The 144,179-nt window shown below is 43.7% G+C and overlaps 5 protein-coding genes across 10 annotated transcripts in view; 4 read left to right on the forward strand and 1 right to left on the reverse strand.

Moving 5' to 3' along the window:
• Window positions 1-2,141: 2,141 nt before the first annotated feature.
• dipk2b (divergent protein kinase domain 2B) lies at window positions 2,142-8,723 on the forward strand. Its single transcript, XM_035773589.2, has 5 exons — window positions 2,142-2,614; window positions 3,412-3,676; window positions 4,950-5,123; window positions 5,622-5,916; window positions 7,649-8,723. The coding sequence occupies exons 1-5, from the start codon at window positions 2,271-2,273 to the stop codon at window positions 8,041-8,043; spliced, it is 1,473 nt and encodes a 490-aa protein (XP_035629482.1). The 5' UTR covers window positions 2,142-2,270; the 3' UTR covers window positions 8,044-8,723.
• kdm6a (lysine (K)-specific demethylase 6A) lies at window positions 8,492-89,249 on the reverse strand. Of its 5 annotated transcripts, none has more exons than XM_052522117.1 (31): window positions 88,762-89,249; window positions 88,565-88,628; window positions 75,819-75,927; window positions 74,498-74,547; window positions 70,656-70,714; window positions 63,889-63,933; window positions 59,234-59,354; window positions 43,381-43,435; window positions 42,547-42,581; window positions 29,116-29,209; window positions 27,568-27,694; window positions 26,619-26,717; window positions 25,629-25,848; window positions 24,927-25,097; window positions 24,042-24,164; window positions 22,644-22,721; window positions 22,292-22,399; window positions 21,743-22,183; window positions 19,163-20,067; window positions 17,944-18,073; window positions 17,625-17,730; window positions 16,778-16,983; window positions 16,466-16,518; window positions 16,278-16,352; window positions 15,868-16,016; window positions 15,622-15,736; window positions 15,122-15,309; window positions 11,446-11,587; window positions 11,222-11,348; window positions 10,320-10,490; window positions 8,492-9,426 (listed from the first exon to the last, which is right to left on the reverse strand). In XM_052522117.1, exons 1-31 carry the CDS (start codon window positions 88,929-88,931, stop codon window positions 9,400-9,402), a joined length of 4,563 nt encoding a protein of 1,520 aa, XP_052378077.1. In that variant the 5' UTR covers window positions 88,932-89,249; the 3' UTR covers window positions 8,492-9,399. The 5 variants fall into 5 exon arrangements, with proteins under 5 accessions (XP_052378077.1, XP_052378076.1, XP_052378078.1 ...); XM_052522116.1 differs by having other exon boundaries at window positions 63,889-63,954; XM_052522118.1 differs by lacking the exon at window positions 63,889-63,933.
• Window positions 89,250-91,189: 1,940 nt separating this feature from the next.
• Window positions 91,190-94,001, forward strand: fundc1 (FUN14 domain containing 1). 2 transcript variants are annotated; one of them, XM_052522121.1, is made up of 5 exons: window positions 91,190-91,288; window positions 91,798-91,957; window positions 92,192-92,267; window positions 92,534-92,679; window positions 92,852-94,001. In XM_052522121.1, the coding sequence occupies exons 1-5, from the start codon at window positions 91,270-91,272 to the stop codon at window positions 92,865-92,867; spliced, it is 417 nt and encodes a 138-aa protein (XP_052378081.1). In that variant the 5' UTR covers window positions 91,190-91,269; the 3' UTR covers window positions 92,868-94,001. The 2 variants fall into 2 exon arrangements, with proteins under 2 accessions (XP_052378081.1, XP_035629503.1); XM_035773610.1 differs by having other exon boundaries at window positions 91,191-91,288; window positions 92,534-92,662.
• Window positions 94,002-94,296: 295 nt separating this feature from the next.
• efhc2 (EF-hand domain (C-terminal) containing 2) lies at window positions 94,297-114,249 on the forward strand. Its single transcript, XM_035773574.2, has 15 exons — window positions 94,297-94,417; window positions 94,775-94,963; window positions 95,104-95,254; window positions 95,450-95,673; window positions 96,043-96,294; window positions 98,789-98,896; window positions 99,173-99,311; window positions 103,458-103,623; window positions 104,591-104,733; window positions 104,937-105,133; window positions 105,219-105,352; window positions 105,690-105,884; window positions 112,309-112,401; window positions 112,493-112,595; window positions 113,507-114,249. Exons 1-15 carry the CDS (start codon window positions 94,376-94,378, stop codon window positions 113,654-113,656), a joined length of 2,286 nt encoding a protein of 761 aa, XP_035629467.2. The 5' UTR covers window positions 94,297-94,375; the 3' UTR covers window positions 113,657-114,249.
• Window positions 114,250-129,096: 14,847 nt separating this feature from the next.
• The window catches only part of ndp (norrin cystine knot growth factor NDP), a 34,015-nt gene continuing 18,932 nt past the window's right edge, over window positions 129,097-144,179 (forward strand). Inside the window, exon 1 of the mRNA XM_035773612.2 lies at window positions 129,097-129,469. The gene's annotated coding sequence lies outside the window, so the exon portion shown is untranslated. The remainder of the gene's footprint in view (window positions 129,470-144,179) is intronic.

Raw genomic sequence — 144,179 nt, forward strand, 5'->3', positions numbered from 1 at the left:
CATTTTTCCTCTGCAGCAGAGGTAACTCTGGGTCTTCCTTTCCTGTGGCGGTCCTCATGAGAGCCGGTTTCACCATAGCGCTTGATGGTTTTTGCGACTGCACATGATGAAACTTTTTAAAGTTCTTGACATTTTCCGGATTGACTGACCTTCATGTCTTAAAGTAATGACCGACTGTCGTTTTTCTTTGCTTATTGGAGCTTTTCTTGCCCTAATATGGACTTGGCTATCTCCTGTATACCCACAACTGATTAGGTCAAACACATTAAGAAGGAAGGAAAATCCACAAATTCACTTTTAAGAAGGCAAACCTGTTAATTGAATTGCATTCCAGGTGACTACCTCATGAAGCTGGTTGAGAGAATGCTAAGAGTGTGCAAAGCTGTCATCAAGGCAAAGGGTGGCTACTTTGAATAATCTAAAATCTATTTTGATTTGTTTAACACTTTTGTTGTTACTACATGATTCAATGTGTTATTCTATAGTTTTGATGTCTTCACTATTATTCAACAATGTAGAAAATAGTACAAATAAAGAAAAACCCTTGAATGAGTAGGTGTGTCCAAACTCCAGAGTGGCGCAGCGGTCTAAGGCACTGCATCTCAGTGCTGGAGGTGTCACTACAGATACCCTGTTTTGATTCCAGGCTGTATCACAACCAGCTGTGATTGGGAGTCCCATAGGGCGGTACACAATCGGCCGGGGTAAGCTGTCATTGTTTATAAGAATTTGTTCTTAACTGACTTGCCTAGTTAAATACATTATTTGTTTTAAAATCTGTGTGCACTGTGGTGGTCCTGATGGTGCATAGCAGAAGTGATAAAGACTGCTGATCATCAACCAAAGATACAGCCTCTGCATTGCATGAAGCGTTATAATATACATAATATATATAATATACACTTATTAGCTTATTCTGGTTGAGAAACAGAATATCCTACAGGACACCAATTCTTGCTCTCTCTCCATCAATCCAATGAGCTTCTAACCCAACAAAACTTGTCCGTCACATTTTTCACCAAACCATCACTTCCACTAATTACTGTGGTCCCATCTGGGCTGGTGTAAATAGAGATTTAGGATCTTAATTTGAGCCAGTTTACTAAAGCAGGAAAATAATCCTGCAGCAACAGGAAATGTGGACTATAATTAATGGGCATTTTTTTCTGTATCGGCAAATCAACTCTGGAAATTACAAGTTTTTTAAAATCCTTGAATACACTACAAGATTTCATTTTCTGCTGCACAACAAAAGTTTCAGCAACAAGGGACTGATCAAATGAAGATCTTACATCTGTACTCGAGCTCAGAAATATAATGCTACCCCCCTGTACATCCCATTTCCTCTCCCAAAACATTGACATGTGTGTTATGTGCCGAAGTGTGTGTGACTCACGGGATATAAGATTTAAAACAAAGTGGAATGGAACGCACACCAGCTGAGTCACTTTGTGAGTAACACACTTGGAATACACCTTCAGCATTTAATAACTGCTTTGAACTAAGGATCTGTGCTTCCTTGAATGGGTGGTGGGTGTGTGTGTGGGTGTGTCTGTGGGTGGGTGTCACCACATCAGACTCACCATTGGGCGACCTCTCTCAAGCTTAGCTAGAGTGACACCTTCTGGTTATGCATTGGTTCTGCAGGCTACAACTAAGCCCAGGATGTTCATACTCAATTAAAGTTTCATTTTAATATCCAATATCTACAAGTACAGCAATATAAAAACGTGGACCTAAGTGAACCTGGGCTGCAACACTATAGAATTTTCAGATAGAAATAGATTGTGTAAAACAGATAAGACTGTTGGCCATGCATAATAAGGAATTGTAATGGTTCACCTCTGTGAGCGCTATGCAGTAGAAGCCTCCAGACAACTGGATTTCTAGGCTGGTCCCAGATCTGTTTGTACTATCTTGGCCATTGTTAACACTCAGTGCATCTCACCCACTTAGGTGAGTGAGGCTACAAGGCCTCCGGGTGTCAGGTTTGGACTGCCAACATTATGGAGGTAAGAGTGGTATGGGTGGGGTTAGGGGTCACGTGTTACAGGCTAGCTCAGGGTTGTGGCCAAGGTTGGAGGAAGCGCATCCACGGCAACAGGGCTATCTGCATCCTCCATGTGTTTCCTGTTGAGGTACTGCTATTCAGGGTGGGTCGGAGAGAAAGAAAGAGAGAAAAAGAGAGGGACATAGAGAGAGCAAGGAGAGAGAAAGAAAAGACTGACGAGGCCAAAATTGAATTGTTTGTATTAAGTTTCTGTCTGAGAATGTATCAGTGTGAGTGTGTGTCAGTATGTCTATGCATGTGTGAACGTATTTGTGATACGTGTATGAGGGTGTGCGTGCAGTGCGTGGTCCTTCTCTCCATTCATCCCATCATGCCCCTAAAGCGATGTGATCCGAGTGCCGTGGGTTTTGTGAGGTTGACAGTGTGTGTGTTGAGTTGGCTGCTATGTGTGTGTTGGGCTCCAACAGTAGTGGAGGCTGCTGGTACTCCCCCTGCTCCCCAGCAGAAAGCCCTCAGCCTGCAGAGAGCCTTCCTGGGGCTGGACAAGTGCAATGCCTGCGTGGGGACGTCCATCTGCAAGAAGCTCTTGAAGGACCAGATAAGGTAGGTATGTCTGTCTGTCTTACTAAGAATCAATAGCTGGGTACAATAGTGCTGATTTTGCTCTTGCCTCTCAACTATTAAATACTTGTAAGTCCCTTTACAGTGAGCTCAGAACACAAGGGATTGCATGTATGAATGTCACAGTCTTAGTGAATTGACGGTGTTATGACATAGACATCTGTAATAGTCTGCTGTCCCAGCTGAATGGTTGTCAATCAACACCGGCGGTCATGATTCTGCGGGAAATCACACACAAACATATTTCCTGTATTTCACGTAGTACTGTATATTCCTAACACACTTCAATGTTACAGTGTGGCAAGAGTCCCTGAGTGTAACGTCGTAAGGAATATTATGACAAAACATTTTCCACATACAGTAGTTAATGTTGATACACCCAGAACACACGGCACGCAATGTCCCAAGTCACCTGTCAAATTTCTGCCATCTGCCAGAGAAAATGGTTCAACTTCCATTGTTTCCAACGGATGCCGTGCAATGGCCAGGAAAGATCAACTGAGCCTCAACTGTGATCCAAGACTAACATAGACTAACAAGACGAACATAGAAAATATCAGGGTAATACATTTGTTTTCTGATTATGATTTTTACCTTATTCTTATGACAAGCCACCATATCGGCAACTGTTCAAGTGTCCAACTCAAGGTTTGGTTACATTCTACACACTGCTTTTCCTCTAACATACAGTATTTCAAAGTATACTTTGGGTGCATCTCAATTGTCTTGAGTAGCTTCCCCACTGCAGCTTGAATCACCCCCTCATCTCCCCGCCTCAGGTTTGATTGGTGGATGTCCCCGGATACCACACTCCCATTGGCTGAGAAGCAGAGTTTCCCGGGGAACCTTACAGATGATTCATTAAGCTGGCGTCCTGTGGTCTTGTCGTTCCTCTCCTCCCCCCGTCTGCACTCGTCCTCCGACCGTTCAATCTGTCGCTCGGTGGGACGGCAGGGTCCCTGCAGCATCGAGGCCGTCCTCAGGGTCACACCCAGATTCCAGAGCTTGAACCAATCACATCTTTTGCTGCCCCATATTGTGAAGGTATGCATAGGTAGAGCAATATATATAGAGATATGTACACTATATATACAAAAGTATGTGGACACCCCTTCAAATTAGTGGATTTGGCTATTTCAGCCACAGCAGTTGGTGACAGGTGTATAAAATCGAGCACACCGCCATGCTATCTCCATAGACAAACATTGGCAGTAGAATGGCTTTCTGAAGAGCTCCGTGACTTTCAACGTGGAACCATCATAGGATGCCACCTGTCCAACAAGTCCGTTTGTCAAATTTCAACTAAGTGCTGTTATTGTGATGTGGATCGTCTATGAGCAACAACGGCTCAGCCGCGAAGCGGTAGGTCACACAAGCTCACAGAACGGGACCGTGCTGTCCTTGAATTCCAAATTGCCTCAACATCAGCACAATAACTTTTAGTCGGGAGCATGAAATGGGTTTCAATGGCCAAGCAGCCACACACAAGCCTAAGATCCTCATGCGTAATACCAAGCGTTGGCTGGAGTGGTGTAAAGCCATTGGAAACGCGGTCTCTGGAGTGATGAATCTGGCAGTGTGACAGATGAAGCCGGGTTTGGCAGATGCCAGGAGAACGCTACCTGACCCAATCTCTAGTGCCGACTGTAAAGTTTGGTGGAGGAGGAATAATGGTCTGGGGCTGTTTTTCATGGTTCGGGCTAGGCCCCTTAGTTCCAGTGAAAGGAAATATTAACGCACAGCATACGATGACATTCTAGACGATTCTGTGCTTCCAAATTTATGGCAGCAGTTTGGAGAAGGCCCTTTCCTGTGTTAGCATGACAATGCTCCCATGCACAAAGCAAGGCCCATACAGAAATGGTTTGTCGAGTTCAGTGTGGAAGAACTTGACTGGCCTGCACAGAGCCCTGACCTCAACCCCATTGAACACCTTTGGGATGAATTGGAATGCCGACTGCCCAACATCAGTGCCCAACCTCTCTAATGCTCGTGGCTGAATGGAAGCACGTCCCCGCAGCAATGTTCCAACATTTAGTGAAAAGCCTTCCAAGAAGAGTTGAGGCTGTTATAGCAGCAAAGGGGGGGACCAACTCCATATTAATGCCCATTATTTTGGAATGAGATGTTCGACGAGCAAATGTCCACATACTTTTGGTCATGTAGTGTATACTGTAAATTACTTAGGGACTGGTAGGGGTGTGAATAGATGTTAACAGGTAGAGGTGTGGATGGGTACAGATGTGCAAACAGGTGAATAAACTTCAATATTCTGTAACATGGCAACCTCCTGAAACCTTGGCTGTACCCCATCCAGGGTTTGGCACCTCCCCTGCTGCGCTGTCCCTCCCAGAGACTGCTGGACCGCGTTGTGCGCCGCTATGCTGAGGTGGTGGACGTGGGCAGTGTTCAGATGAAGCACTTCTCAGAGAGAGACAAACTACGGCTGCTCTACACGCTAGCTGTCAATCAACAGCCTCTCATACTGCAGGTGGTCCAGAGACATATATAGATACTCACAGCCAGTTTCCCTGACACAGATAAATCCTAGGACTAAAAAGCATGTTAAAATGTAGATTCTCAATTGAAAGTGTTTATTTTTGCAAGAACTAGGAATAATCTGTTTCCAGGAAACCAGCCCTTGAGTGCAGGCATAAGTTCATTCTAGCATTCTAAGTGCAAAACCAGGAAACTTGTGGACATCGTTCTGTAATGGCTTTGGACGGATTTGGATGGCTGATGTAATCAAGGTTGTTGGTTCACCAGTTACTGTATATAGCTTTAGTGGAACAATACTGACAATAGAAAGGTTATAGCTATTGGTATCCTATAAATACACAGACCATGGAGATCCTGATACACAATAAAAGCAGCAAAGACCTCAGATGACTGTGTCTGAGAACAGAAGGAACAGTTCCCCCTGTTGGTGTAACCAAAACAAACAACCCAGCCCTCGGTTTGCTCACCATGTTCCCCTCCTCATCACCAGATGTTCCCAGGCACCGAGGGCTGGCCATTCCCCCGCTACCAGGGCTCGTGTGGCAGGCTGATGGTGTGGGCAAGCTCCAGGCCTCTGTGGGACCTTTATGGTTCCTCCAGGGAGTTAATCCAGAGGGTAGACGTGGCCTACCAGCTACTCCAGATCACCCAGGGCCTGGGCCACAACAGTCTGGGTTTCCTGCTCTACTACACCAGGCTAGAGGAGGATATGTTCGGCCTGCTGGATGACCAGCGAGTGTTCATCACAGATGCCAGCAGCATAGGGGTCATTGACCTGGAGCAGGGTGAGTGGAACAAATGGGTACTGGCTCTGTCGTTATCAGAGGATAGGGGGACTCTGCAAATATGGATGTGGATGATGAGGATTGTGTTGATGACGACAAGGGGTTTCACTTTCCCAAAGAACTCAAAGCTCTTTTACATGGGGTTGGGCTCACCTCATCCATAACAGTGAAAATACAGTATATGTTCATAGCTGGGAGACAGAGATGTGATCAGAATAAATATTCATTTGAATATTCCTTAAAAGTATCTATCGTTATGAGCTTATTGTGTGGCTTACACAAGCATGTCTGTCTGATCCACTGCATAAAAAACAAATCAAATCAAAGTTTATTTGTCACGTGTGCCGAATACAACAGGTAGAACTTACAGTGAAATACTTACTTACAGGCTCTAACCAATAGTGCAAAAAGGTATTAGGTGAACAATAGGTAAGTAAAGAAATAAACAACAGTGAAAAACAGTAGCGAGGCTATAAAAGTAGCGAGGCTACATACAGACACTGGTTAGTCAGGCTGATTGAGGTAGTATGTACATGTAGATATTGTTAAAGTGACTATGCATATATGATGAACTGAGAGTAACAGTAGCGTAAAGGGGGGTGGCGGGACACAATGCAGATAGCCCGATTAGCCAACACACAAGCAGAGGAAGTTTTCCAGAAACATCACTGGACTATCAAGGTTCAGTCGTTTAATCATTACCAGCCAGATGTAGCTGATACAGGAAGGATATTTTTTACCCTGTTCCTCTTTTTAGAAACGGTCAATTAACACACTTCCTTTTTTTCCTGTTCTGCAAATCATTATATTGGGGTCACAAACAACAGTGCTCTTATCGGACAAGTTTAGGTAGAACCTCCGTTTCAAAACATTTTCCCCCTATTGAACACAACCCAGGTTTCTTTTGTGTGCTAGTAATCAGAGGCAATGGTGTCTCTTTTAGCTCTTCTACTGAGATGCTGTGTGCTGTAACAGAATTGTATTTACCTACAACAGACAAAAAATCTCCCTGATAATGAGAGTAGTGGAGTTCCTTTCTTTATGAAACAAAGACAATATATTCCACTGTATCAGATATACAGATGCTCAGTGGGGACATTTAATGATGTCAGTTATCTTTGTATTGGTCAGGATCCTTGCTGTGGCATCATATAAAAAACTGGATTGGAATAACGTGGGCAATAGGCCCACACACAGACTAGAGAAGTTTATCTCTATAACGACTGTCATCTCAGCAGTAAGAGGACTCAGTGGCAAACCTTGTTTGTTGATATTACAAACTAGGAAATGGATGCAGAGAAATTATACAGTATATGTATTAAAACGTATACACGGAGTATACCAAAAATTAGGAACACTTTCCTAATATTGAGCTGCACTCCGACACTCTCCTCATCTAAAACATTTGATTTTGCACCTTCTTTAACTCTGCATTGTTGGAAAAGGTCCCATAGGTTAACATTTCACTGTTAAGCCATGTTCATATTGGCAGTTTGAACAGACTCAAATCCAATTTTTGGCATATCTGATATAATTTGTTCTTCATCCTGCAGTCTGAACCGACAGGTTTGAAAAACAAAACTTATTTGAGCATTAAAGCCTGCAGTGTGAACAAGGCTTTAGTCTACATCCGCATGTGACTAATAACATTTGATATCACCTACACTTATCCAGTGTTTTTAGTAAGGGTCAAAGCATTTGAATACAGTCACACTTACCCTCTCTCTTCCAGGGTTCCCCCCAGACCCTCCCTCCCAAACAGGCTCTGGTGGGGACATCTTCTCCTGCCTGGGTCAGGGTGCATCCCCCTGCCATCGCTCTCCTCCCTGCAGCTCTGTCCGCCCTACCCAGAGCCTCACTCTGCTCTGCACAGCACTCCTGCCCAGACTGCTGCTCACAGAGAGGGGGGCCCAGCCAACCAGGCTACCCATGGAGGGTGAGGCAGAGGTGGGGAGGTTGGCAAGAGACGTGCCCCTGTTGCTGGGTGTGTGTGCAGACCCTAGCCAGCCTGACTGGAGGATCATGGCAGCAGTAGGATCTCTGATGGACCTGCTAAAACCCATGAGGCCCTGCAACCCACGCTACACCTACAGGTACCCAGAGTGCAGATACAACCAAGACTACTGAGAGCTGACAGGACTACAATAACCCTGCTACAGCCATAGACAATGTTATGTCCACAGGTGCCCAGAGTGCACATATGAACTGTGATCCAGACAGTTGGTGGGACTGCAGAGCTTTGATATTAGACTGACAAAGGGACTCTGTGGAGTGTTGTGTGCTGGAATGACTATGCACTGAGCTGAATTGACTACGCACACAAAGGGGTTGGTGGTTCTGCACGGGCAGTGTATGTGAAGTCTGTAGTACTTAGCAGCTTGTAGTGCTTGCCTGCTGCTTGCCTACTTTAGACCTCAGCTACTTTCAGGTAGTGAACCGGTCACAGCAGCTCTGTGCATCATAGGAGAGATGAACATGTAAAGAAGAAACATGAGAAGTTCCACATGTAAATAAAGAACTTCTGTTAAATGATGCATAAAACATCTTTCAAACAATAAAAGCATGTCAAGGAGGGTCTCTGCACAATGCTTTGCTAAAGCAATTTTATTCATTTAGAAAACAGGAGGGTACGTGTATAAAATGACATGACTCCTTCAAATTTAATGGCAGGAACTCTGAAGAAAAAAATTACAGCATTCCAACAAAGATTTTCAAGCAATAAATATGCATTTTATAAATAAGGTAAATTTACAACAAGATTAGAAATAAAATGAAAATCACAAATTAAAGTTTATTCCTTAAAAGTCTATGTGCAACTCATTTCTCTTGGTGACTTGGCTGTTTTTATCTCTCATTTTATTCCTTTCTTTACCTACAGAACCAAAACATTATTATGGTTCCAAAATAACAATAAAAGCTGTAAAAAATAATAATACATCGCTCTAACTCTTCACATTACAAAATGTTGTTTTCTTATTATTTTCTTGCCCAAAGTAGTATCTATCCTAACATACAAAAGACCAGCTATGCTAGGACTCATCTCAAGGGAAACAAACTTAGAGAAGGTGTATATCAGCCCACAAACAGAATTAAAAAAGGAACAATTCTGCAAGTCAGTAGTCTGTGTGACGTTGTTGCCAGTTATAACATAATATATACAAAAAGTCGCCAGTCACTATTTTTTGTCCATTTTTGTGTGTTTTTCTAGAGAAGTTACAGCTGAGCCAGGCAGCATTGGAACAGTCTGGTGGCAGTAGCTGGCAGGAGCAATGCCCTCCCCCAACAGTCCTCTAGGGGAGGACACCTCTGCTCTGGGCAGGTTGCATAGACACACAGCTTTTCACACAGCTGCCTTGTGGGATAGCTACAGAGAGCAGTGGAGGACTGCTGGCATACTTCCTGAATATCAGAAAAGGGTATTCTGGTAGGTTTCGGGAGTCCAGGGAGGATTCTTATTGTCCTCAGAACAACTGAATGTTACCGTCAAGAGGAGGAAGGCAGAGGAGCGGCCTGTGGAGGGAGAGAGAGGGACGAGATTCATTTTGGCTATGTAAACAGTTAAACTCCTAAAGCCTTACTAGTACACTTTTACAAAGTGTGCATGATCATATACTCTTACTTGAATTAATGTGAATTCTGACTCACGAGTGTGTAGACTTACTACTTTCAATACTATCACATTTTAAGAGTGAGTCTTCTCTTCAATGATACCATATGGCAGTGACTGCAGTAATTATGCAAGGAGGAATGATAGCCTAAGTGAATGTTGGCTCCTTGCACAATGCACATCTTCCTCGGTCCCTCTGGCTTGTCAATATGGTGTTTATGTCCATTTATTTATCCACTTGTTTATGCCTCCATCCTTGGTACAGTAGCCAGTTAGCTAGCTTGATTTGTACTGTTTCAGCATTTCTAAGCACACCACTTGACCAGGTATTAGATTAGAGGAAGAGAGAAGCAACATTAAATACTCCTCCTTGGTGGACTTTTAGGGAGATTAATGTAGAAAAGTGTCATAATACCCGAACACTTCCCCTCTACATGCCTGTCACAGACTCAATGGCAAGGGAAACTCTGTGGGCCGGACCCAGAATTGATATAATGTTGCAAATTTGCTAGTGAGATCTCAAGACCAGGTAGAGTAGAAGCAGAGTAGAGAAACAATGCGATTGAACGACAACCTGAACAAACCTTCATGCATGATTTATATAGGACATGTATTTATCAGGATATTTTCTGCTGGACAATTTATCCAGCAGTTTTTATTTGTCTGCGTCTATATATTTTAATGAGCCAAGAGTCGGCAATTACCAGCTAATGGAAACACTGGTGTAAACTATTTATGTGACGTGGTCATTAGCCTATTGGTCATCATAAAATCACTAGTGTCCTTGCTGACTTACGAGTGTGAACTGGTCGTAGACCTGTGTGAGGTCGTCCATCTTGTACTGCTCCAGCACCACAAAGTTGTCCAGGTTAGAGCTCCCCCTACGGGCACAGTCCTGACAGTGCACCACGTATGTCTTCCTGCTGTTGCTCTCACTGGTTACAAACAGCAGGTCAAACACCTCCACCTGCAGATGTAGGGAGAGGTGAGATTGTGAAAGGAGGTAGGTGTGCGCGCGTTCACATGTGTGTATGTGAACGTTTAAAGGTTGAAATGTTAAATCACTAACCAAATAATTTTTTTTCTCCAAAAAATGTTTAAATCACAGTGCAGTTATCACAAAACTACCACTAACAGCTCCCGATCATCATCACAAAGGGAATTCTTTTTACAAATAGGCCTACCTAACGCAACAATGGGAGTCTGGGTGCGCAGCACACGTGTTTAGATGGAGCGGTCGGGTAGAAATTGAGTGAGACACGTAACGGAGAGAAATTAGAATGTAGGGAGAAGAAATGTGATTACTTGGCTAGGTTTCTTTTTTTTGTGAGTCGCTAATGCTCATACAAGAGGCTTTTTGCTCCTTGCCAGATAGTCGCTATGAATAAAAATGCGTTCTTAATTGACTTGCCTGGTTAAATAAAAGGTTAAATCAAAATACCAAATGGAAAGAACACTAGAGTCAATATGAATTAAAGGTTGCTTTCGGGACAACATTACAGCTGCCTGAAGCAGATTCCAGATGGCGCCTACTGTATGCCTGCGGTAGAACTTCATTGCCCCAGAGAGGTCACACCACACAATACGAATTGACGTGGAATTTTAATTAAACGTTCTAACGGAAAAACACATTTCTTTTAATTGTTGCAGTTTTAAATTGAAGAAAAATTGTCTCTGTCACATCCCTAGTGTGTGTACCTCGCAGATGCTGCAATAATGGGCGGGCTCGTCCCTGGTCCTGCCATGCCACACCAGCTCCTTGCCTGCCGCCTGCAGCAGCTCCCGCAGCATCTGACACTGCTTCAATGTCCGCAGCAGACAGTACCTAGCAGAGAAAGACAGACGCGTACAGGGGTGAGCTGTGTGTGTGGTGAGAGAGTCTGTGAGCGAGAGAGAGAACGAATGACGTGTGTGTGACTCACTTGATCATCTGGAAGAGCTTGCTGTCGGACACTTTGATGTTCCTGGCCATGTTCCAGGAGAGGTGTATCATGGGGACGATGGACTTCACGCTTTGCAGCTTATTCCACTCATATCGCTCTACCGCCAGCTTATACTGGTATGCTGGATAGAGGGAGACATGGAAGGAGAGGGAATGAGAGAAAATGGGATAAATGGGAAAGAGGAGCAGGAAGAAGAGAATCAAATGACAATTCAATTTCAAACTTAACTATGTCATTGCCACAAGTTGACACTGTCATATGCCTAGATTCCTGAAACAAGTCACGTGTCGCGAATCCCTACCTCACAGGAGAGGCAGAAATACCTTCTGGAACACGTGAACTTTCATATACCTTAATAAACAACTTGTATGGCATCTATAAATATGAATACAATTGTTATATTACGAGCCTAGTTGGTTTAGCCACGGAAAAAGGTCACGGATTAGCTAGACATGCCGAGAGATGAGTTCAGATTGATCTGCCATGCAACATGCTTGTCTATAACATGAGCTTCTCAGTATGTGGAGGTAATCCTTTCTAACATGGCTTTTTTTTAAGGTATCACAAAGAACTGTGATACTGTTGCCAATGTTCTCCACTCTCCACTTTTCACTTTCTGGAGGACTGAGTTTTGAAATCAGTGGAATGCCCATTGGAAGTAGAGTATGATAGCTAAGGAGATCTAAAACACCTGTCTCTAGATTACATCTTCAAACTAAGTCCAACCATGGCATCCGTGACAAGCGTTCATCCATGAATACGGGTCAGAGAGTCTAGCTACATTTTCAGATATATATATGTATATATACACACGTTTCTAATTTTTCCAAAGTAGTTTTCATTGCAAGTTAAAGCGTACTGTTAGCTAGCTTAACGTTTGCTGACTGGCTCGCTAGCTAACGTGTCTGATCTGTGTAGTAATATTAGTCATATCTCAGAGCCATTTGCATTGCTAGCTAGCTAACATTGAACCTAGTTGGTTAGCTTTAGCTACCTGTAGATTCATGCAGGGTAGTAACGTTATGAGTTGGGATTATGGATCATTGTTTAGCTAGCTAGCTACATGTCTAAACAAAAGACTCCACTATATAAGTAACCATTTCACTGTACCATTTACACCTTCTGTGTCCTGTGCATGTGACAAATAAACAGATTTTATTTGATATAGTGTGTGTTTAGAAGAGACAGTAATGTGAAGAACAACATGACCAGCAATAAAGTCAAATTATGATATAACATTGGGCCAACAAGACAATGTCCTAGTTAGAAAGAATTATCCAGTAGAATACCTTGCTTTTATTTTGTCACACTCACAACCGTAAGCTATTTTCTGTAATTAGCTCAACCATTAACTTGTAATTAATGATCTTGTTGTGGATTTATTTTCCTGTAATAATTCATACAAATTAGCTAAAGTTAAGATGTTGTCAGCTATATATGGTCAGTATTTGAACTAGATAGCCAGCGAGCTAACAAGTTTGAAACTAACCAAAACATTGTTTAGAAAGTTGCTTTTAGTTGCCGAATTTGCTACATTGACATATTCTACAGCATTTAGAAAGTATTCAGACTCCTTGACTTTTTCCACATTTTGTTACATTATAGACTTATTCAAAAAAAATATTAAACTGTTTTCCCCCCCTAATCAATCTACACACAATAACCCATAATAACAAAGCAAAACGGCTTTGTTGTTGTTGCAATTATTACATTTACATAAGTATTCAGGTCCTTTACTCGGTACTTTGTTAAAGCACCTTTGGCAGCGATTACAGCCGCAGGTTTTCTTGGGTATGACGCTACAAGCTTTGCACACCTGTATTTGGGGGGTTTCTCCCATTCTCCCATCCTCTGAAACTCTGTCAGGTTGGACGGGGAGCATTGCTGCACAGCTATTTTCAGGTCTTTCCAGAGATGTTCAAGTCCGGGCTCTGGCTGGGCCACTCAAGGACATTCAGAGACTTGTTTCCGAAGTCACCCCTGCGTTGTCTTGGCTGTGTGCTTACGGTCGTTGTCCTGTTGGAAGGTGAACCTTTGCCTCGGTTTGAGGTCCTGAGCGCTCTGGAGCAGGTTTCATCAAGGATCTCTCTGTACTTTTCTCCTCATCCTTGCCTCAATCCTGACTAGTCTTCCAGTCCCTGCCACTGAAAAACATTCCCACAGCATGATGCTGCCACCACCATGCTTCACCGTAGGGATGGTGCCAGGTTTCCTCCAGACGTGACGCTTGGCATTCAGGCCAAATAGTTTGATCTTGGTTTCATCAGACCAGAGAATCTTGTTTCTCATGGTCTGAGTCCTTTAGGTGCCTTTTGGCAAACTCCAAGCAGGCTGTCATGTGCCTTTTTACTGAGGAATGGCTTCCGTCTGGCCACTCTACCATAAAGGCCTGATTGGTGGAGTGCTGCAGAGATGGTTGTCCTTCTGGAGCGTTCTCCATCGCAGCAGAGAAACTCTGGAGCGCTGTCAGAGTGACCATCGGTTTCTTAGTCACCTCACTGACCAAAGCCCTTTTCCCTTGATTGCTCAGTTTGGCTTCCCCCCCAGCCCTAGGAAGAGTCTTGGTGGTTCCAAACTTCTCCCATTTTAAGAATGATGGAGTCAACTGATTTCTTGGGGACCTTCAATGCTAGAGACATTTTTTGGTACCCTTCCCCAGATCTGTACCTTGACACAATCCTGTCTCGGAGCTCTATGGACAATTCCTTCAACCTCATGGCTTGTTTTTTTCTCTGACATGCACTGTCAACTGTGGGATCTTATATAGGCATGTGTGTGCCTTTGCAAGTCATGTCCAATCAATTGAAATTACCATAGGAGGTCTCCAATCAACTTGTTAAAACATCAAGGATGATCAATGGAAACTGGATGCACCTGAGCTCAATTTAGAGTCTCATAGCAAAGGGTCTGAATACTTATGTAAATAAGGTATCTTGTTTATTTTAAATTTGCAAACATTTCTAAAAAAAAAACAGTTTTTGCTTTGTCATTATTGGGTATTGTGTGTAGATTGATGAGGAAAAAAGTAATTTAATCCATTTTAGAATAATGTGAGAAACGGGAAGTGGTCTGAATACTTTCCAAATCTACTTTCCAAATGACATTGGATGACAATAGAATGTTTGATGTCACTGCAACAACTGTATACAGACATGTCGATCGTAGTATAAACCAGCCTTTAGTCTTGAAGTCTTTGGTTGTTTAGTACATAGCCTCACATGAATCCTTAAAGAGATGGGTGGGGCTAAGGCTTAAGAGGGTGTGAATGATGCTGAATAGGTGTAGACAAAGAAGAGCGCTCCAGTTTGTGTACCAAAACATTCAAGGTCCATTTTCTCAAAAGTGGGGTTACAAGTTTATCAACTTTCAAAGCAGAATGACTTTCACATTGTTTCTCAACTATAGTGAATGATATATAATTTTCTAGATTGGTGTTTCTACTTTTATCCAATGTAAAAAAAAAAAAAAAAAAACATTAAAAACGTTGCTTAAAGCCGGTCGGTCATAGATCTCAATGTGTCAGTCCACGCCTATCAGCATCCATCCTTCATCTTTTAATGATGTCCCAACCAATTCTACGTAAAACCCATAAAATAACCGTGTATTCCCATATTAAACATATCCCTTTGTTCTCCATGTCCCTTCCTGGTCTTACCGGTGAGAGGTCCTACGTTCCAGGCGATATTGTTGCACCAGCCGATGGCCTGGACCCAGTGGACGGTGCCCGTGTTGAGCCACACCAGGTCTCCGGGACGCTGGATGAAGCGGTAGACGGGGACATCTGCCTCGTACAGGTCCTCCAGGTTGGGCCACCATGACCCCATCAGGAAGTTGATGTTGTTCCTGCAGGAGACACACACACGTCCGATATTAGAAACAGAGGATGCACATGGACACTCGCTCATTCTCTGAAGACCCCTACTTATACTCTGGGTAGTTCATGAATACAAAAATAAAAAAAATACATTTTTACATCTGCAATGAATGAAAAGTTGAGATATTCCCTTTCCTTTAATTAGTACCAAGTATACCACTTCATCTGAGTTAAACTTGAGTTAAGACATCTCTAACCTTAGACTGCACTGGCTGTAAAGAGACAGAGGTAGGATATCAACTTTGTGTTGGGTTAGAGGTAGGAGATTTTTGTTGACATACTTTTCACAGAAGTCGTTGATGATTCCCCAGTAATGTTCGGGCACTGCAAACCACTCACAGTCCCCCGGGCCGATGTTGATGTTCACTGAACAGAAATTATTGTTCTCCTGGTGACCTAGAAGACAAGACACAAATACCTTGTTAAACAAAACACGCGACAGTTACCACTAACAAACAGCATTATGTGTGTGGACCCATGTGTGTGTGTCTCTGCGGCATGTGTGGCTCTCGCTGTGTGTGTCTAACCTGGAGTCCTGCTCCCAGGGACCTTCATGTAGAGCTGGACAGTGTTCATGCCCAGGATGGTGTGTCCTACGTGGCTGAGCAGGTTGCCAGCAGACACCACTCTGGCAAATGCTGGCAGCTTACTGAGCTCCTGCAGCTGCAGCTTCCACCTGAAAGGAGGTCACAGAGCAAGGGTCAGAGGTCAACACTACAGCACAGACACACACCGCTCCCAAACTGAGGGACCCTCTTTATGATACCAATGCCCAGTCCTACCTAGGCCATACCCTTTCTGTGTTTGTAAATCTGAAGGACAAGGGTTGTTTTGGGATCAGGCCATAATCTGGTTCATATAAAAATTGTCAAATTAAATACAAAACATCAGTGATCTGTTTCATGAACAAAACCATAGTATTGGGTGGAACACTTACTTCCTCTCGTCAGACAGGTCGATGTTGGTGCCAAACTTGATGTGTTTGAAGGGCCCTTTCCTCCGCCGTGTCGCACTGTGGGATCATGGGAGATGTAGTTTAGACAGAGCAGAGAGATATCACACAATGCATGCCTACAGACAGACAGACAGACATAGAGAAAGACCGACAGAGACAGACATCTTTACCTCTCTGCATTGGCTGCCTCTGCCTCCTGCTCCTTCTTCTTCTCATTCTCCTCCTGGAAAATGCATTTAATATAGGTATATTTTGAGCATATCTGTTCATTGAGTGAGTTCAGTAAATGGAGTGCAACAAACATTCTAAGCTGGGAAGATATTCTCTTTAAGTGACAAAACTATGTCTGGAGTGACCATGTGAATATTCAGTGACAACATACCACTTAAAACTGTGTTTCTATTCAACAAGGCCTTGTACTGACTTTGTTTGGAGATGGTGGTGGTGGATTTGTGTATGTACGTGCATCTCCCTCTACTAACCCGTAGTGACTCCTGGAAGGACGAGGCCTGGTACTGGGCATACTTGGCAATGGTGGTGTGTGATTGGCTGCTCTGGCAGCGCCACATCTTCCTTGTGCCACTCAGGTCCCAGTTCTCGTCGGTGGGCTGAGACAGCTGGGTCCGTACCTCCACCAGGTGGTCTGGGTTAGCCTCCACCAGGGTCTTAGTGGAGAACAGACCCAGGTCTGAGAGAGGCAGGGGGGTGAAGGATGGGATGGAGGAAGGAGTGGAGGGAGAGAAAGAAGGGTGTAGGGAGAAGGGACAGAGTAGGAGAGGAAAGAAAATAGGGAGACAGAGGATGGGGATTGAGGGTAAGGGAGAAAAAGTGGAGTGGAAAAATGTTCAGAAGAACTAGCTTAATGAACTAAAAGTCATCCATCCAGTTATTAAGAGTGAGTTTCTAGTCTGTGTGTGGTGTGCTACAGTACAGTGATGCAGTTGCGAGCTTGCTGATGAAGTGAGGGAGCCAATAGCTTTCCTTGGCAGCCGTTGGCTACTTTACTTCGGATGCTATACATGTAATGACACTCTCTGCTTGCAGGTGGTGCTGTTGTCATACATGTTAAGTTGTTCAACACACAAACACACACATCCCCACCCACCCAATCCTGTGAGAGAGTGAATGAGTGCAAGCACACACACCCTCACACAAGCAAATGAGTGCGTACAGACACACAAAGCTTTTCTGTCCTTAGGGGAGAAACATTCAAGTAAAATTCAAATGAGATCCCAATCAGGACTAGAACGATGACTAATGTTTGTTTTGCTAGAATGTGTAAGCAAAGTGTAATTCCCCCAGCAGGACTACCATCAGTGTGTAACTCACCCAGTTTGAGAGCCCCGGCCAGCCCTCTGATGACGGTGACAGGGTTGGAGGGGTTGGTGCAGAACTGATGGAGCGGAGGGAAGAACGCATCCCTCTTATTCTCCAGCTACACACCACGGGAGAGCAACACACACACATTAGACGTTTGACTTGCAAACTAGACCGTTCTGATGAAGTCTAAGACCTTTACCACTGGGGTTTTCCTGGGACAGCGATGGACGCAACTAAAAACTTCACGATGAAAACCACATTTACTGTTGCAAGTAAAAAGTACAAAGCAATGAAATCTCAACAAAAACCCTTGTGGCTGTATACTCACGTAGATGCTGGGTGTGGGGGGGTTGAGTTTGTCCTTTGGCAGTGAGGGCGAGGGGGGCGGAGGGGGTCTGGGAGGGGGACACTTTTCTAGGAGGACACTGCTGTTGGACAGGCCGTTCTTCCCCAGGTTCCTAAAGACGTAGGGGGACAGCGAGAGAGAGAACACGTCTGGCTGCTCAATGACACTGAGATGAACCATGCTTCAGCTAATAGCAGCAGCACACGCCAACATAATGAGTCTGGAATCTAGACAGACATGCATGCATTGTGCAGCACAATTAAAACAGACCAGTGTTAGAACAGAACTGGAACCTGTACTTTGAGGCTCAGTAAGAGAAAGAACACTAGAGTAGCGGTTCACCAAAGCTATAGTCATACACAGAGCAGTATATGCAGTAGAATAACACCTATGGCTCAGGTTGTGTATACATGGCTTACTGGTCAGGATCTTTACAGCCCTGTCAGTTACTGGACACTCCTTGTACACACCATATATACCCCTTTCGGAAACATTCGCCACCTACCTAGTCATCAGCACCTCTCCAACCCACTGATAGCCTGACCTACAACAGAGCACACTCCCCACACTCAGTGGGCCCCAAATTAAGTATTTGGCTGCCCAGACCAGAACTGAAACAGGCCAGGCTAAGGGCTAACTGGCCAATACGGCCAGGCTCGGCTGCTACAGCACCAAGACCTTCAAGTTGCAACTCAAACCAAACAGTCAGCAGTGTCCCCCACAGTAAACTCTAAATGACACAGACGGTGAGTGAACTCTAGTTGACTCTAGTTCAGGGTATTCAAGTTGGGGTCACGGGGGAATTGCAGTGGGGTCGCCAAAATTGGAACAAAACATTAAGAATACAGATTATTGTATGGGACAATATACAAGAACGCTAATTTGGAGAAAAAAAAATTGTAAATGTTTTTTTTATTTTTTTTAATTTATTATTTTGATAGATGAAAAAAATCAATTGAAGGTTATTTGTTGATATGCAGATTTTAAGGTTGCGTCATTAGATTTGGAATCAAAGGAAAAAAAACGGGTCCCTGCTGAAAAAGTTTGAACACCACTGCTGTAGTTGGTAAAAACACTACATTGCATTAGAACATGCAGCATTTGAAACATCCATCCCATAGCCATTGACTTCTTTCAAAAAAGCACACCAAAGGTTACAAATTAAATGTGACGGATGTGATAGAAGGATATGATGTCCTACCTGCATGCTTTGAGCACCTGGCTGGAGCTGGGGTAGATGGAGACTGAGGACCATGGGGCCAGGGCCGGCCTGCTGTAAGACACCCCAGTGGGCTCTACTCTCACTGGGCTCCGAGAGTCCTCTAGCCCCTTACCGTTGACCTGTGGGGTAGTGGTAGCGGTACCGGTGGTTCCGCTGTTGGACGGGCTGCTGATAAGGCTGGTAAGGCTGTTGGCTGTGAAGGGGTGGTGGTCGGCGCAGCGCGGGGGGGAGGGGGTGGAGGCGGACATGGCTGAGAGGGGCGAGGAGGCCACAGAGCGTTCCGACAGGGGTTTGGGACCTCCGTGGTGGACACCCGGGTGGATGTTGTTGACCTTGATGTTATTGTCCATGGTGGCTCCTTGATTAACACCACCGTGATTATTATTATTATTATCATCGTGGTTAGTAACATCCTTATTACTGGCTTTTCCCATGAGCAAGGCTGAGAGCTGAGGATTGTCTGAACTGAGCATGCCCGGAGAAGGAGAGCCGGGCAGGGATTGGCTCCACGAGCTGTCTGTGGTCACCGCCCCCTGCTGGATGTGATTAGCCAATCCCTGCATAGGGGCAGTGGTACCGGGACTAAGCGGTGTCCCTGTGGTGGTAGCCAATCCACTGCTGCTTCCTGAAGGCATGGTCTCTTTGGTTTGGGCCACTGAGGTAGTGGTGGCGGAGTGGAGGGGCAAGGAGGGGAGGTGGTTGGGGGCACCGGTCCTCTGTGGCAAAGAGGAGAAGGAGGAAGAGGAGGCAGGGCAGGGCCCGGTAGAATGTCCGACCTGATTTAGAATTTGAGCACCGGATCCAGCGGCCTGGGAGGAGGATGAAGAGAAAGGGTGTTCTCCATTGGGACCTGCCGAATGTGAACCTGGACCTTTGTGAAGCCCCTGGATAGAGGGGGACAAAAACAGACTGATCAGTGATGAGGGAGTGACAGACCAAGTCAGAGCAAAATAAAAGGAGGTTGAGTGAAAGAGTGAGCAATAGAGAATCCACAAGATAGTAGGAATATGAATCTTTCCCTTTCAAGATGATCAATACACATCTAGTTAGATGCATGGGCAATGATACGTTTCAGTTTTAAATGATTCGGTATGATTTAGAAAAGGAATCGACGCGATTTGGTTTGATAACGGCTTGATTCTATGCACTTTTGCTGAATAAATACATTCACTTTCCATTACAAATAGAGCTGGGTATGTCTGCGCTGTGTTTGTGTGCGTCTCCCTGAATGGATTTGACTTCACCCCCCATCTCAAAATGTAATGGTTTTGACCGTTTGGAAGTTTGAGCTTCTTTTCTCCTCCCGCTTTGCCATGCAGTGCGCCTCGCAAAAGTGATTGCTCTTTATGAAACTATCAACTTTACCCTGTATGTCAAAAAATTACCATATACACCTGCTCTTTCCATGACAGACTGACCAGGTGAATCCTGGTGAAAGCTATGATCCCTTGATGTCACTTGTTAAGTCCACTTCAGTGAGTGTAGATGAAGGGGAGGATACAGGTTAAAGAAGAATTTTTAAGCCCAGAAACAATTGAGAAATGGATTGTGTAGGTGTGCCATTCAGAGGGTGAATGGACAAGACAAAATATTTAAGTGCCTTTGAACAGGGTATGGTGGTACGTCCCAGGCACACCGGTTTGAGTGTGTCAAGAACTGCAATGCTGCTGGGTTTTTAACACTCAACAGTTTCCCGTGTATATCAAGAATGGTCCACCACCCAAAGGACATCCAGCCAACTTAGCACAACTGTGGGAAGCATGAGTTGACATGTGCCAGCATCCCTATGGCATCCCAAGGTGTTCTGAATGTTTGGTGTATATACCACAAACCCCCAAGGTGCCCTATTGCTATTATAAACTGGTTACCAGTAAAATTAGATCAGTAAAAATAAATGTGTTGTCATATCCATGGAATACGTTCTGATATACCACAGCTATCAGCATTCAGGGCTCAAAACACACAGTTTATAATAATGAATTTGTAACAATAACCTAGCAAATTACATTAGCTGTCACTCAACTAATTAAGCTTAATATCAAGCTAACCATTTCAGCATTTGAATGCTTAAGGTGCCACACAGATGTGCAACATCAGGAAGAGGATGCCTACCTCGCGTTGGTCAGTGCACGAAGCTGGGAACAGTGAGCAGTTTGACTAGGCTACTGATATTATCTATGGTTATTTGGCATGCAAAAAAATGACTTGTAGATCAATGACTGTTAACAGTTATATGCTTAGTTTGAGACTGAAGAGGAGGCTGCATCAATTGTCACAAAAGATTAGATATTTTCAAAACAATTTAATGAATCGGTAATTAGTAACATTTGAATAGATTTTCGACCGATGCATACTACATTTGGATTGGTTTGGTGTCAGTGGACCGATGCGGTATTATCTTCAACATTTGAACTGAGGGCCAATGTATTATAGTGAAATGTTACATCCTTACAAGATAGATATAAACAGTTAGCAAACAATATAGAACAAGAGTGAATGTGAGAGAGAGACAAAGAACTCGTCAGAATTAAAGAGAGACCGAAACAAAAAGATATGTACCTGAGTGGAGTTGGTAAGTTGCTGGCTCTTCCAGGCCTCCTCTACATTACGGGTACTATTACTGCTGTGACTGGTGTTGTTGCTGGTTGGGGTACTGGGGTTACTGGTACTAGTGGCATTGCAGTTGTGAGGTAGACAGTTCTGCTGTAGGTAAGGCACGTTTCCATTACTCCCGCCACCTCCCGGTAACGTCCCTGCACCCGGTAGACCGGGAGCGCGATTATTGCCCACAGTTCCCCCCTCTGGATTGCCTAGCTGCCCAAGGGGACTTGAAGATAAAGGTGTGTTGGCCATTGGCTGAGCAGTACAGGGGGGACGGACTGTGGTTTGACTGACGGGTGAAGTCCGGGAGAGGGGGTGAGGGGAGGGGAGGGAGTTTGGGGACAGCGAGGGGCCGTTGGGTAGGGTGGGCCGCAACTGTCCTGCTGCCTGCTGTCTCACCTAGCCAATTAAAGGGGTGATGGGAGAGAGACAACAGTTTGAATACGGTTTATAATAAAATGTGTGGTGTTTGCTTATATGTGTGTGTGTGTGTGTGTGTGTCTGTACCTGATGTTGATGCTGCTGCATGAGGGAGAACTGTTTTTCCAGCTGGTCCAGAATCTGCATCTGTGGTGGTTTCAGACTGGCCCGGTTGGTCCGGAGCTGATCCAGGAGCTAGAAGAGAATGGAAAGGTACAGGCATTTAGAACCATTGATAACTATTTACATTCTGAAGTGTTTTGCTTATGGCTTTTTATGCTTACTATTCAGTACGCAAGTTGCTTTATACTGCAAAGTTGCTTTGGAGAAGGGCTGTAGAGTCTGTAAAATGACTCACATGTAACAAATACAGTTCAGGTCTGACTCATTTGATTAGAATCAGACACTGGTATGGTTTGATTGGAAGAGCAGAACCCACCTGTAATTTCTGTGGTGTTAGGTACCAGCTGGGGATCTGGTGTTGTACCGGGTGGTTTGTCCACAGGTCCACAGCACACTGTGGGATCAGAGAGAGAGATACTTGGCAATAAAGCTTGTAACAATTTAGGCATAATTCTTATTTGCGTTCATACAGCTGGTATAGGGTCAGTTGGTGTGACAGAGATTTGGTTCTGGGTTCTGACATTAGGCTAGGTTAAGGACCAATGTTACCTCTAAGCTGCACGCAGCTGCCCCAGAACTGCCACGCAGAAGAAATATCAGCCCGCGCAGAGAAGCACAAGATTGAACGTTCTAGTTTTCCCCCTTAGTTAACACCTTCAACGTTTCCCTTTACTGTGAAAATTGTGATCGAATCAACACAATGTTAGCCACGTTCAATGCAACATACCGAAGCAAAACAAACTATACAAGAGATTTTCTTGTAGCCAGAGCGCATTGGAGTACGATTATTTTGCATTGACTCAGGCCCATACACAGACCGGTGCGCCATAACCAAACAGAGCTGCAGAATCCCTATTTGCAAATAGACCATTGCCACATATGGATCTGTGCCATTTACTTTGAACTGGACTGTGTTTACAGCATGAGTGGTCATGAATAAATGTGCTTAAATGCGCTTGTTTCGAGATCAAAGCAATTGCTGCATGTAGCTAGGTGTGTACATTTGTTCGTATTCTTTGCTAGTAAGCAAGTTATTAGCCCAGATATAGCTCATTTCTAGACAGCAATGGGGGAGTGGTTGCTTGCTACAAGAGCACAAAACATGTGCATTTCTAGCCATCTTTGAAAAGCAAGTCAGGTAAAGAGCTTTTTTACTGTAAGGGGCAGTGTTGTATTTTGGGGCAGGCTTGAATAAGCTAAGTAGCCAAAAGTCAAAGGTTAGCATCATTTGTCAGAATATCTAATAATAGTATGGGAATAATAATGTATTTTATTTTGAAAAGTGGTTTCAACAACATTTTCAGTCACCGCCTTGTCTGAATGACAAGTGGATAAACAGGTTCATGTCTATCCCTACATGTTTTCCCCCCAAAAGTCTCATGGAATGTAGGCCAAGATTGAACACCACATATTGGCTGCTACTGTAGACTGAATGATAGAACAGCTATTTCCATGTTAATATGTTATGGGATGCATTTTCGCCATAGTTTTTTAATGGTAGGCCATTCTGATAGGCCTACATTATGATCAAATAGCCACAATGGCCTTCACTGTTATAACTGTAACTCAAAGCGGGTACAGCCTCAGTGTTCACAGTAAACGTGCCAGAAGTTGCACAGAATTTTCACAACGTTCAAGTTTGCGCTCAGCAGACCTGATATTTGCTCAGTGGCAAAAACTGTTTGAGGGAACATTGTTAAGGACTGAACCATACCTTAGCCGGGCTGGCGGTGCGTTTTCTCTTGGCGGGGCTGGCCTGACCGTCAGTGTGGCTGGGATGGGGGGAGACGTGCGTTTGGCCCTGGCCTCCCTCACCACTCTGGTGGGACTTAGACGCCTGGGGGAGAGGCAGGAGAGGAGGGGGAGGATGGTTCTGTTACTATGTGTAGAGGGTTTGGTCTAAGAACAGATACCAAAACCCCGACGACAACCTTATTGATACGTCTAATCAGAAATCTCAGAGCCAACAGTGTGTGTGACAGTCTTGTCTTTTTTTCTTGGCAGGAGGAATGAGATGAATTTGATATGGAACGTAAGGAACTTAAATATTTGGGTTACCACCGTTTGCCATCAAACCTTTGGTGCCAAGGTAGTTTAAATGTCAAACGGTCGTCCAAGAAAAATAAGACATGGCAGGCAAGTTGAGAATTCATCAGATATCATTCAGTCACTAACACGTAACAATTCCATATCAGAAGTTTCCATTCATTCTGTGCATGTCATATCAAACAGAGTTGATGGGTGAGTGAGAGTAGCATTGACTGATGACTTGTACTGTTGTATTAGGAACCACACAGAGAATTTCATCTACTAAACCTACTATATGTGAGGTTAGTGTTAGTGAGGGCGATTCTCGTCTCAACTCCTTCGCTTTTTCTGCACTGATGCAAACGCTTCTAGACAGATGAATGCAAATATTGTCTGTGGGCATCCACTGTTTTTCACCTATTCTGAGTTTTCCAATCAGTGCCAATGAGAGGAGAGAAAAGGAGGAAAGGAGAAGACTATTGAGATGCACCAGGACAGGACAGGTAAGGCAGTAGCAGTAGTAGTAGTAAGGGTTTGTTAGCTGGGTGTTATCGGTCTCTAGTGGTCTCACCTGCTGCTGCTGTGTCTGTGACCCTGGGCTGCCTGCTGCAGTGTTCAGGCCACCCTGTCTGGAGGTGAGCTCAGCGGGGATGGGCAGGCTCCACGCCTCCTCAATACTAGGAAGCATTTTAGTACCCTTCCCCCCCGCAAGACTACCTGGCTGAGGGTTACACAACTGAGCCTATAGGAGGAGGAAATGGCGTAAAGACACATTTCAGTACTGGTTTACGGTATGGTAGGACAATCCAGTGGCACTACGTACTGAGCACTTTGTGGAGTATAGTACTTTAATACTTTCTACTAAGTCAATCAGTTATAGTATAGGTACTCTTCAATACAGCCTCTTCAGAGATGATATAAAGTCAAATGAAAAGAATCACTCAAAGAATGGTCAATGCCATGAGATTGTCTTTATGATTACTGATGAGAATGTGTAGTATCGCATCAATATGAATCAGTGTTCATATATCAATGAGTCAAACCAAAAATCACAGAATTACGTCACAGTCCATAAAATCAACAATAAATAATTGTACAAAATAGAGCTCTTAAAACACTTGCATGATACACCACAACACAACAAAGCACAAAACAACCCAACACACACCACAACATTTAACAGAAAAGGGCCAGCTGAAATCTTTGGTTACTGGTTGGTTGGTGTGTGCATGTGTGTACATCTCTGCATGTGTATCCCTCCCTCCCTGCCTACCTGCAGCAGCTTAATGCGGTGTGTGAGGGCGGCGGTGTTAGTGCAGGACTTGCTGCGGGTGGCGTTGATGTAACACTTGATGGCATCGTGCGGCTGCCCGCAGGATTCATAGAGCGTGCCCAGGTCCATCCAGGCGGCTGCGTGGCTGTGGTCCAGCTGCACTGCACAAATGTAGGCCTGCAGTGCATCCATAGGCTGGTTCTGCTGCTGGTACAGCACACTAGGGGAGAGAGGGAGGGAGAGAGAGAAAGTGAGAAAGAATGAGTGACTGGGGAGAGGGGGGCAGGGTTTTTAGTGTACCCTCTCCCTCGGGTGGCCACACCCAAACTCTATCCATACTTCACTTGCTAAGGACCTCTAACTCCCTCTCTGCCTCTCCTGTTGCAGTGTGGAGCTGCAGGGTCCCCTAGGGTCCAAACCAGCCCCTTAGAGGGACCCCGAGCTGCGGATTCCCTTGAGACGGTACAGCACCAAGACTGTAGATATAGGCTAATACTGCTGTTACAATCCTATTGCTATGGCCAACACCCACATCCACTCCAGTGTTTCCCCTATATGCATTTAGCATATAGGGGATGGTAAAAAGTTTCAGTGTAAACTTGTAAATCGTGTAAACGATTAAAACCTTGACAGACAGGAAGAATCTAAAATTCCATAAATGTCATGGCATGGGGCCCCCAGTGATTTATTTATACTGCTTGAAATCACTCAGATAACATAAGAACACAGCATAAGCCATAGGAAAATGTGTAGAATTTTAGGAAACTAGCTTTAAAACGGCAAAATTGGGTCTCTGCATCCAAGAGGGCTTCTAAAACTGTGCCATTGGCCACGCCCACAGCCGACAAGCCCCCTCCCCAACTTTACCACCGCTGCTGAAAAAACAACCTGTGAAATACTACACTCCATCAGATTATCCTTCATGACTTCGCCAAGGGTCCTACAGCCAGACAGTTGAGTATACGCTGGCTGCAGTGAGTCAGGTCTTACCCTATGGAGCACCAGGTATCAGCGCTGGCCTCAGACTTGTCAATGGACTGTCTGTAGGAGATGAAGGCATCCTGGACTTTCCCAATACTGGAGTAGCACCTGGAGAGAAACACACAACATGCTTGGTTACTTATCAACATGAGCATGAATACAAAGATACAGTCAGAGAGACATCATGGCAGAGACATTTCTACGTTGGCTGGGTAACACAACCACAAAGTGGCCGCTCCGGTGGGAGAAATCAATATGAGAATATCACAACACTGGCAGGTAAGTAATACTGTGAAACCTTATCATTCCACGACTGCTGCATATATTATGGACATTTTCAGAAATTCCAATGAAAAAAAAATAGATACAATTTCCATATGTAGCATCCTCCACATGTATTGGTTTGGTTAAGCAGTGCTGAAGAGAACCTCCCCCGACAGTTTTTTGTATTCTCGTCAAGACCAGTATGTAGGGGATGTAGGCATTTCTTCCACACATGCTACTTTAGGTTAGCACTAGCCCAACCATGTCAACTGTACCCTAATGATCCATAATCAAATAAGTCTAAGTCATAATACAATTGTGTGGATTCGCAGAAAGGCAAACTGAAATAAAAAATAAATAAAATTAGCGCTATTCATCTGTAGGTTTCTGTGTAACAAAAATGAGCTTCCCAGTGAGAAGTGAGACTGATCAATAATCAGTGTGATCAGAAAAGTAGACAACGAAGCTCTGAAACGGCTACTGTCTAGGCCTGTAGAATGTAGAGAAACAGGTGAGACTGGGGCTGAACCCAGTAGGAGAGAACAGACAAGTCTGGTGAGCTTTGCTGCCTTATGGGCAGAGTACTACTCAATACACTGCTGTTGAACCTTACACACCTACTGGAGGGTAACTAGAGCCAGTAGAAATTCACTATGAAAGAAAATGTCAACAAAAGAAAAGGAAAGCCTATTACCTGCCGAGGAAGTACCAGGACTGTCCAGAATTGGGGTCTGCTTCTAGCGACTTCTGCAGACACTGGATGGCATAGCTGTCCTTGGAGCCTTTGTCCCCTAACAGCTCCACTGTGTGATGCATCCAGCCTGGAAGAGACCAGACCAGGGGAGTTAGGAGGGTGGAGGATCCAACAACTGCCACCACTAGTCTGGGTGCAGGGCTAGCCTTCTGCTAGCTGGTCAACAGCACCACTAGCTAGCAGCACCCTACACTTCACTGTCTGCAATAGTAACTCTCACCACCACTGATCCAGCAGGTCTTTCTGCTAGTCTATTACCAAGGCTAGCTAGATCGGATAACAATGGTACAGCTGGTGTGACTAATATTAGACTAATATTCACTATACACTGGTATAGTACTACACTGTCAGGCTCAGAGATACTGCTCTGTCTGTCTGGTGTGTAAAAGCTCCAGTCTCATAAACGGACCAAATGGCTTGTCTGTCTAGAGCTTTCTAAAGAAGAGGGAGGGAGGGAGCAGAAAGTGGGAGGGAGGGAGGGAGAGATTCCTCCTCCATACACACACCAGCCATGTCTTCAAAGGTCTAAACAAGTCCCCAGGGGCTCCCTCCCCTCTCTCCACACACACACACACACACTTCCCTAAGGACGGGATACACACACTTCCCTAAGGACGGGCATACACACACTTCCCACTCGCTCCCCTCAACACCTGTGGCGAGCCTTGCTGGGAGGTCACCATGACAACCCTGGCAGAGCCGCCGTCAGGGCAGAAAGAGAGAATGGCCGTCAGGGCAGAAAGAGAGAATGGCTTTACGACCGAGGGAACATTCTTAACCAGGGAGGATGGCAAGAAAAAAGACAAGAGCTGTGTGTTTGGAGAGGACGACATTGGAGAGGTGTGTGTCTGTGGTTGTGTGTAGCATGGGGGTTGGGGTACACAAACTAACACCTCCATAATGAGCTGTTGCATCGGACACTGGAGGATTGGGAGAGACTTGGGAAAACAGGGAAGGGAGCAGAGAAGAAGTGGAGATCTGGGAAAACTGTTCAGCTGGGAATACCGTGCACAACATATCCCAGAACACAATGCATGATGCAACCCTGTGTTATCAACCTTATACACCTGGTTCATATTAGTACCATCAACAACAAATACAAAGCACTATATCTTTAGCAATGCATTGTACACAGTATTTAACCTAGGCTATTTTGAAGGGGCACAAATGTGGTCAGTAACTGACAACTAAATATATAAAACACACCACCTATAGACACTGCTCTACAAAATTCTAGCAACCAATTTATATAGCTTGAAAAAGATGAGTGTTGCACTTTCCCTTTTGACTATAAAATGTAAAAGACAGCACTTTTCATATCAAAACCTTCCAAAAACAAACTAGGATACGTTTTTCAACATATTCAACAAAACCAAAGGAAATGATAGGTTGTTACGAAAATGACATGATGGGAACAAGTAACGCATTTTCTTTCAACAAATGACAGTCTGACAAAATAGGATATACGAGAGAGACTGAAGGACTTACCCAGTTGTTGCAGTGTAGTAGCCTTCACCTGTGCAGGAATATTCTCTGTCTGTAGTAAACTCTCATATGCTTCTTTTGCTGCTCTGAATTTCTTCTGCAGAATGACAAGGGGGAAAGAGAGAGAGAGAGAGAGAGAGAGAGAGAAGGGTTGATTTAGCCAGAAAGAAGGGTCAGTATGTTTTATGGTCTCACTGGTCGGACACAAAGAAGTCTGGACACCTCAGACCAATCCAACAATGTGAGGCCTTTCAGACTGACCACACACACACACGACAGGGGGAGGGTCAGTCTGGGACAGGACAGGCCAGACTTAACACGTTGGACAGGTTTTAAGTGGTGTGTGTGTGTGTATGCGTTAATCATCCCACCTTCAGTTTTTATCTGGGGAAACCTGAGAAGCCACACTGGACAAAGATGTGTTTATTTTTCTAACTGACCTCGAGTCTGATCTAGTTGTGTGTGTGTGTGTGTAGTCTGGAGGTCTCTGTTCTTATCTTCTTTTACTCCATCACTAGAGCGACCTGCCTCCATGTCTGCAGACTCGAAAGCCCTCGACACACACACACACACGCACAGCAGTCTGGCCCTGGGCTCTTCCTGTCTGGCCACCATAAAACCCATGTCAGGGTAAACAAAGTTACTATAGGGCAATACACCCAGCACCAGGTTCTAATCCACCAACCATTACCAACTCAACACGAGAGATACAGTTACCGGTATCACAAACCACGGTAAATTTCCCGACGATTAGTATTACAGTCACAAATTGTAATTATCATTAAAACCGTGTTTGGTTACCACGGGTTTGAAAAGCGCACAGTAAATACTGTCCAGCATCAACCACAGTCAGCAACAGTGACGCAGGCGCAGCATGCAACGTGGGTTTTGTTTCGTGTGAAAACATGGCGGAAGGCAGTGACATCGGCTCGGGAGATTTTTCAGCCTTCTAAGAGGACCAAATCTGAAGTGTGGTCGTATTTTGGGTTTTACAAGAGTGCCGAGGGAAACATAATCGAAGATGGTCACCCTGTCTGCAGAACATGCAACAAAAAAAATATTGCTGCGAAGGGGGCAAAACTTCTAATCTCTTGACTCATCTTCGTGATCACCACCCACTACTTTATAGCGAATCCAAGGTAAGTTAACTTTTAGCTCAATGCATGATGTGTGAACTTTGAAACGGCAGAAAATGTCATGGTTAGTCTGTCTAACTTGCTAATAGCTTGTCTATAATGTAAACTGAAGCTTTCAGTGTCACCTACTGTTGTAAAAACACTACACGTTGTTCTGCTGCTGTATGGGTCGTGTGTCTGCAGACTCTATTCTCCCATTGCACACAATAACACGTTATGTAGTTTAGTTACCCAACCAACATATTTTGTTGATTTAAAATCCATCAGACGTCGACTTGGTTGTAAAAGTGTTCCAACAGGAGAAACACTATGGACTCCTCCTCCTATACAAGACTTCTCTATACAAGACTCATGTTTTTATGTCGATTGTTGGGATCATTGCAAATACTATCACTGTCTTCTTAAGACTCATTTGTATTTATGTAAATTGTGCATGGGGTCATTGCATATACTCAAATGCAACACAGAAGAATAATAATAATAAAACACCAATAATAATAATACATTTGCTATTCCCTTGTTTACAGAGTGGGTATGCAGCAGGCAAACCCAGTGACGCTACTGGTCCCTCATCATCTACAGTTGTGACAGAGACACTCGAGCAAGTATTTAAAAAGGCAGGCTGCTTAGGCACCCACATCAAAAAAATGCTCAAGACCTCAGTGCAGCCCTTTCATATTACATTGCAAAGGACATGATGCCATTTCAAATTGTTGAGAGAGCTGGCTTTCTGAGGCTGATGAAGATTGCCGTGCCTGACTACAATGTGAATGCTGCTAATTTTCCTTTTTTATTTGACTTGCTTACTTAAACTATGTGAAATTCGAATTCAAAATATATTTTTTTAGCCTCATCTATTCTGTGGCTGCATTAAATAAAAAACATAATGTTAATTCAGCAATTTACGTTTGTTTACTTAATTTTTGTTCCCCGATGAAACTGTAACATCCATTACTGTAGGTAGTTAAGTGTTGTCACGATACCAGAATTTTGACTTCGATACCAGGTTTAGTATCACAATAGTCTATCATGATACTCGATACCATGGAGAAAAAAATAAGGCATATTAGCCAGTCACACAATGGCACTTGATCCAGACAGATTTTATATATATATAATATATATATATATATATATTTTACATCCAACATTTTTCAGGTGCTGCTATGTATGCGTTAATGAATCAATTATACAATCTAATTACAGAAATTACCATTATTTGAATAGTAAATCTCTACTGATTAACTAGGTAAATCAAGATGTAGCCTTATCCACAATACAGTTGAATGCATATTCAATAGGAGTGTGAACTTGCATTTAGTTATTGAGCTTGTTTTGGCTGATTTCATGGGGCTACATATGACAAACAATCAGTTTCCCTTCCATTTGGGACTTATTTTGTACTGTTCAATAACATTTGCAAAGAAGTAGCTTATTTTAAAAAATTCATTGCGCAGCCTGTTATTCATGAGGCAGTCAGTTTGCTGAGGCAATAAATAATCTTTGGGAGAGACATGAGAGAGAGAGACCAAATTAGCATATTTTGCGTTATGGTTTGCATATTATAACAAATAAACTACTAGGGTGGATTGATGTTAGCTTTAGCTTTCAGCTAGCAAGGAAAGTTAGCCTACAAAAGCTGGAAGCTACCGGTATCTTCTTCTATTGTAAAGTGTTCTAACCTGTAAGGTTCTTTTTTTGTTGCAAACAATAATTAACAGTTTCGACATTTGTACACAGCATTCGTACATGCTGTGTTGCATTATTTAAGTGTGTTAACTTGTGTGCAGCATGACTGCAGCCCAGACTCCCAGTGCAGGCTAGCAATGAGTAAAGGCGTCCGCATGCTTCCCAGCCGAAACAGTTCGGTAGAGTTCGTGTATATATTATGACGACGTTTTGTGACGTTTTGTTCGTTTTGAACTTTGAGGGTTTTTTCGGCTGTTCGGGCATACAATTATTTTTCTGGAGGAAAGCCGAATTCTACGCCCCTTCGTTGATGATTGGTTAACAGTAGGGATTCTTCAATAAAGTTGTGTTGTCATTCAATGACAGACGACTAGTTTTCATGCACATTTAAAAAAGAAAATACTGCACCAAACATCTTAGTTAGTTATAAAATTGTGTGACTAAGATCTCTTTGCCAAAAACAGAAAAATGAATGACAGATTTCATGAGTTATCTTGCTACGGCATCTCAAAATGGACAAACAGTATTATTGCTGCTTTTTTTCTTGTTTTTCAAGTGAAAGTCTTTTAAGGGAGTTTACGAGCACACTCGTTCGGCTAGGCGCCAGACAAACTGAATCATGCTGACGCCTTAAGTGGATCAGGCATAGTGTGCGCTATAATAAGGGGTCGGCTCACTGGCGAACCGGACATCCCCACAGCCCCCTCAAGGGGTGGGGGGTACGAGCTCTGGAGGCTCATGCGCCTGTCACCAATGTATATTTTAAAATGTAGCAAATCATTTTGACAGTAACCCTGTAAAAGTAATTTTATTCATAAACATCTTTAATTTCCATATGTACTAGAAAGCTAAGAGTTTGCTTCAGGAATGTGACTGAAAAACTGCCCCGGGCCTTGAAAAATAAATAATTAAACTGATAGAAATTATAAGGGGGATATCAGCGAACAAATGCTATGGTCAAGGTTACGACGGCGCCAGTGCAATGAGTGGAGCTTACTCAGGTTTTCAAAAGCTCATATCAGACCTAGACCTATGTAGTTCTTTATGAGTTTTAGTTTAGAAAACAATCACTCCACAGAAGCGATAGTTTCAGGGATGGAAAGAAACAGCTTGATTGCCATAGAAACAACAAGGAAACTGGGCAGAAGCGAAGAGTGCTTCAAATACAGCAGTACTGCAACATCTGTAATTAAGCCTCGTTCTCCTTAATTGCTGGCCTCAACACATTAAGAAAATAGATTAACTGTATAGGAAGCTCTGGGGACAGGTCGTCTTGATACTGGACAACCAATAAGATGCAGATGCAAACAGATTATCATATTTAGAGGACAGTTCTGGTTTGCTTGAACCTAAAAGCGATTTGGGATTTTTGTTCATACTGGTGAATCGGCGTTTGAGTTGTGTGGTTGCAATATCAACAGTCCATTATCTCTGGTGTATCTTGGCATGCATCATTCAAGACAAAGTTTAAAATGTGTGCAGCGCAATGGACGTATAATGCACAATGTCACAGGAAAGACTGTCTGGGTTGGCAATACTCAGTATAATAAACAGTTGGGCCTGCAACCTGGACCCACAGGCTGTGGTGAAAACATTTGCACAAAAAAAAAAGAGGACTTCAGGAGACCCGGGGAGTCTGGAGTTAAATCAAATTAAACTTGTTTCCCTCATTGTTAGGCTATTTGATGTGTAATGTTTATAAAAAGTTTATAAATAACGCCTACATCGCAGCTGAAGTCTAAATTTGGGTGGTATCGAGATTTTCATATCATCATACCTTCTCTCATCCCGGGATTTATGGTATTACAGGTTTAGTACTCAAGGGGCGCCAGAAAACGAAGAAAAAAATCCCAATTGGGTGTCTATTACCAGAATGCTAACCATATTGGCAAAAGTAATCGCGTATTTCCATGGAGGCTGCTAGCTAAATATGCTAACGAGCGCAAATGTAAATTTAAAATGGCAAAGAAAGGCAATTCAGCTCACATATATAGGTAGGAGCTACTGAATGTCATTTTTGGTGAGTTTTGATGTTTTACAAGCAAATATTGTGCAAATGAACAAAGTTTTGACGTATGCTTGTCTGAAGGAAGAACAGTACTGGCTCTGGAGCAGCATGTGTACAGGCTGTGTCTGTGTGGAGTCTGGAGGAGAATGGGGGGGAAGGAGCAGACTGGTCTTGACTGATTTCTTTTGATTTTCCCATGATTTCAAGCAAAGAGGCACTGAGTTTGAAGGTAGGCCTTGAAATACATCCACAGGTACACCTCCAATTGACTCAAATTATGTTAATTAGCCTATCATTTTCTGGAATTTTCCATGCGATTTAAAGTCAACTTAGTGTATGTAAACTTCTGACCTACTGGAATTGTGATACAGTGAATTATAAGTGAAATAAACTGTCTGTAAACAATTGTTGGAACAATTACTTGTGTCCTGCGCAAAGTAGATGTCCTAACCGACTTGCCAAAACTATAATTTGATGTCAATACATTTGTGGAGTGGTTGAAAAACGCGTCTTAATGACTCCAACCTAAGTGTATGTAAACTTCCGACTTCAACTGTATCATGGGCAAAGCCTCATCTGTCTGTGCCATCGGTCGCTGGAGGTATTGATCCTCTGGGTTGAGAATTGTTTTTCAATCAGAGCTGTTAAAAGGGTACGAGAGATGAAACGGTATGAACATTTCATATCACAATTATTGTGACCAAAATCAGCACGGTTATCAGTATTATCGCGGTAATGTTAAAATGTGCTGGAGATTTTCAAAAAGTACTGATACACACACAGACGGTCGACCGATTAATCGGAATGGTCGATTAATTAGGGCCGGTTTCAAGTTTTCATAATCGGAAATCGGTATTTTTTGGTGCCGATTCTTTTTTTTACCCTTACTTAACTAGGCAAGTCAGTTAAGAACACATTTTTATTTTCAATAACGGCCTAGGAACGGTCGGTTAACTGCTTTGTTCAGGGGCAGAACGACAGATTGTTACCTTGTCAGCTCTGGGATTCAATCTTGCAACCTTACGGTTAACTAGTCCAACGCTCTAACCACCTGCCTCTCATTGCACTTCACGAGTAGCCTGCCTGTTACGCGATGGCAGTAGAAGCCAAGGTAAGTCGCTAGCAAGCATTAAACTTATCTTACAAAAAACAATCAATCAATCTTAATCACTAGTTATAACACATGGTTGATGATATTACTGGTTTATCTAGCGTGTCATGCGTTGCATATAAATCGATTCAACACTGGGGGATGATTTAACAAAAGCGCATTTGCGAAAAAAGCACAATCGTTGGACGACTGAACCTAACCGTAAACACCAATGCCTTTCTTAAAATCAATACACAGAGGTATATATTTTTTAAACCTGCATATTTAGCTAAAAGAAATACAGGAGAGCAGGCAATATTAACCAGGTGAAATTGTGTCATTTCTCTTGCGTTCATTGCACGGGTATATGCAACAGTTTGGGCAGCCTGGCTCATTGCGAACTAATTTGGCAGAATTTTACGTAATTATGACATAACATTGAAGGTTGTGCAATATAACAGGAATATTTAGACTTACGGATGCCACCCGTTAGATAAAATACGGAACGGTTCCATATTTCACTGAAAGAATAAACGTTTTGTTTTCGAAATTATAGTTTCCGGATTCGGCCATATTAATGACCAAAGGCTCGTATTTCTGTGTGTTATTATGTTATAACTAAGTCTATGATTTTATAGAGCAGTCTGACTGAGCGATGGTAGGCAGCAGCAGGCTCGTAAGCATTCATTCAAACAGCACTTTTGTGCGTTTTACCAGCAACTCTTCGCAAGCACAGCGCTGTTTATGGCTTTAAGCCTATTAGCCTAATGGCTGGTGTAACCGATGTGAAATGGCTAGCTAGTTAGCTGGGTGTGCGCTAATAGCGTTTCAAACGTCACTCGCTCTGAGACTTGGAGTAGTTATTCCCCTTGCTCTGCAGCTTTTGTGCAGCGATGGGTAACGCTGCTTCGAGTGTGGCTGTTGTCGATGTGTTCCTGGTTAGAGCCCAGGTAGGGGCGAGGAGAGGGACGGAAGCTATACTGTTACACTGGCAATAATAAATATAGTGCCTATAAGAACATCCAATAGTTAAAGGTATATGAGATACAAATGGTATAGAGACATAGTCCTATAAATACTATATTAACTACAACCTAAAACCTCTTACCTTGGAATATTGAAGTCTCATGTTAAAAGGAACCACCAACTTTCATATGTTCTCATGTTCTGAGCAAGGAAGTTAAACGTTAGCTTTTTTACATGGCACATATTGCACTTTTACTTCTCTTTTACTTAATCTGCAATATTGTAATTATTCCCCTACCTTCTCATGCCTTTTGCACACATTGTATATAGACTCCCCCTTTTTTTCTACTGTGTTATTGACTTGTTAATTGTTTACTCCATGTGTAACTCTGTGTTGTCTGTTCACACTGCTATGCTTTATCTTGGCCATGTCGCAGTTGCAAATGAGAACTTGTTCTCAACTAGCCTACCTGGTTAAATAAAGGTGAAATAAATAAATAAATAAAAAAATATTTTTTTTTAAGTGTCCCTAGTGCAGGTTTAAATGAACACAACCGTAACGAAGAAATTTGTTGAGTGGTTGAAAAACAAGTTTTAATGACTCCAACCTAAGTGTATGTAAACTTCAGACTTCAATTCTATGTAGACGATGTAATGACGCCACAAAAGCAGAAAAATACTAAGCACACACTTGCAACAACTAAACAAGTTCAAGTCCAGCAGTCATTTGAAAGAGTAAGAACATTTCAGCAAGACAACTAAAAGGCAAAATCCATGAACTTTTCACGTGTGGGTTCCAAACCTCGAACGCATTTTTATTTTCTAAGAACAGTTTGAATTGAGGTGTGTTCCGCCTCATTCATTCACATAAAAGTTGTCCTTTCTATATTTGCAGACAATACACGTTTTAGACACTTCTGACCCGGACAAAATTCCAATTGTTTGTGCAGATCAAGTCTGCAGACATTTGCGCATCTCTCATCAGAACAGGATCTGCACACTTGTTCACATTTTCCGTCTGTTGCCCCCATCACAGTCATTGTGGTTTTCATTACCAATAACTTTGGAAATGTGTGTTTCTATCAAAGTAAGTGCCTCATTACATTATAATAGTTTCTGGATGTCGTGTTATGCCGTTTCTACCACAGCTCACTATGTATGGAGCATAATATATTTGTGTATATACGCGGACACGCGGACACGCGAGGTAAAGTTACTAATTTCATAACCTTTATGGTGTAATATTACATCGTGCTTATGTAGCTAGCTACATTCTTCTATTAGCTCTGGAAAACAATGCTAATTGCATCAGAGAAGTATTAGCTTGTGTTGTATTTTGAAGCTACCCTGGACTTATGACTCCCAAGTGGCGCAGCGTTCTAAGGCACAGCATCTCAGTGCTAGAGGCGTCACTACAGACACCCTGGTTCAAATCCAGGCTGTGTTTCTATGAAAGTAAGTGCATTATTATGTTAATAGTTTATGTATGTGATTTGTATGTGAACTGTATGTCCAATTACAAAAAATACCTTGTTCAGTAATCATCTCACCGGTTAGTTGGCAGTGAATTACATGACCATTGAGGGCAGCATCGATCAGATGGAAAAAATATCTTCTTATACCACTTGGTCGTTTTCTGAGTGCATTCCACAAAGCTGTTTATCATGTCTACCTTATCCACTGCCCCCATTTTGAGGTTATAGTCAAGCACACAGTCTGGTTTGATTTTTCTCTCTCCCATCAGGTGGTCCACCTTCCCTGTGGCCGACAAGATTGCTGTATAGACAGTGGAGAGGACAAAGACGTCTCGTTTGTCATGCCACTTTACTGCCAGCTGTTGATCGTTCTCCTGGAACTCCACCTCCCCGCTCTGCATCTTCTTGCATCCAAATGCTGGCATCCCCTTCCTGTTCGACCTGACTGTGCCACAGGCCCCTGTGTGCTGTTGGAGAGCAGATGCTGGAAGAGTGTGGGACTGCTGTAACAATTGTCCATATACAAAGTGTGTCCCTTGCTGAGATGAGGAGCCAGCATGGTCATCACCACGGACCCGGACACCCCAGGCCCCTCATAATGTTGGATGTCAGTGGTGGACCCTGTCTAAACTATAATGTCCTGGACAAATCCTGTCTTCATGTCGCACATAACAAAGAACTTGTCCCCAAACCTGTGCCTTTTGGAGGGAATATATTGACAGAACGCCAGCCGACCCTTCCATAACATCAGGGACTCATCAATGCATAGGTCCTTGTATGGCACAAAGACTCGACCAAATGCTGATGTCAGGCTGGTAAGAACATTTCTTATTTTGTATAATGGGGTCATTTAGGATGACAGGAGCATTGTTGACGAAATACAGGCTTCACAGCAGAACTAAGAAGCGGTCTTGGGAAAAGAGGGTGGCAAAGTATTCTCCAGTATTCTCTTAGGGAGTTCTACTTTACTATCCCCATGAGAAGGATGGTCACCAGGAAGGTATACATTTTACTAATTGTGCTTGTCAGCCATTTAGCCAGTTTCCCACAAACGCCTGGCTCTCTCTTCTCTTGTAGCTCCAAGGCATAGTGATTGGTCTCCTCTACTATCTCTCCCACCAGCTCCACTGTCAGAAACAACTTGAAGCGCTCTGCCTCAGATGGAAATGGCATGGGGCGTTGCACTCCAGGCTGGGACTCATCAAAGCAAACAGCAGGGCCAGGAGGGGTGAAATGACTGGCGGCCTTCCAGCTACCACAGAACTCCTGTACTTCATCCACTGTCGGTCTGCCTCCACCACCACCAGCATCTTCAAAGGGACCTGGGACTTCATCCGTGGACAAGGAGTCCTCAGATTCACAGTTCTCAATGGCCACGCGGTTGGGAGGCAGCTCCTCACTGTCAGAATCTGATTCCTGACTTTCATACTCAGACTCATTGTCATTAAAAAAATCTCCAGAATTTCCGCATTTGTGAGTTATCTCCTTTTGAAAAGACATTGCTGATGCTGCAGCTTATCTCACTAGCCTCATACATAGTGGGGCAAAAAAGTATTTAGTCAGCCACCAATTGTGCAAGTTCTTCCACTTAAAAATATGAGAGGCCTGTAATTTTCATCATAGGTACACTATGACAGACAAAATGAGGGGGGAAAAATCCAGAAAATCACGTAGGATTTTTGATGAATTTATTTGCAAATTATGGTGGAAAATATGTATTTGGTCACCTAGAAACAAGCAAGATTTCTGGCTCTCACAGACCTGTAACTTCTTCTTTAAGAGGCTCCTCTGTCCTCTGTATTAATGGCACCTGTTTGAACTTGTTATCAGTATAAAAGACACCTGTCCACAACCTCAAACAGTCACACTCCAGACTCCTATGGCCAAGACCAAAGAGCTGTCAAAGGACAACAAAATTGTAGACCTGCACCAGGCTGGGAAGACTGAATCTGCAATAGGTAAGCAGCTTGGTTTGAAGAAATCAACTGTGGGAGCAATTATTAGGAAATGGAAGACATACAAGATCATTGATAATCTCCCTCGATCTGGGGCTCCACACAAGATCTCACCCCGTGGGGTCAAAATGATCACAAGAACGGTGAGCAAAAATTGCAGAACCACACGGGGGGACCTAGTGAATGACCTTCAGAGAGCAGGTAACAAAGCCTATCATCAGTAACACACTACGCCGCCAGGGACTCAAATCCTGTAGTGCCAGACGTGTCCCCCTGCTTAAGCCAGTACATGTCCAGGCCCGTCTGAAGTTTGCTAGAGAGCATTTGGATGATCCGGAAGAAGATTGGGAGAATGTCATATGGTCCGATGAAACCAAAATAGAACTTTTTGGTAAAAACTCAACTCGTCGTGTTTGGAGGACAAAGAATGCTAAGTTGCATCCAAAGAACACCATACCTACTGTGAAGCATGGGGGTGCAAACATCATGCTTTGGGGATGTCTTTCTGCAAAGGGACCAGGAAGACTGATCCGTGTAAAGGAAGAAATGAATGGGGCCATGTATCGTGAGATTTTGAGTGAAAACCTATCAGTAAGGGCATTGAAGATGAAACGTGGCTGGGTCTTTCAGCATGACAATGATCCCAAACACACCGCCCGGGCAACAAAGGAGTGGCTTCGTAAGAAGCATTTCAAGGTCCTGGAGTGGCCTAGCCAGTCTCCAGATCTCAACCCCATAGAAAATCTTTGGAGGGAGTTGAAAGTCTGTGTTGCCCAGCAACAGCCCCAAAACATCACTGCTCTAGAGGTGATCTGCGTGGAGGAATGGGCCAAAATACCAGAAACAGTGTGTGAAAACCTTGTTTAGACTTACAGAAAACGTTTGACCTCTGTCATTGCCAACAACGGGTATATAACAAAGTATTGAGATAAACTTTTGTTATTGACCAAATACTTATTTTCCACCATAATTTTTTGAGAACTTCCGGAAATGAATGGTGGGATGTGAACGATGGTAGACGACACACCCAACATACATACTATAAACAGACCAAACGCATCTTGTCTTCTCTTATTATATTTGGTTACCGTGAGAGAGAAAAAAGCATGGCAGCACGCAGAAACTACCCATCGTAGGATTACTTTCCATTTCCAGAGAGTGTTTTACTAAATTAAAATGGTCCGTTCTAAATAAGCGTTCTAATCACACTGGTTTGATCGTACGCTACAGGGACCACTGTAGAATGATCACACCCGTGTGATGGTACGTGTGGAAAGGTTAACACCAAGAATGGAATTCATTGCCCTTGACAATCAACCGTTCCCTATCGTGGATGATGTTGGTTTTCGCCAGCTGGTCGAGCACCTTGAGCACAGGCACACACTACCAAGTAGGCGCTATTTTTCAGATGTTGCCCTACCGAAACGCACATCTATGAGCTACTTGCTATGGGCGTCACTGCTATTAGCTTCACGGCTAACATTTGGACCAGCGATGTCAGCCCCGTGAGCATGCCGAGTCTGACAGCACAGTGGGTCGACAAGGATTTTGTACTGAGGAAAGCCGTATTGCAACTTGAAAACACAAACACACTCCTAGCGCCATTCGAACAACCGCGTCTGCAGCAGACGTGATACCCTCTGTCATGGCATTGATACGCCTGTTCAACAAAACTGCAAACACAGACTGTGGGGTTAAAACTTAGAAAAGTACTCAAGGCTGTGAACAAGCGATTCGGTGGCATTCTCTCTGAGCCTCTTTACTGTGTCGCCACCATGCTCAATGCTAGGTACAAGGACCGCTACTTCGATGCAGACCAGAAACAGGGTTTATGTGAAATGTTACAGACACAGCTGGACAAGATGTGCACCGAGGAAGAGAGACCACAGATAGACAGAGCGGAAACTTCACTCCTTGACATGTATGATGAAATCCTGGTTGAGAATGAACAATGAAACAGCACAGTAGAGGTCGACCGATTAACCGGCATAGCCGATTTGTCTTGTTTTTCGAAATGATCGTTTCCAGATTTGACCATATTAAGGACCAAAGGCTCCTATTTCTGTGTTTTTTTAATAATTAATTCTATGATTTGATAGAGCAGTCTGACTAAGCGGTGGTAGGCAGCCGCAGGCTTGTAAGCATTCATTCAAACAGCACTTTACTGCGTTTGCCAGCAGCTCTTAGCAATGCTTGAAGCACAGCGCTGTTTAGGACTTCAAACCTATCAACTCCCGAGATTAGGCTGGCAATACTAAAGTGCCTATAAGAACATCCAATATTCAAAGGTATATGAAATACAAATGGTATAGAGAGAACGAGTCAATGCGTCAAAATTTCTATAATAACTACAACCTAAAACTTCTTACCTGGGAAAATTGAAGACTTGTGTTAAAAGGAACCCCCAGCTTTCTTATGTTCTCATGTTCTGAGCAAGGAACTTAAACATTAGCTTTTTTACATGGTACACATTGCACTTTTACTTTCTTCTCCAACACTGTGTTTTTGCATTATTTAAACCAAATTGAACATGTTTCATTATTTATTTGAGACTAAATTGATTTTATTAAGTTAAAATAAGTGTTCATTGTTCATTCAGTATTGTTGTAATTGTCATTATTAAAATTATATATATTAATCGTAATTGGCTTTTTTTGGTCCTCCAATCGGTATCGACATGGAAAAATCATAATCGGTCGACCTCTACAGCACAGCAAGTAAGTGAAATAAATAGGTTTGGATTATTTTGACTGGTAATGGGGACATAGGTAAATGCCAACAAAATTACTTTTTGGTCCGTGTGTGTGTGAACTATTTAACTGTACTAGAATGCTTAAAAGGCACAACATTTTAAAATAACAGTATAGTTTTTTGGGGCAAGGAAAATATTGGGTATTGGTATCGGCCAAAAATGTAATATCGGTGCATCCCTAATAGAAATATATAGAGATTTATATTTACTAAGGAGAAGGAAGCCATTCATTTTATGGGGCATACTCAACCGACCCACCACCAATATGTAGCACCCACTTGAGGTAAAAACCTGGCTGCTACAGCAGTGCAGCCTTTACTACCAGCACTAGAGAAGAGGAGGGAATAAGGATGGATTTCTTACCTGAATCTCATATAAATGAGCGATGTGGAACTGAACTGTGAATAGAAAAAGAGAGAGCGAGAGATTTAAACTGATACACAGGACAGGAGAATAATCACTTACATAGGGTGCTCTCTCACATTTCCCCTAGTGATGCAACCTAAACAGAAGCTACAGCAACAACTGGTAGACATTCATGATTGAAGAAAAACATGTTTTTACAGAGAGCTATAGCAAATGAATCCATGTACTGTTTTCTGTATCCCTGTGGGGAAAGGATGGGTGCAGACCAAAGTAGTCTGCATGGTGTGTGGTTACAGATGGGAGAGGGGGAGGTTAGGTCCCCTGTGTGTGTGTGTGTGTGTGTGTGTGTGTGTGTGTGTGTGTGTGTGTGTGTGTGTGTGTGTGTGTGTGTGTGTGTGTGTGTGTGTGTGTGTGTGTGTGTGTAGATGAAACTGCTCACATGTAAGTGTGTGTCAGAGTCTCAGCTCTGCCGATGTACTTTATGCCGATCCCCCCTAATGCTGTCTCCTAGGCAACCCAGTCTTAGGCAGGCGTTCGGAGTGTGTGTGTGTGTGTGAGTGCGCGTGTCTCCTTGACAACCCCCGTCTCAGATAAAAATATCCAGCCGGCATTCTGTGTCCTTTTCTTTTTGTGGTTAATACTGAGAAATGGTCAACTTGACAATGTCATATTTAATAATCCAGCATCACATCAGCTCGCCTACCTAACTCAACATGCTGGGAGAGAAAAGGAGAGAGAGGTAATGAATTGGTGTTTCAGTGATGGTACCAAACAGGAGAGGAATGCTGTTTGTGCATGCAGAGAGAGAAATGGGGGTGTAATGTTACTTACTTTCAGCTTTGGACAAAGTGCAGGGGTTGGAGTCAATCAAAGCCAGTTGAAAATGCTGGAGAGAGAGAGAAAGAGAGAGAGAAAGAGAGAGAGAAAGAGAAAGAGAAAGAGAGAGAGAGAGTGAGTCATCGTTGGAGGGTTTCCATGCAACTTTGTTCCTATATGACGGTGAGGAAGGTTCAGCATTTTACACGAAAGACACACACGTCTGGTTCCTCCAGGCTGACAAACGTCTGCTTAAAAAGTATAACGCGAAACTGATCCAATGGATGGTCTAACGGGGCAACAGAGTGCATACACAAAGACAGGGTTGCCAATGGCAGTGGTTGTCAAACCTCTCCATGGGGACCCGCAGACAATTCACGATTTTGTTGAAGCCCTGAACTAATCAGCTTCACCTAGTCAAGGGCTTGATGATTAGTTGTGCTATACAAAAAAAATCAGGTGTGCTATAGCTGTGGAATAGTTCAAATACATAGAACGGCTGAGGGTCCCACAAGGAGAGGTTTGAGAACCCCTGGCCTATGGGACTAGCCTCCAGGATCCTGCTGCAACGTCTCCTCAACTCTCTGTGGATGATATCATTTTCCCAACTCCCCCTAGTCTAACTTTTGTAAATCTGAATGAGACTGGATAGGTGTAATCAATATTGCGATAGCCTCACCTAACCTTCCAGAGGGCTCCTCGACATATAATTTTTTTCCTATCCAGTCTCTTCAGATGTGCACCCACCAGGTGAAGGGGAGGCTAGTCACTCAGACAGACACACCAGCAGCAGACATAGCGGAGCAGCAGCTTTTCACTGCAGCAGAAAGCAGCCCTTTAAACACACACCACACATACCTCAACGACCCCATTACACTGCAGCAACATGACAGAGAGGGCGAGAGAAACAGGGAAGGGGAGGGGGATAACAGAGGCGACCTGCAGAATGTCCTCATCCTCCTCCAATCCTTCATCTCACCACATCATATGTCCATTCATCTTATCCAAGTGGACATTCCTTCTGTTCATTCTTGGAAGGACTGACTTAATCCTCCCTCTACCCACACTAGTAACTCTCTGTCTGTCACAGATGACAGGACTCAGGAGCAGCCTGGACACTAATGCTTGGCGGATGGGAGTTTAGCCTGGATGCTGCAGCTGTACACAGTCTATCGGTAAATAGCCCACCCAATTTTACCTACCTCATCCCCATACTTTTTATATTTATTTACTTTTCTGCTCTTTTGCACACCAATATCTCTACCTGTACATGACCATCTGATCATTTATCACGCCAGTGTTAATCTGCAAAATTGTAATTATTCGCCTACCTCTTCATGCCTTTTGCACACAATGTATATAGACTCTCTTTTTTTCCCCTACTGTGTTATTGACTTGTTAATCGTTTACTCCATGTGTAACTCTGTGTTGTCTGTTCACACTGCTATGCTTTATATTGGCCAGGTCGCAGTTGCAAATGAGAACTTGTTCTCAACTAGCCTACCTGGTTAAATAAAGGTGAAATAAAAAAAATAAAGAATACAAATTTAGGAAGCATGTGAAGGAAGACATGATCTGGACCTCAAGCCATCAACCCTGGTCTTGGGAGAGCTACAGGCTTTTGTTCCAGCCCAGCTTTAACTAACACACCTGATTCATCACAACCTTCATTCGGCATCAGGTGTTAGTTCTGGGTCCCCAACAGATTGTGTTTCTTTGTTCGTGTATTTGCATTATTTTTTCAAACTTATTTTGTACAACTTTGCTGCTCCAGTCTCTTATGACCGAAAATAACTTCTGGACATCAGGACTACGATTACTCACCACAGACTGGCAGAATCCTTTTTTTCCTTTAACGAGTCTGACGAGCCCGACGCAAACGATATACAATGTACTGCTTTCTCGAGAACAGGCCCAGATCCCTGTGATTTGCGTGAAGAGGAGGTGGAGAAAAGGGGGCCAAAAGGTGGGCTGCCTTCTGAGAATTCGTAGGTGATCGAATAAATGGCCACTTCCTTCCATTCTGCTAGAAAACGTGCAATCTTTGGAGAATAAAATAGATGACCTACGCGTAAGATTAAGCTGCCAATGGGACATTCAAAATGGTAACATCTTATGCTTCACGGAGTCGTGGCTGAACAAAGACACTATCAACATACAGCTGGGTGGTTATACGCTCTACAGGCAGGATAGAACAACGGCGTCTGGTAAGACAAGGGGCGGCGGATGATGTATTTTTGTAAATGACAACTGGTGCTCTATATCTAAGGAAGTCTTGAGCTACTGACAATTTTGTATTTTTTATTTATTTCACCTTTATTTAATCAGGCAAGCTAAATAAGAACAAGTTCTCATTTGCAACTGCGACCTGGCCAAGATGAAACATAGCAGTTCGACACATACAACACAACACAGAGTTACACATGGAATGAATGAACAAAACATAGTCAATAATACAGTAGAACAAAAAGTTTTTAAAAAGTATATATACAGTGAGTGCAAATAAGGTCAAAGGGAGTTAAGGCAATAAATAGGCCATGGTGGCGAAGTAATTACAATATGGCAATTAAACACTGGAATGGTAGATGTGCAAAAGATGGATGTGCAAGTAGAGATACTGTGGTGCAAAAGGAGCTACAGTGCCTTGCGAAAGTATTCGGCCCCCTTGAACTTTGCAACCTTTTGCCACATTTCAGGCTTCAAACATAAAGATATAAAACTGTATTTTTTTGTGAAGAATCAACAACAAGTGGGACACAATCATGAAGTGGAAAGACATTTATTGGATATTTCAAACTTGTTTAACAAATCAAAAACTGAAAAATTGGGCGTGCAAAATTACTCAGCCCCTTTACTTTCAGTGCAGCAAACTCTCTCCAGAAGTTCAGTGAGGATCTCTGAATGATCCAATGTTGACCTAAATGACTAATGATGATAAATACAATCCACCTGTGTGTAATCAAGTCTCCGTATAAATGCACCTGCACTGTGATAGTCTCAGAGGTCCGTTAAAAGCGCAGAGAGCATCATGAAGAACAAGGAACACACCAGGCAGGTCCGAGATACTGAAGTTTAAAGCCGGATTTGGATACAAAAAGATTGCCCAAGCTTTAAACATCCCAAGGAGCACTGTGCAAGCGATAATATTGAAATGGAAGGAGTATCAGACCACTGCAAATCTACCAAGACCTGGCCGTCCCTCTAAACTTTCAGCTCATACAAGGAGAACACTGATCAGAGATGCAGCCAAGAGGCCCATGATCACTCTGGATAAACTGCAGAGATCTACAGCTGAGGTGGGAGACTCTGTCCATAGGACAACAATCAGTCGTATATTGCACAAATCTGGCCTTTATGGAAGAGTGGCAAGAAGAAAGCCATTTCTTAAAGATATCCATAAAAAGTGTTGTTTAAAGTTTGCCACAAGCCACCTGGGAGACACACCAAACATGTGGAAGAAGGTGCTCTGGTCAGATGAAACCAAAATTGAACTTTTTGGCAACAATGCAAAACATTATGTTTGGCGTAAAAGCAACACAGCTCATCACCCTGAACACACCATCCCCACTGTCAAACATGGTGGTGGCAGCATTATGGTTTGGGCCTGCTTTTCTTCAGCAGGGACAGGGAAGATGGTTTAAATTGATGGGAAGATGGATGGAGCCAAATACAGGACCATTCTGGAAGAAAACCTGATGGAGTCTGGGGTCTATATCACGGGGTCTATTCGATGCTAATGCAGAACACCACAGGATGTTTTTGTGCTGGTCAAGGGCAGACAAGTCTGGAGTGAATCAAGGGCTATATCTATTCCTGCTTCTACATTTTTTTTTAAATGGGGCATGCCTATTTAAGATGGTGAGGAAGGCACTTTTAAAGAATAACCAGGCATCCTCTACTGTCGGGATGAGGTCAATGTCGTTCCAGGAAACCCCGGCCAGGTTGATTAGAAAGGCCTGCTCACAGAAGTGTTTTAGGGAGCGTTTGACAGTGATGAGGGGTGGTCGTTTGCTTGCAGACCCATTACGGATGCAGGCAATGAGGCAGTGATCACTGAGCTCTTGGTTGAAAACAGCAGAGGTGTATTTGGAGGGTGAGTTAGTTAGGATGATATCTATGAGGGTGCTCGTGTTTACGGATTTGGGGTTATATCTGGTAGGTTCATTCATTAATTGTGTGAGATTGAGGGCATCAAGCTTAGATTGAAGGATGGCCGGGGTGTTAAGCATGTCCCAGTTTAGGTCACCTAGCAGCACGAGCTCAGAAGATAGATGGGGGGGCAATCGAATCACATATGGTGTCGAGGGCACAGCTGGGGGCAGAGGGTGGTCTATAACAAGCGGCAACGGTGAGAGACTTGTTTCTGGAAAGATTCATTTTTAGAAATAGAAGCTCAAATTGTTTGGGTACAGACCTGGATAGTAAGACAGAACTCTGCAGGTTATCTTTGCAGTAAATTGCAACACTGCCCCCTTTGGCAGTTATATCTTGTCGGAAAATGTTATAGTTAGGAATGGAAATTTCAAGGTTTTTGGTGGTCTTCCTAAACCAGGATTCAGACATGGCTAGGACAGTGAATAAAACAAACTTAGGGAGGAGGCTTCTAATGCTAACATGCATGAAACCAAGGCTTTTATGGTTGCAGAAGTCAAAAAATGAGAGAGCCTGGAGGGAGGAGGCTTCTAATTATAACATGCATGAAACCAAGGCTTTTATGGTTGCAGAAGTCAACAAATGAGAGAGCCTGGGGGAAGGAGTGGAGGTAGACAATGCAGGGCCTGGATTAACCTCTACATCACCGGAGGAACAGAGGAGGAGTAGGATAAGGGGACGGCTAAAGGCTAACAGAACTGGACGCATAGTACGTTCAGAACAGAGAGTAAAAGGAGCAGATTTCTGGGCACGGTAGAATATATTCAATGCATAATGTACAGACAAAGGTATAGTAGGATGTGAATACAGTGGGGGTAAACCTGTGCATATAGTGATATTGAAAGAGATATTGTCTCTAGAAATAGCATTTAAACCAGGTGATGTCACTGCGTGTGTGGGGGGTGGAACTAAATTGTTAGCCGAGGCGTGTTGAGCAGTGCTAGAGGCTCTACAGTGAAATAAAACAATAGTTACAAACCAGAACAGTAATCGACACGGCATGGTGACGTTAGGGAAAGGCATGCGTAGCCGGGTGATCATACAAGTCCAGTGCGTGGCTTCAAGCAGCACGGGGCTAGCAGGCTAACAGAAAGGCCTTAGAGGGATGACGCGACGGAGGGAAGTCTGTTGTGCCCCCCTCGTGCAGTTACATCAGTGGATGGATCAGCAGGGCTCCGTGTGGTAACCAGGCCAATTGGCAAAATATGTATAGTGGCCGAAGAAATATGTCCGAAGGGCCTCTTAAGTCAGCAGTCCAATGTGCTTAAGATAGCTAGCAGACTGCAGATTAGCGGCTGTGCGTTCAGGGGTCGTTAGCTGTTATAATTCCAGGTGGAAAAAAATCTGAAAAAATATCATAATAAAAATGTTTATAACAAAGGAAATAGGTTCAGAGCTTGCGGTAGGAATCCGGAGATATCGAGAAGAATAAGGCTGACTAGCTCTGGTTTGAGTCACGCTGTACAGACTGGCGAGAGTTGTCCGGGATAAAGGTAGCTGATGACCGCTAGCAAAGGATAGCTGACTGCTAGCTAGTGCTCTAGACAGCTAGCATTCAGGGGACGTTGGCTGCGAAGGTCGGAAGGTGAGAAGGTTCAGAGCTTGCGATAGGAATCCGGGGATATGGAGAGAAAAAATAGGTCCGGTATGCTCTGGTTGAATCGCATTGTACAAACTGGCGAGAGCTTTCCGAGCTAAGGTTAGCTGATGACCGTTAGCTGGCTAGTTAGCTGGCTAGTTTATGTTGGAGAGATTCCAGTAAGAGGGGAAGAAAAACTTTAGAGAAAAAGCAGGTCCACATCACATTGGGTGAGGCGGGTTGCAGGAGAGTATTTTGAAATAAGGGTTTAGAAAAATATAAAAAGATATGCGAAGAAAAATATATAAAAATATATATACATGGGACACGACAAGATGAAGCACAAATACGCCTGACTGCTACACCATCTTGGATATTTAACAATTACAACAAATGACAATTACAACAATACTAAATGACAATTACAACAATACTGAATGAACACTTATTTTAACTTAATATAATACATCAATAAAAGCAATTTAGCCTCAAATAAATAATGAAACATGTTCAATTTGGTTTAAATAATGCAAAAACAAAGTGTTGGAGAAGAAAGTAAAAGTGCAATATGTGCCATGTAAGAAAGCTAACGTTTAAGTTCCTTGCTCAGAACATGAGAACATATGAAAGTTGGTGGTTCCTTTTAACATGAATCTTCAATATTCCCAGGTAAGAAGTTTTAGGTAGTAGTTATTATAGGAATTCTTGGACTATTTCTCTCTATACCCTTTGTATTTCATATACCTTTGACTATTGGATGTTCTTATAGGGACTTTAGTATTGCCAGTGTAACAGTATAGCTTCCATCACTCTCCTCGCCGCTACCTGGGCTCGAACCAGGAACACATTGACAACAGCCACCCTCGAAGCAGCGTTACCCATGCAGAGCAAGGGGAACAACTACTCCAAGTCTCAGAGCGAGTGACGTTTGAAACGCTATTAACGCGCACCCCGCAAACTAGGTAGCGATTTCACATCGGTTACACCAGCCTAATCTCAGGAGTTAATAAGCCTTTGGTCATTAATATGGTCGAATCCGGAAACTATCATTTAGAAAACAAAATGTTTATTCTTTCAGTGAAATACGGAACCGTTCCGTATTTTATCTAACGGATGGTATCCCTAAGTCTAAATATTGCTGTTACATTACACAACCTTCAATGTTATGTCATAATTACGTAAAACTCGGGCAAATTAGTTCGCAATGAGCCAGGTGACCCAAACTGTTGCATATACCCTGACTCTGCGTGCAATGAACGCAAGAGAAGTGACACAATTTCACATGGTTAATATTGCCTTCTAAACTTTATTTTAGCTAAATATGCAGGTTTAAAAATATATACTTCTGTGTATTGCTTTTAAGAAAGGAATGGATGTTTTTGGTTAGGTACACGTTGGAGCAACGACAGTCCTTTTTCACAAAAGCGCACCGCATCGATTTATGCAACGCAGGACACGCTAGATAAACGAGTAATATCATCAACCATGTGTAGTTATAACTACTGATTATGATTGATTGATTGTTTTTTATAAGATAAGTTTAGTGCTAGCTAGCAACCTACCTTGGCTTCTTACTGCATTCACGTAACAGGCAGGCTCCTCGTGAGGCAGGTGGTTAAAGCATTGGACTAGATTGAATCCCTGAGCTGACAAGGTAAAAATCTGTCGTTCTGCCCCTGAACAAGGCAGTTAACCCACCGTTTCTAGGCAGTCATTGAAAATAAGAATGTGTTCTTAACTGACTTGCCTCATTAAATAAAGTTGTAAATAATAATAATAATAATAAAATCGGCGTACAAAAATACCGATTTCCGATTGTTATGAAAACTTGAAATGGGCCCTAATTAATCGTCCATTCCGATTAAATCGGTCGACCTCTTCTACAGAGGGTAGTGCAAATGGCCCAGTACATCCAGGACCTCTATACCAGTGGGTGTCAGAGGAAGGCCCTAGAAATTGTCGAAGACTCCATCCACCCTAGTCATAGACTGTTCTCTCTGCTACCGCACAGCAAGCGGCACCGGAGCACCAAGTCTAGGTCCAAGAGGCTTCTAAACAGCTTCTAACCCCAAGCCATAAGACTCCTGAACATCTAGTCAAATGGCTACCCAGACTATTTGCATTGCCTCCCCTCTTTTACACCACTGCTACTCTCTGTTGTTATCATCTATACATAGCCACTTTAATAACTCTACCTACATGTACATATAACCTCAAATAACCAGTGCCCCCGAACATTGATCCTGTACCCCCTGTGTATTGTCTCGCTATTGTTATTTTACTGCTGCTCTTTAATGATATGTTACTTTTATTTCTTATTCTTATCTGTATTTTTTAAAGCTGCTTGTTGGTTGTTGGTTAGGGGCTACTAAGTAAGCATTTCACTGTAAGGTCTACACCGGTTGTATTCAGCACGTGACTACTATTTGATTTGCATCCTGTGATTTGTGTCCTGTCTTCTACAATGTCTTCTCGCCATCTCATCAGCCTGTGACTTGGACACACGTACAGAGCATAGCTTACTGCATTAGAAAGGACATACTGTACCATACACAGACACTGACTTTTAGTCTCTACGGGTAACGCAACACTGGAAAATGGAGGCAAGAGAATGTAACCCAAATCAAAGCTCCTGCAGCAAGACCAGGCACAACACCTCATCATAACATGGTGCTGCAGACAGAGGTGGCAGTCTTAAAATAAACATAAGGTGTCACACACAGTTAAGAACCATCGGCCTTGCAGCAGAAGTGGTCAATGTCAGACATAAAAATCAGGGCAGCTCAGCCAACCTCCCTCCCTCTCGCTCTCTCACGCCTCAGATAGGGCTGGCAGGGAGTGAGCCACTGCTAACACACACAGTCATTACTGTCACACACACACACCAAACGAGAAGTGGGAGATTTAACTGGGTCAAACACACACATATCTTCAAAGCCACACACACCTAATCAATAACATACACACTGGTCATCGAGAATATATCACCACATCAAACACAAATGCAATACATTACCATACATGCCAAGCATTTTGTGCGGTTGCAGGAACTCCCTTAAACGCCATTACATCCTCCAGCAGCCCTCTTCTTCTCTCCCTTTCCCTCCCTCTATAGCTCTCTATCGCTCCACTACCAGGCAGATAATGCAGCAGGATTGTCAGCTTGCCTTTCCTCCCCCCTCTCTCTCTCTCTCCACTCTCTCCGTTCTCTGTGTCACTGATTCCTATTGAGCAGACGGCAGCACTAGAGAGGAGAGAGATGACAATAACTCCAGGCAGGCAGGCAGACACCCTCTCTCCTCTTCCCCCCCCCCTCTCTCGCTCTCCTCCAGCTGAGAATCTGCTCTATGGTCACACAGGAAGGAGGATTCTCATCACCTGACTAATATGCACCAGTCAATTACTCTCATCCTCCCTCTCACTCTCTGGGTTCTGCCTTTCTCACAGCTTACATTGTGGGGTAGGTGTGAGTTGTAGGTACAGTAACAGCTGTTGGTAACTGGCAAGACATAAATTCTATGCAAAATGGCTGAGTGTTTCCATAGGTTGGCTCATTGATTCCTTTTACATGAAAATACTAACAGCATTTCTAAACTGTTACTATGGCTAAGCCTTTTCTCCATCCAGAAAACGTACCACTGCCTTCCTCCCTCGTCCCCCCGCTCTGTCATGAAGGAGGAAAAGCAATTGTCGCTAAGGCCGTATGCTTTGAGGTCTCCACCCCTCCCTTCTCTCTCTCCTCCGCTCATCACTCAGCCTCCCTTCTCATTCCTCTTTTCCCTCTACTCATACCCTCTCCATCTCTCCTCCCTACCCTATTATTTTCTCTCTCCCTCTCTCTGCTCACACCTCCTCCTCCTTCTCTCCATAGATAACTGGGCCTGTGTGTGTGTGTGCACGCCTGTGTGGCTGGCAGGGTGCCGTAGAGCTCAGTGGGGAGTGTATGTGACTAAGGCAAGGGAGGACGTGCAGCACGTGTAAAGCCTGTTCAGTTGAATACGGCTTCTTGTACACACACACAGTCAGCAGCCAATCCAGGGCAGGACCAAAAACACTAGACACCTGGCTCTTTCCCCTCCTCTCCCAGGGAAGGGTGTCCATCCTGGCCCATCTCACCAGTCTGAGAGAACCCATCCTGTGTACAATCTCCCCATGGCTCTTAGTCTCTCAAGACAAAAAGGGTTGCCTCCCACAATGTAGGAGCTTAACATGTCTGTATGTATACAACGTTACTTTGGAATAGAGGAAAGGGCACAAATGGGAGCTAGCAAGATTGAGATCACAGATGTTATATTTAATGAGTGCCTTTCGCAAGTGTCTCATTTGCATGAGCTTCAGCAATATACCGTATAACGACAGTATGATTTTAGATATATAGATGTTATTGTGAAGTGTACCCGTCTAGGAGTAACAACGGCTCAGCCGCGAAGTGGTAGGCCACACAAGCTCACAGAATGGGACTTCCAAATGCTGAAGTGCATAACGTGTACAAATTGCCTGTCCTCAGTTGCAACACTCACTACAGAGTTCCAAACTGCATCTGGAGAGCACGTCCGCAAAATAACTATTCGTCGGGAGTTTCATGAAATGGGTTTCCATGGCCGAGCAGCCGCACACAAGCCTAAGATCACCATGCTCAATGCCAAGCGACAGCTGGAGTCTTGTAAAGCTCGCCGCCATTGGACTCTGGAGCAGTGAAAACGCATTCTCTGGAGTGATGAATCACACTTCTCCATCTGTCAGTCTGATGATGATGCCAACTGTAATGTTTGGCGGAGGAGGAATAATGGTCTGGGGCTGTTTTTCCATGGGCCGGGATACACCCCTTAGTTCCATTGTTGGAAAATCTTAATGCCATAGAATACAAGCATTTCGCTACACTCGCATTAACATCTGCTAACCATGTGTATGTGACCAATACAATGACATTCTAGATGATTCTGCGCTTCCAACTTTGTGGCAACAGTTTGGGGAAGGCCCTTTCCTGTTTCAGCATGACGTTGCTCCCGTGCACAAAGCGAGAACCATACAGAAATAGTTTGTTGAGATCCGTGTGGAAGGACTTGACTGGCCTGCACAGAGCCCTGACCTCAACCCCATCGAACACCTTTGGGATGAATTGGAACGCTGACTGCGAGCCATGCCTAAAATCGGACAACATCAAACCGACCCTTGAATAATTAGCATAAACAATAAATCAACCGTTCCATTTTGGCAATTGCATTCACAAATTCATGCAATTGTTTTTAGTCTTTGCTGTAATAAAGGTTTAACCAAAACAAAAAAACTCTTGTACGCTAAATGTATTTAAATGTTGTTTACATTGTTCCAAATGGTCAGAGAAATTATATTGTAATCTAACAGCACCTGTTTGGGACACACAATATGCAAGCAGCTCCTTATCTTCTCTTACTTGATCTCCAGTATTTTCCACAACTAGTCAAATTTATTCCACACATCTGACTCTCCCTTTAACTCCTGAGAAACCAGTAAACAAGCCCCGTTTCATGTTAAATTTTCATGTTAATCCATTTTGCTGTCACGTGTTACGGTGTTCAGAGCTTGTTATAACCAATTTTTTTATGTGATTGTGATATGCTATAGGTCCGTCCCTATCGATGCATTCACGTGTCACGTAAAGAGAGCAAAGAGAGCAAAGGTCAAGGGAAAAGGGAATGTTTTTCCTTAACAAACGAGGCATTTTGGTAACAGAACTTTTCAGTCAGAAATTATTGTAATTGTGTTGCAGCTTCAGCAACACGATAAACATAATGTTCTGTGGTGGTCGCTGCAGCAGGTATGAGAGAGGGACAGGGTGATAAACACTGGTGATGTTCTGTGGTGGTCGCTGCAGCAGGTATGAGAGAGGGACAGGGTGATAAACACTGGTGATGTTCTGTGGTGGTCGCTGCAGCAGGTATGAGAGAGGGACAGGGTGATAAACACTGGTGATGTTCTGTGGTGGTCGCTGCAGCAGGTATGAGAGAGGGACAGGGCGATAAACACTGGTGATGTTCTGTGGTGGTCGCTGCAGCAGGTATGAGAGAGGGACAGGGTGATAAACACTGGTGATGTTCTGTGGTGGTCGCTGCAGCAGGTATGAGAGAGGGACAGGGTGATAAACACTGTTGATGTTCTGTGGTGGTCGCTGCAGCAGGTATGAGAGAGGGACAGGGTGATAAACACTGGTGATGTTCTGTGGTGGTCGCTGCAGCAGGTATGAGAGAGGGACAGGGTGATAAACACTGTTGATGTTCTGTGGTGGTTGCTGCAGTAGGTATGAGAGTACGGGTGCAAGTCACAGTCACTCGCTGGTCATTTATTTTATTTTTCATTATTCTTTTTTTACACAACACAGCAAGTCTGTGATCGGCACAACCAAATCAATTGCAGTAGGACTCCATCTAGTCATTTGTGTCTCTTAATTATTTAATCAAACAGTGTGCTTACAGCATCAGACAAACTCAGTGCATATAGTTGATTTGATTAAAACACATAGGATGCATCTATATATGGAAAAATACCTGTTTAAAATGTTCAATCAATCATTTGGTCGAGAGAACAGACCGTCACCAAAGATAATTTTTTTAGTAAGGGACAGCTTAGTCCCCGAATAAATAAATAAAATCAATGTCAACTGAGTTGTCTGTTCTTTCGACCAATCGATTGGTCTACATTTTAAGACGTGTATTTTATATATACTGAACAAAAATATAAACGCAACATGTAAAGTGTTGGACCCATGTTTCATGAGCTGAAAAAAAAGATTACAGAAATGTTTCACACACACAAAAAGCTTATTTCACTGAACTTATGTGTACACATTTGTTTACATCCATGTTACTGAACATTTCGCATTTTCCAAGATAATCCATCCACTTGACAGGTGTGGCATATCAGGCGTGCATAAACATTAGATTAACCTGTTGAGTGTAGGGGACAGTATTTTGATGTTTGGATGAAAAAACGTACCTAAATTAAACTGGCCCAGCATCTAGAATATGCATATAATTGTCAGATTAGGATAGAAAACACTCTAAAGTTTCCAAAACTGTGACTATAACTGTGACTATAACAGAACCGATATTGCAGGAAATCCAACCCGGAAGTGCTGTTTTTCCTGAAAGCTCTCTGTTCCAATGCCTACTGTCGCTCCATTTCAAGGGATATCAACCAGATTCATTTTCCTATGGCTTCCCTATGGTGTGAACAGTCTATAGACATAGTTTCAGGCTTTTATTTAGAAAAATGAGCGAGAAAGGTCAGATTGCGTCATTGGATGGCTGGGTGCCAGCAGCGTTTGCATGCTCGAGCAGCTTGGAGCAGACATTTTCTCGCTCTCTCCTATTGAAGAAGCTACAGTCCCAGTTGAAATATTATCGATGATATATTGTAAAAACAACCTGAGGATTGATTATAAAAACGTTTGACATGTTTCTACGAACTTTACGGATACTATTTGGAATTTGTCTGCCCGGTCTTGATCTCTCGAGCCTGTGGATTTCTGAACATTACCTCCATTTGTTTGGCGCGTTTTTGGATATAAAAATAATCTTTATGGAACAAAAGGAACATTTATTGTGTAACTGGGAGTCTCGTGAGTGCAAACATCCGAAGATCATCAAAGGTAAGCGATTCATTTTATTGCTTTTCTGACTTTCGTGACCAATCTACTTGGCTGCTAGCTGTTTGTAATGTTTTGTCTACTGAGAGAGACGTCCTTACATAAACGCTTGGTATGCTTTCGCCAAAAAGCTTTTTGAAATCTGACACGCCAGGTGGATTAACAACAGGCTAAGCTGTGTTTTGCTATATTGCACTTGTGATTTCATGAAAATGTAATATTTTTAGTAATTTAATTAGAATTTGCCACTCTGCAATTCAGCAGATGTTAACGAAAATGATCCCGGTAACGGGATGGGTGCATCAAGAAGTTAAACAGCATGATAAAAACACAGGTGCATCTTGTGCTGGGGTCATTAAAAGGACTCTAAAATCTGTAATTTTGTCACACAACACAATGTCACAGTTGTCTCAAGTTGAGGGAGCGTGCAATTGGCAGGAATGTCCACCAGAGTTTTAGCCAGAGAATTTAATGTTCATTTCCCTACCAACATCATTTTAGATAAGTTGTTCTGTCTGTAAAAAAGCCTTTTTGTGGGGGGGGGACTCATTCTGATTGGCTGGGCCTGGCTCCCAAGTGGGTGGGCCTATGGCTGCACCCCTGCCCAGTTATGTGAAATACATAGGGCCTAATTTATTTATTTCAATTGACTGATTTCCTTATATAAACTATAACTCAGTAAAAATTGTTCCATTTACATTTTTATCCAGTACACATAGTTAAATAGAACTATAAGAAATTTAAGATTTGTCCAATTCTACCCAGCTCATGGCTCCAGCTATGCATGTGGTTTGCTAACTTGCTAGATGTCAAGATCAAGGTTCTTTGGTTACAGCAGAGATATTCAGTCTCATCCTGGATCAAGATCCCTGTTGCGTAAACAGTTTTGAGCATAAAAAAATTGAAATGATATATTTTGGGAAATAGCGCCCCTTGTGTGCACATTCAGTTATACAGCATACCCCTGTATGGTACAAAAAAGTTATGACTATCAAAATCTGGACAACACCCAACCCTATTGTGGATACCATTTTTATGTCTCGGTGTCCAGTATAAGGAAGTTAGAGGTAGTTTTGCGAGCCAATGCTAGTCTATGGATATTTGCTAGCATGCTAACTTCCTTCATACTGGACACAGAGACATAACCTTTTTATACACAAGTCGGACTTTGGGAAAGTAAAATCCCAAAGTATCCCTTTACTCCCAGACATAGTGCTGTTGCTGCCCTAGGTCTGGGATTTCAGAGAGGACATGGCTCCTCTGACCTCTTTCAGTAGCACATGAATCAGACGCAAACATGTGTATCCATCCACAGCCAACCCAGCTATGTAGTGAAGCTACAACAGGTATTTACAGTAAGTCACAATCTAGTACTGGGAAGTATGGGAGCAAAGGAAACAAAACATGAGGCGGACTGTATTTCTTCACATTTGTTTCACTTGCAAGCTATAGCACATAATATTTTACAAAAGTACGCTAAAGGGCCATAGAGAAAAGTCTGCTTCTTGTTTTCTTTATTGCCAAGGAAAATCTGGTATTGTAGTATCGCGATATGGGTATCGTGACAACACTACTGTCTAGGGTGATGGAATTCAACATGCTGGGAGGGAAAACTGCAGCTGAAGCGGCCTTATTTGGACAGATCCCTCAGGACTATGACCATTAGCAAATATACTGCATGCAAACCATAGTTACAGCCTTGGCTGGCTGTAAAAGACTACTGAGAAACAGTCAAAAGCAGACAGACTACTACAGCTAACCCTTCTATGAGCTCTACTGGGAATAAGAGCACACCTATCAAATGCACATGCACACACCTAACACCTATCAAATGTATGGCAGCTCCGACACTGTCTGGGTCAGAAGCCCTCAGGTTGGTGTGTGCATTTCTCTGTCTGGTCTGGACAAAACAAAAGTATACATTCACAAGGGAATAGAAACAGAGAGCCACCCTGGCTTATAGTGTCAATGGCACAATACAGGTCTACACACCCACCAAACAACACACTATTCTTACACTTAATCCAGCAGGGAAGATAGCCTGTCTCATTTTACCATAGGGTCATAGAGGACCTGTTTTGAACAGGTAGAAGAGAGGCTGCTCACCCCATTAGTTACCGAGGGCGGGGCCTGTTGATATTTACATGACATTTCAGTCATTTAGCAGACGCTCTTATCCAGAGTGACTTACAGTAGTGAGTGCAATGATTTTCATACTTTATTCATACTGGTCCCACGTGGGAATCAAAACCACAACCCTGGCATTGCAAAGGCCATGCTCTACCAACTGAGCCACGAGGGACTGGGGCACTAGGTCACTCCTGGTCTGGGAGGGCTGCTGTGTTTGCAGGCGATGTCTATAGGGGTGTGTACAGTGCTAGCTATGCTACATACCTAGGCTTATACTGTGCTGTAGCAGTTATAGTAGTAGCAGCAGTAGTACCAATAGTAGTAGTAGAAGCAGTTGTACTAATAATAGTAGTACTAATAGTAGTAGTATTAGCAGTACATACCTTTAGACTTGACTCATAATCGGTGTTGCCTTTAAACATGAGGCCCAGTCTCATGTGGATCTCCGTGGCTCGGGAGAAACTGGGGTCAACATAGAGCACTTCCTGAAACGCTTTTATCGCCCTGCACACACACAGAGACACAGGAGGAGAGGGTTAAACATAGGGTGGAACAAAACACGACACATTAAAAAAAAAGACTTTCATTCACAAAAGCAAAAATGTGTGGAGATAACCTCAGGGAGCTTTTTTTCATGGGATAAAAATAGAGCGAGTAGCTATGGCAAAGAACTAAAGGACTGTTGATTCTGAATGCTAGAGCATCCCTGAATTGTGTGGGTGTGTGTGAGTGAAAGAGCAAGCACCGCTGTCACCAAAATTACCCCCACCCACAACCACCCCGATATAAACCAAAAAAAATAAGACACCCCATATAGGCTACAAAACAAACATACTCCACTCTACTACTCCACCCCTCTCCTATACAAATACACACGTTACAAATAAACACCAACTATAACAACGTACACAAATAAATACACTCACAGTGCGGTTGTGAAAACAAAGGCTATCGTATGTCACCACGGAGGTCTGCCACAGCAAGAGAGACTACAGTAGAAACACTGATCTCACTGCTGAGGCTGCCTGTGCACTGCTCGCTCGCACGCACACACGCACGCACGCACACACGCTGCTGTGCTGAAGCAAAGCACTCTGAACCCATTGGCCTCTCTCTCCCCCTCCTATCCCTGTTCCAATCCTTCCTTCCTCCCGCTCTCGTTCATTTGTTCCCTCCAGAGAGCTAGGCGCTCCAGCTTCTCTAGGCTGGAACAGATTGGCAGAGACACAGAGCAAACGGCAGACAAGCTAACAGAGAATACCTTCTACAGGACAGACAGATAAGAGGCAGAACACTAAACAATACCAAGTGTTCTCTGACTGAACCCCAATTATACCAGAGTTAAACTATTAGTGACAAAGTCGTGTTATATTATGAATCTGACGTAGGCCATATCACCCGCTGCTCTAGCCCTGTAGCTCTCCAGGAACAATGTTGGTGATTAGGACTGGGAATTCCCAGGGAACTAACGATAGATTATAACTATACTTTGGTGCCGATACGGCATGTATTGCCATACACGGGGCTGCGCACAATTGGCCCAGCGTCGTCTGGGTTTGGCAGGGGTAGGACATCATTGTAAAAAAACATTTGTTCTTAACTGACTTGCCTAGTTAAAAAAAAAGAATAATAATTGCAATTCGATACTGTGATTGTATTGCGATTTGATGTTCCAAACATATTGCTCACCATGTCTGCTGCAGAGAGATAAGAGAGAGAGCTACTACTGATCAGTCATGGCAATAAAAAGGGCTGAAAACCAAAATGGTGCAGGTACAGTCAACTATCGCAAAAATAATATCCCGATATGTAACTGTCAATTTTCCCCCCCATCTCTATTGGTGACCACTTCTCTGGCCCTATGAGGTAACATTACATCTTTCAGCTCTGAATTCCTCGGAAGTCTCTAGCTGGTGATGTAACATGTCCTACATTGAGGGAGAAACCCAAATGACCCGCTTCTCTGTATCCCCCTCCTCCCCAATGTGGAACTCCCTTCCCCTGGGAGAGAGAAGGGCTATACTATATACAGTACCAGTCAAAAGTTTGGACACACCTACTCATTCAAGTGTTTTTCTTTCTTTTTAGTACTTTCTACATTGTAGAACAATAGTGAAGACATCAAAACTATGAAATAACACAAAAAATATTTTTTGTATTTTAGATTCTTCAAAGTAGCCACCCTATGCCTCTTGGCATTCTCTCAACCAGCTTCATGATGTCGTCACCTGGAACGCATTTCAATTAACAGGTGTGCCTTCTTAAAAGTCCATTTGTGGAATTTCATTCCTTCTTAATGCATTTGAGCCATTCAGTTGTGTTGTGACAAAGTGGGTATACAGAAGATATCCCTATTTGTTAATAGACTAAGTCCGTATTATGGCAAGAACAGCTCAGATAAGCAAAGAGAAATGACAGTCCATCACTATTTTAAGACATGAAGGTCAGTCAATCCGGAAAATTCAATAACTTTGAAAGTTTCTTCAAATGCAGTCGAAAAAACCATCAAGTGCCATGATGAAACTGGCTCTCATGCGGACCGCCACAGGACAGGAAAACCCAGAGTTACCTCTGCTACAGAGGATAAGTTCATTAGAGTTACCAGCCTCAGATTGCAGCCCCAAAAAAGCTTCAGAGTTCTCCACATCAACTGTTCAGAAGAGACTGCGTGAATCAGGCCTTCATAGTCGAATTGCTACAAAGAAACCACTACTAAAAGGACACCAATAAGAAGAAGAGACTTGCTTGGGCCAAGAAACACAAGCAATGGACATTAGAACTGTGGAAATCTGTCCTTTGGTCTGATGAGTCGAAATGTGCGACTTTTGGTTCCAACCGCCGTGTCTTTGTGAGACGCAGAGAGGTGAACGGATGATCTCTGCATGTGTGGTTCCCACCATGAAGGATGGAGGTGGTGGTGTGATGGTGTAGGGGTGATTTGTTGGTGACACCATCAGTGATTTATTTAGAATTCAAGGCACACTTAACCAGCATGGCTACCACAGCATTCTGCAGCAATACGCCATCCCATCTGGTTAGCGCTAAGTGGGACTGTCATTTGTTTTTCAACAGGACAATGACCCAAAACACACCTCCAGGTTGTGTAAGGGCTATTGACAAAGGAGAGTGATGGCATGCTGCAACAGATGACCTGGCCTCCACAATCCCCCGACCTCAACCAATTTGAGATGGTTTGGGATGAGTCGGACCGCAGAGTGAAGGAAAAGCAGTGCTCAGCATGTGGGAACTCCTTCAAGACTGTTGGAAAAGCATTCCTCGTGAAGCTGGATGAGAGAATGCTAATTGTGTGCAAAGCTGTTATCAAGGCAAACCTGTGGCTACTTTGAAAAATTGTAAATATATTTGGATGTTTTTAACCATTTTGATTACTAAATGATTCAATGTAGAAAATAGTAAAAATAAAGAAAAACCCTTGAATGAGTAGGTGTGCCCAAATGTTTGACTGGTACTGCTCAGTGATTTCTAACAAGTCAATTCATAAAATTTCTCCCTGCTAGAGCAGCTGGTCAACTGTAAGTGCTGTTATTGTTAAGTGAAAATGTCTAGGAGCAACAACGGCTCAGACACGAAGTGGTAGGCCACACAAGCTCATGGAAAGGTACCGCCAAATGCTGAAGCACGTAGCTCGTAAAAATCGTCTGTCCTCGGTTGCAACACTGGAAGCAACGTCAGTACAACTGTTTGTCAGGAGCTTCATGGTCAAGAAACCGCATACAAGCCTGGGGAAGGCCCTTTTCTGTTTCAGCATGACCATTTTTTATTTATTTTACTTTTTTATTTTACCTTTATTTAACTAGGCAAGTCAGTTAAGAACAAATTCTTATTTTCAATGACGGCCTAGGAACAGTGGGTTCAGGGGCAGAACGACAGATTTATACCTTGTACAATGTTCCAATATCTACTGGAAAGCCTTCCAAGAAGGAATGGAGGTTGTTATAGCAGCAAAGGAGGGAACCAACTCTATATTAATGACCATGATTTTGGAATGTGATGTTTGACGAGCAGGTGTCCACATAATTTTGGTCATGCCGTGTATGTAAACCTGGCAGGCTGACAGCACTGGAGGCACTCAAGGTCAAGGCAGGGGAGAAGAAAGGGGGGGTAAGGACCAGAACTAGGGTTGGTGTTGGCTAGCTTGTGTACACCTATCCAAACTGAAAAAGATCTCCTGGTCAAAAAAGTTGCACTTAAAACAATGGAGCACTCAAAAGTGTGCAAGTATCTACTTACTGTTATAGATGAATGCCTCACAAGCTAATGGAATGGCTGGAGTTGACCGATGCAAAACACATTTCTTTTTAATAAGGCCTAAGCATCTCATCATGCTCGTGGTATACATTGCTAATGGATGGGCTCCCCAATGCAATCATTAAATCAAGCTATATTTATATAGCACACTTCAGATGTAGAATGCAACGCAATGTGCTTTACAGGGGGAAAAAACATTTAAATAATGGAAATAAATGACATTTTTACTACGCAACAAACATCAGGGGAAAAAAAGAAGAAGGACAAACTAAAAAACACGAAGGAAAAGTAAAGCTAAAAAGATGTGTTTTAAGATCACAGTTTCAGCCCTGCTCAGGTTCTCTGGCAGGCTATGCCTCTCCATGCCTCTTAGTCCTAGGCTTTGGGATAGTTAAAAGGCCAGTGCCAGAGGACTTGAGGGACCTGGGTACATAACTTAAAAGCATGTCTGACTTGTATTTAAAAACCCAATAGAAAAACCTTAGATCTAAAACTCAGGCAGCCAGTGCATTACCCATTACCAATAACACTTTTTGGAGAAAAGCAAAACAAAAATAGCCTGATCGGATGGCTTGACTGTTGGCTTTATAACATTTAGATCCAATATGGCTCCTAATCATGGCAGTAACATTAGCTGCATTATTCTTGATAAAACAACAAACACACAATGACTGCCTAGACAACATTTAGATTCAAGATGACAGCCAGTTGCATGAAAGACACATCCTCGCAGTATTACTCCCTATGGAAACTAATAGAGGGGGCCTACCTTCTCTGTCCTGCCTGGGCCTCTGAGGAGGGGGGCTGCACTGGCCTAGACAGGGAGAAAGGGGACCTACAGTAGTCAATATCAGGCAATGCCACAGACACCTAGCAGCACTACACAGCCTCAGCAAAGCACTTACTCAACAAGGACCCAAGTACAGTAATACATACCCCATCACAGGTATATGGGGGAGGGAGGGTATTTAGTTACTACTCCTCTGGTGCAATGTAGGAAATCACTTTTGAGATTTGAATTATTCAGTTAGTAATTTATATAGTGGCACCTCTCCTACTAGCTGCTTGAAAATGGAAAAACAGTGTATATTCTCTCGCTCCAAAACCATAGTTTTAATTCCTTAATCTAAGACGTTGGGGATTTTTATTTAACTAGGCAATTCAGTTAAAAGAACAAATTGTTATTTACATTGACGGCCTACCCCGGCCTAACCCAGATGACGCTGGGCAAATTGTGCCCGCCCTATTTGACTCTCAATCACGGCCGGATGTGATTGTGATACAGAACCAGGGACTGTAGTGATGGTCAGTGCGTCAGTTGGAGTGGGCATTCTATGTTGTGTATTCTTGGTTTTGTATTTCTGTGTTTGGCCTGGTATGGTTCCCAGTCAGAGGCAGCTGTCGATTGTTGTCTCTGATTGAGAACCATACTTAGGCAGCCTGTTTTCCCAATATGGTTTGTGGGTAGTTGTTTTCTGTGTCTTACCAATTCAGAATTGTTTCGGTTTTCATTTATTTCTCGTTCTTTTGTGTTCGGTTAGATTTCATTAAAATATGGACACTTACCACGTTGCGCATTGGTCTGATCTTTCCTACTCCTCCTCAGAGGAGGAAAACCGTTACACACACACTACAGTTAAGTTTTAGAACACCTACCCATTCAAGAGTTTTTATTTGTACTATTTTCTACATTGTATAATAGTGAAGACATCAAAACTATGAAATAACACATGGAATCATGTAGTAAACAAAAGTGTTAAATCAAAATATATTTCAGATTCTTCAAAGTAGCCACCCTTTGCCTTGATCATAGCTTTGCACTATCTTGGCATTCTCTCAACCAAGCTTCATGAGGTAGTCACCTGAAATGCATTTAAATTAACAGGTGTGCCTGTTAAAAGTTAATTTGTGGAATTTCTTTCCTTCTTAATGCATTTTAGTCATTGTGTTGTGACAAGGTAGGGGTGGTATACAAAAGATAGCCCTATTTGGTAAAAGACCAAGCCCATATTATGGCAAGAACAACGCAAATAAGCAAAGAGAAACGACAGTCCATCATTACTTTAAGACATGAAGGTCAGTCAATCCAGAAAAGTGCGGTTGCAAAAATCATCATATGATGAAATTGTCTCTCGTGAGGACCATCACAGTAAAGGAACACCCAGAGTTCTCTGCTGCAGAGGATAACTTCATTGGAGATACCAGCCTCAGAAATTGCAGCCCAAATGAATGCTACACAGAGTTCAAGTAACATCAACTGTTCAGAGAAACCATTACTAAAAAGAAGAAGAGACTTGCTTGGGCCAAGAAACACAAGCAATGGACATTAGACCAGAGGAAATGTGTCCTTTGGTCTATACTCCAAATTTGAGATTTTTGGTTCCAACCGCCGTGTCTTTGTGAGATGTGGTGTGGGTGAACGCATGATCTCTGCATGTGCATTTCTGTAACTCCTTCAAGACTGTTGGAAAAGCATCCAGGTGAAGCTGGTTGAGAAAATGCCAAGAGTGTGCAAAGCTGTCATCAAGGCAAAGGGTGGCTATTTGAAGAATCTCAAATATAAAATATATTTTCATTTGTTTAACACTTTTTTGTTTACTACATGATTCCATGTGTTATTTCATAGTTTTCACTATCATTCTACAATGTAGAAAATAGTAAAAATAAAGAGAACCCCTTCGGTAGGTGTCCAAATATTTGACCACACACACACACACACACACACACACACACACACACACACACACACACACACACACACACACACACACACACACACACACACACACACACACACACACACACACACACAGAGAGAGATAGAGAATGCATTCGTTAAGAATTCAGACCCCTTGACTTTTCCCACATTTTGTTACGTTACAGCCTTCTTCTAAAATTGACTAAATGTTTTTCCCCTAATCAATCTACACACAATACTAATAATAATTTATTCAAAACAAAACGACTGAAATCACATTTACATAAGTATTCAGACCCTTTACTTAGTACTTTGTCGAAGCACCTTTGGCAGCAATTACAGCCTTGAGTCTTCTTGGATAGAACGCTACAAGCTTGGCACACCTGTATTTGGGGAGTTTCTCCCATTCTTCTCTGCAGATCCTCTCAAGCCCTGGCAGGTTGGATGGAGACCGTCTCTGCACAGCTATTTTCAGGTCTCTCCAGAGATGTCCTGGTTCTGGCTTGGCCACTCAAGAACATTCAGACTTGTCCCGAAGCCACTCCTGCGTTGTCTTGGCTATGTGCTTAGGGTCGTTGTACTGTTGGAAGGTGAACCTTCACCCATGTCTGAGATCCTGAGAGCTTTAGAGCAGGTTTTTATCAAGGATCTCTCTGTACTTTGCTCTATTCATCTTTGCCTCAATTCTGACTAGTCTCCCATGTCCCTACCGCTGAAAAACATCCCCAAACCATGATGCTGCCACAATGTTTCACTGTAGGGATGGTGCCAGATTTCCTCCAGACGTGAAGCTTGGCATTCAGACCAAAGTGTTCAATCTTGCTTTTATCAGACCAGAGAATCTTGTTTCTCATGGTCTGAGCGTCTTTAGGTGCCCTTTGGCAAACTCCAAGCGTCTGTCATGTGCCTTTTACTGAGGATTGGCTTCTGTCTGGCCACTCTACAATAAATGCCTGATTGGTGGAGTGCTGCAGAGATGGTTGTCCTTCTGGAAGGTTTTCTCATCTCCACAGAGGTACTCTGTTCTTGGTTCTTGGTCACCTCCCTGACAAAGGCCCTTCTCCCCCGATTACTCAGTTTGGCCGGGCGGCCAGCTATAAGAAGAGTGTAAGTGGTGCCAAACTTCTTCCATTTAAGAATGATGGAGGCCACTGTGTTCTTGGGGACCTTCAATGCTGCAGAAATGTTTGGGTACCCTTCCCCAGATCTGTGCCTCGACACAATCCTGTCTCAAGAGCTCTACAGATAATTCCTTCGATCTCATGACCTGGTTTTTGCTGACATGCACTGTCAACTGTGGGACCTTACATAGACAGGTGTGTGCCTTTCCAAATCATGTCCAATCAATTGAATTTACCACAGGTGTAAAAACATCAAGGATAATAGAAACAGGATGCACCGGAGGTCAACTTCAAGTTTCATAGCAAAGGGTCTGAATACTTATGGAAATCTTTTTATTTTTAAAAAATATTTCTAAAAACATGTTTTCGCTTTGTCATTATGGGGTTTGCGTGTAGATTTATGAGGAACTTTTTTTATTTAATCAATTTAAGAATAAGGATGTAATGTAACAAAATGTGGAAAAATTCAAGGGGTTTGAATACTTTCCGAATGTACTGTATGTATTTTACACACACACACACACACACACACACACACACACACACACACACACACACACACACACACACACACACACACACACACACACACACACACACACACACACACACACACACACACACACACACACACACACACACACACACACACACACACCTCTTTTTTGGGGGTAGGCACAAAACTACATTCATACTTTCATTATTTTATTTTACCGGTAACCTTCAGACAAGTCCCGTGACTTCTGGACGCAATAGAACAAAACGGAGAACACCATCATGTTTGTGTGTATCGCCCCGTTCCATAGAGTGGTTGTTCATAGGTCAAACCATTTGGACGCTACAGACGTTTTCGTGAAAAGACCGTTCACCCGCAGATGCGAAGTGCGACACTGGCGGATTGAGACGCATCCAATGCCAAACTGATATCTCTAGCTTAAACTGAAAGAACTTTATGGACATTTTCTTGTTATGAAACTTATATTCAAATCGACTTTGGGGGGTTAAATACCAGCTTTAGCAGTGGGAGAAAACAGTGAGAGACAACGATGGCCGTGAACTGGATTACACACACAGAGCACCCACTGCAGTGTCGACAGCATCAAAACAAGGTCACCCCTGTCAAGACTGTGTGCACATGTGAGTGTGTTAGTTTGCAGAGAAATACATCCCGCCACACACAACAGAGCATATCACACTACATCCTCTTCCTCTCCCCACACTTTAACCTTTCATGACTATAACCTGAGCATGCACAGTCGTGGCCAAAAGTTTTATGAATGACACAAATATTAATTTCCACAACGTTTGCTGCTTCAGTGTATTTAGATATTTTTGTCAGATGTTACTATGGAATACTGAAGTATAATTACAAGCATTTCATAAGTGTCAAAGGCTTTGATTAACAATTACATGAAGTTGATTTAAAGAGTCAATATTTGCAATATTTTTCAAGACCTCTGCAATCTGCCCTGGCATCCTGTCAATTAACTTCTGGGCCACATCCTGACTGATGGCAGCCCATTCTTGCATAATCAATGCTTGGAGTTTGTCAGAATTGGTGGGGTTTTGTTTGTCCATCTGCCTCTTGAACACAAGTTCTCATGGTTCTCGCCATGGACCCAAAATATCGATGTTTTGTTCCCCGAGCCACTTAGTTATCACTTTTGCCTTATGGCAAGGTGCTCCATCATGCTGGAAAAGGCGTTGTTCATCACCAAACTATTCCTGGGTGGTTGGGAGAAGTTGCTCTCGGAGGATGTGTTGGTACCATTCATTATTCATGGCTGTGTTCTTAGGCAAAATTGTGAGTGAGCCCATTCCCTTGGCTGAGAAGCAACCCCACACATGAATGATCTCAGGATGCTTTACTGTTGGCATGACACAGGACTGATGGTAGCGCTCACCTTGTCTTCTCTGGATGCCCCAAACAATCGGAAAGGGGATACATCAGAGAAAATTGCTTTACCCCAGTCCTCAGCGGTCCAATCCCTGTACCTTTTGCAGAATATCAGTCTGTCCCTGATGTTTTTTCTGGGGAGAAGTGGCTTCTTTGCTGCCCTTCTTGACACCAGGCCGTCCTCCAAAAGTCTTCGCATCACTGTGTGTGCAGATGCCCTCACACCTGCCTGCTGCTATTCCTGAGCAAGCTCTGTACTGGTGGTGCCCCGATCCCGCAGCTGAATCAACTTCAGGAGACGGTCCTGGCTCTTGCTGGACTTTCTTGGATGCCGTGAAGCTTTCTTCACAACAATTGAACCGCGCTCCATGAAGTTCTTGATGATCCGATAAATGGTTGATGTTGGTGCAATCTTACTATCAGCAATATCCTTGCCTGTGAAGCCCTTTTTGTGGAAAGCAATGATGATGGCACGTGCTTCCCTTGCAGGTAACCATGGTTGACAAAGGAAGAACAATGATTCCAAGCACCACCCTCCTTTTGAAGCTTCCAGTCTGTTATTCAAACTCAATCAGCATGACAGAGTGATCTCCAGCCTTGTCCTCGTCACCACTCACACCTGTGTTAACGAGAGAATCACTGACATGATGTCAGCTGGTCCTTTTGTGGCAGGGCTGAAATGCAGTTGAAATGATTTTTTTGGATTCAGTTCATTTGCAAAGAGGGACTTTGCAATTAATCTGATCACTCTTCATAACATTCTGGAGTATATGCAAATGGTCATCATACAAACTGAGGCAGCAGACTTTGTGAAAATGTATATTTGTGTCATTCTCAAAACTTTTGGCAACGACTGTATACAGTGAAGGATTTCCTTTCCCTGAACTGTCACCAAAGTTCGTCATCCCAAATCCCCTGAAGCACCAACAGGCTCTAGTCTCGCTGCATATAACATTTTCAAAGTTGGCTCATTCTATATTTTCTGTCAGCAGTGTTCGAGGCTATATTTGCTGTCAGCAGTGTTCTAGGCTATATTTGCTGTCAGCAGTGTTCTAGACTATAATTGTTGTCAGCAGTGTTCTAGGCTATATTTGCTGTCAGCAGTGTTCTAGACTATAATTGTTGTCAGCAGTGTTCTAGGCTATATTTGCTGTCAGCAGTGTTCTAGACTATAATTGTTGTCAGCAGTGTTCTAGGCTATATTTGCTGTCAGCAGTGTTCTAGACTATATTTGTTGTCAGCAGTGTTCTAGGCTATATTTGCTGTCAGCAGTGTTCTAGGCTATATTTGCTGTCAGCAGTGTTCTAGGCTATATTTGCTATAAGCAGTGTTCTAGGCTATATTTGCTATAAGCCGTGTTCTAGGCTATATTTGCTATAAGCAGTGTTCTAGGCTATATTTGCTAAAAGCACTGTTCTAGGCTATATTTGCTAAAAGCACTGTTCTAGGCTATATTTGGCCTAAAAGTGGCAGAAGCAGTAAATGGCAACATTCTTCGAAAAACAAAACGTCATATAAAAACCATGACAGTACTGATAGGCTGAATGCTTGACTGACACAGTAATTCCGACAAGATAACAGGTAGCCGATTCCTCAACAGTCACTCACACCAGTCAGGTAAGGGTTAAATGCAAACACACAGTAAAGAACATACAATAGCTAGACAAATGTATTGTATTACCACACAATTTCAGGACTAATTTCAAAGCCCATGAGGTCATTACATGCTGAAATAGTGAAGCAAATATAAGTCTCTGGTCTCTAGCCAAAAAAATGCACTAGAGTGCAATGGAAAATACTCAGGATGTGCAGCTACTTACCACTGAAATGCGTTGTAATGGAAGTAAACCATACCAAGGCCATATAAAAAGGCAGCATTCTGAAAGAGGGGGAGAAAACAATGAGTGTCAGAAACAGCACCAGAGCACTTATTTCTCAAACATCAATGTTTTTTTGTTTTTTTAAAGATGCCGTGACTGAACAACACTAATTACTCACTCAAGTTTAAACAACATAGACCATGAAACCAACCAGATCCCTAATAACATTAAGTTCTGGTTGAGCAATCTCACTGGAAAGTATCAGAGGTTCAAAGGTCAATGGCTAACACGTAAACATCTCTCTGTGCCAGTTCCCTGTGGGGAGTCTGCGGGGGGGTTAATCTGCTGCTCCAGTCACACCTGCCCAGGTAGAGAAACATACCTGGTGAAACAAACCTACACACCTCAACACTGTCACTATATTACTGCACCAGATATGGTTTAGATAACATAGACAGAAACAGTAGCCCCCTCATCCCTGAAAGGATTAAAGTGTATTCTACTGTATGTCCATGGTAGAGTAGAAGCCCAAATACATACTTCGGTTCATTTCAAATGAGTCTGAAATTCACCTTTCAGGGGTAACTGTTGTGGCCCAGTTTCATATAACAAACTGTAGTAATAGTCAGAACTGAAACCGGTAGAGGTGTTAAATCTCAAACCACATCACCTCCTACTCAGACAAACACACAAATCAAGTGGAAAACCAATTGCACGTTCAATATCAATCAGAGGTAAATACTGCACATAACAATGCCATTCAGAGCGCTTCACTACCAAAACACGAGAGAGTGCGTGAGAAGACTCACTGCACCATCTATGAAGCTTGGACTGAGGAGAGAGCAGGACAGGAAGGAAGGAAGGAACAAACTAATTCTGCTTCTACCAGCCATCAAAAGTGTTAAGTCTAGAAAAAGCTGAGAACAGCTGGGTTTTAGAAAACCCCGTTTTCTAAAACGCAGCTATTTTCAGCTCTTTCTAGACTTAAAGGGTGAGAGTGAGACAATCAGTGAGTTGAGAAACAGAGAGAAAGCATAAGTCAGAGTAGGGATGTTTCTGAAATCCTGTTAGTCTATGCTACATATTCATTCATCTCATGTGCATTTTGAAGTCGGTAGTTTACGTACACTTAGGTTGGAGTCATTAAAACTCGTTTTTCAACCACTCCACAAATTTCATGATAACAAACTATAATTTTGGCAAGTCGGTTAGGACATCTACTTTGTGCATGACACAAGTCATTTTTCCAAAAATTGTTTACAGACAGAATATTTCACTTATAATTCGCTGTATCACAATTCCAGTGGGTCAGAAGTTTACAGAAGTTGGCTGCCTTTAAACAGCCTGGAAAATTCAAGAAAATTATGTCATGACTTTAGAAGCTTCTGATATCATTTGAGTCAATTGGAGGTGTACCTGTGGATGTATTTCAATGAATACCTTCAAACTCAGTGCCTCTATGCTTGACATCATTTGAAAATAAAAATAAATCAGCCAAGACATCAGAAAAAAATGGAAGACTCCACAAGTCTGGTTCATCTTTGGGAGCAATTTCCAAATAACAAAAAAGGTACCACGTTCATCTGTACAAACAATAGTACGCCAGTATAAAACACCGTGGGACCATGCAGCCACCATACCACTGAGGAAGGAGATGCGTTCTGTCTCCTAGAGATGAACATACTTTGATGCGAAAAGTGCAAATCAATCCCAGAACAGCAGCAAAGGACCTTGTGAAGATGCTGGCGGAAACAGGTACACAAAGTATCTATATCCACAGCAAGGAAGAAGCCACTGCTCCAAACCCGCCATAAAAAAGCCAGACTATGGTTTGCAACTGCACATGGGGACAAAGATCGTACTTTTGAAGAAATGTCCTCTGGTCTGATGAAACAAAAATAGAACTGTTTGGCCATAATGACCATCGTTACATTTGGAGGAAAAAGGGGGAGGCTTGCAAGCTGAAGAACACCATCCCAACTGTGAAGGACAGGGTGGCAGCATCATATTGTGGGGCTGCTTTGCTGTAGGAGGGACTGGTACACTTCACAAAATAGATGACATCATGAGGAAGTAAAATTATGTGGATATATTGAAGCAACATCTCAAGACATTAGTCAGGAAGTTAAAGCTTGGTCGCAAATGGGTCTTCCAAATGGACAATGACCCCAAGCATACTTCCACGGTTGTGGCAAAATGGCTTAGGACAACAAAGTCACGGTGTTAGAGTGGCCATCACAAAGCCCTGACATCAATCCCATAGAAAATTTGTGGGCAGAACTGAAAAAGCATGTGCGAGCAAGGAGGCCTACAAACCTGGCTCAGTTACACCAGCTCTGTCAGGAGGATTGGGCCAAAATTAACCCAACTTACTGTGGGAAGCTTGTGGAAGGCTACTCGAAACGTTTGACCCAAGTTAAACAATTTAAAGGCAATGCTACCAAATACTAATTGAGTGTATATAAACTTCTGGCCAACTGGGAATGTGATGAAAGAAATAAAAGCTGAAATAAATCACTCTACTATTATTATTGTGACAGTTCACATTCTTAAAATAAAAGTGGTGGTCCTAACTGTCATAAGACAGGGAGTTTTTACTAGGATTAAATGTCAGGAATTGTGAAAAACTGAGTTTAAATGTGTGTGGCTAAGGTGTATGTAAACTTCCGACTTCAACTGTATCTATCCCATGAGAGACTGAGAGACCCAGTTAAGTTCAGTCAATGTTTTAACCATTTCTTCCAGAATGCTCTCCCTCTTAGTTCAACCTGCCATCCTGCTCCGGTTTCAGCCCTTCCTTATGCTGGTCTCAAGCCCCAGCCCTCTCTCCCAGGCAGCTCCCTAACCCCAGCCCTCTCTCCCAGGCAGCTCCCTAACCCCAGCCCTCTCTCCCAGGCAGCTCCCTAACCCCAGCCCTCTCTCCCAGGCAGCCCCTGTCCCAGCTCCCTAACCCCAGCCCCCTCTCCCAGGCAGCTCCCTAACCCCAGCCCTCTCTCCCAGGCAGCCCCTAAGCCCAGCCATCTCTCCCAGGCAGCCCCTGTCCCAGCTCCCTAACCCCAGCCCCCTCTCCCAGGCAGCCCCTGCCCCAGCTCCCTAACCCCAGCCCCCTCTCCCAGGCAGCCCCTGCCCCAGCTCCCTAACCCCAGCCCTCTCTCCCAGGCAGCCCCTGTCCCAGCTCCCTAACCCCAGCCCCCTCTCCCAGGCAGCCCCTAACCCCAGCCCTCTCTCCCAGGCAGCCCCTGTCCCAGCTCCCTAACCCCAGCCCCCTCTCCCAGGCAGCCCTTAACCCCAGCCCTCTCTCCCAGGCAGCCCCTGTCCCAGCTCCCTAACCCCAGCCCTCTCTCCCAGGCAGCCCCTGTCCCAGCTCCCTAATCCCAGCCCTCTCTCCCAGGCAGCCCCTGTCCCAGCTCCCTAACCCCAGCCCTCTCTCCCAGGCAGCCCCTGTCCCAGCTCCCTAACCCCAGCCCAGGATAGATCCCCCAACTCTGCGGCAGTGAAACCCAACACTGTCTGCCCCCATCACTGTCAAGCCCCCAACACATAATTTCACCCTCCAATGGGCACCACTACAGACTGAAAATTTAACATCCATCCATCTCTTATCCACCCACACTGGGAACAGGGAGAAGCCACACCACCAATGAACTGGTGGCTGGCCTGGCTAGGTCAAAATGTCTCACCAAGTTTGACCTATGAGGTGACCCAGCTACTGGAGAACAGCTGCCCTTGTCTAACTCCATTCTTTATTATCATCACAGTTGTTTTATGCCAAGAGAACCAGGGGTCATCAGCAGTCAACAGCTAGATGTACTTGGATACATGCTGTTTAAGTAGCAACTCACCTTCCAGTAGTCCGACTGTAAACTGTAGTATCTCTGGTATGCAGATAATGCTGAGAGAGAAAGAGAACAGTTACTGAAGACAAATACAATGGGGTTACAATAAGTTTACATTTCAGCATCTCCATAACACAGATTCTTTCCATTCAATCTTGTGGTGCCACTACCTCAAGCAATATTGGACCGAATTTCTGCCCAGGGCATTAAAATAAACTGTTATTTGAAGTTAACACTCCCAATAAACACGCATTCCAAAAAACACAGAAATTAAATGTTAAGAATACTAGAGAGACATCTTCAGGCAACTCCGTCAGACTTTTAGTCATAGAAAGCCTCGAGCCATCTACAGACAATGGCAGTGGAATTGCATAACGGCAGAGGAGAGAATGCTCAGACAATCAAGTGTGACAACAGAGAGAGCAGACCACTCCACATTAGGGGTGTGAACATTTAAATGAAATTGAGATCTTTAACGCTAAGAAAAACCCATAACTGAAGAAAAAAAAGTGTTTGTTTTTTCACAAAATTAAAATCACAGTGCACTGGTCACAAAACATATTTCCTGTGTTATAACCTAACTAGACGATAGGCTATGAAGGCCTGGAGTCAACACCGGGAGTCGACGTGCCAGGAGTGGAGGAATCTATTTTTTTGGAGTCGACGCTCCACCACTACGTTAAAAGTTGGAAAAATGGAACAGAAAGGCAAGCAACAGCAGCAAAGTCCTCTATGGCAATACTTTGAGAAGTTACATGAAAAGGAAATGCAAACTTTGAGATGTGGAAGTGAGGTACAGTAAAGGTAGTACATGTGCAATGCTTAACCATCTGAAAGGGACCTAAACCATTGCTGACAGCAGTGCAGAAGCATTGTGAATTCACGTGGAATTTAATGGATTTCTATTATCGTTTTAACCAGAAAACCAATAAGTAAACGGCTGTTTAAACGTTAAAAACATTTTTACTATATCTTACATCCCTACTCCACATGCAAACATGACAGTCTAGTATATCAGTCTTTTTGTACATGGTTTGTGGAGATTAAGAGCGAAGGCGTGTAGTCTGGCTGGCGGATGCTGCTGCTTTAAATCCCAATGTCAAAATACTACATTCTGCCAAACATACAATTACAAAAGCATTGCTGTTACATTAAAGACAAAACTAAAAGGGCTGCAGTAGCCTAAATTGATTCGCTGAATGTCAGCTGCAATTCAGACATTTACAGCAAATTGGTACAGCTTAAATTCAGGATGTGATCAGTCAATCAACTCAAATGTCTGGTGTGGACCCTGTGTGTGTGTGTGTGTGTGTGTGTGTATGTTCACCTTTTGGATAGTCCTGCAGGAGGAGGTTGAAGTGGCCCAGCTGGCAGAACATCTCTGGCTCTACCTTCCCTTCTGCCTTCAGGATGGCAGAGTCATAGCAGCTTACAGCCTGGAGAGAGATGGGAGAGGAAGGTTACATTTGAATCATTTCAACACCCCTTAGCCTATTAGACGGTGGCCTAAGGAAGGTCCACAACTTTCAGAAATCCACACCTAAATCTAGGCCTAAGTCTCCACAAAAAAAAAAAAAAATTCTGTAATGCCAAGAAATAGTGATGATTGCAAGAGGAACTTCAAAACAATAACAGCCATCCAATCATTTACAAAGAGCAACACGCAAGTCCATCGCCTAGCTTGAATATCACTGAACCATATGATTGATCCTCTCATAGAATAGATACAGGTATATATATGGCAGAGGATGACCCAGACACACATAGCAAACGGATGTCTTTTTCAGCGGCCACACAAATCGTCCAGATAGTTAGAACCACAGAAAATCAAAAGAGGGAAGTGAGTGTGTTTGTTTGTACCCAGTTTTGCTGAGTGAGTAGCTCCTAGAAAACGGCCAGTGTGCTAGAGGCTGGAGCCTCACTGGGTGAATAGGAAGGACGCGCAACACAAGCTTATCATCATCTCCAGGACATAGCCTCGCCACTCAGCCCAAAGCATGTCATAGAACGAGAGCAGTCTGCCTAAGCCATTTCAAATCATTCAAATCCTACAACTTGATATGAAAACGACATTTGCATTAATTAGATTTGTTATCCCAGTGCAGCAGCAATTGTATTCCAGGAACCTAGAGTAAAGCTGTGTTTATGTGCTCCTCCTTTAACCCAACATGTCCAGCGTCTACTGACACTGCAGAGCAGGTACTGTATTGACTAGGGAGTAGAGGTCGACCGATTAACCTGTTGAGTGTAGGTGGCAGTATTTTGATGTTTGGATGAAAAATTAAACTACCTATTTCTCAGGCCCAGAATATAGAATATGCATATAATTGTCAGATTAGGATAGAAAACACTCAAGTTTCCAAAACTGTCAAAATATTGTCTGTGAGTATAACAGAACTGATATTGCAGGCGAAAAACTGAGGACGATCCAACCAGGAAGTGCTGTTTTTCCTGAAACCTCTTCCATTGCATGCCTTCCCTCCATTTAAAAGGGATATCAACCAGACTCCTTTCCCTATGGCTTCCACATGGTTTTAGGCTTTTATTCTGAAAAATGAGCGAGAACGATTACATTGCATCAGTGGATGGCTGGGTGCCAGCAGAGTTTTGCATGCGCAACAGCTTGGAGCAGACATTTTCTCTCTCTCTCCTATTGAAAAAGCTACGGCCCGGTTGAAATATTATCGATTATTTATTGTAAAAACAACCTGAGGATTGATTATAAAAAAAGTTTGACATGTTTCTACAAATTTTACAGATACTATTTGGAATTTGTCTGCCCGTCATGACCTGCACGAGCCTGTGGATTTCTGAACAAAATGCACCAACCAAATGCAGGTTTTTGGATATAAAAATAATCTTTATCGAACAAAAGGAACATTTATTGTGTAACTGGGAGTCTTGTGAGTACAAACATCCGAAGATCAAAGGTAAGCGATTCCTTTTATTGCTTTTCTGACTTTCGTGACAAATCTACTTTGCTGCTAGCTGTTTGTAATGTTTTGTCTGCTGAGAGAGATGTCCTAACAAACGCTTGGATAGCTTTTGCTGTAAAGCTTTTTTGAAATCTGACATGCCAGGTGGATTAACAACAGGCTAAACTGTGTTTTGCTATATTGCACTTGTAATTTCATGAAAATGTAATATTTTTAGAAATGTCATTTGGCGCTCTGCAACTCAGCAGATGTTGACGAAAATGATCCCGCTAACGGGATGGGTGCGCCAAGAAATTAATCGGAATGGCCGATTAATTAGGGCGGATTTCAAGTTGATAACAATCGGAAATCAGTATTTTTGGACACCGATTTTGCAGATTGCTTATTATTATATTTACACCTTTATTTAACTAGGCAAGTCAGTTAAGAACACATTCTTATTTTCAATGACGGCCTAGGAACGGTGGGTTAACTGCCTTGTTCAGGGGCAGAACGACAGATTTTTACCTTGTCAGCTCTGGGATTCAATCTTGTAACCTTACGGTTAACTAGTCCAACGCTCTAAGCACCTGCCTCTCATTGCACTCCACGAGGAGCCTGCCTGTTAAGCAAATGCAGTAGAAGCCAAGGTAAGTTGCTAGCTAGCATTAAACTTATCTTATAAAACACAATCAATCAATCTTAATCACTAGTTATAACACATGGTTGATGATATTACTCGTTTATCTAGCGTGTCCTGCGTTGCATATAATCGATGCAACGCAGGGGGATGATTTAACAAAAGTGCATTTGCGAAAAAAGCACAATCGTTGCACGACTGTACCTAACCATAAACACCAATGCCTTTCTTAAAATCAATACACAGAGGTATATATTTTTAAATCTGCATATTTTGGCTAAAAGAAATCCAGGTTAGCAGGCATTATTAACCAGGTGAAATTGTGTCACTTCTCTTGCGTTCATTGCACGCAGAGTCAGGGTATATGCAACAGTTTGGGCAGCCTGGCTCATTGCCAACTAATTTGCCAGAATTTTACGTAATTATGACATAACATTGAAGGTTGTATAATGTAACAGGAATATTTAGACTTACGGATGCCACCCGTTAGATAAAATACAGAACGGTTCCCTATTTCACTGAAATAATAAATGTTATGTTTTTGAAATTATAGTTTCCGGATTCGACCATATTAATGACCAAATGGCTCGTATTTCTGTGTGTTATTATGCTATAATTAAGTCTAGCACTTTCGTGTGTTTTGCCAGCAGCTCTTTGCAAGCACAGCGCTGTTTATGACTTCATGCCTATCACCCTAATGGCTGGTGTAACCGATGTGAAATGGCTAGCTAGTTAGCAGGGTGCGCGCTAATAGCGTTTCAAACGTCACTCGCTCTGAGACTTGGAGTGGTTGTTCCCCTTGCTCTGCATGGGTAACGCTGCTTCGAGTGTGGCTGTTGTCGGTGTGTTCCTGTTTCGAGCCCAGGTAGAGGCGAGGAGAGGGATGGAAGCTACACTGTTACACTGGCAATACTAAAGTGCCTATAAGAACATCCAATAGTCAAAGGTACAGTGGGGAGAACAAGTATTTGTTACACTGCAGATTTTGCAGGTTTTCCTACTTACAAAGCACGTAGAGGTCTGTAATTTTTATCATAGGTACACTTCAACTGTGAGAGACGGAATCTAAAACAAAAATCCAGAAAATCACATTGTATGATTTTGTTTTGTAATTAATAGAATTCTGTGAATAACACTTATCTTTTATCAATGTTTATTATGAGTATTTCTGCAAAATCACCGGATGTGTTGGAATCAAAACATTACTGAACGTAACGCGCCAATGAACACTGAGATTCTTGGATATAAATATGCACATTATCGAACAAAACATACATGATGTCCTATGAGTGTCATCTGATAAAGATCACCAAAGGTTAGTGATTCATTTTATTGTAACGGTTTTCGACGTCTGAAGAGGAATCGGACCAAAGCGCAGCGTCGTAAGTGTTCATGATTTTTATTTACACTGAACAAAAATAACAAAGCGAATTATCGAAACCGAAACAGTCCTATAAGGTGCAAAACACCTGGCTCTAAGGTCAGGGCGTGACATTTATCTATATTTCTGTATTTTTGTGACTTATCTTTGGCTGGAAAAATGGCTGTGTTTTTTTTACTTGGCGGTGACCTAATCATATGTTGTGCTTTCGCTGTAAAGCATTTTTGAAATCGGATACGATGGGTAGATTAACAAGAATTTTATCTTTCATTTGCTGTTTTGGACTTGTTAACGTGTGAAAGTTACATATTTCAAAAAAATATTTTTGAATTTCGCACGCTGCCTTTTCAGCGGAATGTTGTCGAGGGGTTCCGCTAGCGGAACACCTGCCCTAGAAAGGTTCAAAGTAGAGGTCGACCGATTAAGATTTTTCAGCGCCGATAGCGATTATTGAAGGATCAAAAAAGCTGATACTGATTAATCGGACAATTTTTTTAAATGTATTTGTAATAATGACAATTTCAACAATACTGAACACTTATTTTAACTTAATATAATACATCAATAAAATCAATTTAGCCTCAAGTAAATAATGAAACATGTTCAATTTGGTTTCAATAATGCAAAAACAAAGTGTTGGAGAAGAAAGTAAAAGTACAATATGTGCTATGTAAGAAAGCTAACGTTTCAGTTCCTTGCTCAGAACATGAGAACATATGAAAGCTCTTCGATATTCCCAGGTAAGAAGTTTTAGGTTGTAGGAATTATAGGACTATTTCCCTCTATACCATTTGTATTTCATTAACCTTTGACTATTGGATGTTCTTATAGGCACTTTAGTATTTCCAGTGTAACAGTATAGCTTCCGTCCCTCTCCTTGCCCCTACCTGGTCTCGAACCAGCAACACAACGACAATTAGCGCGCGCTAACTAGCTAGCCATTTCACTTCGGTTACACAAGCCTCATCTCTGGAGTTGATCGGCTTGAAGTCATAAACAGCGCAATGCTTGACGCACAACTAAGAGCTGCTGTCAAAACGCACGAAAGTGCTGATGGAATTCATATTTACGCGCCTGCTTCTGCCTCCCACTGCTCAGTCAGATACTTAGATACTTGTATGCTCAGTCAGATTATATGCAACGCAGGACATGCTAGATAATATCTAGCAATATCATCAACCATGTGTAGTTAACTAGTGATTATGATAGATTGTTTTTTATAAGATAAATGTAACGCTAGCTAGCAACTTACCTTGGCTTACTGCATTCGCTTAACAGGCAGTCTCCTTGTGGAGTGCAACGAGAGAGAGGCAGGTCGTTATTGCGTTGGACGAGTTAACTGTAAGGTTGCAAGATTGAATCCCCCGAGCTGACAAGGTGAAAATCTGTCGTTCTGCCCCTGAACAAGGCAGTTAACCCACCATTCCTATAGACTTCTTTTGCAAAGAGAGTCCTACTGGATATTCCGATTGGAAACTATGTCTCCAAAGGGGCATAATGAGGACTTTCCCAATAGCCATTTCCTGGGAACACCATCTGATTCATGTATCATTATGACAGCCACTGTTGGGTATTGCAACATACATTTTGTTTACCTGATTTGAATGGTTATACAGGTATAATATTCACACAAGCAATGTCTTAATTGTCTCAAGGCTTAAAAATCCTTCTTTAACCTGTCTCCTCCCCTTCATCTACACTGATTGAAATGGATTTAACAAGTGACATCAATAAGGGATCATAGCTTTCACCTGGATTCACCTGGTCAGTCTGTCATGGAAAGAGCGTGTTTTGTACACTACATGTATATTGTTTTTGCGTTGCCCCTTTCAACTTAAATATGTAAAAAAAAAAAGAACAACTAATTCGTGCTTGTCTTATGTCTATAAATATGGGTGTGGTAAACTTCCTGTGAAATGACCTGACAAGGATCCTAGCAGGGTGGAAACGTCTGTTTATTAATAAAAGGTACGTGGTGGAGCTTATGAGTGTGCAGGCTTCATTTCTTTTACACTGAACAAAAATCTAGATATGCAACCATTTCAAATATTTTACTGAGTTACAATTCATAGGAAATCAGTCAAATTAAATAAATTCATTAGGCCCTCATCTATGGATTTCACATGACTGGGAATACAGATATGCATCTATTGGTCACAGATACCTTAATAAAAAGGTAGGGGCGTGGATCAGAAAACCAGTCAGTATCTGGTGTGACCACCATTTACCTCATACAGCGCGACATCTCCTTCGCATAGAGTTGATCAGGCTGTTGATTGTGGCCTGTGGAATGTTGTCCCACACAATGGCTGTGCGAAGTTGCTGGATATTGGAGGGAACTGGAGCAGTCTGTCGTAAACGTTGATCCAGAGAATCCCAAACAGGCTCAAGGGGTGACATGTCTGGTCAGTAAGAAGTGGGACATTTTCAGCTTCCAGGAATTGTGTACAGATCCTTGCGACATGGGGTTGTGCATTATCATGAAACATGAGGTGATGGCGGCAGATGAATGGCACAACAATGGGCCTAGGGATATCGTCACGGTATCTCTGTGCATTCAAATTTCCATCAATAAAATGCAATTGTGTCCGTTGTCCCGTAATGCCTGCTATACCATAACCCCACCAATGGGGCACTCTGTTCACAATGTTGACATCAGCAAACTGCTGATTATTTTGACCACGTGTCTGCCTGCAAGCGGAACATCTTTGCAAGTGTGTCAGTGTTTAGGCTACCTGCCCCTTCCAAGCATAGGCTACTGTACTGACGTTACAAAGTGATTCAGAAGACGGGGAGAGAGATTTTTTAATTAGCTAGAGAAGAATGAACTTATTCAGTGCTAATTAATGATACTGTAGGCCTAGTTGTCACACGTGTCACTTTAGACTCATTAACTACAAAAACCTTGTTATCTAGCTAGCTCAAAGGACATTCAAAGTTCTTCCATAAAAGTTGCTCCTCCTGTCAGACAAGAATCTGTCAGAACAAAATGCCCAGCGCTTCAAGCCTCTTCCTCAACCCTCGCTCGCCCTCTTCCCACCTGCAACATTTTTGTCACATTTTGCGCAATAGGCTAGTGTAGCCTATCACGCATGTAAACAACTAGCTTGCCTACTTTATCCACACTGATTGGTGAAGTAATTGAATTAGCTAAATGTAAAATATATATTAAATTAAAAACCTGGTGGATTTCACAGGTTAAAAAAGGAACCGAAAAGAAGAAAAAAGTTGTTTTATATTTTGGGGGTTCGAACCGGTTCAGCACTTTAATTTGCTGGTACGAACAGTGGAGTGGAACAAAACAAAAAACAATTACTGGTTATGTTAAGATCTAAACCATTGTGAAATCATTTAGGTTCCAACCTCTGCTTTAAACACAGTGGTCCCCCAGCCAACCCTGGTCCTGGAGAGCTATGTGGTGGCAGGCTTTTGTTCGAGCCCAATAATAAACACACACCCAGGTTTAGTATTCAAACATCTGCCAAATGTACAAACAAAGAGAGTGTTAGTACAGTACTAGGGTTGAATGGCGGGAACCCGGTTACCGAGATTTACCGCCCAAAACGACTCCCTTTTCCCAGGATAAATAACAGCGAGAAACTGGTCAATTATAATAAATTATTTATATGAACAGCATTGCGTGAAATGGAACTGTTAAATTACATCTAAATCTGGCTTCTCTATGGCCTCTGCATGATGAATCACCACTCAGGGTGGGGACAAAGAGACCATCTCAGAATGGAGCGCAATTCACACTTCATGTGTAGACCTAGCATCTCATCATGGCAACTTTTTCTTGTGACAGGTAGGCCTACATTCGCTGCAACATAGTCTACTATACAGTAATATAAAGAATGAATAAGCGTCTAATTTACCCATCTCCATCTGGCTTTTGGGGGTCCCCTTGTTTTGTAATTAAGGAATTATATTTTTTTGTATTGCAACTGCAGTTTTAGAAAAGCCTGTCACTTGAATATCGTTGCTTTAATATCAGTACACGCGCGAGCACTCTCTCACAGCCTGTCTCTCCATCAAGTCCTTTGAAATTTCATCCAGAGTTTCAAGTTCCTTAACAAACTATCATTGTCCAAACACACCAAGACAGTCATGAAGAGGGCACAACGCATTTTGCCCCCTCAGGAGACTGAAAATGTGTGTCAGGGGTCCCAGATCCTCAAAACGTTCTACAGCTGCACCATCGATACCATACTGACCGGTTGCATCACCGCCTGATATGGCAACTGCATCTGACCGTAAGGCGCTACAGAGTGAAGTGCGTACAGCCCAACACATTACTGGGGCCAAGCCTCTTGCCACCCAGGACCTATATACTGGGCGGTGTCAGAGGAAGGTCCAAAAAAAAGAGTCTCCAGTCGACCAAGTCATATACTGTTCTCTCTGCTACCGCACGGCAAGCGATATCGGAGTTCCAAGTCTAGGTCCAAAAGGCTCCTTATCTTCTACCCCCAAGCCATAAGACTGCTTAACAATTAATTAAATGGCCACCTGGACTATTTACATTGATGACACCCCCTTTGTTTTTACACTGCTGCTACTCGCTGTTTATTATATATGCTTAGTCACTTTACCCCTACCAACATGTACAAATTACCTCAACTAACCTGTACCCCCGCACATTGACTCAGTACCAGTACCCCCTGTTTATAGCCTCATTATTGTTATTTTATTGTGTTACTTTTTTCTTTATTACTTTAGTTTATTTAGTAAATATTTTTTTAACTCTATTTCTTGAACTGTATTGTTGGTTGTTTCTTGTGCAATACGCTGGACTCTCCTTAAAGAAACGCTCCTTAGATATTGGAGTCCCATGCAGTAAAAGCGAGACAGGAATAGCTTGCCGGACATAATTTTCTTACCATTTCTTATAGAAATAGACTATTCAAAGTTAAATACAGCAGCCAATAGATCTCACAGGTAGTTTGAAAGAAGGCCTGGGAGGGGCTTAGGGGCCTTGTACCGTACTGGTCTGAAGTCCTCGGAGAGAGAGGACAAAGAAATACAAAAATATACACACACACACACGTCACGGTTTGGATATACCTACTCATTCAAGGGTTATTCTATATTTTTACTATTTTATACATTGTAGAATAATAGTGAATCAAATCAAACTTTATTTGTCACATGCTCCGTATACAAGAAGTGGATACTTTTATTTTATTTATTTCACCAGGTAGGCCAGTTGAGAACAAGTTCTCATTTACAACTGTGATCTGGCCAAGATAAAGCAAAGTAGTGCAACAAAAACAACACAGAGTTACACATGGGATAAATAAGTGTAGTCTTCACTGTGAAATGCTTACTTACAAGCCCTTAACCAACATTGCAGTTCAAGAAGAAAATATTTACCAAGCAGGCTAAAATAAAAAGTCATAGTAAAAGGTAACACAATAAGAATAACGAGGCTATATACAGGGGGCACCGGTATCAAGTCAGTGAGCAGGGCAGGGGTACAGGCTAGTTGAGGTAATCTGTACATGTAGGCGGGGGGCGAAGTGACTGCATAGGTAACAAACAAACAGCGAGTAGCAGCAGTGTACAAAGGGGGGTCTAAGCTGCCGGCTTGGGGGTAGATGCTGCCGTCTCTGAAAATTGTGTGGGCTTTCCTCAGACACCGCCTATTATATAGGTCCTGGATGGCAGGATGCTTGGCCCCAGTGATGTACTGGGCCGTTCACACTACCCTCTGTAGCGCCTTACGGTCAGATGCCGAGCAGTTGCCAAACCAGGCAGTGATGCAACCGGTCAGGATACTCTCGATGGTGCAGCTGTAGAACCTTTTGAGGATCTGGGGGCCCATGCCAAATCTTTTCAGTCTCCTGAGGGGGAAAAGGTTTTGTCGTCCCCTCTTCATGACCGTCTTGGTATGTTTGGACCATGATAGTTTGTTGGTGATGTGGACACCAAGGAACTTGAAACTCTCAACCCACTCCACTACAGCCCCGCCGATGTTAACCGGGGCCTGTTCGGCCCACCTTTTCCTGTAGTCCACGATCAGCTCCTTTGTCTTGCTCACATTGAGGGAGAGGTTGTTATTCTGGCACCACACTTGACAGTTCTCTGACCTCCTCCCTATAGGCCGTCTCATCGTTGTCAGTGATCAGGACTACCACTGTTGTGTCGTCAGCAAACTTAATGACGGTGTTGGAGTCGTGTTTGGCCACCGCTGTGAGTGAACAGGGAATACAGGGGGGGACTAAGTACACACCCCTGAGGGGTCCCAGTGTTGAGGATCAGCATGGCAGACATGTTTTTGCCTACTCTTACCACCTGGGGCAGCCCGTCAGGAAGTCCAGGATCCAGTTGCAGAGGGAGGTGTTTAGTCCCAGGGTCTTAGTTTAGTGATGAGCTTCGTGGGCACTACAGTACCTCCAACCACCTCCCCAAATATGCCCTAATAAAGGCTAGCCTACATGAAGCTTACCCTTTCTGCCTGTCCATCCATTGGCATGAAGAACCTAAAAAAAATTAAAGCGTTCCTCTCTATAATAGGAACTTGTGCATACATGGTACGGTACAGTAACCAAACAAATCTTTCCAATTTAAGGCAACCCTTTTCTTCTCTACCTCTCTTTATGGAGCGGGTCCAGAGCAAACACTAGCGCTCTGTTTTCTCTCCTTAATTATCAGCTAAAAGCATGCCATGTGTCGAAGCCAAGAGGAGAGGGTTTAAATAAAAGGGGAAAAGGAGGAAGGTTCTGTGTCGTGCTGGCTGGATCCCCAGTGGTCCGAATCCCCTTAAGTGACATGTTTTTAGTTTCAGCAGCAGCAGAAGCATAGCTCTCTCTGCTCTGCATCAGCAACATTTCTACTCATTATATCAGACATTATTCATAACATCAAAGTCTCACAGAGTGACTCATTACCTAACCAGTCAAATAAATATGAATGTACCAGTGTTGCATTATGAAGATGACAGAGTTAGGTTAATGGTTTTCAACTTGGTTAATTGACTAAACAAAATCTCAGAATACATATACAAAAAGGAGAAGTACACCAGAAAGTAACTGGCCTACTACGCTTGTGTCTTTCATCAGCCATGCGTCTATACATAGTAGTGTGGGGTAAATCGGTGGTCCACAAACCTCCCTTCCCCCGTAACCACACTGGATATTATTTGAGCTTTTCGCAGTTATATGATGGTGCAAATCCAAAGTGAATGGGACATGTTCATATATATATATATATATCACAAACATGACTGCAAAGAGTAGTTCATATAAAGACGCCTCTTTTCAAAACAAAGTGCTTAGCGCGTGTATAGTCGGTGCGTGAGCTAGCTGGCCCCAAGTGTCCCACCAATAAGAGCCCGAGCTCTGACATAATACTTGTCTGCTGCAGAACTAATCTTGGATTTGTTTCTTAAAATGTATGACATAATATGGTGGCGACTGGAGAATCAAAAGGGTAAAAAAATTACTAGACAATCGGCAAACTACTTTGGTTGGGGTTGTGGTGATAGCCACATGTTGATGACACACTGGAGACATAGCTAGCTACAACCTTAGCTAGCTACAACCTTATCTTGCCAATTTAGCCAGATACCTACTGATCCCTAGTGCTGTGGTGTAATGTACTTAAGTAAAAATACTTGGAAGTACTATTTAAGTAGTTTTTGGGGTTGTTGGTATCTGTACTTTACTATTCCTTTACTACATTCCTAAAGAAAATAAATGTAGTTTATACTCCATCCATTTCCCCTGACACCCACAAGTATGTTACATTTTGAATGCTTAGCAGGACAGGAAAATTGTCCAATTCACACACTTATCAAGAGAACATCCCTGGTCGTCCCTACTGCCGCTGATCTGGCAGACTCACTAAACATAAATGCTTCATTTGAAAATTATGCCTGAGTGTCTAAGTGTGTCCCTTGGTACCTGTAAATAAAAATGGTGCTGTCTGGCTTGCTTAATGTAAGGAATTTGAAATGTATACTTACGTATATTTTAGCAATTACATTTACTTTTGATACTTAAGTATATTTTAAACCGAATACTTTTAGACTTTTACTCAAGTAACGTTAGTATATTACTGGGTGACTTTCACTTTTACGTGAACCATTTTCTATTAAGTTAACGTTATCTTTACTTTTACTCAAGTATGACAATTGGTACTTTTTCCACCACTGGTGGCTAACGTTAGTTAATGTTACATTACACAAACTACCGACGGATAATCAAAACAGCAGCGAAAAACAAAACGTTTTTTGTTACTCATCTTGCTTCAATGCTTAGCAGTTAAATAATATCATGCTAATATATTACATTTAGTTTATATATATAGTAGACAACGTAGCTTGCTGGCTTTATATGGACTAGCTAGCTAACGTTAGTTAGCCAACTCCTCTCCCACCGACCCCGCCATCTTGGGCTGATCCGCAGCTATTACTAGTGACTTATTACGTTAAATTAACAAAACAACATACCATTCGAGCAAACCTGACACCAATGACCTGGCAATATATGAGACAGGACATGTACGGTATGCTAACAGCAGCTAGCTAAGTATACACGGGTTATTCAGCTACACCGGACAGGACGCTCCTAACTTGGGCCGTGAAAACGTTCATGGTCGTGAGCTGTCCATCGTTGATTGCAGCGCGTGCATAATGTTACAACTTGCCAGGGCCACTATTTCAGCACCAAGTGAAGTTGGTGACATTGGGACGGACATTAGAATGATGATTTCCTGAGCAACTTATTGCCTTCCAGTTAGAACCAGTCTTGTTTGTTCAGCTGTCAAAAGTGTGCAGCCACCGGCCAGCAATGCCCCCCAAGAATTAACATAGCCAGCAACATAAAATTGTGGTAATAATATTAACTGGCTTGCTACCATGTAATTCCAAAGCCAGATCTATCCTATTGTGATATACTATAAGTGCATGACTGGTGATAGTCAACATAAAACTATTCACACTGGATAGGGCATGATGTAATCTTCACTCACTTGCTAAATCCGCTTGGCCCCTTGCTAATGGAATGGGATTTTAGTGAAGTTTAGTAAATATCCAGCTTTCAAGCAGGGTTTTGTGAGATCCCTGGCACTTATTCCAGATGATATGCAGGGATCAAGAGTGCTAGCGGAGACGGGCGAACTGGTCCTCTGTGACATACCTTTAACAGTAAGGCCTTCGTTCTGGCGCCATCTTCATGAAGCCTCTGAAATCCAAACAGTGAACTGCAAAGTATAGGACAACACAGGCGGTTCCGTATTACTTTGGGGATATATACGTCGTTTTTTAAGAATTGAATGCACGAAAACTCAGCACAGAAAAACATATACAAAAGAAGTGCATTGTTAATTCGCGAACCTGTCAATTTTGACCAAGCTTTCTCTCTCCTGCGATGTTAGCTTCGGAAAGTCCTCTTCTATTTCATTCGCTTTTCCCGCCGCCATTTTATTTTCCTCATCACCAGCAGCGCCGAGACTTCGAGCAGTAGCAGAGGCAGCAACGTCGAGCGACACTCCGCACGATTTCATGAAAAAGCAACAGGGAAGCGGCGACAAACTCCACCAAAATATAATAAGAACGAAAGTACACCACCTTATCCAGCACTGAAAACGTAGCTTAGCCGAGTGATTGCCAAATCCTCAAGAAAAACAAGACCCGTCCAAAAAAGCCTTCTTCTCGCATGGTTGTACACACAATACTACATGTATTAATTGCCAATTAATGCATGGAGTAGAGTTGATGCCGGATTTTACGATATGGCGTTATTTGGTAATATCATAAACTTCCCCCCACAGAACAGCTCAAAGTTGTTGTAATTGTCACACAGGCGAACGCACGCCGCCACCGTAAGAACGCCCTCTCCTCTCCGTAACCAATGAATGTATCTGTGTGTAGTCATGTGACCTGATCAGACACACTTTTATAACAAACCATCAACTTCACGCGTCTCCTCAGCTTCTTTGGATTGGTTTCCCGTGTTGTATTATGATTTACTTAACTGTACTTTGAAGTATATTATTGGTTAAGGTATCTGTGTTTCTAGTACGAGACGGGGTACAGGTCAGCAAATTCAGTTTCCAAGGATCACTAAAGTGTTGCCATTTGATGGGATTGAGTTGTTATCAGCTTGTTATAACAGTGTAATAAGTGATTTACAAAATTATAGCACTATTCACTATTAGTATGGCTGTCATAGTTGTATCTCATTGTCTATTATCACTGTATGTATGGGTTCTGTTCCTATATTTATATCAAACAGATCCCTAATATATAGACTTACACTAAAATGTGTTATACTCACGTATAAACCTCTTATCTTAAAGTGTAATATACATTTTTATAAACATACCTATCCTATTCACTATGACTGCTTGATGCTAATAGGTTCACATTAGTTTACCTTAACTGACAGCAAGCAATCTCTCATAATCAGCCCAAGACTGTCCTGTCCTCAACAACATTCCCCACTATCCGTTACCTAAAGTGTTTATGCATAGACAAGTATCTCTTTGCAAAATGCCATTGTAGGAAAGATATCTTCAGACATATGCCAATGGCCTAATGCTGGAATACTCATATGGGAGCTGACAAAACATGCCCATCACAACACAACAGGCCTTGGGGATTTCGGGCTGTTTTCAATGTTCAACTCATATGGCATAAGGTGAAGGATTGGGTATTGGAGGAAGAGCTGATCTTTGATCTGGTATATGGGGAGTCTTGATCCTACTGGATGTTGTTCTTGTCTCCTCCAGAAGATATGGCTTCGTCAATCAGACATGATAACTCAGAGCATAGGTCACTTTCCAGTTTGATTGGAATATCCACAACTCTGCTGCCACAGATTGGCTGGGCTGTAAATATGTCATCACTGTCATGGTGGCAGAGATAGATGGCCACCTGTCACTGTGTTGGAACAGGAAGCAGTGAATTATGAGGGACAAAGGAAGGGGTCAAATCAAACTCCTGGTTTCAATTAAGCATAGTGGTTATCAAACACATAGGCAGCAAGCCCAATATTCATAAGCCTACCAAATCTGCTTATTATTTTACCCAAGATTCAACTTTACATAATTTAGCATTGTAGAAATACTGTAGAAACACAAGAGAACTTTTGCACTTGGAGTCAGTCTGATAAAATGTGTCAGTTAAATTGTTTGTTTGCCGAAGGGATGAAACACAGACTCTGGATTTTGGCTTTTAATAAAAAATTAAATAATAACCGCTCATGCAGTCATAGAATAGGCCTAGTTACATAAAGCTCACCCTTACAGAAAATCACATGATTTCAAGGGAAATTCCTCATGTGAAATTGTCTTTTTGAATTACAACATGTGATGATGTTTTCACATGTGTAGTTTAATGTTATCACATTAAATTTACATTAAGTACCAAAGGCTATATTATTCATAAATGACTTAGATGACTTAGATGATTGTAAATGTGAATTACAAAAAATAAACATTAAAACATTCATCAGAGTAATTTAGGCTACAGACATCACTCAGCTATTATAGCTAGGGAACCGAATCTGCTCCTCAATCGCAGACTGAAGTAGCCTATTCTGTGCATATGTGCATATGTATAATTTGTATACAAATGGGCACATTTTTGGTTAAAAGTTACACGTTTTTTTAAGTCAGTTTTGTTTTGTGAGGAAACCTAAATTCATGACAATTGCATTGAATGATAAACTGCATTGAGACTTTCCAATAAGGTTATTTAAATAAGCATGATATTTTTATAACCAATGCATGAAATTAAAATGTTTGACTGTCTGACAAACTATGCAAACGACGTTTCCCATGACCATCCTATCATGCCTGGGACAGCGTTTGTCAACATTACAAGTCAGAGCACTCCAAAATGGCGGATCGTGAAGAGGGTAAGTGGCCGCACTCAAACCAAAAACGACCTTTATGTTTCGATGTTTGGACAAATGATTGCATCTTAAATGTACTTAATCGAGCATTAAATCATATCCAAACGTACTCGCAAAACAACTGTTTGACCTATTCTCTCGGTCTCTGATCGCACTCCGGCGGTGTGTTTCCATGTATCAACGTCATAGGTTCTATGAAGATGATTATGATTGGCTAGTGGCTACAATAACGGTTTGCTACTTTACATTTTAGAATTATATTTCCCCACATACGCGGATTGATTCTTACGTCCAAATATGTCTAGAAATGTTAGATTCTATCCTCTTTTCCTTCTACATGATTTACATTAGGCGACTTTTTTGTAGACTCCCACTTACGAAAACGAAACAGAATTGGCAATGGCATATGGCCAAATTAACCACATTTCTGATAAGGATTACAAAAAAATACTTGTACAGCTGCTAATTATTCTCCCTTTGTACATCAAGCTCAACTTTGTTTGTCTCCCAAGACCCAGAGAATGAAGACGACACATGCGAGGTGATCTACCTGACAGAATATGCCAGACGTCAACAATGGTGGGGCCGCCTATTTGGTGGGAACAATTCGGGTCCTATGTCTGAGAAGTATTCGGTGGCCACACAAATAGCACTGGGGGGAGTGAGTGGCTGGTATGTCATGCAGGCCCGGCCAGGGTTTATTGATTATGCTAAGCATCCTCAGGACTGTTCTTTAGTATCATGTGATTTCTCTCACACATGTTATTCAATGCTACTGTGCTTTCTGCATGGTATGGTCAAAATACAAAGGCTTCTTCTGTAGATTATGCTTTTTTCCATGTATAGTGCAGAGCACTTTTGGGGGATAGGGTGTCATTTGAGTTTTGCATTGTCTCTCACTGGCAGGTGTGCAGGATATCTTTTCCAGAAGGTGGGGAAGATTGCAGCCACCGCTGTAGGTGGAGGATTCCTGTTATTACAGGTAGGAACTCAACACAAGGTTTTGATTTATAGTGTAAAAGTCTAAATGAGTTCTGTCAGCTGGCCACCCACTGCAAAGAGGAGCTTGGACTTGGATGCATCAATGAATAACACATCTGAATGTTTCATAAACACATTTCATAGGACTGTCTGAATATCATTATTAGCCACAATACTTATTGTCATGGATTACAATACATTATGTTTTTGTTCTGGGTCTTTGTCATCCTGAAAATATAAACTTTCTATTCCTATTCTAATCTCCAGATAGCCAACCACAGTGGCTATGTGCAGGTGGACTGGAAGAGAGTGGAAAAGGATGTCAACAAAGCCAAGAGACACCTGAAGAAGAATGCTGACAGGGCTGTACCAGAGTTTAACTCACTTATTGACCAGGTAGCCCACTGTAGCTGGTAATCATAACATGTCTAACATTTAATAATGCAGAATTGTATTCATCCTACAAGGGGCAAAGCAATGTGATTTTAACTACACCTATCAACATAATATTGACTTTGCTTAATTGTACATACTACTAATTCAATTGGTGAAATGTGCATATTTATTTGTCTTTCTCTCTTGCAGTCCACAGAGTTTGTGAAGACAAATGTAATCATCACCAGTGGATTCTTTGGAGGCTTTTTGCTTGGTCTGGCATCCTAAGATATAAAAATAGAGACCTGCAGTTTATTAAGGCTTTTTTTTGAGAGGTCTTGTCTGTCGTGCCCTTCTTAAATGGTGGTGGAAAAACAAGAACAGATGCACAATATATCAAAATGAGCCAAAGTGTAATTACACAAACCACAAAAGGGTAGTGCACTTGTAAATACTCTGTAATGTGTACCTACAGTTACACAATACCTACCCATGTATCTACCATGTAAATGCTAAATGCTTGGTTTTAGTGCCACTTGAAACTGTAACCAGGATTTTCTGCTTCTCCACCGAATAAACAAAACCATGTTTCTAGTCAGGTTTCAGCTCTGATTCAAGAAAATCAGGCATGACCTAAAAGGAGTCAGTGGGTCTTGTGGGAAATACTGGTCTACAAAACAGTCCATCAACACTCTGTAAGAGCACACAGGTGTTGTGATCCTGTACATGGGATCTAGTGGTCCTGTCCCACTCAGACTCATGTATTCATCATATGAAAAGATAGAAACATACACTCATTCAATTGCTTTGAGCGGATGCTGGAGATCAAAGTGTGTACGTACATGTATGTAAAACGGATAGGAAGACGCCACACATTGCAATCTAAGCTGTATTTATTGAGATCGACCTTTGGGGTCCATCAGACTCCCATGCATCATGTAGAAGTATACATACAGTGTACTGTTGCATTAGTTACAGGTACACACCTTATTGGGCTGTAATTCTGACCTTATTGATTACATTTGGGTCCAGTTCTTTTCCAGTTAATTTGTTTATATTGTTATTTTTGTCAATAGTCCTACACCGCTAGTATACTCAAGTCATGCAGTGCATCATGTTGCTCAGGAAACTATGCATGACATGTCATTTTCATTGTATGCATTAATTCTTCAGTCACGTTATATTGAGTGATTTAGGATTACTATGACAATATATTATTTTGTCTTTACAAGCAGTGCAATATTTGCTTAGAGGTAGTGTAGCCTCTTCTCTTTCACAGAAAAGCTATTTACCTTTGTTATTGAATGACAGTGTTGTTGTACTTTGTGTATATATCCTTAATAAAAGACAATGCAGCAATCATGGTTTTCATTTTTAATTTCAGATGAAAGAATGTCTGTGTCCTTCCTACAGCTATGAATTTAGGGTGCAGTTAATTGCCTGTCCTACTATTTGAGTAAAATTACCTTCATCTGCCAGATTTCATCTTTCAAGTTAGTCATCATTATTATGTCTAGCTTGTGTATTGTACATAAAATGTTACAATGTAGCAAAATGTTTCTGCAATATTACAATTTTCTTAGAATGTTGCAACCCTGGATTCTGACGCTGCACTGTTGCCGGGCAACGCAAGATAACAGCACGCTCCATGACAACCTCAAACGGGAAGGACGAAAGAACTTCTCACGAGTTGGACGGAGGGAAAAGTATATTTATATCCCAATTTATGCCACTATGGCACTGCCGATGCTGCCTGGAAATTCTCTCAACAAAAACGTAAGTTTTGTGCAATGTTTCCTGTTAAATTAGTGGATACATTTGAGATGATTTGGATTATTGACCCCAGTTAGCCCATTTTGCGAATTGAGACGAATAGAACAACGCATAGCTATGCTAGCATGCTACCTAGCAGCATCGTCCATAGATTGTGCAAGTTCATTGCATTAAAATGCATTCCTGTTTGCTGCAAGAACCTTAAGAAAACACATTGAATATGATGAATTCCTGCTTTTCTGACATTATCCTCTAAACTTAAAGGTTAAATAAATAAAAAATAAAGTCACAAACCATAATATTTTCTCTGCATATGGCTCTAGTCTTTACTTGACTGACTTGTGACTTCCTTTCATCCAGTTGGGGAAAGACAAATTCCACAAGTCCCAGCATTTTGACTATTCCAATGGGGTCCGTATGATGGTGGGCTCAGGGAAGCCAGGCATTGGAGGGGAGTTGCTGTTGGGCCAGAAGTCTCAACCAAACTATTCTGTCTTCCCCAATGGAGAGGGCAGTGACACCCCATCATGGGTGGCCTTTGACAAGCAGGTCTGTCATTGAATGTTTGTTGTGCTTTCCAAATAATCTTTGAAAGGTGCAGTAGATTACAGACACACAGACTGACAGACAGACAGATAGACAGACTGAGTTGGACAGACTGCTCCGTTCTCACCCTCCCTCTCCCTCAGGTGCTGAGCTTCAATGCTTTCTTCCAGGAGGCTGTGCCTCAGAAGCGAGAGGAGAAATACCGCGTCAGGAAGTGTAAGATGTATTTCTACCTGGAAGACGACACCATCCAGGTGGTAGAGCCTGAATTAAAGAACAGCGGAATACCACAAGGTGAGGTATTTTAACCTAGGTCTTGAGCAGGTAAATTGCTGATTGATATCTACCTGAATTTCTACCCCCTATTCAAACAGAAACCAGTACTTGCAAAAAGACGGATGATTACAGGAAAAGTCCTCTATGTTAAAGAGGTTTAACTATGACAAGATCCCCCCAAAAAATAATGTAATCGTTTTTTCCAATTTTCAGGAACGCTGATTCGTCGGCACCGCATCCCACTGCCCCCTCCAGATGATGAGTGCTTCTACACGGTGCACGACTTCAACATCAACCAGCAGATGGTGCTGTACTCACGCACTTTCATGGTCACCGACTGTGACCCCTTCACCAGAAACTTCCTCAGGAAGATGGGGGTACGGCTCAACCCCCCCACCTCCACTCCCCTGGACCCCTACAGCAACCTACGACAAGAGGTGGGATTAGAGAGGAGGGGGAATGAAGGAGGAAAAGAGGGAGGAAAAGAGGGATAACAGAGAAGGTGACATTATGGATTTAGTGGTACCATCTTCTGTGTTGAACATAGTGCTTTGCTATTGATCTAATGCCAAGGTGCCAGCCTGAGAAACATGTCAAACTGAGCAGAAACTACTCAGAAACTACAGCTCGCTGCACAGATGCCACCTGTCAGAAAACAATGACTGACGTCTATTTATCAGATATTATCACAATTACATGACGTCTATACATACAGACACTATCTGTAGCTACCAAGCTGTATACTGTAGACTTTATGTATTGATAAAGTATACAGTATTATCAATAATCTGTCTGTGTATCCACAGATGGAGAAGAGTATGAAGCCTCTTCGTCCATACGAGAGGCTGGACACGCTCAAGCAGTTCCTGGACCACGACCGCAATGTGCTGCGGTTCTTCTGCCACTGGGACGACTCAGAGAACATGTTTGGGGACCCGCGCGAGCTTACCCTGCACTACTTCTTGGCCGATGACACCATAGAGATCAGGGAGGTCATCTACCCCAACTCAGGCCGGGATGCCACCCCCAAGTTTCTGCACCGTAGCAAGCTGCCCAAGGTTAGATGGGAAATGTGTGTACAAAGCAATGGTTCCCAAACTTTTTCACTCGGGTCGCCTTTTCCATAATTGGGGTGCATCCAGCACGAGGTGTTTTTTGTTGTTGCCATTTTAAAGCAAAGTTCCTGCTTTCTACACATTTTGTCATATCCTATGTGTGTTCATGTGATATCTGAGTGACTCAGACATTACAACAAAATCAATGGGCTACAAAACCTAGCTACAAAATGTTACTTGACATGGGCTAGTTGATCTGAATATTCCTGATAACTTACTGTATAAATAGCTCTCTAACGTCTGCAATGACAAGAGGAAAACTGCTGATGCACTGCCGAATTTCGAAATTGCACCTTTAGCATTCTACTATTACAACTTTCAAGAGTAAGTCGAATCCATGATTGAGTTTAAAATAAAACATTACAATAAAAAAATAAAATGTTTTTTTTTTTTTTTTTTAATAGTGCTCCCCACAGTTTGGGAACCACTGCCTTATGTGAGCAGAAAGCTTACAGACACTTTCCGCTCCCACTCTGTCAGCAGAGTTGACTTTCAGTGTCAGGTTTCACACCCCTCATTTACATAGGGAGTGGCGTGTCACATTTTCTGGCCTATCCAGACAAATAATTGATTTGCTCTGCCTCTGAGCAATGGAACTCAGCCTGGGAGACTGCATAGGAGAGGGGACAGTCTAGCGAATCCAGCAGCTGAGTTTTTATCTTGCTGTGATATTCTCAGCCGGATTTAGAGCTCTCAACATGAAAAAAGACTAAATAATTTTGTAGAATTGAAACATGACCACTTTGTTTTGGTCACAGAGGTACAAAATCACTTTGTGCGGAAAGCTGAAGTTGTAACGAGTCTTCAAATATTTGAATGTTGTCTCTGTGTCGCTCAGAGGATGCTTGGCAGAAAATGCTCTGTTGTCAGTTATATGAAATTGGGCCAAATTTGTAGTCACTTAATATTCTAATATTTATTTTACAGTTATAATAAAGGTGAAATATTATATTAAGTTGTTTATAATTTGATTGTTACTCTTTTTAGAAAACGTGTCAGTAATTTCAAGCCTTATATTCATATGATTTTCTATATTTTTATAATATTTGTACTATGTACTTGAGCTTGTGTCCTCAAAAGTGATTACTTTTAAACTATTTATACCATAAAGGTTCGTTCGAAACCTTTCTAAAACTACTACTAAGTTAGTGTGTATGGCCATCCCATTAAAAATAATTACTTTTGGGTATGTCTATTTAGGCAGAAATCTACATTTTGCCTTAACATTCAAGGGGAAATTAAAGGAAGGGCAGAAGATAGGAAATCTAAACTACCATTGTTTCGCTGCTTTGAAGCATTTGTATCAGGGGAGTGATGTGTTTTGGTTGAAGTATAGTCAAAAGAGGAAAGGTGCCTCTCTTCCTCTTCTGCTTGAATGGCTTTGGTCTCCACCCCTCACAGAGCTCTCCTCCACTCTGACAGGTCTGCAGTAACATCTAGCCTCCCTGAAGCATCTTTCCTCATCTCTTCTCTAGTCACTGTTCAGACACTAACTCATCGTTCCTTTCCAGTTGTTTTATTTTTGTCAAATCCAGTGATAGTCATGCTGTTGCCATTCTATAAATGTCATCCTGAAAGGTTGCATCTAAACCTCCTAGCCAGTTGGACATAACGATTCTCCCCAGATACAAATTAAATCTGTCCCTCAAGACAAATGATGATGTTTTGGTCAGTCTATGTTCTTTCTCTTTCTCCCTGTTATGTTGCTTCCATGACCAAGAACCAGGAGGCAAGTACCAGCCAATCTGTGTGCTGTGGTTATGGTGGTGGTTTGGTGTAGTGTGGTTTGGTTTGGTGTAGCATGGTGTGATTTGGTGTAGTGTGGTGTGGTTGGTGTAGTGTTTGGTGTTGTGTGGTTTGGTGTAGTGCGTGTGTGGTTGGTGTAGTGTTTGGTGTTGTGTGGTTTGGTGTGGTGTGGTTGGTGTAGTGTTTGGTGTTGTGTGGTTTGGTGTAGTGTGGTGTGGTTGGTGTAGTGTTTGGTGTTGTGTGGTTTGGTGTAGTGCGTGTGTGGTTGGTGTAGTGTTTGGTGTTGTGTGGTTTGGTGTAGTGTGGTGTGGTTGGTGTAGTGTTTGGTGTTGTGTGGTTTGGTGTAGTGTGTGTGTGGTTGGTGTAGTGTTTGGTGTTGTGTGGTTTGGTGTAGTGTGGTTTGGTGTAGTGTGGTTTGGTGTAGTGTGGTTGGTGTAGTGTGGTTTGGTGTAGTGTGGTTTAGTGTAGTGTGGTGTGGTTGGTGTAGTGTGGTGTGGTTTGGTGTAGTGTGGTGTGGTTTGGTATAGTGTGGTGTGGTTGGTGTAGTGTTTGGTGTTGTGTGGTTTGCTGTAGTGCGTGTGTATGTGTGTTTTAGCTTGGCATGCCTGTTTCTATACCGTGTAAGTGTGTGTGTGTGTGTGTTTCTGACTCTTCTCCATTGGTGTGTTTTCTCCTCTGTTCTCTCCTGCAGCATGCTCCCAACCCCAAGCGTCAGCCCGGAGATATCACAGACCGTACGGTGCTCAACGTCTTTGGTCCAATGGGCCAGGGAGGACGCTACATCCTGGACAGCCTCAAAGTAGGTGCTGTTGCGGAGTCTTTTTAGAGACAAAAATTGACAAATTTGTCCATATTGAATGCTATACGGAAAATAAGCCTAGGGTTTATGTGACTGTAAGGGATGTTGTAGAAACAGCCGTTTGTTTCCAAAAGTTTTATCTCTGTTTCTTTGAGTGTGTACAGGATCAGTTTGATCCAGCATATTTTACTGCAAGATGGGAGCTTACTCTCTGCTTCTCTCTCTCTCTCTCTCTCTCTCTCTCTCTCTCTCTCTCTCTCTCTCTCTCTCTCTCAGACAGGTGCGGTCCATGAGCAGTTCTATAAGGACAGTGACCTGACTCTGGGGGGCATGGTCAATGTGTGGGGACGCAGGGTGGTCATCTGTGACTGTGACAACTTCACCAAAGAGTTCTACCGCTCCAAATACGGCATTGGTGAGACACACACACACACACACACACACGCACGCACGCACGCACGCACGCACACACACACACACACACACACACACACACGATGCCATATCCCACACCCAAGTCCATCACCTGCGGTTCTGGTGTATAACCACCGGGTGTCAGTATAACTATAATAAACTGTAAGTTTCACTACCTTGATCATTCAAACTCAAGTACCCCTGTTTTGCAATGTCAATGTTATTTAGCTGTTTTCAGTGCCACTGTCAAGTATTTCCCATAATCTGAAAATGTTGTACATTTACCCTTAAATGCTCTCCATATCCCTAATTCAGATTGTGTCATTCACATTTAGTGAAGGCTCCATTTGTGACCTGTTGGAGATTAATATAACATCATTATAATCATTTTATTATTTTTATTATTATTAATTTTTTTTATGCAATTCTCTCCATTGTATCAAAACCATGTGAGCCCTACAATAATCCATGACAATCAATCAAATTGTGTTTATATACTGTATGAAACACAACATTTACAACATTTGTCTCAAAGTGCTTTACAGTAACCAGGCCTGGATCAACAATGGTGGACTTGGGTGATAGAGTGGCATTTGCAGCACTGACATTATAGTTAACAAAGTTTTGGAATTATAGATTTCAGATGTATAATATTTTCCAGGTGCTCAATGTGAGGATAACAGCCCCAGGCCTAACTGTCTCTCTGGCCCTGACCAACACTAGATACCAGTGATCGCCCCGCCGCCAGCCATTTGGCCTCCTTGAGCGAGAAGCTTTCAAATGAAGCCGATATCAGCATGATTCATGCACTTGTGGTTTCGACAACATATCTGACGCTTTGCGCCATCATGTCCGCTATCTGTAGATGGGAGGGTTTTGGGGGGGTTCAACCAGTCTGCAGTAACCAAACTCTTGTCTGTGGGCGTTAGACTGCCAGTCCACCCCCCCCCCCCATGTGTTTTCAGGCTAGGTTAGGTTAGGCTGGCTATGGGGGGGTTCTCTGTATTAGTCACAGCCGATCAATGATGGAGAGGCCTGTTGGGGACCTCAGGGGTCAAAGGTTATATAGGTTACTGTTACCCCTGTTGCCTTCTCTTTCCATCTCTACGCTTTCTCCTTCTTGCTCCTCTCTTCCTTCAACTGTTGTTGTCTCTCTCTATTGATCTATTTATCTGCCCCCCCCCCGTCTCTCCTTGTCTATATACTGTATATATATATTTATACACTACCGGTCTAAAGTTTTAGAACACCTACTCATTCAAAGATTTTTCTTTATTTTTACTATTTTCTACATTGTAGAATAATAGTGAAGACATCAAAACTATAAAGCAACACACATGGAATCATGTAGTAACCAAAAAAGTGTTAAACAAATCAAAATATATTTTATATTTGAGATTCTTCAAAGTTGCCTTGATGACAGTTTTGCACACTCTTGGCATTCTCTCAACCAGCTTCATGAGGTAGTCACCTGGAATGCATTTCAATTAACAGGTGTGCCTTCTTTTAAAAAAAAGTGGAATTTCTTTCCATCTTAATGCGTTTCAGGTAGGGATGGTACAGAGAATATAGCCCTATTTGGTAAAAGATAAAATCCAAATTATGACAAGAAAAGCTCAAAAAGCAAAGAGATACGATAGTCCATCATTACTTTAAGACATGAAGGTCAGTCAATACGGAAAATTTAAAGAACTTTGAAGTAGCCATTCTATTTCCAACAGTCTTGAAGGAGTTCCCACATAGTTTCAACTGTTCTGCCTTATTATTATACGACCATGCTGGTCATTTATGAACAATTGAACATCTTGGCCATGTTCTGTTATAATCTCCACCCGGCACAGCCAGAAGAGGACTGGCCACCCCACATAGCCTGGTTCCTCTCTAGGTTTCTTCCTAGGTTTTGGCCTTTCTAGGGAGTTTTTCCTAGCCACCGTGCTTCTACACCTGCATTGCTTGCTGTTTGGGGTTTTAGGCTGGGTTTCTGTACAGCACTTTGAGATATCAGCTGATGTACGAAGGGCTATATAAATACATTTGATTTGATATGCTGAACACTTGTTGGCTGCTTTAACTTCACTCAGCGCCTCATCCCAAACCATCTCAATTGAGTTGAGGTCGGGTGATTTTGGAGGCCAGGTCATCTGATGCAGCACCGTCACTCTCCTTCTTGTTCAAATAACCCTTACACAGCCTGGAGGTGTGTTGGGTCATTGTCCTGTTGAAAAACAAATGATTGTCCCACTAAGCGCAAACCAGATGGGATGGCATATGGCTGCAGAATGCATTGGTTGCCATGCTGGTTAAGTGCGCCTTGAATTCTCAATAAATCACAGTGTCACCAGAAAAGCAACCCCACACCATCACACCTCCTCCTCCATGCTTCATGGTGGGAACCACACATGCAGAGATAATCCGTTCACCTTCTCTGCGTCTCACAAAGACACGGTGGTTGGAACCAAAAATCTCAAATTTGGACTCATCAGACCAAAGGAAAGATTTTCACCGGTCTTACGTCCATTGTTCATGTTTCTTGGCCCAAGCAAGTCTCTTCTTATTATTGTTGTCTTTTAGTAGTGGTTTCTTTGCAGCAATTCAACCATTGAAAGCCTGATTCATGCAGTCTCCTCTGAACAGTTGATGTTGAGATGTGTCTGTTACTTGAACTCTGTGAAGCATTTATTTGGGCTGCAATTTCTGAGGTGCAGTTCACTCTAATGAGCTTATCCTCTGCAGCAGAGGTAAATCTGGGTCTTCCTTTCCTGTGGCGGTCCTCATTAGAGCCAGTTTCATCATGATGGTTTTTGCAACTGCACTTGAAAAAACTTTCAAGCTTCTTGAAATGTTCTGGATTGACTGACCTTCATGTCTTAAAGTAATGATGGGCTGTCATTTCTCTTTGCTTATTTGAGTTGTTATTGTCATAATATGGACTTGGTTTTTTACCAAATAGGGCTATCTTCTGTATACCAACCATACTTTGTCACAACACAAATGATTGGCTCAAATGCATTAAGAAGGAAAGAAATTCCACAAATTAACTTTTAACAAGGCACACCTGTTAATTGAAACGCATTCCAGTTGACTACATCATGAAGCTGGTTGAGAGAATGCCAAGAGTGTGCAAAGCTGTCATCAAGGCAAAGGGTGGCTACTTTGAAGAATATAAAATATAAAACATATTTTCATTTGTTTAACACTTTTTTGTTTACTACATGATTCCATATGTGTTATTTCATAGTTTTGATGTTTTCACTATCATTCTACAATCTAGAAAATAGTACATATAAAGAAAAACCATTGAATGAGTAGGTGTGTCCGAACTTTTGACTGGTACTGTATATACATACACTACCGTTCAAAAGTTTGGGGTCACTTTGAAATGTTCTTGTTTTTGAAAGAAAAGCAAAAAAATGTGTCTGTTAGAATACCATCAAATTGATCAGAAATACAGTGTAGACATTAATGTTGTAAATGACTATTGTAGCTGGAAACGGCAGATTCTTTATGGAATATCTACATAGCCATACAGAGGCCCATTATCAGCAACCATCACTCCTGTGTTCCAATGGCACGTTGTGTTATCCAATCCAAGTTTATCATTTGAAAAGGCTAATTGAGCGTTAGAAACCCCTTTTGCAATTATGTTAGCACAGCTGAAAACTGTTGTGCTGATTTAAAGAAGCAATAAAAATAGCCTTCTTTAGACTAGTTGAGTATCTGGAGCATCAGCATTTGTTGGTTCGATTACAGGCTCAAAATGACCAGAAACAAATAACTTTCTTCTGAAACTCGTCAGTCTATTCTTGTTCTGAGAAATGAAGGCTATTCCATGTGAGAAATTGCAATGAAACTGACAATTTCATACAACGCTGTGTACTTCTCCCTTCACAGAACAGCACAAACTGTCTCTAACCAGAATAGAAAGAGGAGTGGGAGGCCCCGGTGCACAACTGAGCAAGAGGACAAGTACATTAGAGTGTCTAGTTTGAGAAACAGATGCCTCACAAGTCCTCAACTGGCAGCTTCATTAAATAGTACCCGCAAAACACGTTTCAACGTCAACAGTGAAGAGGCGACTCCGGGATGCTGGCCTTGTATATATAGTGTATATATATCTCTTTATCCATTTCTTTGTCCTCTCTCTCAGAGGACTTCAGCCCAGTACAGTACAAGGCACCTCTGGCCCCTAAGCCCCCCAGGCCTGTACCTCCCTACAATGGCTTTGGCTCTGAAGAGGACTCTCTGTGCTCCTGCCAGGGCCTGCTGCCCAAACCCCCACAGAAAGACTTCCGCAAGCTCATGGAGAAAGACAGGTGAGAGTCAAGAAATCACCACTCAGGAGATACTACTTAGGATAGGTCACTACAGTTCAAGTCAAAGCGCCGTAAGACATTGTCGTTTGTAACTTACCTCTCATAAGTTTAACTCTTTAAAAAAAAAAACTTGATTCACTCCCCTCTGTACTTTATTTGGACAATGATGCTAAAATGTATAAATTATGTATAAATTAGGCTCTATACTCCAGCATTTTGGATTTGATATCAAATGTTTTATGAGGTGACAGTACATATCTGTTTTACCATTTAGAAAGGAATGCACTTTATGTGTCTAGTCCCCCCATTTGAATAAGTCAGTATTTTGACAAATTCACTAATAGTGTATTAATATTGTCCAAAGCTTAGTATTTGCTCCCATATTCCTAGCACACAATGATTACATCAAGCTTGTGACTCCAAACCTTTTGCAAATAAGAATAGAGGATGCTTCTGAACACCTCTACATTAATGTGGCTGCTACCATGATGATGGACAATTGTGAATAATGATGAGTGAGAAAGATCATACCACACCAAAAAATGCGAACCTCCCCTGTTATTGGTAATGGTGAGAGGTAAGCTTTTTCCCTGTAACTTTCTCCCTCATTATAGTCAAATTGACAGATTACAAAACCAAATTTACACATTTTAGCTTCACTTCACTGCCTTACAGCCTAAATGGGAGAATTACATTGTAGACACTTGACAGTAATATGTATGCTTCTTAGATGCTGTATCTACTGTAAGTGTCTAGATATATGTTAACTCCTCCCGCTGTGTGTGTTTGTGTGTGTGTGTGTGTGTGTGTGTGTGTGTGTGTGTGTGTGTGTGTGTGTGTGTGTGTGTGTGTGTGTGTGTGTGTGTGTGTGTGTGTGTGTGTGTGTGTGTGTGTGTGTGTGTGTGTGTGAGAGTGCCTGCCTGCTTGTCTGCATGCGTGCGTGTGTGTGTGTGTTTCTCCCTACCAGGCAGGGCCTTGAGAGCAATGTGCTGAGGTTTATGGGCAAGATGGTGACTGAAAATCCCATCGACAGAGATAGACTCTTCATAATCTCCTTCTACCTCAGTGACGACACCATCTGTGTGTACGAACCGCCTCAGAGGAACACCGGTAGGGACCGTTTGGCTAGCTAGGACCAGTCTATTAGTCGACACTTATAGAATACCCATAAGAGTCAAGTAGACATTCTAATAGGGATTACTTTATTTAGTTTCTCTCCTCCTCCTCTCCTCCGCAGTACTTTGACAGGTTGAGATCATTTCTTCCACATATTCCACACATAAACATCCCCCTCTTTGCCCCCCCTGCTCCAGGTGTGTTGGCGGGTAAGTTCCTTGAGCGTGGCAGAGTGAAGAAGCCTGGTCAGGAGCTGTTTAAGAGTGAGATGTCCCAGTATTTCAGTGCCCAGGACCTGTATGTAGGAGCCAGGATCAACCTCAACAACCAGGGCTTCCAGCTGATCGACGCTGATGAGTACGCCTTCAACTACATGGAGCAACACGCTGAGGAGGTGGGATGCACTTTCTCCTCTTCTTTTCTTGTTTCTTCTCTTTTTCTCTCTCCTCTCCTCATCTCGTCCTCTCCTCTCTATCCAGTTCCCCAGGGCTAACATGGGCTCCATTATCAGTAAGATCCGCTCCATCCCTGAGGACAAACAGAATGAGATTAAACAGTTCCTCACCCTCAGTGACCCTGGAAACACTGGACTGATCCCCTACGAACCCTTCAGGTAGTACACTCCTCTTTCTTCTCTCTCTAGACAGCCGTTTACAGTATGTTTGGGTGTTTTCTGATTCAGATCTTCAGATCCAGAACAAATCCAGATCCAAATGAGATTGAGGCCAGGAACTAGAGCCCCAGTACCAAGATTTAGTAGTCATCAAACTATGGGGTTCATAAGCAGTTTATAAGCAGACCCTTGAAGCAAATGTTTCTGGTTGTGTGTGTGTGTGTGTGTGTGTGTGTGTGTGTGTGTGTGTGTGTGTGTGTGTGTGTGTGTGTGTGTGTGTGTGTGTGTGTGTGTGTGTGTGTGTGTGTGTGTGTGTGTGTGTGTGTGTGTTTGCCAGGGGCCTGCTGGTGGGTCTGGAGTGTGGTCTGTCGGAGCACGAGGTGATGATGCTCGGTCGTTGTTTCTGTGAGCGCCAGCAGCCCGAGGCAGAGGTGGGTCTCATGCTGGCTGTGGCTCAGGACCACCTACGCAAGAAACACTTTGAGAGCTTCTCCGACATGACCAGAGCCTTCACACACGAGGACCGACACAGGTAGGGAGTCACACACACACTCAGGCACAGACATACAGGGACGTGGACACGCAGGTACACACACATGTACACGATTGGGGAGTAACGGATCACATGTTTACAGATACATGTTTACACATAATTTAGAAAAACTAGATGATTACTTCTAGGATTACTTTTAAAATCAGAAAGGATGTTTGCGTGAGTGTTTTCTGACACCTTTCTGTTTTCTCAAGTGCATTCGAATCAGTATAGAAACATTTAGCAATTTTAAGTTAGTTCTGCCTGAGCAAGTCTGACCACAAATCAGAGACCACTATGATGAACCACCAGGAGCAGGAATAGGCTTTTGTAGGCTCCAGTCCAACCTATGCCTTCCAATGGTGAGACTGCTGTCAGCATTCAAAGATGATCCAACCTGAATAAACGCTCGGAGGTAAGGATGACATCAGTGTTGTAGTCTACGGCGATACGGATATCACTTATTATTGATATCTAGATAGCGCATTGATGTGAATCACCATGCTGCTCTCTCATTTAGCTATTTGCGCCTTACGGATTGTGGTTGTTGTGGATGGATGTTCATAGATCTAAACGTGTATTTGAACCCAATAATGGTTGAATTGAAGACATTTAAACTGCCTATTAATCATTGTTTTTGTGACCAGTGGACAGCCAGTGAAAAATGCGTTCTTGCTGCAGTGCGGTTCCCAGCCATATGGAATAAAAGTTTAAGTTGCTCCATACTGTCAAAAACGACTTTAATTTAAGAAGACCACGATTAGGGCTTTTATTGCTCAATCTAATTAGTGCTGATTCAGAAATAATTATTCCATAGCCTACCACCAAGATCTGCTCATGCTCAAACTCGCACACTTTTGATAGACTTCAACAGATGCAAATTACACTACCTGACCAAAAGTATGTGAACACCTGAGTTGGTCCCCCTTTGCTTCTATATCAACCTTCAGTCTTCTGGGAAGGCTTTCCACTAGATGTTGGAACATTGCTGCGGGGGCTTCCATTCAGCCACGAGCATTAGTGAGGTCGGGCACTGATGTTGGGCGATTCGGCCTGGCTCGCAGACAGCATTCCAATTCATCCCAAAGTTGTTTGATGGGGTTGAGGTCAGTGCTCTGTGCAGGTTAGTCAAGTTTTTCCACAGCAATCTCGACAAACCATTTTTATATATGGACCTCGCTTTGTGCACGGGGGCATTAAATGTGAAGCGCTCCAAAAACGCTTTTACTCATGTGAAATGTCACTGTGATTATTATTATCTGACCCTGCTGGTCATCTATGAACGTTTGAACATCTTGGCCATGTTCTGTTATAATCTTCACCCGGCACAGCCAGAAGAGGACTGGCCACCCCTCATAGCCTGGTTCCTCTCTAGGTTTCTTCCTAGGTTCTGGCCATTCTAGGGAGTTTTTCCTAGCCACCGTGCTTCTACACCTGCATTGCTTGCTGTTTGGGGTTTTAGGCTGGGTTTCTGTACAGCACTTTGTGACATCGGCTGATGTAAAAATGGCTTTATGAATACATTTGATTGATGGAAGTGTTCCAAAAACACATTTTCACAATATTTCACATGTGAAATGTCACATTTGAAGTGTTCCAATGATTTCACATGTAATATCACGATAAGATTTCCAAACACAAGTTTTCACATGATTTCACATGTAATATCACGATAAGATTTCCAAACACAAGTTTTCAAATGTGAAATGTTACATGTCAATTGTTCCCCAAAAACATTTTCACATGTGAAATGTTCCAAAAACACATGATATCACATGTGAAATTTCACATTCAACGTGTGAAATCATGGGATTTTCCACATGTGAAATCATGTAACATGAAATTACACTGTTAGCAATTGCTGTTATTTTTGTGGGAAATATTTGTCATTGTGTTGTACATTTATATAGTAATACGATACTGTATTAGTGTTTTGCTATAAACAGTGCCTTCGGAAAGTATTCAGACCCCTTGACTTTTTCCACATTTTGTTAGGTTACAGCCTTATTAAAAAATGGATTAAAAATATATATATATCCTCATCAATCTACATACATCACCCCAAATGTCAAAGCAAAAACATGTTTTTGGACATTTTTGCTAATTTATTCTAAATAAACAACTGAAGGTATTCAGACCTTTTACTCAGTACTTTGTTGAAGCACCTTTGGCAGCGATTACAGCCTTTGAGTCTTCTTAGGTATGACGCTACAAGTTTGGCACACCTGTATTTGGGGAGTTTCTTCCATTTTTCTCTGTAGATCCTCTCAAGCTCTATCAGGTTAGATGGGGAGCGTTGCTGCACAGCTATTTTCAGGTCTTTCCAGAGATGTTCAAGTCCTGGCTCTGGCTGGGCCACTCAAGGACATTCAGAGACTTGTTTCCCGAAGCCATTCCTGCATTGTCTTGGCTGTGTGCTTAGGGTCGTTGTCCTCTTGGAAGGTGACCCTTCGCTCTGTCTGAGGTCCTGAGCGCTCAGGAGCAGGTTTTCATCAAGGATCTCTCAGTACTTTGCTCCGTTCATCTTTCTCTCTGAGAGTCTTTAGGTGCCTTTTGGCAAACTCCAAGCAGGCTGTCATGTGCTTTTTACTGAGGAGTGGCTTCCATCTGGCCACTCTACCATAAAGGCCTGATTGCTGGAGTGCTGCAGAGACGATTGTCCTTCAGGAAGGTTCTCCCATCTCCACAGAAGAACTCTAGAGCTCTGTCAGAGGGGCCATCAGGTTATTGGTCACCTCCCTGACCAAGGCCCTTCTCCCCCGATTGCTCAGTTTGGTGAGGCGGCCAGCTCTAGGAAGTCTTGGTGGTTCTGAACTTCCACTGTGTTCATGGGACAACCTTCAATGCTGCAGACATTTTTTTGGTACCCTTCCCCAGATCTGTACTTCGACACAATCCTGTCTCGGAGCTCTATGGACAATTCCTTTGACCTCATGGCTTGGTTTTTGCTCTAACATGCACTGTCAACTGTGGGACCTTATATAGACAGGTGTGTGTCTTTCCAAATCATGTCCAATCAATTGAATATGAAAAAGAAAAGGAGAGCCACACACTCTTTCGACTCATGGTCGAAAGCCATGCGTCCTCCAAAACACAACCCAACAAAGCCGCACTGCTTCTTAACACAGCACGCGTCCAACCCGGAAGCTAGCCGCACCAATGTGTCGGAGGAAACACCATACGCCTAGCGACCTGGTCAGTGCACACTGCGCCCGGCCCGCCACAGGAGTCGCTAGTGCGCGATGAAACAAGGATATCCCTACCGGCCAAACCCTCCCTAACCCGGGCGACGCTAGGCCAATTGTGTGCCGCCCCATTGACCTCCCGGCCTGGGGGAAACAACTTTTAATGTAATGTCTAACTCTATTTTGTCAGTAAAATAACAACAACAAACTGTATTCAGAAATTCCAATTATGTTCAATGCTGTAAAATCAGAAATTTGTTTTCCTTATTGAATTGACTGGAACTTAAATGGAATTGACCTCAACATTGGTTAGCACACTTGGGACGCAGCCACACTTGGGATTTGAACTCACAACTTCTTAGATGACAGCAACCTGAATTCCCTTTTTTGTCACCAGGTCTGTGACAATGACAGCGATCGACCACAGATTTATTGGCAAGAATACATTCCTCCACTTTGCTAAAAGTTTCCCGGGATCAAGTCAATAATTGTGTGATTATCCAACAACACCAAAGAAAGAAGTAGCAGTGTTCAGGGACACTTGACATAATTAAAAAAAAATACTAGGCAAGTCAGGTAAGAACAAATTCTTATTTACAATGACGGCCTACCCCAGATTACGCTACGCCAGTTGTGCGCTATGGGACTCCCAATCATGTCCGGGTGTGAGTCAGACTGGATTCGAACCAGGGACGGTAGTGATGCCTCTTGCACTGAGATGCAGTGCCTTAGACCGCTGCGCCACTCGGGAGCAAAAGGCCTAGATTTAAGCATAAAAAGGCAATAGCCGACACCTACATAGCTGGTCCTTTGGCAGTGTCAGAGCTATAACTACGTTACGGTACCGTGTTGTTCCCTGGTGTACAAAAAGGTCAAGGGTACAGAGGTACAAATAGGAACTCACATGGTATTGGTCGGTACCTTTTAGAGTACATGTGCAGATAATCTAGTATAATGGTACATTTTTCTACCCAATATTTTACATTTTAATGCTGCGTTCATAACCATGTGGGAGGTGGTCATTTACCAGTTGTGAAGTCGTAAATACCAGTTGGATGCTTTCAACTTGTTGAGAAACACTGATTGGCTAATGGCCAACAAGCTGCGTAAACCATCATCTAAAAGTACAGGTATCATGCTTGTAAACAAATGATAGTGCTCAAAAACCATATTAATAGATAGCTTTTTATTAATAATGTTTTGTTGTTGCATTTAACTCAAAAACGCTGTTATAAAGGTCATTTCCTTAGTAGGTCATGTCAGAGGTCAGCATGTGAGAGAACGGGGAGCTCAGGATGACGGACGAGTTTCCCACCAGCAATTACCAGTTTGAGGGCTGTTCAAGTGTATTTTTCCTAGTCATATGTGGTAAATTCCCACTTTCCACTTGGTTACAAACGCAGCATTAAGCTAGGAAACTCAGAAATGTCTGACTCGCCAACTGGTTGTAGTTGATCACGTTCAGAACAGAACATATGAACAGAATACAACACAGCAGATTAACTGGGATGACATTCCCTTCCATGGGAGACCAAAAAGAGTTGGCTGAAAGCCACACCTCCAATAAGCTACACCTGCACTCTTCTGATAGGCTTCCCCTGCTACAGTATGCTGCCAATCAGAAAGTGATGCCCATGTTGTCAACAGAAGAGTCTGTGAATGCACAGTAGATCACTGGCATGGATTGCTAGTGGCAGCAAGTGTCCTGTGAGTTACTGGTAAAATGACTGTAAATATTACAATAACTTACTAAATAGTCATTTCCAGGTAAGAAATTAGAAATTCACATCAACAAGTTGCCAGGTCGCAGTTGTAATTGAGAACTTGTTCTCAACTGGCCTACCTGGTTAAATAAAGGTGAAATACTGGAAAATGCACAATAAACTATTTGCAGTGGAGCTCATTACTGACACGTTCTCTTACAAAGTTTGGAACATTGCTGCACTCCCAACCATGAGGTTGCAAGTTCAAATCCCCAAAGAATTCATGTGTATTTCACGATGTCGTGTCGTTGAGCACTGCTACTTTTACATTGGTGGAGATAATTGGACAATTATTTACTTGATTCTGGACAGCTTTCCACTGCTCCAGAGTCCAATGGCAGCGAGTTTTACACCACTTCAGCCAACGCTTGGCATTGCGCATTATGATATTAGGCTTATGTGCTGCTGTCGGCCATGGAAACCCATTTAATGAAGCTCCCGACGCTCCAAAGGCAGTTTGGAACTCGGTAATGAGTGTTAAAACCGAGGGACAAGACGATTTTTACGTGCTACGCGCTTCATCACTCGCCGGTTCCATTCTGTGAGCTTGTGTGGCCTACCACTTCGCAGCTGAGCCGTTGTTTCTCCTAGACATTTCCACCTCACAATAACAACACTACCAGTTGACTGGGTCAGCTCTAGCAGGGCTGAAATTTGACGAACTGACTTTTTGGAAATGTGACATCCTATGACAGTGCCACGTTGAAAGTCACTGAGTGCTTCAGTAAGGCCATTCTACTACCAATGTTTGTCAATGGAGATTGCATGGCTGTGTGCTCGATTTTATACACTTGTCAGCAATCGATGTGGCTGAAATAGCCAAATCCACTAATTTGAAGGGTTGTCCACAAACTTTTGTATATATAGTGTATATACCCCATACCCACACACACAGAGCCACACAGGCAGGTACCGTCACGGCCCGCCATCAATCAGTTGGCCAGCGGCCCCAGATCCTTAGCTGCTTGAGTAGCAGCAATTAGTTCCAGCAGTGTGTGAGTGGAGCATTGGAACCAGATGATCCCCACAGACCTGCATATTATGTAGCAGTCACACACACACACACACACACACACACACACACACACACACACACACACACACACACACACACACACACACACACGCACAGTAGAAATGTGGCATAAAGGAAATTGATAGCTAGCCACGCCACAGGGTCAATCAGCATAGCTTGTTTATGTGGCCATGTAGTTACCCTGGGTTAGTTTCAGATTTGTCTAAAATGTCCTCCCTACCCAATGCCCCTGTAATGAAGACGGTATGTCATAATGTCAAGGACTGGCTCCAGACTACTCAAAAGCACAGGGAAAACAACTGTGGCCTCTCACACACACACACGCACATGCATACACGTGCACACACACACACACACACACTCAAGCCTTTCATCAATGATGATTTCTCATCTGTGCTTGCCTAATATCTGTGCTCGTCCGGTCTGGTCTGTGTATCCAGGACTGGTCATCTCTCCACCAAGGAGGCCAGGACCATCTGTAAGGCCTTCCAGCTGCCACTGGCTGAGGACCTGTTGAGGGCCCTCCTCAAAAAGTAAGAAATTAGATCTGAAAGAAAGAGGAGTAGCACTGGGAGTGGAAGTGTGCTTAAACAACAGTTCATCAGAATGCTGTGGTGTGTCCAGGTTTGATGCAGGCTCTGAGGAGATGGACTACCATGCCTTTCTGGCAGGGATCAACTGGAGAGAGAACCCTGCTCCCCCTGTCCTGCCTGACGACGTCCTGAAGGTGAGAGACTCAGTGGGTCATTTAGCATGAGAGAGATTTAGCGTATGGCACAGAGCCAGCTAAAAAGATCCATCTGCACTTTTTATTGTTTATTTCACATTTCACTTGCTTTGGCAATGTAAACATATTTTTCCCATGCCTATAATGCCTCTTGAATTGAGAGAGAGAGAGCACTGTTTGTGAATCAGTCTCTTTGCGTGTGTGTGCATGCCCGTGAGCTTGCATGTGCATGTGTGTGTGAGAGCCTGTGCGTCTGTATTGTCTCTGTCATTCTCTCTTCGTTCTCTAGCAGTGTACTTTCACTGGTTCCCAGCTCCTCTCTTCCTCATGCAGTCTAAAGCGCAAACTAGTCAAGGATCCTCTGGTGGGGTAAACTGCCTTTCTAAACCTGCTCCACAGACCCACGTGAGAGGAGTGACAATGGCTGCCGTGACTTTGCCTCTTCACGTCCTCACATTTTTTCTCACTCTGATAACATCAGAAGAGTTGCCTATTTCTGCTTGAGGACTTGCTTTGTGTTGATTGGCCCATCATCCATGCTCTGTTATTTTCCTGATTGTCTTCTGCTGATGCCTGGGATTAACCTGTATCCGCCTGGGACTCTTGTCTCTGTGGAGCTAACACACTGTTTGAACAATAATGCACATGCTTTTTTTACCACTAACATTGCACTATTTTAATGCCAATGCTGTAATGTTTTGTGAATGTATTTGGCGTGCATAGCCCTTGTCTACCTCCACATTCAGGGACGTTACTAGTGTGCCAGTGATTTCATTTTGTACATCTAACCTTTATTTAACCAAGCAAGTCAACTGTCATCCCCAATGAGGGCTTAGTCCAGTGTCTTGTCTTGTCTTCAGCCCTTTGTCTTGCTGTTGTTGAATTGAATCAACTTTATTGATTGTCCACAGTTTAACGTGGACTGGAGTAGGGAAGCCAGAGACCCAGAGGTGAAGAGCATCAACTACTCTGTCCTTCTGGAAGACGTGTTCGGTAGTGTCAACACCAACTCTAACCAACCCAACACTCTACCCAACACTCTAACCAACCCAACACTCTAACCAATCCAACACTCTAACCAATCCAACACTCTAACCAACCCAACACTCTAACCAACACTCTAACCAACCCTCTAACCAACCCAACACTCTAACCAACCCGACACTCTAACCAACCCGACACTCTAACCAATCCAACACTCTAACCAACCCAACACTCTAACCAACACTCTAACCAACCCTCTAACCAACCCAACACTCTAACCAACCCGACACTCTAACCAACCCAACACTCTAACCAATCCAACACTCTAACCAACCCAACACTCTAACCAACCCGACACTCTAACCAACCCAACACTCTAACCAATCCAACACTCTAACCAACCCAACACTCTAACCAACACTCTTACCAACCCTCTAACCAACCCAACACTCTAACCAACCCGACACTCTAACCAACCCAACACTCTAACCAACCCAACACTCTAACCAACACTCTAACCAACCCAACACTCTAACCACCCCAGCACAAGGACAGAGAGATAGCAAGGAGTACCAGCAGATCATCATCCTATGAACTCAATCACCTCGCTGCTCTCTGTGTATATTTTCACCTTCAATTAAAGAACATGGATTACATTTGCAACCAAACATCTGCGCTTTTAACATGTGTGGGAAACGGTGTGTACACTTGAATTGTGTTGTGTGTAAAACAAAGACCCTTAAAAACAGTATACTGTGTGTGTGTGTGCACGCGCACGTTTTACTATACTTGTGAGTACCAGAAGTCCTCATAAGAATAGTAAACCAACAAATTCTGAGAAGTGAGGAAATTTTGCCAGAACTCACTTGTAAAAATGCTATGTTAGGTTTAGGGGCTAGGGTTAGAATTATGGTTAAGGTTAGTGATTAGGTTTAGGGTTAGGGTTAAGAGTTAGGGTTAGGGTTTAGAGAAAATATAATTTTGAATGGGAATCAATGTGTGTGTGTGTTAGGGAGAGGGCCTCAGAGACACTGTAAAAGATATGAGGCGTTAAACCAGAACCATATTTCTTCCGCAGGCAGACAGGCACACGCATTCATTATGATTACACTGGATCCTCTGTATCCCCTCTAAAGTGCTGAGTTGATAAGAGGGGAAATGGCCTGAGAAGGGATCCACCATGCTTAGGTTAAGCTTCTGGCGGGGCAGAGGCATCCACACTTAGCCTACAACCAGGAAGGCTACATTGCCTTGAGAAAGTATTCATGTTGTGTCACTGGCCTACACACAATACCCCATAATGTCAAAGTGGAATGATGTTTTTAGACATTTCTTTTTTTTATTCATCAAAACTAAAAGCTGAAATGTCTTGAGTCAATAAATATTCAGCCTCTTTGTTATGGCAAGACTAAATAAGTTCAGGAGTGAACGTGTGCTTAACAAGTCATAACAAGTCACATAATGAGTTGCATGGACACACTCTGTGTAATAACAGTGTTTAACCTTTATGAACGATTCCTCATCTCTGTACCCCACACATACAATACGGTCTCTCAGTCAAGCGGTACATTTCAAACAGATTCAACCACAAAGACCAGAGGTTTTCCAATGCTTCACAAAGGGCAACTATTGGTAGATGTGTAAAACTAAAAAGCAGACAATGAATATCCCTTTGAGCATAGTGAAGTTATTTACTACACTGTGGATGTTTTATCAATACACCCAGTCACTACAAAGATGCAGGCAATCTTCCTAACTTATTTGCCATTGTGGAAGTAACCACTCAGAGATTTTACCATGAGGCCAATGGTGACTTTAAAAAAGTTTCAGAGTTTTATGACTCTGAAAGGAGAAAAGTGAGGATGGATCAACATTGTAGTTAGTCCACAATACTAACCTAAATGACAGAGTGAAACAAAGGATGTGTACGGAATAAAAATATTCCAAAACATCCTGTTTGCAATAAGGCACTAAAGTAAAGGCTAGGCTAGCACTAGAGTAATATGATACATTTTTGGGGTTCTAGTCAAAATTCTAGCAGCCGTGTTTAGCACTACCTGAAGTTTATTTATTGCTAGCAATGATCAACAACCAACTTGACAGTGCTTGAATAATTAAAACAATAATAATGTGCAAATATTGTACAATCCAGGTGTGCAAAGCTCTTAGAGACTTACCCAGCTGTAATTGCTGCCAAAGGTGACTGTATTGACTCAGGGGTGTGAATGCTGATGTAAATTAGATATTATTGTATTTCATTTTCAATAAATGTGCAAGATTTATGGCGTACTGTGTGTAGATGGGTGAGAAGAAGAAAAATAACAACAACAAAATGTTGAATAAGTCATGGGGTACTTTCTGAAGGCCCTGTATAGCCCTGCTGACTGTACCATTCTCAAACCCAAAGTGTTTCTTTCACTCCTGCTCAAGGATTTAAAAGTGTTGGGTTGTTGTAACCATGGCTGAGGTTTTCTGGATTTTCCACCATATTTCTCACACCTGTCCACCCTTATGGGAAAAACCACATGAATTTCACATGTGATCATGTGATCCTATGTGAAGTTAATGTGATAACATGTAAACACAACATGTCATAACATGAACCTGCACATGTGAAAACATGATCTCATGTGAAATAAATGTGACAACATGGGGATACAACATTTCAACATGTGATATCATGAAACTACATGGGAAAAACTGACCTCGTCTGTCTCTTCTGTTTTCACATGTAAAGAAAACTGCACATGTGAAACAGTATATTTCAGGTGTTTTTTTGTAAGGGAAGTAATTAAATGGTGTGTGATTTTTAAGGTTAGTGGTAAATTTCTCATGATAACTTTGTGCTGACATTCAATATGACCACACCTGGGATTTCAAGTCACAACCTCTGGATTGAGGGGTATACAGATCTTTCTGCAGTGCCACGAAGTCTGTAGCATTCACAGAAGTCACCTACAGATTCATGACCTATAATACATCTCCGCACTTAGTTAGTCTAATAGAGTTCAGCTGTTGAAATACATTAAACGTTGTTTCCACTCAGTATCCGGTAACTTACTATAAAATAATAAACACATCTAAAGTATCCTATAAGTTTAAATGTAATTGCAAGTGAGGCATGCCAAGTTGAATTGCAGGATGGGCCAAAAAAGTAGCCCACCCAAGTGCATTGTGATTGACACACGTTAAAATAAAAAACAGAAACAGCTTATTTACAAAAGTATTCAGACTCTTTGCTATGAGACTCGAAATAGAGCTCAGGTGCATCCGGTTTCCATTGATCATCCTTGAGATGTTTCTACAACTTGATTGGAGTCCACTTGTAGTAAATTCAATTGATTAGACATGATTTAGAAAGGCACACACCTGTCTATATAAGGTCCCATAGTTGACAGTGCATGTCAGAGCAAAAACTAAGTCATGAGGTCGAAGGAATTGTCCGTAGAGCTCTGAGACAGAATTGTGTCGAGGCACATTTCCAGGGAAGGGTACCAAAAACTTATGCAGCATTGAAGGTCCCCAAGAACACAGTGGCCTCCGTCATTCTTAAATGGAAGAAGTTTGGAACCACCAAGACACTTCCTAGAGCTGGCAGCCCGGCCAAACTAAGCAATCGGGGGAGAAGGTCCTTGGTCCGGGAGATGACCAAGAACCCGATGGTCACTCTGACAGAGCTACAGAGTTCTTCTGTGGAGATGAGAGAACCTTCCAGAAGGACAACCTCTGCAACACTCCACCAATCAGTGGACGGAAGCCACTCCTCATTAAAAGGAACATGACAGCCCTCTTGGAGTTTGCTAAAAGGCAACTAAAGGACTCAATATTTTCCGGTCTGATGAAACCAAGAGTGAATTCTTTGGCCTGAATGCTATGCGTTGTGTCTGGAGGAAACATGGCACCATCCCTACTGTGAAGCATGGTGGTGGCAGCATCATGCTGTGGGGATGTTTTTCAGCGGCAGGGACTAGGAGACTAGTCAGGATCGAGGGAAAGATGAACGGAGAAAAGTACAGAGAGATCCTTGATGAAAACCTGCTCCTGAGCGTGCAGGACCTCAGACTGGGGTGAAAGGTCTCCTTCCAACAGGACAACAACCCTAAGCACACAGCCAAGACAACACAGAAGAGGCTTTGGAACAAGTCTCTGAATGTCCTTGAGTGGCCCAGCCAGAGCCCGGACTTGAACCCAATCAAATATCTCTGAAGAGAACTGAAAATAGCTGTGCAGCGACGCTCCCCATCCAACCTGACAAAACTTGAGAGGATCTGCAGAGAAGAATTGGAGAAACTTCCCAAATATAGGTGTGCCAAGCTTGTAGCGTCATACCCAAGAAGACTCGAGGTTGTAATCGTTGCCAAAGGTGCTTCAACTAAGTACTGAGTAAAGGGTCTGAATACTTACATAAATGTGATTTTTTCGTTTTTTTATTTTGAATACATTTGAAGAAGACTCAAGGCTGTAATCGCTGTGTAAATGTGATATTCCAGTTTTAAATTTTAATACATTTGCAAGAAAATCTAAAAACCTGCTTTGCTTTGTCATTATCTATGTATTGTGTGTAGATTGATGAGGAAAAACAACAACAATTGAATCAATTTTATAATAAGGCTATAAAGTAACAAAATGTGTAAAAAGTCAAGGGGTCTGAATACTTTCTGAATGCACTGTATATAGCAAAAAACTAATACAATATCGTATTACTGTGGAAATGTACAGTAAAATGAAAAATATTTCCCCCAAAATGAACAGCAATTCAGTGAAATGTTATGTTATCACATGTTGAACCACAGGATTTCACTTTTTGGAACACTTCATGTGACATTTTACACGTGAAATAAAGTGTTTTTGGAGCACTTCACATTTTTTTAAGTGTTTTTTAAACTACACATGGTCACGTTTTTCACATATGCAATTGCATGTGTTATTGCTGTTCAGCTAAAGTATGACCCCACCTGGGAATCAAACTCATAACCTCTGGGTTTGAGTTACACTGCTGTTCTGCTGCACAACAAAGTCTGAAGCGTTCCCATACACATTCATTACCTATAATACATCGCTGCACTTAGAAAATGAGTACCATCTGTACTGCTAAAAATCAAATCTAAGTTTATTTGTCACATACACATGGTTAGCAGATGTGAATGCGAGTGTAGCGAAATGCTTGTGCTTCTAGTTCCGACAATGCAGTAATAACCAACGAGTAATCTAAACTAACAAATACACAACAACTACCTTATACATACCAGTGTAAAGGGATGAAGAATATGTACATAAAGATATATGAATGGGTGATGGTACAGAACGGCATAGGCAAGATGCAGTAGATGGTATCGAGTACATTATATACATATGAGATGAGTAATGTAGGGTATGTAAACATTATATAAGGTGGCATTGTTTAAAGTGGCTAGTGATACATTTTTACATAAATTATTCCATTTTTAAAGTGGCTGGAGTTGAGTCAGTATGTTGGCAGCAGCCACTCAATGTTAGTGGTGTCTGTTTAACAGTCTGATAGCCTTGAGAAGCTGTTTTTCAGTCTCTCTGTCCCTGCTTTGATGCACCTGTACTGACTTCGCCTTCTGGATGATAGCGGGGTGAACAGGCAGTGGCTCGGGTGGTTGATGTCCTTGATGATCTTTATGGCCTTCCTGTGACATCGGGTGGTGTCGGTGTCCTGGAGGGCAGGTAGTTTGCCCCCGGTGATTCATTGTGCAGCCCTCATACTCTCTGGTGAGCCTTATGGTTGTGGGCGGAGCAGTTGCCGTACCAGGCAGTGATACAGCCCGACAGGATGCTCTCGATTGTGCATCTGTAAAAGTTTGTGAGTGCTTTTGGTGACAAGCCAAATTTCTTCAGCCTCCTGAGGTTGAAGAGGCGCTGCTGCGCCTTCTTCACAACGCTGTCTGTGTGGGTGGACCAATTCAGTTTGTCCGTGATGTGTACACAGAGGAACTTAAAACTTACTACCCTCTCCACTACTGTCCCATTGATGTGGATAGGGGGGTGCTCCCTCTGCTGTTTCCTGAAGTCCACGATCATCTTCTTTGTTTTGTTGACGCTGAGTGTGAGGTTATTTTCCTGACACCACACTCCGAGGGCCCTCACCTCCTCCCTGTAGGCCGTCTCGTCGTTGTTGGTAATCAAGCCTACCACTGTAGTGTCGTCTGCAAACTTGATGATTGAGTTGGAGGCGTGCATGGCCACGCAGTCGTGGGTGAACAGGGAGTACAGGAGAGGGCTCAGAACGCACCCTTGTGGGGCCCAAGTGTTGAGTATCAGCGGGGTGGAGATGTTGTTACCTACCCTCACCACCTGGGGGCGGCCCGTAGGGAATTCCAGTACCCAGTTGCACAGGGCGGGGTCGAGATCCAGGGTGATGATGAGTTTGGAGGGTACTATGGAGTTAAATGCTGAGCTGTAGTCGATGAACAGCATTCTCACATAGGTATTGCTCTTGTCCAGATGGGTTAGGGCAGTGTGCAGTTTAGTTGCGATTGCGTCGTCTGTGGACCTATTTGGGCGGTAAGCAAATTGATGTGGGTCTAGGGTGGGTCTAGCTATTTTAGTTATAATTTATTCTGACTTTTCTCTCATCATTGATTACATTTACTTATTTCAGCAATTTGAGTGTTTTTCAGTCTAATGTTGTTGGGGCATATTATTCTGCTTTAATGTTACACCTGAATCACTATGATAAATATACTTGTTATTCTTGAGCGTATTTTTGACAAAGCTGAGATTTTAAGTCCAAAGTGTTGGAATACAGGCGAAAACAGTTATTGACACAGACATGGTGGCATAGCAGGAAGGTTGGAAGGATGTGAGTTTATATCCCAGGCAAGGATATGTTGAATCATAATTACTGTATAAATAAACATACACAACGTAATCATGTATGTCAATTGAAAACACTGCGTGATGTTCTAGGGACATCTTCATTACTCATCTTTGTTTGCAGGGCATCACCTGTGAAATATCATCACGTGTGAAGAGTTCCAAAACCACACGATTTGTCTTGTGAAATAAAATGTATTGATTTTCCACATGTGAATTTCATGTGTTTTTTCGTAGGGGCAAATCCATGAAGGGGGAATAAACGAGTACACATTTTGAGTAGAAGGGAGAGGTTCTGTCCTCTTCTCTTCTCAGTTTCAGTGCACTACCCTATTTGTCCCATGCCATGCCAATGCTACAAATGAACAACAGACTTTCAGCTTATAGAGAAGGGCACTCAACATGTACAGCACTGACACAAATGACAGATGATTGGTTGAAAGAAATTAAGAAAAAGATTGTGGGAGCTGTACTGTTAAATTTCAGTACAGCCTGTGATATTAATCCCCATAGCCTGTTGTTGAGAAAACATACGTGTTATGGCTTTTCAACCTCTGCCATATCATGGATTCAGAGCTACAGTTGAAGTCGGAAGTTTACATACACCTTAACCAAGTACATTTAAACTAAATGTTTCACAATTCCTGACATTTAATCAGAGTAAAAATTCCCAGTCTTAGGCCAGTTAGGATCACCACTTTATTTTGAGAATGTGAAATGTCAGAATAATAGTAGAAAGAAAGATTTATTTAAGCTTTTACTTCTTTCATCACATTCCCAGTGGGTCAGAAGTTAACATACACTCAATGAGTATTTGGTAGCATTGCCTTCAAATTATTTAACTTGGGTCAAACATTTTCGTGTAGCCTTCCACAAGCTTCCCACAATAAGTTTGGTGAATTTTGGCCCATTCCTCCTGACAGAGTCAGGTTTGTAGGCCTCCTTATTCGCACACACTTTTTCAGTTCTGCCAACAAATGTTCTATGGGTTTGAGGTCAGGGCTTTGTGATGGCCACTCCAATACCATGACTTTGTTGTCCTTAGGCCATTTTGCCAAAACTTTGGAAGTATGCTTGGGGTCATTGTCCATTTGGAAGACCCATTTGCGACCAAGCTTTAACTTCCTGACTAATGTCTTGAGATGTTGCCTCAATATATACACATCATTTTCCTCCCTCATGATGCCATCTATTTTGTGAAGTGCACCAGTCCCTCCTGCAGTAATGCACCCCCACAACATGATGCTCCCACCCCCGTGCTACATGGTTGGGATGGTGTTCTTCGGCTTGCAAGCCTCCCCTTTTTCCTCCAAACATAACGATGGTCATTATGGCCAAACAGTTCTATTTTTGTTTCATCAGACCAGACATTTCTCCAAAAAGTATGACATTTGTCCCCATGTGCAGTTGCAAACTGTAGTCTGGCCTTTTTATGGTGGGTTTTTTTATGCCAATTTTTTTCTGAGGTCTTGACTGATTTCTTTTGATTTTACCATGATGTCAAGCAAAGAGGCACTGAGTTTGAAGGTAGGCCTTGAAATACATCCACAGGTACAATTAGCCTATCAGAAGCTTCTAAAGCCATGACAACATTTTCTGAAATATTCCAAGCTGCACAGTCAACATAGTGTACGTAAACTTCTGACGCACTGGAATTGTGATAGAGTGAATTATAAATGAAATAACCTTTCTGTAAACAATTGTTTGAAAAATTACTTGTGTCATGCACAAAGTAGATGACATAACCGACTTGCCAAAACTTTAGTTTGTTAACAAGAAATTTGTGGAGCGGTTGAAATACGAGTTTTAATGTCTCCAACATAAGTGTATGTAAACTTTCAACTTCAACTGTATACATCTAATGGAAGCTTCTCTAATGTTAAACATGTAAAGTGTGGTGTCCCACAGGGCAGCTCTCTAGGCCCTCTACTCTTTTCTATTTTTTTTACCAATGACCTGCCACTGGCATTAAACAAAGCATGTGTGTCCATGTATGCTGATGGTTCAACCATATACATGTACGCATCAGCAACCACAGCTAATGAAGTCACTGAAACCCTTAACAAAGAGCTCTGCTTTTTTGACACCACACTCCACAAAGCAAGTCCTGCAGGATAGTTTTATCTTATCTTGATTAATGTTCAGTCATATGGTCAAGTGCTGCAAAGAAAGATGTAGTTAAGCTGCAGCTGGCCCAGAACAGAGCGGCACGTCCTGCTCTTCATTGTAATCAGAGGGCTAATGGTAATACTATGCATGCCAGTCTCTCTTGGCTGAGAGTTGAGGAAAGACTGACTGCATCACTTCTTGTTTTTATAAGAAACATTCATGTGTTGGAAATTCCAAATTGTTTGCATAGTCAAATTACACACAGCACTGACACACATATTTACCCCACCAGACATGGCACCAGGGGTCTTTTCACAGTCTCCAGGTTCAGAACAAATTCAAGGAAGCATGAAGTATTATACAGAGCCATGAGTGCATGGAAATCCCTTCCATCTTATATAGCACAAGTGAACGCAGACCTAGTTTTAAAAAAAACAAATAAAGCAACACCTCGCACAAGCCCTCTCCCCCATGTGACCTACTTGTTGTGTGTATGTAATGACATGCATGTGTAACTGATAGACACATACACACACACACACACACACACACACACACACACACACACACACACACACACACACACACACACACACACACACACACACACACACACACACACACTACATGTTCATGTTTTTAAATGTATGTAAATTGCAAAGTATTTAGTCTGTAATGTATTTTTCGCTGTGTCAGACCCCAGTAAGACTAGCTGTAGCCATTGGCGTCAGCTAATGGAGATCCTAATAAAACAAATCAAATTACCATGACATTCTTAGGGTCTGGGGCAGCCTGTTTGCTGGTCGTCAATGGGGAATTGTGTGTGGTGTTGGGGGCAACAGGTTAATCAGCAGGTTGGTTGAAATCAAAGCCTTCATCTATGTCACTGATCAATTTCCCTTGTCCGGGGGATAACTGAACAATTCGTTAATAACCATCCAATCCCCCGCCTCTTAAACAGGGAACAAAGAGGGAACAAAGGGAACAAAGAGATCCCAATCCATCCCTCTTACACACACACACAAGCTCACACACACACGTGCGCAGCAAACAAACACACAAATCTCCCTCTGTAACACGGGCACATGACATCACCCAGGGCATTATCGGGTCTTCACTGTCTGCTTTCACACCTACTAAAATATTAGCCTTCCCGAGTCACACACATAATCCTGCCCGCTGCCACCAAACGCCACCCCATAAAACAAAGGCTGACGTTGCTGGGAGGGAGGGGGTGAAAAGGGGGAGGAAGGGAGAAGGGGAGGCTTGAGCGCATACTTGGCCTTTTATGCCTCCCGAAACAGAGTGTGAGGAGGGACAATATTCCTCACCCCCTCTCTCCCATCGCACCATGTAATGCAGTAACCGGACCAAAGACAAAGTTACCAGGACATAGAAAATAGCGAGAGAGAGAGAAAGAGAGAGGGGGGAGAAAGACAATGAAGGGAAGTGAAAAAGAAAGAAAGAAAGAAAGAAAGAACGTTGAGAGAAAGAGAAAGAGAAAAAACAAGGATAAATTGGAATAAAGAGAGGGAGTAAGAGAGTAAGACACACACACACACAGGGAGAGAGACAGAGAGAGAGAGAGAGAGAGAAGACGGAGAGAGAGACAGAGAGTCTATAGGACCTGTGACTCAGATGTCAGTATAGCTGCTATGTGACCCTGACCTAATAATCCAGTTAAGTGCGGTGATGAGACAAGAAGACCTCCCCCACACCCACACACCCCTGGCCCCTCAACCCCTACCCCTCTCACTTCATCTCCCAGTAGCCTGTGACAACATGCTCATTGCTACCCAACTTTATCCATCTATTTCATCTCTCGAAACACTGTGAGGAGGGACAATACTCCTCACCCCCTCTCTCCCATTGCACCAGGTAATGCAGTCCCTGGACCAAAGACAAAGTTACCAGGACATAAAAAAGGCCACGGCCATAGTCTAGGTTTAGACCCTAGAAGTTACCAGGACACAGCAGGTTACTCTTTGGTGTGACCTGAGAAGTAGGGATGGAGAGGACAGGAGAAGACAACTGGTTGGCGAGTCTTTCCTCGTTCTACTAAATGAGTGTGTAAAGTCTTCCTGTCCTTGTTACACTCTACTGTCGTCCTGCTCCCTCCCTCCACTGACTGTAAAACACTGTAAAAACCCATGCGCCGGAAAAGGTCTTAAAAGTCTCTGGGGTTAAAATGTCTCCTGTGAACCTGTGAGTGTGTGCGCATGCACCTGCGTGCGCGTGTGTGTTAGCTACATGTGCGAACAGAGGAATGCTTGCTTGATGCTACCAGGGCCAATATTGTAAGGACTGAATTGTTACAGACCCCAGTGAACGATAGGGAAAAGTATCCTAGTATGTGTGTTTAATGACAGACTCTTTAACAGGAGATATACGACAAGCACAAGGACATTCTGTGTTCAAGCTGATTCTCACTGACACCTTGCCCTCAAACAGTGGATAGGTCAAAGGTCGAGGCATAGGCTAATCTATCTGACATATAATCTGACATACAGCCATGCATGTAGAATATGCAGGTACCGTAACTAGTTACAAAAAGATTAGATTACAACCTGATGAAGACATTTTCTTTGTGGTGGCTATTAAAAAACAATGAGGTTTCAACCAGCATTCAACCTGACCATGGTATCACAAAACAACAAATTTTGCCCTTAGGGTAACTGCATTAACATTCAATACAACAGGCCCCTGCTGGACAAGAGATGACGATGTTTTTAGTTTAATGCAGATGAAGAGAAAGTTGAAGAGACTTTAGGAGACTGGTTTTGGCTGCTTCATAATCCCTTCATTCCTGTGATTCCTCAGTACCTATAGGTGTTGGCACGCAGAGCAAGGCGGGGGGGATAGGGAGGGGTGGAGGGGTCGGATTAAAAGCCGACTTTCAAATGGTCAACCGATGACCCAGGTGCACATGGGGAAATAGTTACTCTCTCTGTCTCTGAATCTCTCTCCCTCCCTCCTCTTTTTCAGAATATTTCTTTCTTCTTCGTTGTCTCGCTCTGAATAGCTCATCTCTCGGGACATCTGCATGAACTGCTTTGTGGAGATAAGGACTGATGTGTGCGTGGGCCTATGTGTTTGTGTGCATCAATGATAATCAGCTCAACTCAGATAAAAGGCTCAAAAGAAAATAAGTCTAAATTCCATACTTCTTCGGACAATTCTACATTTCTTTGATGTCATCCATTTACTACCTCCGCCTAAAAGGTTCTGAACACTTGTTCAGCAGAAGTCTATTCCCCAACTCTCAGCCAAACCTGGTACAGTCATCAAACATACACACATACATGCACACACACATGCACATGCACACACTCACACACAGGTTGTCTTTGGCAGGGAACATACATTATTCTAACTGCTAAAATGAAGAGAAGTTATTCTACACCGGCTGTAAATTAGTTCTAGGGGACTATTTTCATTCGGACTTTAATTCCCGGCGGAACTCATTTTGGAGGCAAACAGGCCTGTTTTTCTGTTGCGCACCGGTCTACATAAATCTCACAAAATTATGGGGCCTTTCCCTTTTTTCATGTAGCTTGAAACAAGGCTGGAAATTAATCTCCTAAATGAAGACTGAATGTGTTTCTCACGCAATAACACCAAGAGGCTCTGGACAAACCTCCGGGCCTACTGCTGCTGCTGCTGGGAGTTAAGAGAAGAACAGACTGATCCAGTGAAAAGAGAGAGAGAGAGAGAGAGAGAGAGAGAGAGAGAGAGAGAGAGAGAGAGAGGGAGAGAGAGAGAGAGAGAGAGAGAGAGAGAGAGAGAGAGAGAGAGAGAGAGAGGGAGAGAGAGGGGGAGAGGGAGAAAGAAAAGACAGAGAGAGTTGGTAAGTCCTTAGGATCTGTGAATCAAGTGTCAGTATAGCTGCTATGTGACCCTGACCATATAATCCAGTTATGAGAGGTGATGAGTCAAAAAGCCCTCCTCAACACCCCCCCCCCCAACCCACCCATCTTTACTGCTTTCCAACAGAAATTAAACACTTTGGAGTACAATGCCTTTATTCAATGTGGCACTGAGATTGAAATGGATTGAAATTTTAGGTGGAAGGGAAATCATTTCCAGAGAATAAAATTCCCCTATGGTACATCAACCAGCCCAAGTCCATCCATAGTGTGTCCATTCAAGGCCACCGTAGACCTGCTGAACACTGCCGTTCCCCCCGTCACCATTGGAAGACCGGAGGCAAACATGAAATTGTATTCTGGTTTTAGTGGAGGCCATGTTGGGACGATTTCACTGCTGAGATGGTTTTCCAGTTAGTGTGTTGTCAGAGAGCAGCTGTCAGCTTCAACACATATAGGATGCACACGGACACACACACACACACACTAATCCACAAAGTAATACACACAAGCGCACAAACATACACAAGTATGTCCTCCTCCTCCATCCTCCATCCTCCTCCATCCTCCTCCTCCATCCTCCTCCTCCCTGTTCTAACACACCATCCACAGTACTACACACTCTCAGAGTTAAATAACTTCATGTGTGATTTACATTGTCTTTTCGCTGTAATGGAACAACATGACGTATATTTTGATATATCAGCTCGACTCATTTAATCTATGTCACCACCTCTCGCTAACACAAGCCTGTAATGCCAAAAAGTGACACTCAGATTTCCCTCCAGTGAATAATTTGTATTCTGTTTTCCACTGAGAATTACTGAGGTGATCCTTTAAAACCACAGAAACCATTACAAACTGGTTTTCAAATATAAGTCCACTTGCTTGGATCTCTCCAAGGTGTCGGTTGGTGAGGTGTAACATTCCACTCCAAATCACTCCTGTCAGAGAGAGGTGAGGGGATGTTTGTGTGTGTGTGTGTGCGTATGCGTGTGTTTTTGTGCGTTTGTGTGTGAAGAGGACAGAAGGTGAGACATTTTTGGCATTAGCTAAGGTCTTTCAGGTATTATTGTGTTTCTTATTAAACGTTTGACCCCCAACCCTACTTAGTGTGCCCTACTTAGTGAGCGAGGCTCGCCCCCTTATTTCCCCCGAGAGTTTAGACTCTGCATACCAGGCTGTCTGTCTGTGATATGAATGATTATCTCAGCATATGTTATTAGACACACACAGCTTGTATTATAATACTCACTCAGTCATCCTTGACTAGGCTTGGTTGTTATTCTCAGATTGTCTCAGGCGCCTATTGTTTAAAACACGTTGAATACCTTTTGTTACAGCATGTTGTTTCTCTTCATCTTCGGTGTCTCCAGCGGTGAAAGAATGCGTCTCTAACACAAGTCCCTAAAGACACTGGAATCCAAAGATGACATATTTCTCTCTCTCTCTCTCTCTCTCTCTCTCTCTCTCTCTCTCTCTCTCTCTCTCTCTCTCTCTCTCTCTCTCTCTCTCTCTCTGTCTCTCTCTCTCTCTCTCTCTCTTGCTCTCTCTCTCTCTCTCTCTCTCTCTCTCTCTCTCTCTCTCTCTCTCTCTCTCTCTCTCTCTCTCTCTCTCTCTCTCTCTCTCTCTCTCTCTCTCTCTCTCTCTCTCTCTCTCTCTCTCTCTCTCTCTCTCTCTCTCTCTCTGTCTCTCTCGCTCTCTCTCTCTCTCTCTCTCGCTCTCTCTCTCTGTCTCTCTCTCTCTCTCTGTCTCTCCCTTGCTCTACTCTAAACTTGGTCTTTGTGGATGAGATCCATACCTCATTTAGCAGATTATATTCTCAACGCTGATGCCAGTATTCCTAGTCATATCATATTGATCTTCTCTTTGTGTCTCAAATTGTGTAAAAATTTCACAAATGCCTTCAGAAAAGAGACATGAAAGATGTAATATTTTTGGCAGCGTCTGTGTCCGCCTTGGGAGAAGGTATGACTACTACTGTTTCTCACTAACGATGGTCTCTGCTTCAAAATGGCTCATTACATTTTATCATCTATCATTACTCATCCTGCATCTGTCACCCATCTTATGTTATTGTCTTATTGTCTTCAGGCTGTCTATCTCCCTGTCAAGACAGTTTAGGACAGGACAATTAACTGGGTGTTTCTCCACAATAAATGATCTTTACAAAAACAACCTGGTAAAATTGCAGGGGGGGTACTGACATAGCAAACACAAGAAACCTACTGTTGTTTCCCTTTTTTCAGTTGTTTGTCAAATTAGAGGATGATCCTATTCTTCATTTCACTCTGACTTGTGACCAGAGGCTTCTACCGGTACAGCCAGCAGAGGTAAGTTACAGTGCACCCCCCCAGCCCCGCTTCGCTCCCTCCCCCTCCTCACCCCAACCCAAATAAGCTAATTCTGCTAACAGTTTTATAACCCCAGCTTCGTAAAACTGGCCCAGGCTTTTGGTCAGCTCTCTGATGTCGTAAGCAGAGCACAGCAGTCCGGACCTGGAATACCAATTTGCCTTGCGGGAGCGTGTCGGTGTGTCAGCTGGTGTATGTGTGTGTTTGTGTGTGATGTATGTTTGCTGTGTCACGTTCCACATCTGACCACCATCCTCCAACGCATAGCATCCAACCCATTCGCTTTCCGTTTCCCCTGTCATATAGGGAGGGTGTGAGAAAGACAGAGACATGCATAGAGATAAAGAGAGAGAGAGAGAGAAATAGAAAGAAAGGGAGAGGTAGAGAGAATAACAGAGAAAGGGTTCGAGAGAGAGAGAGAGAGAGAGAGAGAGAGAGAGAGAGAGGGAGAGAGAGAGAGAATGAGTGAGTGATTGAGTGAGCAGAACGAGAGTGAGGGAGAGCAGAGAGAGACGGAGTGAGCGAATGAAAGAGCGAGGTGGAGAGCAGAGCTCACACGATCAGTCAGCGCAAGTCTGTGTGAGAGACGAAGAGAGAAGGGGAGCAAGTGAAAGACAGAGGTATTGAAAAGAGATTGTGGAAAGGAGACTCCACTGGCTGTGTCCGATCAGCCGCAGCTGTTGGATATTCCTGTCTTTCTGTCTGCGGTGGCCGGTTGAAGGTAAGACCACCATGGACCACTAGAGATCTGGAGGTGACCCAGGACTCCTCTCGGTCGCAACCGAGGATCTGTTCACCTTCTCTGGATTTGAGGCTTACGATCACTGGGTGTCCTCCGCACTTTGGTTTATTGTTAAAAACTGTAATTCCATCGTAATCTGCATGTATGGGGCAATAAGCAGTGTAATGAATGGTTGATACCTTCGTTTAAAGCATTTTTTATGTATTTTCTATTTGTGAAGTTAAGCATGGGGGCTCCACTTAGCCATTTCCTATGCAGATAGACAGAATAGGTATGCTATCATATTTTCCATGGAAAAGGTATATTACCAGTAACCGGTTCATGTTCAAACTGAAAGTAGCGTAATTACAAAAACAGCATTGTTTAACTGATTGCCTCAGCTTATAATGTACTACACAGGTACATAAGTGAATGTACTGTCATACCATCCATCAATAGGTAGACTACATATAATAGCAGTATGTTCAGAACCAGTAAAGGGTGATTGAGGAATTGGTTTAGATGCTGCCTGGCTGCGTCAGCTCATTGCCTAGTCATCCAGACATGTACTATCTCAGGTATGTATTCTCTCCAACTCTGCTGAGGTATTTCTATCCTATGTGCTCAGGCACTGTTCTGGTTAAAAGCATACTGGGGCTGAGGATTGACGCATTAACCAAAATGAAATGTTTTGAAACTATACATTGTTTGTTTCCAAAGACTTATTACACAAAATGAAGCCCTGCCTTTTGGGTAATGATATAGCATTTACATTCTTCAAGAATCAATGGTTGTATATGACTCATAAAAATGACCAGAAATCAGTTTTAGCCTTTAAGGACTGTGATGATGACATAGTGGACTGGTATGTGGTATACTACAACCACTCACATGGGTAGATATTGTAATACAAACTATGTAATGTTGTTGGAAGTATTTTATTACTCAATATGAAGGTAGACATATACATCAGAATGTCACTGTAGGGCAGAGGGAGGGAGGGAGGGAGGGAGGGAGGGAGTGAAGGAAGGAAGGAAGGAAGGAAGGAAGGAAGGAAGGAAGGAAGGAAGGAAGGAGGGAGGGAGGGAGGGAGGGAGGGAGGGAGGGAGGGAGGGAGGGAGGGAGGGAGGGAGGGAGGGAGGGAGGGAGGGAGGGAGGGAGGGAGGGAGGGGCAGAGAGAAAGAGAGTCGACGATGCCGCAGAATTTAGAGAGGGAGAGAAGAATTTTAGAGGGAGAAGAGAGAGAAACATAACAGACAACAACATTTCTACCTACAAAAACTCCCCCATACCTCCATCTCCTCCACTGCAGTTGTGGGACTGGCAGGCAGCAGTTGCCTAGGGAGACAGACAGACACAGACAGACAGACAGACAGACAGACAGACAGACAGACAGACAGACAGACAGACAGACAGACAGACAGACAGACAGACAGACAGACAGACAGACAGACAGAAGATGACATAACTAGAAGGTGTGCATGTGGACGTTTGTACAAGGTGGTGTGTGGAGGGAGAGTGTGTGTTTATGTGAGGGTGTGGAGGGAGTTTGTATTGAGAGGCGAAGTATGTTGTGTGTGAATGATGTAGCCTAGGGACATGTCATTTGTGGTGTGTGTGTGTGGGTCTGTGTCAAATCAAATCAAATCAAATTTATTTATATAGCCCTTCGTACATCAGCTGATATCTCAAAGTGCTGTACAGAAACCCAGCCTAAAACCCCAAACAGCAAACAATGCAGGTGTAAAAGCACAGTGGCTAGGAAAAACTCCTAGAAAGGCCAAAACCTAGGAAGAAACCTAGAGAGGAACCGGGCTATGTGGGGTGGCCAGTCCTCTTCTGGCTGTGCCGGGTAGAGATTATAACAGAACATGACCAAGATGTTCAAATGTTCATAAATGACCAGCATGGTCGAATAATAATAAGGCAGAACAGTTGAAACTGGAGCAGCAGCACAGTCAGGTGGACTGGGGACAGCAAGGAGCCTTCATGTCAGGTAGTCCTGGGGCACGGTCCTAGGGCTCAGGTCAGTTGAAACTGGAGCAGGAGCATGGCCAGGTGGACTGGGGACAGCAAGGAGTCCTCATGTCAGGTAGTCCTGGGACATGGTCCTAGGGCTCAGGTCCTCCGAGAGAGAGAAAGAAAGAGAGAAGGAGAGAATTAGAGAACGCACACTTAGATTCACACAGGACACCGAATAGGACAGGAGAAGTACTCCAGATATAACAAACTGACCCTAGCCCCCGACACATAAACTACTGCAGCATAAATACTGGAGGCTGAGACAGGAGGGGTCAGGAGACACTGTGGCCCCATCCGAGGACACCCCGGACAGGGCCAAACAGGAAGGATATAACCCCACCCACTTTGCCAAAGCACATCCCCCACACCACTAGAGGATATCTTCAACCACCAACTTACCATCCTGAGACAAGGCCGAGTATAGCCCACAAAGATCTCCGCCACGGTACAACCCAAGGGGGGCAACCCAGACAGGCCGACCACAACAGTGAATCAACCCCACCCAGGTGACGCACCCCCCAGGGACGGCACGAGAGAGCCCCAGCAAGCCAGTGACTCAGCCCCGTAACAGGGTTAGAGGCAGAGAATCCCAGTGGAAAGAGGGGAACCGGCCAGGCAGAGACAGCAAGGGCGGTTGTGATTGCGTGCGTCAGGTTTAGAACTGGGTTATGGCCTCATGCTGTGTGTGAACTTGATGACAGTTATAATGGACTCTGTGGTAGGTAGATATGATAGATGAGTTACAGTCCTTCCTACACTACTACATTCATCTAACACACAGAGAGTTTGAGAGAGAGATAGAGAGAGAGAGAGACAGAGACAGAGACAGTGAGAGACAGAGACAGTGAGAGACAGAGACAGAGATGAGGAGGGGTCACGAAGGAGGAGACAAACAGACAGAAAGAAAGACAAGGAGATAGAGAGAGAGAGGGAGAGAATGAAAGATTGGAAAACAGTATATAGAGATAGACAGAGAGGAGGTGGGAGAGAGAGACAGAGAGACAGACACAGAGACATGGAAGGAGGTGGTGAGAGAGAAAGAGAGACAGTGATGGATAGAGAGAGAGACAGAGAGAAAGAAACAACGCATACTTCCATCCAGACATCTCACTTCAGTAGAAGCCAATGACACCAGCTGAGAAACAGTTTGTGCAAAAAGTGTGTGTGTGTATGTGCATGCGTGTGTCCTCTGTGGTGTGAAATGACTGATCTAGAATTGTTTGGAGAGGAGTAGGAGGAGCGGAGGTGTGTTTGAAGCGTCACACACTTCTCCAGACACATGTGGAGTCCGACCGATGTGTGTGTGTGTGTGTCTGTATGTGTGTGCGTGCGTGCATACCGTGCATGCGTGTAGGCATGTGTGTGTCCATCCATCTATGAGGGGGATATTGCGTTCTCCCACCATAGCACACCTGTGTGTGTGTCTATTTATTTGGACTGTGGCGAATCTCAGATGGCCAGTTTGTTATGTCTCACTGTAGCAGGAATGTGCCTTTGACTAATGAACACACTGCACGCACAGTAATGTAATTCTATCAGTGAAACAATGTGCCAGATAGTGACTGTAGAAGAAAATGTGTGGAACAGACGGACGGACGGACGGACAGACGGACAGACGGACAGACGGACGGACAGACGGACAGACAGACAGACAGACAGACAGACAGACAGACAGACAGACAGACAGACAGACAGACAGACAGACAGACAGACGGACGGATGGATGGATGGCTGGACGGACGGACGGACGGACGGATGGATGGATTGATGAATGGATGTAGAGCTCTGTGGTAAGGTCTTCTTTATTTTATTTTATTTTTTTTTTTATTTCACCTTTATTTAACCAGGTAGGCTAGTTGAGAACAAGTTCTCATTTGCAACTGCGACCTGGCCAAGATAAAGCATAGCAGTGTGAACAGACAACACAGAGTTACACATGGAGTAAACAATTTAGCAAGTCAATAACACAGTAGAAAAAATGGGCAGTCTATATACAATGTGTGCAAAAGGCATGAGGAGGTAGGCGAATAATACAATTTTGCAGATTAACACTGGTGATAAATGATCAGATGGGCATGTACAGGTAGAGATATTGGTGTGCAAAAGAGCAGAAAAGTAAATAAATAAAAACAGTATAAAAACAGTATGGGAATGAGGTAGGTGAAAAGGGTGAGCTATTTACCAATAGACTATGTACAGCTGCAGCGATCGGTTAGCTGCTCGGATAGCTGATGTTTGAAGTTGGTGAGGGAGATAAAAGTCTCCAACTTCAGCGATTTTTGCAATTCGTTCCAGTCACAGGCAGCAGAGTACTGGAACGAAAGGCGGCCAAATGAGGTGTTGGCTTTAGGGATGATCAGTGAGATACACCTGCTGGAGCGCGTGCTACGGATGGGTGTTGCCATCGTGACCAGTGAACTGAGATAAGGCGGAGCTTTACCTAGCATGGACTTGTAGATGACCTGGAGCCAGTGGGTCTGGCGACAATATGTAGTGAGGGCCAGCCGACTAGAGCATACAAGTCGCAGTGGTGGGTGGTATAAGGTGCTTTAGTGACAAAACGGATGGCACTGTGATAGACTGCATCCAGTTTGCTGAGTAGAGTGTTGGAAGCCATTTTGTAGATGACATCGCCGAAGTCGAGGATCGGTAGGATAGTCAGTTTTACTAGGGTAAGCTTGGCAGCGTGAGTGAAGGAGGCTTTGTTGCGGAATAGAAAGCCGACTCTGGATTTGATTTTTGATTGGAGATGTTTGATGTGAGTCTGGAAGGAGAGTTTGCAGTCTAGCCAGACACCTAGGTACTTATAGATGTCCACATATTCAAGGTTGGAACCATCCAGGGTGGTGATGCTAGTCGGGCATGCGGGTGCAGGCAGCGATCGGTTGAAAAGCATGCATTTGGTTTTACTCGCGTTTAGGAGCAGTTGGAGGCCACGGAAGGAGTGCTGTATGGCATTGAAGCTCGTTTGGAGGTTGGATAGCACAGTGTCCAATGACGGGCCGAAAGTATATAGAATGGTGTCGTCTGCGTAGAGGTGGATCAGGAATCGCCCGCAGCAAGAGCAACATCATTGATATATACAGAGAAAAGAGTCGGCCCGAGAATTGAACCCTGTGGCACCCCCATAGAGACTGCCAGAGGACCGGACAGCATGCCCTCCGATTTGACACACTGAACTCTGTCTGCAAAGTAATTGGTGAACCAGGCAAGGCAGTCATCCGAAAAACCGAGGCTGTTGAGTCTGCCGATAAGAATTTGGTGATTGACAGAGTCGAAAGCCTTGGCGAGGTCGATGAAGACGGCTGCACAGTACTGTCTTTTATCGATGGCGGTTATGATATCATTTAGTACCTTGAGTGTGGCTGAGGTGCACCCGTGACAAACCAGATTGCACAGCGGAGAAGGTACGGTGGGATTCGAGATGGTCAGTGACCTGTTTGTTGACTTGGCTTTCGAAGACCTTAGATAGGCAGGGCAGGATGGATATAGGTCTATAGCAGTTTGGGTCCAGGTGTCTCCCCTTTGAAGAGGGGATGACTGCGGCAGCTTTCAATCCTTGGGGATCTCAGACGATATGAAAGAGAGGTTGAACAGGCTGGTAATAGGGGTTGCGACAATGGCGGCAGATAGTTTCAGAAATAGCGGGTCCAGATTATCAAGCCCAGCTGATTTGTACGGTCCAGGTTTTGCAGCTCTTTCAGAACATCTGCTATCTGGATTTGGGTAAAGGAGAACCTGGAGAGGCTTGGGTGAGTCGTACAAACAACCAGATATCAAATCTGGCCTGTCTACACCCTTCAAGACTGCATTAGCCCACTGAGCTGAAGCCTAGACAAAAGCCTACGTTTGATACTAGAGGCTGTTAAAGGTAAGGTTGAGGTTGCTCATCACATGGCTATAATTCAGTGCAGCACCACCGCTACTCAAGCTTGGCCCTTCATTTTCTGTGTTCAGTATGAAAACAGTGTCTGCCACTGTGTTCAGTATGATGTTATCAAATGGGCGTGTGATTAGTCTAAAGACTCCTGAGTGGTGTTGTTGGGTACATAGAGTCCAGGTCCATAGATTTGATCATCAGACAGTGACTGGGGTTACAGGGTCTTAACTACTGAGCCCTAGGATGAGGAGGTCCACTCAGATCAAAGCAAGGTTAACAGGATCAAAGCAAAGTTAACGGGATCAGAGGGGTGCACTGGACCACCTAAAACACACACACACACACACACACACACACACACACACACACACACACACACACACACACACACACACACACACACACACACACACACACACACACACACACACACACACAAACACACAAACACACACTTGCAGGTCTTCGCTCTTTCTCTCTCTGTCTCTCTCTTGCTAGCCAGTGGTGTTTCTGAGAAGCCTAAATTGTAAAGCTAACATTAGCTTAGCCTTGCTCCCACGTCCGCCTGTCATTGGCTGAACACTGGCCTCAAATCCACACTATTTGTCTTATCTCTACCAGGGGGATATATTTAGTGAGGGGCTTAGCTTTGAAGGGTGTCCGTGTAGTGTAAGAGGAATGCCATGGGTCTCTGTGTGTGTGTGTGTGTGTGTGTGTGTGTGTGTGTGTGTGTGTGTGTGTGTGTGTGTGTGTGTGTGTGTGTGTGTGTGTGTGTGTGTGTGTGTGTGTGTGTGTGTGTGTGTGTGTGTGCCTGTGTGCCTGTGTGTGTGTGCCTGTGTGTGTGTGTGGTGTACACACCCCTCCCCTCCCTAAAGAATCTGCCCTTTAGTTTATTAAAAGCTGGTGAAACAATGGAGGAGGGTGTTCAGAAAACATTGTTGTACAGTGGGAGGGAGAGGGAGGGAGAGAGACAGATGGAGGGAGAGAGACAGTGGGAGGGAGAGAGACAGGGTGAGGGAGAGAGACAGTGGGAGGGAGAGAGACAGATGGAGGGAGAGAGACAGAGGGAGGGAGAGAGACAGGGGGAGGGAGAGAGACAGTGGGAGGGAGAGAGACAGATGGAGGGAGAGAGACAGATGGAGGGAGAGAGACAGTGGGAGGGAGAGAGACAGGGGGAGGGAGAGAGACAGTGGGAGGGAGAGAGACAGATGGAGGGAGAGAGACAGATGGAGGGAGAGAGACAGATGGAGGGAGAGAGACAGTGGGAGGGAGAGAGACAGATGGAGGGAGAGAGACAGTGGGAGGGAGAGAGACAGTGGGAGGGAGAGAGACAGATGGAGGGAGAGAGACAGTGGGAGGGAGAGAGACAGATGGAGGGAGAGAGACAGATGGAGGGAGAGAGACAGTGGAGGAAGAGAGACAGGGTGAGGGAGAGAGACAGTGGGAGGGAGAGAGACAGATGGAGGAGAGAGACAGATGGAGGGAGAGAGACAGATGGAGGGAGAGAGACAGATGGAGGGAGAGAGACAGTGGGAGGGAGAGAGACAGATGGAGGGAGAGAGACAGATGTAGGGAGAGAAACAGATGGAGGAGAGAGACAGTGGGAGGGAGAGAGACAGATGGAGGGAGAGAGACAGTGGGAGGGAGAGAGACAGTGGGAGGGAGAGAGACAGATGGAGGGAGAGAGACAGTGGGAGGGAGAGAGACAGATGGAGGGAGAGAGACAGATGGAGGGAGAGACAGTGGGAGGAAGAGAGACAGGGTGAGGAGAGAGACAGTGGGAGGGAGAGAGACAGATGGAGGGAGAGAGACAGATGGAGGGAGAGAGACAGATGGAGGGAGAGAGAGACAGTGGGAGGGAGAGAGACAGGGTGAGGGAGAGAGACAGTGGGAGGGAGAGAGACAGATGGAGGGAGAGAGACAGATGGAGGGAGAGACAGATGGAGGAGAGAGACAGTGGGAGGGAGAGAGACAGTGGGAGGGAGAGAGACAGTGGGAGGGAGAGAGATGGAGGGAGAGAGACAGTGGGAGGGAGAGACAGATGGAGGGAGAGAGACAGTGGGAGGGAGAGAGACAGATGGAGGGAGAGAGACAGATGGAGGGAGAGGGACAGTGGGAGGGAGAGGGGAGGGAGAGAGACAGATGGAGGGAGAGAGACAGATGGAGGGAGAGAGGGTGAGGGAGAGAGACAGATGGAGGGAGAGAGACAGATGGAGGGAGAGAGACAGTGGGAGGGAGAGAGACAGGGCGAGGAGAGAGACAGTGGGAGGGAGAGAGACAGGGTGAGGAGAGAGACAGTGGGAGGGAGAGAGACAGATGGAGGGAGAGAGACAGATGGAGGGAGAGAGACAGATGGAGGGAGAGAGACAGTGGGAGGGAGAGAGACAGGGTGAGGAGAGAGACAGTGGGAGGAGAGAGACAGGGTGAGGAGAGAGACAGTGGGAGGGAGAGAGACAGATGGAGGGAGAGAGACAGATGGAGGGAGAGAGACAGATGGAGGGAGAGAGACAGATGGAGGGAGAGAGACAGTGGGAGGGAGAGAGACAGTGGGAGGGGAGACGGTGGGAGGGAGAGAGACAGATGGAGGGAGAGAGACAGATGGAGGGAGAGAGACAGATGGAGGGAGAGAGACAGTGGGAGGGAGAGAGACAGATGGAGGGAGAGAGACAGTGGGAGGGAGAGAGACAGATGGAGGGAGAGAGACAGACAGAGGGAGAGAGACAGATGGAGGGACAGGGTGAGGGAGAGAGACAGTGGGAGGGAGAGAGACAGATGGAGGGAGAGAGACAGATGGAGGGAGAGAGACAGATGGAGGGAGAGAGACAGATGGAGGGAGAGAGACAGATGGAGGGAGAGAGACAGATGGAGGGAGAGACAGTGGGAGGGAGAGAGACAGTGGGATGGAGGGAGAGAGACAGTGGGAGGGAGAGAGACAGATGGAGGGAGAGAGACAGACAGAGGGAGAGAGACAGATGGAGGGAGAGAGAGATGGAGGGAGAGAGACAGGGTGAGGGGAGAGAGACAGTGGGAGGGAGAGAGACAGATGGAGGGAGAGAGACAGGAGTGAGGGAGAGAGAGACAGTGGGAGGGAGAGAGACAGATGGAGGGAGAGAGACAGTGGGAGGGAGAGAGACAGATGGAGGGAGAGAGACAGTGGGAGGGAGAGAGACAGTGGGGAGAGGAGACAGATGGAGGGAGAGAGACAGTGGGAGGGAGAGAGACAGATGGAGGGAGAGAGACAGTGGGAGGGAGAGAGACAGATGGAGGGAGAGACAGTGGGAGGGAGAGAGACAGATGGAGGGAGAGAGACAGTGGGAGGGAGAGAGACAGGGCGAGGGAGAGAGACAGTGGGAGGGAGAGAGACAGATGGAGGGAGAGAGACAGATGTAGGGAGAGAAACAGTGGGAGGGAGAGAGACAGATGGAGGGAGAGAGACAGATGGAGGGAGAGAGATGGAGGGAGAGAGACAGGGTGAGGGAGAGAGACAGTGGGAGGGAGAGAGACAGATGGAGGGAGAGAGACAGATGTAGGGAGAGAAACAGATGGAGGGAGAGAGACAGTGGGAGGGAGAGAGACAGATGGAGGGAGAGAGACAGTGGGAGGGAGAGAGACAGTGGGAGGAGAGAGGAGATGGAGGGAGAGACAGTGGGAGGGAGAGAGACAGATGGAGGGAGAGAGACAGATGGAGGGAGAGAGACAGATGGAGGAGAGAGACAGTGGGAGGGAGAGAGACAGGGTGAGGGAGAGAGACAGTGGGAGGGAGAGAGACAGATGGATGGGGAGAGAAACAGTGGGAGGGAGAGAGACAGATGGAGGGAGAGACAGTGGGAGGGAGAGAGACAGATGGAGGGAGAGAGACAGATGGAGGGAGAGAGACAGAGCGAGGAGAGAGACAGTGGGAGGGAGAGACAGATGGAGGGAGAGAGACAGATGTAGGGAGAGAAACAGTGGGAGGGAGAGAGACAGATGGAGGGAGAGAGACAGTGGGAGGGAGAGAGACAGATGGAGGGAGAGAGACAGATGGAGGGAGAGACAGTGGGAGGAAGAGACAGGGTGAGGGAGAGAGACAGTGGGAGGGAGAGAGACAGATGGAGGGAGAGAGACAGATGGAGGGAGAGAGACAGATGGAGGGAGAGAGACAGTGGGAGGGAGAGAGACAGGGTGAGGGAGAGAGACAGTGGGAGGGAGAGAGACAGATGGAGGGAGAGAGACAGATGGAGGGAGAGAGACAGATGGAGGGAGAGAGACAGTGGGAGGGAGAGAGACAGGGGGAGGGAGAGAGACAGTGGGAGGGAGAGAGACAGATGGAGGGAGAGAGACAGTGGGAGGGAGAGAGACAGATGGAGGGAGAGAGACAGTGGGAGGGAGAGAGACAGATGGAGGGAGAGAGACAGATGGAGGGAGAGAGACAGAGGGAGGGAGAGAGACAGTGGGAGGGAGAGAGACAGATGGAGGGAGAGAGACAGATGGAGGGAGAGAGACAGGGTGAGGGAGAGAGACAGATGGAGGGAGAGAGACAGATGGAGGGAGAGAGACAGTGGGAGGGAGAGAGACAGGGTGAGGGAGAGAGACAGTGGGAGGGAGAGAGACAGGGTGAGGGAGAGGACAGTGGGAGGGAGAGAGACAGATGGAGGAGAGACAGATGGAGGGAGAGAGACAGATGGAGGGAGAGGACAGTGGGAGGGAGAGACAGGGTGAGGGAGAGAGAGGGAGAGAGACAGATGGAGGAGAGAGACAGTGGGAGGGAGAGAGACAGATGGAGGGAGAGAGACAGATGGAGGGAGAGAGACAGTGGGAGGGAGAGAGACAGGGGGAGGGAGAGAGACAGTGGGAGGGAGAGAGACAGGGGGAGGGAGAGAGACGGTGGGAGGGAGAGAGACAGATGGAGGGAGAGAGACAGATGGAGGGAGAGAGACAGATGGAGGGAGAGAGACAGTGGGAGGGAGAGAGACAGATGGAGGGAGAGAGACAGTGGGAGGGAGAGAGACAGATGGAGGGAGAGAGACAGACAGAGGGAGAGAGACAGATGGAGGGAGAGAGATGGAGGGAGAGAGACAGGGTGAGGGAGAGAGACAGTGGGAGGGAGAGAGACAGATGGAGGGAGAGAGACAGATGGAGGGAGAGAGACAGAGGGAGGGAGAGAGACAGATGGAGGGAGAGAGACAGATGGAGGGAGAGAGACAGATGGAGGGAGAGAGACAGTGGGAGGGAGAGAGACAGTGGGAGGGAGAGAGACAGATGGAGGGAGAGAGACAGTGGGAGGGAGAGAGACAGATGGAGGGAGAGAGACAGACAGAGGGAGAGAGACAGATGGAGGGAGAGAGATGGAGGGAGAGAGACAGGGTGAGGGAGAGAGACAGTGGGAGGGAGAGAGACAGATGGAGGGAGAGAGACAGGGTGAGGGAGAGAGACAGTGGGAGGGAGAGAGACAGATGGAGGGAGAGAGACAGTGGGAGGGAGAGAGACAGATGGAGGGAGAGAGACAGTGGGAGGGAGAGAGACAGATGGAGGGAGAGAGACAGTGGGGGAGAGAGACAGATGGAGGGAGAGAGACAGTGGGAGGGAGAGAGACAGATGGAGGGAGAGAGACAGTGGGAGGGAGAGAGACAGATGGAGGGAGAGAGACAGTGGGAGGGAGAGAGACAGATGGAGGGAGAGAGACAGTGGGAGGGAGAGAGACAGATGGAGGGAGAGAGACAGTGGGAGGGAGAGAGACAGATGGAGGGAGAGAGACAGTGGGAGGGAGAGAGACAGATGGAGGGCGAGAGACAGACAGAGGGAGAGACAGTGGGAGGGAGAGAGACAGTGGGAGGGAGAGAGACAGATGAAGGGAGCGAGACAGTGGGAGGGAGAGAGACAGATGGAGGGAGAGAGACAGACAGAGGGAGAGACAGTGGGAGGGAGAGAGACAGGGTGAGGGAGAGAGACAGTGGGAGGGAGAGAGACAGGGTGAGGGAGAGAGACAGTGGGAGGGAGAGAGACAGATGGAGGGAGAGAGACAGAAGGAGGGAGAGAGACAGACAGAGGGAGAGACAGTGGGAGGGAGAGAGACAGTGGGAGGGAGAGAGACAGTGGGAGGGAGAGAGACAGAAGGAGGGAGAGAGACAGACAGAGGGAGAGACAGTGGGAGGGAGAGAGACAGGGTGAGGGATAGAGACAGAAGGAGGGAGAGAGAGTGAGGGAGAGAGATAGAGTGAGGGAGAGAGAGAGTGGGGGAGAGAGACAGAGTGAGGGAGAGAGACAGACAGAGGGAGAGAGACAAAGTGAGGGAGAGAAACAGAGTGAGGGAGAGAAACAGAGGGAGGGAGAGAGACAGAGGGAGAGAGACAGACAGAGGGAGAGACAGAGTGAAGTAGAGAGACAGGGTGAGGGAGAGAGACAGAAGGAGGGAGAGAGAGTGAGGGAGAGAGACAGAAGGAGAGAGACAGATAGAGGGAGAGACAGAGTGAAATAGAGAGACAGGGTGAGGGAGAGAGAGAGTGAGGGAGAGAGACAGAGTGAGGGAGAGAGACAGAGTGAGGGAGAGAGACAGAGTGAGGGAGAGAAACAGAGTAAGGGAGAGGGGGGAGGTACAGAGATGAATATAATTGGAGATGCTGCAGAATTTAGAGAGGGGAAGAATTATATAAAGAGGGAAGAGATAGATAAAATAACTGACAACAACATTTCTACTACAAAAACTCCCCCAACACTCTCTGTCCTCCACTGCAGTTGTACAACTGGCAGGCAGCAGTTGCCTAGGGAGACAGACAGACAAGTCCCCACAACAACTGCTTCCAACAAACAGATAAAGAGGAGAGGATCCCTCAGCATTTGACTCCACTCTCCAGCTAAAGACACAAAAGAGAGGTGGGCAGCGATGTTTATACCTCAACACAACTCACTGACAGCAACAACAACACATATTGTGAAGTTAAACTAGGTGGGAATGTGGTGAGTGAAATCATCCAGTACCCCTGTCTGCCTCAGCTTAGCACAGAAACTCCTGGTCTGCAGTCACCTGGAGGTCCAGTAGTTAGCTCAGTGTATCAGTGTATGTAGTATGTATATGTGTGTGTGTGTGTGTGTGTGTGTGTGTGTGTGTGTGTGTGTGTGTGTGTGTGTGTGTGTGTGTGTGTGTGTGTGTGTGTGTGTGTGTGTGTGTGTGTGTGTGTGTGTGTGTGTGTGTGCCTGTATGTGAGTGGCTCCAACCATAGCATGGGAAAAACGCAACAAACTAATCTCGTCCCTTCCTTCTCACTGCTTTAATAAGTTATTTATTTCCCCCAAAGGGATGTTTTGGATGGTTTTATGTCTTAATGTTTCATTTAGCTAAAGCCCTGAGATTGACTGCATTCTCTGTGGATATCAATAGTATATCTTTGGGCTATGTGGGGCTTGTTTTGTGCCCTGTTGACACTAAATGGATATGTACAGTTAAATGAAACTGGTAGGAATTACATCACTGAACCCTAAAATGGGGACTTGTCTGCACTTATTACTGCGTTACTAAACCCAATGCTGCTTGCTACTTTATCCTGTTCAGTCTTCTAACAGGGTACAGTTTGTGTTGAGTAGAATTATGTCAAGGGCCTTTTGCAGTTAGGGTGAGGGGTACTTGCATTATGCCTGCGAGCTTGTGTGTGTGTGTGTGTGTGTGTGTGTGTGTGTGGGGGGGGCTAGGTGAAGGGTCTCCATGCGTATCAGTGGAGGGTTGGCCCCTAGGCTCCTGAATGTTAGGAATGTCTCAGCACTAATGGGCCAACAAGACGACTAGGACCCCTCTTCAGAGAGCTAATAGGCGGCCCAGAATGGGCCTAATCTCAAATCTGTTGTGTGATGGCAAGTCCAGGGACAGCCTATTCCCAGCTACTGGATGTGAAGCCCCTGAAGGGATAAGACTGCCCAAACCTGTATCTTAACATTGCTTGTTTTAGGAAGAGAATCATAATGACTTTGGATAACTCATTCTTGGAGCCAGCCTGTGCCCCTAAGACCCCCCTCGTAAGTGGACTCGTTTTGGCCACTTCCCACTTGAAGGGGACTTGTTTTGTGTGAGGGAACATGGCTGATAGTTTTACTATCTCATTACTGGGGCTTATATCTTAAGTGCCTCAACAACCTACTGTATACCCCCTCTCCCTCTTTCTCTCTCTTCTCAGCCCCCTAACCTACATTATCCCCTCGTTCCCTCGCTTAACCTCTCCTATCCATCCATATTTCATCTAGGTCTGCTATCTACCCCTAAACCCTACTCCCCACCCCCACTTCTTTTCCACTCTACCCCCTAGACAGGTCACTGTGACTGGGTGAGAGACAGTCGGTGACTGGGCCATGCCCTGGCGCCGCTGGATCCTACAGACCTGCAGTGTCTCAGACAGACAGACAGACAGACAGACAGACAGACAGACAGACAGACAGGCAGGCAGGCAAGCAGGCAGGCAGGCAGGCAGGCAGGCAGGCAGACAGACAGACAGACAGACAGACAGACAGACAGACAGACAGACAGACAGACAGACAGACAGACAGACAGACAGACAGACAGACAGACAGACAGACAGACAGACAGACAGACAGACTAAGAGCTGTATTTGGTGTACAGTATTTTTCCACAGCAATAACAGCAGACATGTCTGACTGCTTCTCAATATCAAATGTTTCTCAAAACGGAAAGTTACAGCATAATAATAACAATAATGACAGCAGGCAGGGCAACGGATCAAGCCTGGCAATGCTTAGCAACTTTCTGTGATAGAAATAAAACCGAGTTGTTTACTTTAATAAAATTCAGTGTAATTCAAAATGAACGAGCCGATTGTACCGTACGGG

This window comes from Oncorhynchus keta, chromosome 7 (genome assembly GCF_023373465.1).
Source record: "Oncorhynchus keta strain PuntledgeMale-10-30-2019 chromosome 7, Oket_V2, whole genome shotgun sequence".
NCBI classification, from domain to species: Eukaryota; Metazoa; Chordata; class Actinopteri; order Salmoniformes; family Salmonidae; genus Oncorhynchus; species Oncorhynchus keta.

Bases quoted from the DNA above. Each gene is read 5' to 3' on its own strand.
- dipk2b (XM_035773589.2), top strand. From the start codon at position 2,271: ATGTATCAGTGTGAGTGTGTGTCAGTATGTCTATGCATGTGTGAACGT. The intron at 3,677-4,949 runs GTATGCATAGGT...TACCCCATCCAG, and splicing joins TGCTGCCCCATATTGTGAAG to GGTTTGGCACCTCCCCTGCT. The intron at 5,124-5,621 runs GTGGTCCAGAGA...CCTCATCACCAG, and splicing joins AACAGCCTCTCATACTGCAG to ATGTTCCCAGGCACCGAGGG.
- kdm6a (XM_052522116.1), bottom strand. From the start codon at position 88,931: ATGAAATCGTGCGGAGTGTCGCTCGACGTTGCTGCCTCTGCTACTGCT. The intron at 88,629-88,761 runs GTTCGCGAATTA...TATACTTTGCAG, and splicing joins AGCTTGGTCAAAATTGACAG to TTCACTGTTTGGATTTCAGA. The intron at 15,310-15,621 runs GTATGTCAACAA...TGTCTCCTGCAG, and splicing joins ATCAACGACTTCTGTGAAAA to GAACAACATCAACTTCCTGA.
- fundc1 (XM_035773610.1), top strand. The intron at 92,268-92,533 runs GTAGGAACTCAA...TCTAATCTCCAG, and splicing joins GAGGATTCCTGTTATTACAG to ATAGCCAACCACAGTGGCTA. The intron at 92,663-92,851 runs GTAGCCCACTGT...TCTCTCTTGCAG, and splicing joins TTAACTCACTTATTGACCAG to TCCACAGAGTTTGTGAAGAC.
- efhc2 (XM_035773574.2), top strand. From the start codon at position 94,376: ATGGCACTGCCGATGCTGCCTGGAAATTCTCTCAACAAAAAC. The intron at 98,897-99,172 runs GTAGGTGCTGTT...TCTCTCTCTCAG, and splicing joins ACATCCTGGACAGCCTCAAA to ACAGGTGCGGTCCATGAGCA. The intron at 112,402-112,492 runs GTAAGAAATTAG...TGGTGTGTCCAG, and splicing joins TTGAGGGCCCTCCTCAAAAA to GTTTGATGCAGGCTCTGAGG.